Source organism: Achroia grisella, unplaced genomic scaffold (assembly GCF_030625045.1).
Source record: "Achroia grisella isolate CSIRO2021 unplaced genomic scaffold, CSIRO_AGI_Agris_v1 utg821, whole genome shotgun sequence".
NCBI classification, from domain to species: domain Eukaryota; kingdom Metazoa; phylum Arthropoda; class Insecta; order Lepidoptera; family Pyralidae; genus Achroia; species Achroia grisella.
The window spans coordinates 4,356,498-4,475,312 of NW_026713035.1; the positions used below are offsets into that span (position 1 = coordinate 4,356,498).

The window sequence follows — 118,815 nt, forward strand, 5'->3', positions numbered from 1 at the left end:
GTAATAAGTATTCTCTTATTAATGTTTATTGCCAGGAAAGTTCGTCATAATTACATCTGAGTTCATGTTGTATTATCGAAGAAAAGACGGTTTACTTTCACAAACATATTCGCTGTTTTCCTTATTCTTTATCTTCAGTAGGTACGTACACAAAGACTATCTGACAGATGAAACAGATGTGTAAGCGAGTAGTTTTAGCTTAGACGTGTTTATTGGAAAAGAATTTACTTTTCTACACGTAAAAATCTAAAGTAGCTTTTTGTCTTTATTTTCGTGTTATTTTTTATTTATATGATTATTTTAAGCTTATAAGGTTATTAGGGAAGAAGAAAAGAGAATGAGATGAATGGACTGTGGATAGATGATATGGTATGAAAGGCAGTTACACATTACGTCGACCCAAAATAAATGGGATAAGGAAGAAGCAGTTGATAATGATTTATATACATTTTATTTGCCACTGGTTAATAAGAACAATTTTTTAATTAGCTAAAAAAATGAGTCTCTAAACAACTAAATATATGGAACGGCATAAAAATTTATGCTAACTAAAATATAAATGAATATAATTATAATATCTCTGGACAATTCAGCGTCATCAATACACAAACTAAGCAGAGATTAGGTACATTTTTTTTGTAAATACATATATACATAGAACATACCCAGACCGATATAAACAATCATGTATTAAACTCATGAATACAAATGTTTGTACTATGCGATGAATCGAACTTACTACAATTGGAATTAACTAAGGCGGTGTGCTAAACAGCTAGACTCATAGGCCGTCTAGAAATTGTATTCTATGTCTATAGTAATAAGGCTCTTCTGAATATAGACTAATATGTAGTTAACATCTGGGCCACATATTTCACAGTTACGTCCCCATAAATACAAAATGACCATTAACCGGCTAACATTTGACTGTCCCACCCACTCCACATCACGCTAACTGATTTATATAGGCTGCTTTCATATTAAAATTTCGCTGAATGCTTCGCAAAATTTTAAATATTCCATTTTTTTATATTATGTTGGTGGCAAACAAGCATACGGCTGATCTGATGGTAAATAGTGACGGCTACGATCTACTATATAACACCTGAAATACAAGGGGTGTCACATGCACGTTGCCGACGCTTAAGGAATAAGGTTCCTTAATATACCCTACCTCCCTTAGCATCAGCTTTGTGCTGAGTTCTGATCCACATTTACTGTTTTGTAATGTGTGTAAATTGTTCTTTGTAATTTTTGATAAAAAAAAAATGTTATGACTATTCAAAAGTGCTTCAATGTATGTTTATTTGAATAAATGATTTTCTATTTGTTATGTCATTATTTTTGCGTCAATATGAGTCAATGAATTCTATTTTATTCTATTCTCTTCTTGAAATATCCCATGATGTAGTCTCTAGAGAAAACCTTGGCAGATAGTTCGTTCCACAATCTAAGTGTACGCGGGAGGCAGCTCCTCTGAAACCGCACTGTCCGAGGTCACTTAGGTTCCAGCGGGGATACAAGCAATACTCATGTATGTGCTCACATAGATTTCTTGGTCACAAAATTGGACATAGTGCATCTTTTTCTCATAAATTTATTTCGATAAAAGTAGACGAGATCGTAGGTAAAAGCTAGTCACCTCCCTATAAATTGTAAACAGAAAAATACCTAGATCAATATATACAGAAAATAGAAATATTTTTATAGTCCAGGAAATAAGATTTAGTAACGGAGAGAAAGGTAATATGGTAAACCGTTTACCGAGATCGTCAAATTGAATTTTTAATTTGAATCTTTTCTCTGTGTTGTTTTTTCTTTCTATATTTAAATTGGCTGTAAAACTGAGAACATCATAACATGTCTATACTAGTATTATTTATTAATTCATTTACTTCAGGCAACTAGGCCCATATTATAAATACCTTATAGACTAACATACATATAATATAATATTTAAAAACTAATACATTGATATTGTCTGTGTGATTACGGCATTGAAGACGGCAATCTGCCACGGTAGCGCCGATATACCACACCTTTCAGCCAGTAGTCCTCTTTCATGAAGGTGGACAGCAAGTTGGTGGGGACCAGGGCCACAAACGCTCACGTTGTGACTCGACTTCAGCTGCGTCAGCCTCAATGTCAGGTTACTTTTGCTACGGATATGATCGACAATGTCCTGCTCCTTTGTGGCGTAATAATAATAATAATAATAATAATAATAACTTTATTGTGCAAAACAACAAATACAAAAGGGACTTAACTAAGGTTATATATCTATATTAATTCATATATATACAATAGTTCTCAACTATTTAATATCAAGTCCAGTGCAGTTACTCTTGCTCGGATATAATCTAAAGATAACATGTATACGATTCTTTTGAACAAAAAAATAAGACAAATGTAGGGTATACTTAAAAATAAAATAAATCGTATCGTTGAGACAATGAACAGGTACATCGTATGGTCCAACTACAATCGGTGCATAGATACTTGCAAGTGCGACCACTAAATGTAGAAACTTATCTTATATTTTAATAAAACATGTTTTTTACAAAAAAAAAAACGGGATGTAATGTAGACGGGACAGGTACATTGTCGTAATCGGTGTAGCAGTACGCAGCAGAAAGTTGGGCCCAGTAAATGCAGTGCCACAATGGCCTGGTTTGTGCGACTCTTCTTTTGTACCACGACGAAGCCATCATCATCGCGGTTACCAGTGGCAGTACACGTAGATTCAATGTTCAGTGCCGTTTCTGACACACGCTGTTGTACTGAAGCAGTCGGTTTGCTAGCGACAACGGCGGCAAAATCTCGACACTGTGGTTGCACCGAGGATTTTGTAGGCGCTGCTTACACATGCAGCGGTATCGGCGCTCGTGAGCTGCAATTATAGCTGCTGTTATAAAGAAAGATTGCGGATATTGTTATGAGAAAAATGACCTCCGGAACTACTGCACTGATTTGAATCAAATCAAAATATTTTATCGTCTCAAAGACAGATAGAACATAGAATTCTGCTGTAAGCTATATTTGATATACACTGTGGTATATACTAGCTATTACGGAAGGGCTGTATTAAGGCTGGTTAAAAATGAGATACGTTCCTAGGTGAGGTAAAGTAAGTGTAATCAGCTCGCTAGCAAAAATATAAAGACAAAGAATATGGCATAAGAAAACAAACGGTATATAAAAATAGAATGTCAAAATATACAATTCAAACATATACAAAATGCTTGTAAAAACTATCAAAAAGGTTGCCTTCGGCAACACTAACTGTGCCCGCAGTGTTGCTCGCCTGAAATTTATAACCTATATGCTGTTAAATTTGACGCGGTCATTATTTATACATATAATTAGTTTTCAGCGAGTTTCAATAGTAGCAACAAACGAAGACGTGTGAAGGTAGACGAATATGTCTGAGTACAGAAAGAGTATGTAAAGAGCTATACTATTTGCCTCGCATATTCATATAAAAAATCGGGATGAATTATTTCACTAAAATTTATTAGGATTAAGTGTTTATAACAAGGCTCTATGGCTAACCATTTCTCAAATTGTTTGGGTACTTAAAACTAACTACATCCTTGTTTTCCCCTTCAGTAGTATCTGTCTTTCGAGCTCTGTTTTGGTTCAGTTCAGATTGAGGTTGAATAAATAATTTAACTACTGAAATAGGTCAATCCTAGAAGAGATTTTCATTAATATACATATATACATATATTAGTTGTCTATTACCCATAACACAAAGCTTTAGCTAGCTTAACTTGGGTCTAGATGGTGTTGTGTAATTTATCCTGAGATTATTATTACCACAAATAATATAATATTACATATTATTACTATCCAAAAAATAAAAAACTTATTGTGTTATAAAAAGATATAAAGAATTGTATGTCTAATTCTAAATCTGTTAAAAACTATTAAACTACTAATAATACCAAGTTAACAAGTTACCTATGAAAAACGGTACAACAGACTTTATAAATGTTCGTCGAAGCTAAGTGTCCATAAAATATGTCTGTAAAGGGGACGCCTGAATAGAGGTCCACTAAGGAAATCCACGGTAAATAACGCGCGTTTCAGAAATATATCAATAGCGAGTAAGATGGATGGGAGAGTATATATAAAAATATACGAGAGAGTGAGTACGAACTCATTTATTGTCGTGGACTTATCGTGGATTATTTTGGAAACTTATTTTTAACTTGGTCCTCTACGTGGTTCAGTTTGCGTGGGTTTTGATAGCCTTCATACCATAGTTTTCCAACCATTTCAGTATGCTACCGCACCATAACCTTTCTAAAATTCTTATCACTTCCCCCCACCTCAGGTAACATTAATTTATAACGTTAAAAAATGAAATGTTCATTCAAAATAACAGATAGGTTTCAGGAAGACATCACTAGGTTATTAAAACAGTAAGTAAATTTCAAAAAACATAAAAAATGAACTGCAGCTTCCATTAAAATTAATAAGGAGTCCCCCTTAAGAATCGAATTGTCGCCCTATGGGGCCCCACGTTGGGAAACACTGCCTTAGACAGTCGAGAATATGTGGTAATATTTACTACATATTTACAGCCTGTCAACAAATATTTGACTTTAGTTATTTCCTGTTTACTTGTTACCTTTTTTGTGTGTTTTTTTCATATTACTGCACTTCCTGTGGGTGTTCTTTACCACAAATATAAGTTCTGTCTATCTATCTATACAGCTGAATTTAAATATTTCCTTTAAAAATTTCTACAGATACTAGCTACTATGTACTAACTATACTATACGAAGTCGTAAGTCGTACGCGTGGAAAATAACTTTTTTTTAATTATAGTTAATAAAATTATATACATTGAAAGTTGCCTAAGTTACTTCTTATAACATTAGCTATTTACGAGTGAAAGTCCGGTCAAAGTCAGTCTAGCCATTTCAGAGATTAGCAAGAAAGATAAAGAGTCAGCAATTTTTTTTTTAATAATTTTATGCTGTTCAAAAAGTTTCTAAAATATGCTCTAAATTGTTTATCTGTACTTAATATTGAATTGGATTCTAAATTTAAAAAGTCTTATTATTTATCTGTAGGCGTCATAAAATGCGTAATATTGAATTCGAAGTGTTTACAATTGTGCCATGACAAGGCCAGGAATATAGGTTCGTGTCTTCTCGGAAGGTAAAATTGTTTAACCTAATATTCGTCATTGTTTCATCTTGTTCATACAATATATATAACGCGTATGTACATTGTTTACAAAGAATGTTTGCGCAGAATTTCCAGAAACTTCTCGTTTTACTTCAACAATATTATTATATTACCATGCATAATATGTATATAGCCCTATCGGCTATCGACTGTAAGGCTGACCGTATATTGTTAGAAATTTCGTTAATACATATGTATATATTGGATAAATACTAACTAAATTTCTTATTAATACACCGTAAAATAGAATTATACTTTCAAACATTAAAACATTTTCTTACATAAAAGTTACTTATGTAAACTAAAAATACGTACTAAAAGTAATGAAAAATGTATGTACTAAAAGTACTTTTATATAAAAAAAGTCTTAATGTTTAAAAATTTGTAATCTTAACCACGATTGTTTATATTGGTTAAGAAGTTTTTTAAGCATATTTTGTATGAATTTACAAAAAGAAAACAATTCTATATTTCTATCAGTTATCTAGTACCTACCCATAATACGAGTTATGCTTAGCTAGAGACTAGATGGCGCTGTGTGAATTATCCAGAGTCATTATTATTATTTCGTTTAATTTTCTCAGCTTTTGATAGTTTACAGTTTAAAACCAAGTAAGTGTAGTCTCTGCATTTGTGTGATAATGTCTAATTTACGTTATAGGTGTTTAAGTATTTCTTCTCAGTTATCTAGTACCCATAATACAAACTCTGCTTAGCTTGGAACTAGATGGTGCTGTGGGGATTAACCGAGGTTATATCACTATCACTACATAGTATAAAACAAAGTCTATCCGTCTTTATGTATGCTTAAATCTTTAGGACTATATGCAACGGATTTTGAAGGGGTTATTTTTAATAAATAGAGTGATTTAAGAGAAAGGTTTATATATATAATGCATGCATACAATACAATATTTAATATATACAAATACTTTACAAATTTGTAGAGAAACACTAATAAATTTAGAGTTTTCTAATGTGATGTCTAATAAACACATTTTTTTGAGCTTACATTGCAAAGGCTAGCTGAACCCCACGAGATAAATCAAACTAACTGACTTATAAGATTTCTAACGGCTGAAGTTTAAGCAATTATAAATAATACTAGCACAGTATCCAGAGAAATATACATTACTAAAACACTTAATTCAATCAAATATATCAAAAGTAATACCCAGAGGTGAGGGAAATAATGAATTTGGGTGGGTAAAATATCTAGTGTTTCGTAACTATTTGGAATCATTGCAAATGCTAATTTCACATACTCACTGTGTGTTACAGTTGGAGTTAGTTACACAAATATCCCCAGGGAGGTCCTTTCATCTCCTATTTTAATTACAAAGAGATAAGAAACATAATTTTATAATTAGATTTAGGTATATTCATATATCTATTAATATGCTACCAAAAATATACTAATCAAAATGTTAATGATATCACTAGGGACTTTACATTTCTCTCAGAGACTATTAGTCTTGTATGCATTCATAAAAATATAGCAATTCATTTATACTAATATTATAAAGAAAAAATATTATATATTAGTCTTTTTTGTAAATTATTTTTTATAAAGACATAAAATGAGAGTGTATGAATATAGCTGTTAGATTTTCATATGTATATGAAATATATATGAAATGTTAATTATTGGATAGTCTCAGTGGTCCAGTGGTTTTTAGCACACCGCCTTACATCCGGTGGTTGCGAGTTCCGAGTTTGATTCCCTCTCACTTCCGTCGTCACTCTATCTGTTCAAATATTTGTAAGTTATCTGAATAAAATTATATTCTCAAACATGCGGAAAAAGCATTCTCAAAGAAATCATTACACATTGTTTTTAGCAATCTCAAAGAAAATATTTTTGTTACAATTATGTATAATCTGATTGCATAATAACAAAGTTAATACAAAATAAAAATAAATATTGAACACAAAGTTTGTACCAAAATAAAATCGATTACCGACTCATGGCATTTGTATGGCGTTCAAACGATAGAAAAATAATCATCAATTTTTTTTTATATTCACAAAAAATAATAAATGTGTTCTTTTATAAGAACAGTAAGATTTATAGAGCACTAGCTATGTTCATTGCCATTTCTTCCTGTAATTAATGAATGAATCTGAATATGGCAGTAGAATAAAAAATACTAGAAACAGTGCAAAAGCGTTTAAGAATAAATTTATATAAATATGAAATTAACTTAAAATACGAAATAACTATTAGTGCCCGCGGTTTCTGCCGCGTTTAATTTCAATATGATATATAATGTATGTGTTATTCTGATGTATAAGCTATATTACTGTAAGTTTAATCAAAATCCGTTCAGTAATTTTTGCGTGAAAGAGTAACAAACATCCATACTTATAAACTTTCGCGTTTATAATATACTAGTTACTCGGCCCGGCTTCGCACGAGTGTACTGTAATATATATATAAACCTTTATCTTGAATCACTTTATTTATTAAGAAAAACCGCATAGTTTTAAAGATTTAAGCATACATAGGGACGGACAGACAGCGACAGCGATATTATTTTATACTATGTAATGATGATTAAGATTAAGATTAGAAATGATTATTTTTTAATATGTTTAAAAAAAAATTAGAACTATGATCATACCGACGAGATCAGGTATGGAACCTGAATATTCGGTACCTGTATTCATAGTACGGCCGCACATCAAAATGCGCGATCATGCACGTGAGTATCATGTTGATGGCCTGTTTTAAATATACGTTTATTTATTGCGTTTACATTTCATGCTTAATTCTGTCATTATTACACACAATAAAGTCTATACACATGTTAAAAATAAAATTCAACTAATTTTCTACGTATAAAGTAAAGGGTTGCAGGATTTATTTGAATTTAAATAGAGTTTTGAAAACAATAAATGAAAGGAATTATGGGGAAAACGGACAATGCTACTACGTGCAAACGAAAAAGGGGCGATAAATATAATGGGAATTCGTGATACGTTCCCAACGATTACAACAGGCATTCGAAGTTCGGACACACAATTGTCATTTAAATCCTCCCAAATGAATCGTTTGTGGGACTCCCTCATGTGAAAGCCACAGATTAAATAATTTCGAACGCCGAATCTGTTTGTTTAGCAGTACGCACGCGGTTCCTTTGCAACTTAATAGAATGATCCTGCTGCGCTAAAATCTGACGCCCGAGTCAGGTGCTTTTCTCGGCTTCAGTACTGTACGGGAATTTGTATAGGGTGGACGTTACTGAACCTATCCGTTTTGGCGGCGTTTTCCAATTTCGAATTAAACTTGGAAAATAGAATTCTATAATTGTTTTTTATTATGTAACTGTTTTTATTAAAATGCTCTTGTTAAAACTTTCCGGCCAGTTCGAAAGCAGCGTTATTTAATTAAAACTTATTTGTTATTCGTTTTTGAAGTTGTCACGTGCTTAGTGCTTTTTTAGTGTACTTTTTTTATGTGTAATATCGACAATGTCAGGACGAGGAATGATAACGGTTTCATCGTTATTCATGATGCTTATCGGAGGTGAGTTTTTTAATTTTCGCATAACGCTTTCATTTGTATTTGAGATAAGCGCAGACACTGTATGGAAATGATTTTAAATATTTATCATCCTTTTAAGCGCCAGGAGGAAATTGAATTTCGCTGGTGTTACCATTTTTAATAAATTCCGGTCAGGACCTTATAATATCATACGTACATTTTAAAATGTATATTGGATTATGAGGTTCACATAGCAGTATTCTCATAATGATTTTGGCATTTAGCTATTACTCGTGACTTTGCTTGCAATTTAGAATTTATTAAGATGGGTATAGGATAATTATATATTGTATAACGTTATACGATTACATATTACAGAATGGGATAACAGTACCATATAATTGGATAAAGTCGTTAAATTTATATTAGTGTTTAAAATTTAAAATAATACTTTTAAAATTAAAAATTTAAAGTGGAATAATATAATTTTATTTCATATTTTGGTATGTCACTACTATGTTAAAATATAAATACGTGGACTGTGTACTCAGATCTATTATTGTTTTTAAATATTCTTTAATTTTCATCTAAGGATTATATTTAAGTTTATTGTTTTGTTCATTGTTTTAAAGTTGATAGGTACCTACGTATAGTTTTGTGATTATGTATTTTTTTTTATGTATGATAATGGAATGGTACCCGCCTGCGCTATCGGTATACACTGGCGGGACACCAGTGGAGGATGATAAGATGAGTCAGGTTAGTTAGCCCATCGTGACAAATTCACCAGGAATTTATCACGATGGTTTCCAGGGGGAACCACGTGGAGGTCAACCTGACATGGTACATTGCTAGTAATGGGGTCTTGAGTCCACATTACTAACAATTCCTTTCCCCCATGATAACGTATTTGTTAAAATAATGTTAGAAGCAAATGTTTGAAAATAATATTTTATATGAAAATTAAATATGAGACGGATCTTCAAAAATGTCTGTTATATATACAGCTATTTACAAACACACATGCAAAAACATATATACATACCTACTTATATTTTTTTATTGTACGAATGGCGCTTCCGCCTGGTATAAGCTGGAGAATCACCAGTGGAGGAGGTCAAGTCAGTTAGCCCGCCGTGGGCTATTTACCAGGAATTAATCACGATGGTTTAATAGGGTAATCACGTGTAGTAGACCTAATAGGGTTTTTTATAGCATAGGAGACAAACAAACTTACGGCTCACCTGATCGTAAGTGATTACTGACCATGGTGTGCTCATGGTCGGCAACATCAGGAGAATTGCAAGTATCTACATTGCCGACTTTTTAAGAAGAAATAAGCTCTTGTAGTTTTCTATATCGTATCTATTCGGAAATACCATTGCTGATGGTTCTACAATCTGGTTATGCATGGCACAAAGTTTACATTTTAAACATGTAGACATTTTAACAAGCATAGTCCGATATGAGTTCCTGTTACTGATTTAATTATATCCTTTAGATAAAAATTCAGTATACGCTACTGTATTTTTATTTAAAGAAAATAATCTGGTCGTCTCTACATTCTCCCTAACTGAATTCATAAAAAAAATCTGTTTTTGTAATCATCTACAAACCTACTTGAAAATAATATGAGCTGACTCTGTCAGTGTTTCTTAGCTCAAAAGTACTCCGAACTGTCGGTACATTTGACATATAAAATAAAAATAAAAAATCTGTAATAAACCTATATGTGTACTCAAATGCGTGGTAAGACTACTGATGAAAATATTTCATTTTGTTAAAAATGCAGTAGCATATGCTGGTGGTCGCTACATTGTCCCTAATCGAATTTATAAATGAATCTGTATATTGATAATCATGTATTCTTTAATAACATGTAAAATTAAAAACATATATTTAACACAGAAACTTATATAAAATTCCAGAAACAAATCCAACACTACAGTAATAGCATTTCAATCAAAACCCACAGATTAGCTCATCATAAAAAAAATGCACACATAAATATATATATGTAGCTATTTATTCATATATATTTGTATCTGTATCATTCAATATATTAACATTTGCACCACCAAGAATTATTCTCTGCACCACCCATGGTTGACTGGTACATAACGCCTCATGGTGTTAAGTCCGCCATATGTATTTTAAAATTATATGTATTAAAGTTTAAACATATGAATAAATAAATATGATAAAGCTAAGAATTTAGCGAAGCTACACAAATTTCAATAAACTACATCTAACAATCTTAATAACCTAAACAACCTGATGGACACCTTGGAGAATATAATAAAAATAATACTAGAATAATCATAGATATATATATATATTCTTAACATGAGACACCTTATCAGTAACCTCCACCTATGTCGAGAGAGAGAGGGAAAGCCCACCCTAACATGCGGCTAAATTAATGAATCAATTGAAGTGAAAATGGCAACAGAAATCCGTCAACGTTAATTAAATGTAAAGAATATGCTGCCGGTTTATTTACTCTAATATGATGACTAATTAAAACGTGTGTTTGTCTGTCATTACTGTATAGGGAATATATAAATTTATTTGTTTATTTATTTAACTTTAATGCACACAATATAATATATAGTAAAGTACATTTGGCGGACTTAACACCATGCGGCATTTTCTACCAGTCAACCATAGGTGGTGCAGAGAATAATTGTTGGCGGTGCAAAATTATAAACATAAACAAAATGCAACAAAATATAAATATATATACAATATATATATATATATACTTAAGAGATACAATAATATATAACATAAATATATACAAATATACACACAAATGTGTACTTATAAATGCAATAAACTTATATATATACCAAATAGTCTGACAGTCAGAGAACTAAAGAGATTTAAATGGCTAAAAAAAAAGTGAATTCAGAGAAGAGAGAAAGTTATAAATTCAAATAATATTCCCGTAGTTTACGTTTAACAGAAAATTTATTTAATATATATTTATAAATGAAGAGTAATCAATTATATATCATTTCTATTATATTGCACTCCTTTAAAACCTATTTAAATATCTTTATTTGCCATAAAATTATTCAAATTCAAATTCAAAGATCATTTATTCATGTAGGACATTTTAGCCGCTTATGAAAGTCATTTTTTACCCTACCGTCCAGTTCAGTATACAGTCTAATTGAGAACTGGCAAGAAACTAAATTGAATTTTTTTTGGAAGCCAGTCTATTTAAAATGTATAGTTATATACTTAGGTGTCTATATCTAACATTAAATGAAAATCCCATGCATTAACAACTATAGCCATGCACACTAGTCATTCAACTAATTCGTGTTAAGACCCAGTTAAATATAAATGATTATTACTACTTCCTATCAGATGAACCCTCAGTTTGTTAGTCGTTGGACCCTAATCGTTAATATTAGGGTCGCTATCGTTAATAACCCCATTGCAATGTACCACGTCTGGTTGACCTCCACACGGTTCCCCTAGAAACCATTGTGGCAAATTGTCAATTGCCAAAAAGGGCTAATTGACTTGACTTCATACTCATTTTATTACCCTCCACTGGTGCCTCGCCAGCGTAAACCGTTAGCGCAGACGTGTGAAAGGTGCACATTAAAAAAAATGCTGTTTCGGTATTGCTAATACAATAAAAAAAACGGAAAATGTGTCGACAACAAAACTGTAACTTCTTTATTGAAGTTAATTCTCATTAAACTTTCCACTTTCTGAAGTTTGTTTGAGAACGTGCAGAAGGAGTTGGGAAAAAATCAACTGCTCTTACACAGACTTCACGAAGACACTGTTTTTTTTTTTAATTTATTTCAGGCTACTAACATACATATGAAATCCTTACATTCTTATTAATATTACGAATGCGAAAGTAACTCTGTTTGCTTAGCTCGGAACTAGATGGCGTTATTGTCCAGGGATATTAATATTTTTACTTTGCAGACAGTATCGCACAATTAAATACTACTAGTAAATTCTCTGAAAAGCATGCAGGGCAATTTACATAAATGTAATTCTTACTTAATTATTATAAATGCGAAAGTAACTCTGTCTGTCTGTCTCGCTTTCACGCCAAAACTACTGAACCGATTTAAATGAAATTGGGTACACAGATAGTCTAGACCCTGAGAAACCCATTTTTTTATAAACTAAAGTAGTTGTTTACGTTTAACGTTATTGTTATACTTTTGTATCGGTTTTAATAAAGTCTTTAATTCTTTAATCACTTAGCATCAGGTGTCTATCCCCAATACTATAAAAAAACCAGGACCTACATTGCCAGGAATGAGGCCTCTATCTCCCCCTTACTGAGGATGCTCTCCCCCTATAAAGAGAAGGTTAGGTCCCGTTTTCTTAACTGGTATTATTTTTATTCGATTACAAAATAATAAAACGAAAATTGTAAACGGGTTTGTAATTGGTTTATTTTATTTTAATTAAAAGGATTGTTTATTTTCAATTTTCTCTTAATATATATATGATTTATTAAATTTAAAATAGATATTACATTTCTTATAAATAAATTATTCCAGGAAATTGAACTGTAGTAAACAGATAACCCGAAGAATTTTATAAATGTAAAAGAGTCTGTGTGTCCGCAAATTTCATACGTTATCGACTAATCGGCTGAACAGAATTTGATGATTGCTCGCATGAAGATGATGTAAAACGTCATCTTTGTCATTGGAGATATATGCAATGAAGTTAATGAACAATTTACTACAGAATACGAGAATATAACAGAATTATTAAGATTTTTTTGACGTCTCCTTTATACGAACATACATTACAATCTTGTCGTCATATTTTAATGATCTAGTGGAGAAAAGTCATTGTTAATTAATACAGCCTCGTTGGTCCAGTTTCATCGCGGCGATTTACTTATAATGGCAACTGGTTCGCTTCCTCGCATGGTACAAACATTTGTATTCATGAGTATGATTGTTGTATCGATCTAGGTATTTTCTACGTATATTATGTATGTATTTACAAATATATATACATATATCTCTATATTTATGTCAGTTGTCTAGTACTCATAATAGAAGCACTGTTTAGCTTGTAACAAGATGGCGCAGTGTGTTTTTATTATTATTGTTACTGGATCGGATACACAATTACTATTTTAATAAAAATCAAATACTAGTAAAAAAATGTGTATTTTTCCCAAAAAGGCTCACAGCGAACAATGAAAGTAACGATAAGTCAAAAGTGACATATAAAAAATAGATATCAAAAATATAAATTTTATAAAAAGAATGGTAGACAAGTTGCCAGCAACAATTATTTTATGTATCATCTACACCAATAGTTTTATGAGAAAAAGAGTATTTTATTTATTTATATAACTTCAATGAACAAAAATTAAGTGTACATTGGGCGGACTTAAGACCTTGCGTACTACCAGTCAACCTTGAGTTGTACAGAGAAAGATTATTGGCGGTGCACTAATAATTGTAATATAATTAGACAAACAATCTGTTAGGCACCCATTTTCGAATTATTTAATAGAATAGAATAGAGATATATATTTAACTAGCTACTCACTCCGGCTTCGCGCGGGTGTACATGTATTATATATATAAACCTTGCTCTTGAATCACTCTATCTATTGAAAAAAAACCGTTTCAAAATCCGTTGCGTAGTTTTAAAGATTTAAGCATACATAGGGACGGACAGACAGCGACCGCGACTTTGTTTTATACTATGTAATGATATATTTGAATAAAATAATTTTCTGTTACATTTTATTGTATTAAACATCGTAATATTAGTATGGATTAAGTAATTACACATTTATTGATGTTTTTGTTTTACCAATGTTTACTGCTTCCATCAAATATGCTAACAACGCTGTTTATAAAAATAAATAAATAAAAAAAACAAGGAAAATATTGAAAAGTACGAATAAATAAACGATGTCTGTTTCATCGCATAAGTAAATTCAATAATAAACGCTCAAATGAACGATATTTTTCATTTTTATATGGATTTTTTATTAAGCAGATTACAAAATTTCGTGGTAGCTTTTAGCAGCGTACCTATCTGTGAGAGTAAATATTATTGCAAAGATTTTTTGTTGTAATCTGTTAACGAATATTATTAATTAATCCACAAGTAATATCTGTTTGCTTGTTTATTGCGTTTTAAAGCTTAAAGAAAATAGACATAAACCAATTTTCATATATTTTTAGTATTTTTTTTTTCGCACTTCTCTAATGCTGTTGGCCGCTACTGGCTTTTACAGCTCCATTGGATGATAGCGGGAACTAATATTAAAATAATGAACCAACATATACATGAATCCTAAACATACAAAGAGACAAATATACATTCTTAAAATAATAATATTCTTAGGACAAATCAAACAGCGCCATCTACACCCAAGTTAAACTAAAGCCTATGGTATGGGGCTTAGATACAAATAGATAGATTTGTTTTCGTAAATACGTACATACATACATATTATGCATAGAGAACATCTAGACCGATACAAACAATTATCCTCATGAATACAAATGTTTGTGCCATGGAAGGAATCGAACCCACAACCATTGAAAGTAATTCGATGTGTTAAACACCTAGACCAAGGAGAGCGTCAAAATTATCACTATTTTATAAAAGACAAAGAATTATATGCAACAAAAAATGTGTAAATAACAAAACCAGTCATTTCATCGTAAAGGTGGTGTAAAGTAAAATATAAGATCCCTGAAATACAAGTATAGAGTATATTATATATAGACAATAGACCCCCATTTGTCAAGTACGTATTTTGCATTGTGAACAGAAAATCCATGGGGATTGGAAACGAATATCACCTTTTACCCTGGCGCCTGCCGATAAGGTATCCACCAATAATCGCGAGTTGCTTAAGCACTCTTTGGAAATTTCGAAGTGAGTAAAGACTTCCAACTCGATTCTTTAGTTTTTAATTAACGCTTTAAAATGTTCCCGAGCCCTGTTCAGGAAGGAAGTTTTTTGCAACGAGTTGACAGCTCTGAAATATTTATTAATTTATTTACTTCTAAGGGTGACCAATATAAAGCGGTCTTCAAATCAACTTTTCTTATATTTACAGGTAACTACAACATGTTTTGTGTTACAACAATATTCATATTTCATACTAGCTGTACACGCGACTTCGTCCGCGTGGAATTTAACTTTATTTTTCTAAAATAAAAGTAGCCTAATTCATCCTTTTTTTACTCCTTATTTCATCAGTTATCTGCCAAAAAAAGTCCCGTCAAAATCGATCCAGCCATTTCAGAGACTAGCCGGAACAAACAGACAGAGAGACAAAAATTGTAAAAAATGTTATTTTCATGTATGTACCATATTTATATTCATATGCATGTAGTAAAAAACGGTTATTTCAATATTACAAACAGACACAAATTTTTTATTTATATGTTCAGATATGTGTTTATTTATAAAATATTTCATAAACTACAACACATTTCATTGTAGTAAGAGTTAAAAATCCACTTTATCTATGTTTGCATTTAAAATAAATTTGTTTTTATGATTATGCACTATCTGGTTGTAATAACATAAAATAACTCATAACTAATGAGTATGACTGTTTGTATAACTGTAAGTGTTTTCCACGTGTATTTAGTAAAAAATTAATTATTTTTATAAAGAACCCACTGTACAAGCTAGTATTTTTTAAATGATGGAATGGTACACTCGGTGTAGCCAACGGATTATGCTGGCTGGGCACCAGTGGAGGATGATAAGATAGATAGATAATTGATTTATTGCCAACATAACACAAATAATACAATTTACAATAAGACACAAAACAAGAAATAAATAATAAGATGAGATGAGCATTAGTCAGGTAAGTTAGGCCATCGTGACAAATTCACTAGTAATTTATCACAATGATTTCCAGCGGCGACCTCGTGGATGTCAAACTTATTTGGTACATTGCTAGCAAGCTTGTTGGAATTAGATGGCGCTGTGATATGTTCTGATTGAAATATGACAGGTAAAATAAACAGATACATTTAGCTAGTCTGCTTTAGTGAATCTTTGTATTCTTTCTATTGAACAAGTCATCACCTTATTTGCTATTCCAAGCCGCGTAAAAATGTGCATAATTATGTTATCAAAGAGAAATACCGCTCGCTGAATAATGGCGAAATCTCCACTATTGTAAAGCCTACAATGTAGAAATTTTACTGAGAGATTCCTCTCGTAACGGAGGTACATATCCCTCTTACTACAATAATGGAAATCCTGAATAATTCACACAGCGCCATCTAGGACCAAGCTAAGCAGTTCTTGTCTCATGTATAATAGACAATTGATATAAAAAGTTCGTCGTATTTTTTGTAAATATGTACGTAATATACAAAGTAAACAGCCAGATAAATATAAAGAATCATATTCATGAATACAATCGTTTGTACTGTGGGAAGAATAGAACATGCGACCATTGAAATAAGTCAGTCACCTCTAGACCCATATAATAATAATAGTCTCAGGACAATATATACAGCGCCATCTAGACCCAAGTTAAGCTCGTTAAAGCTTATGTTATTGGTACTAGATAACTGACACAAATATATATAGATAAACTATTTTTTTCGTAAATACTATATATAAATATAAATATTATACATAGAAAATACCCAGACCGAAACAAACAATCATACTCGGTAATACAAATGTTTGGGCCGTGCGAGAAAACGATCCCGGGACCAACGGAAGCAAGGCAGTGTGCTATAACACTAGACCATCGAGGCTATCAATATAGGGGTCCTTGTGAAAAATGAGTAAAACGAATCCTGTACAGGCTATATCGAACTAGTTTATATAAAACCATATTTCTCCCATGCAGACCCGGCAACTGACCTGTGATTTTCTGTTTTGTGCACTTTGAACAAAGTCGTTTTTGTCTGCCGTCTGTCTCATTTCTTTCAGCCGTTAAGCCGCAGTTTTCTTTGAAAGACACAGCTGGCAACAGTATGTCATTTATGGGTAAAATAAAAAACCAAATAATTCATCACGTAGGATATATTTAGCACAAACTTAAAGAATAAACCAGTGTAAATCTATACATATAAATAAAATTGGAATATCTATTAAATATTGAAATAACCGTTTTTTACTACATGCATATCCGTACATACACCAAAATACCATTTTCTACAATTTGTGTCTGTCTGTCTGTCTGTTCCGGCTAAGCTCTGAAATGGCTGGACCAATCTTAACGGGACTTTTATTGGCAGGTAGCTGATGTAATAAAGAGTAACTTAGGGTTACTTTTTATTTTAGAAAAATAAAGTTAAATTACACGCGGACGAAGTCGCGGGTACAGCTAGTATTATATAATAAAGTATGTCGCCAACAAATGTGTTTCAGTTAAAAGTTGAGATAAGGCAGTGAACTTATTTAGTGGTCAATTATGCCAATATTTGACAGTTGCTGTTACTGGCAGCTTGTCTACCATTCTTTTTATAAATTTTATATTTTTTATACGTCACTTTTGACTAATTATATTGTTTTGTTACTTCTCGCTGTGAGCCCTTTTGGGAAGAATACACATTTTTACTAGTATTTGGTTTTTATTAAAATAGTAGTTGTGTTCCTGCTCCAGTAACAGTTGCCGATACTCTTTTATTCTAGAGGTCCGTTAGTTTATCTATCATGGAAAAGGTTAGGTAAATACAGTATATCATAAAACTTTTACTGAAATTTCTAAATTATAGTAATCCTATAGATATATAAAATAAACAGAATAAAATATGAATAACAGTAGAGCAAGGATGCTGAGATAGGGTAGACGCTTTGATTAACTAATTTAATTTACGACTGTTTGATTATAATTTGCAAATCTTGTCTATATCACAGTAATTCTATGACCCAAATTGTATTGAAAAAAATACTCCTATAACATTTTTATTACGACTTCCTTGTAAAGCGATATAATATTCTATAATATTGTAAAAAGGACGCTCTAAGTTAATATTTATTACGTTTAGAAGGAAAACAATTCGAGATAATCCATTATTTCCGTATCTTGTTTTTTTTTGTAATTATGTAAGTTAATATTATGAAATGGCAGTAATGCAATATTGTTTTAGAAAAATAATGCTATATACTTAATACCAAAAACAGAGTTTTGATATAAAAATTGGCAAGTGTATTTGAATGAATGATTAATAAACTCTTTTTTGGTGCTCTGACAGAAAAAAAAACAATTACATACAAATATAAAAACATATAATTACAATAAGAAGTCACAATGGTCAGCCTTAAATAGCGATTTCTTCTAGACAACCTTCGGATGGAGAGGAGTAAACTTTTACTTTAGTCGAGGAATACTCGTAACAATAATTAGTTATCTTTACATCTATACATATAAATAAAATTGAAGTGTCTGTTTGTAATATTGAAATAACTATTTTTTACTACATGAACATGAATATAAATACGGTACATACACCAGAATAACATTATTTAAAATTTTTGTCTGTCTGTCTGTCTGTCGGTCTGTTTGTTCCGGCTAATCTCTGAAATGGCTGGACCGAATTTGACGGGACTTTTGTTGGCCGGTATCTGATGTAACTTAGGCTACTTTTATTTTAGAAAGTTAAAGTGAAATTCCAGGCGGACGGAGTCTCGTGTACAGCTACAATAATAAAAGTTGATAGCCATAAGTATTATTCAGTATATATAAATTATATGTATTATTCAGTACACATAAATATTTTATTATATAAATCAGGGTTGTTATGGATATGAAATTTCGGATACGGATAGGTTTCGGATATAGGTATGATTATTATACCGGATACGGATTCAATGAAATTATTTCGGATTATCCGTTAGTTTCGGATAATTTCGGTTACGGATATTAATTTTTTAAGGAATTTCAAAAGTAACATGGTTACATAACGTGACTCAATTAGGCTCCGTCCCTATCCGATATTATTCGACACATTTATTTCTGATTCAGTTACGGTTATGGATATTTTTCCATATCGAATATCCGATAGTTTCGGTTACGGTTACGGAGCTCCCTAACATCACTAATATATTGGCCGGAGAGGGAGAGAACCACGAGCGGCGAAGATGAGTGTTGTCGTACGTAGGCAAAGGCCCCTAAACCTGCACCCGACTCACAAGTCCCGAGAACTGCTCAGAGTTTCCCTCTCTGCCACACGATGGACCCTGCACCCGCGCGGTGAATCCATGGAATGTCAAGAACTTTGTGTCTCTCTAAATATTAAACCATAGAATAGGTGTCGGTGATTTAGCGGTTTAGCACATCGCTTTTGTTGTGATGGTCCATTTTAGAGGCACATTTCTTAGATTCTCTAGCCTATATGTTAACAAACATATTCTGTGAAAATTTTGGGTCGCACGTGACATTCCTAGTTTTAGGCGTCCAGAGCTAGCCAGGCTATGGTAAATGTTTACAATCAGATGGGCCGTTTGCTTGTTTCCAACGTCGTAGTATAAAAAAAAGTTCTAATTCCTTCAGCCGGATTTAGAGAATGATTTTATTATATTTAAATATGTATATATGAAATATTTATAATGTCTTTTTACACTTTTTTATGTGAAGTAATATACTTAATTAAGGTTCTCTGAAAAAAGATTAAATTTATTACCAATAATTGTTGTTAACAACTATAACAGCACATTACTAATAATAATATCAATTTTAAACCACTCACCTGAAAAGAGAAACAACATTTTACGCTATTAGGTACTTCACAATATTACAAACTCAAATTATAAACAATTAAAATTGTATTCACTATAACTATTATATACATCTACATACTGTAGATTAATGTAACTACTAACTAGGCAGTATGGGCAATGCTCTTCGCCTGTTCAAATTGGACGAATTTTAAAACAACAATAGAAACTTCCTCAGCGACATGACGTCATTCTGACGTTTAAATTTAAATCAACTACATATGCGCGCCAAATTCAAATAATGAATGCCATTCAGCTTTCATTTACATATGAATGAAAAAATAACTTCATATAGTAATATTCTACGTGTATTATAATAATTAATTATGAGAGCATGTATTATGCATAATTATAGAATGAGCTACGTTCACACGAGTTCGTTATTAGTGTTCTCATCGTATAATAAATAATTCTTCTTCGTATGTAAATTGGTTTCCCATTTCGACATTTGCTTTGACGATGTTATGTGGGTAGGGTTGTGTGAATCGAGAACTCGAGTTAATAATCGGACCCTTTCGGGACATTTCGTCTTAATAGAAAATTGCGATCATTGATCACATATAAATTACATACTATTCTTTGGAATTTAGAAATGTTTAGAGCCACTTGTTATGGTGTAATTATTTATATATAAAAAAAAAACAACTATTCAAAAGAGCAACACACAAGTTTATTGCTCATTCTTCTTGTGATGAATCTGCGTTCTGAATGAGTGGTAGAATCAAAAATATAACTATTCAGAAGTGCTCATATCGAAGTTATTTGAAAGATTATTTATTTTTCTAATTCCAAATTGAAGTGTTATATTTTTTATAATATACTATACTTTATTATATACTTGTTACATGTAGGTATGGTATATTATGTATTTTTTTTATTACGTGCGTCACCGTTCTTAGCTTTACTATCTTTATTGACCTAATGGTAGTCTGGAAAAAATTGGTTAGCGATAAGACCATTGATACAAATATCAGTTAATGTATAATTTCTATTCACACACTTAAACTTAAATTGTAAGTAAGAATAAAATTATTTAAAAGAGCAACACACAAGTTTCTTGCTCGTTCTTCTTGTGATGAGACAGCTTTCCGAATGAGCTGTAGATTAAAAAAAAATATGTGATGACTATTCAAAAGCGCTTCAATGTAAGTTTATTAGAATAAATGATTTTCTATTCTATTCTATTTTAATTATTTTACATATTTGGTGCAATAAATATATAAGAGCATAAATAAAAATAAATAATAGTAGGCTACTTCGTCTGCCTCACATTTCTCCCATTTTTACAACATTTTTCATTGCAGCATAAGCTGTTATACTAATTAAGACTATATAGGGTTATAAAACCATATATAGTCTTAATTAGTTTAGCCTATCCTCTTTAAATGGACTATGTAATACAAAAAATATCTAAATGGGTTTTGTAAATTCAGCGATTATCTCCTAAAACCTCACACTCAATTTTACGAATGTTTCATTACAAATATTGGTAAAAATTGAATGTAAGGTTTAGATTAGTAATGAAATCAAAACCAGCGATTAGAAAGAATTACAATTAGAAAATTGTATCATCGAATACGTTGAGTGTAAAAAATACCTGAACACAAAAATAACAGTTTGTCATAGTTCCTTTTTTACGCAATTGGTAAATTTCACACGGGCGTACTCTCCATTTATGCAGCACGTTCGTTCATCGATGTATTGTTTTCTTTTAAAAGCATCAAATTGCGCCTCTCCTTTCAGTGGAATAGATACGGTTTACAAACATGGTGTTGAGTGAACGCCGTGTTTTCGCATTTATTTATTAACAGTAGATCAATTTTTTAGATAATTGGAAACAAATGCTAATGGAAAGACACCTTTATGAACTCGCCATCGGGTGCATTACGTGCATTAAACTGTATGCATTACGTGCATTAAACTGTATGCATTACGTGCATTAAACTATATGCATTACGGGCATTAAACTGCATCACTCAAAGCAAAGCAAAATCAAGCAAAGTTTGTTTGTGATGATGGGTAATTCACACTTGAGGACAGATATGGCATCTGAAATGGTTGTACAGAATTTAAAAAATAATCATAAAACCTTGATTGGCATAATAATGTACAACGTAACATTATTCTGCCAATCAAGGATTTATGATTATTTTTTTAAATTCTGTACAACTTTTTTCTTGGATACCTAGGCATATGACAGGTGAATTTTAATTTCTGAGTTGTAAGTTGGGAATTAAATTTAATTTTGAAATTAAATTAGTGTGGAAGTTAGGACTTACAAATTTTAACCAATTAACTCTTCAAATAGTGAAGTTATGTACAAACTTTCATCAATTCGAAATTGTGCTGAACAGTAACCGTTCAGTCTATGGTATTTGTAATAATCAAAACAAACCCTTAATAATCATTATTAGGAATTAAAAGACTCGTTTTAATTAATAATTTGCTAGTATTTCGTTATTTTATACTTTACTTATTTTTAATTTAAGTTTGAATTGTATTCTAAAATACTACTTTACATAATGCAATTTATATATTTTTTTATCTACTTTTCACTAACAACTTTATGTAACATTTAGTTAGTTAGTTATTTGTTTCCTAGCAGTCTGTTCACAAACAGAAAAATTAATATAGATAAATATGCGAGATATTTTAGAAAAGAAGCAATACTAAATCGGAGATATAGGGTAGGAGGAGATACAAGGTAGGAATTAGTAAAGGGGATTATTGGCATCATTCCAAATCAGTCGGTCAATCAGTCAGTTATGTCGCGAAAGTGTGACATTCATAGACTGTTTATGGTTATTGCCAAGCGATACTATGATTGCCGGGCCAGCTAGTATATCTATAATTTCATTTAAATAGATTCTGCTGTTTTGAAGACGTTAGGCAACAAAAATTTGGACAAATAAATGTTATAAGATATTTTTAGGTGCAGATACATGTGGACGAAGTATTAAAATAGAACTTCATATAATATTAAAGCTAACTATAAATTTATCTATATAGGCTTCTGGGGTTGCCCGGTAACAAGATACGCAAGGGACTAGAATTTCAGAATAATAATAGGCTGGAAGATATCTAGTTTAAATTTCAGTAGAATACGAAAAGTCATTAAAAACATACATGAAATAATATTAATATATCCAAAGGTAATTAATTGTAAAGTAAATAATATAATAATGTATATATTATTTACTTTACAATATTATATAGTAATGTATCTTTCCATAGTGAAAGATGCTTCTTTTATATTTTGTTATTTTATTACTTTTACATTTCATGGATCAATAATAATAATCATAACTTTAGACAATTATCAGAGTACCTTGTCAGCTTGTAAGCTAAACAGAAAGTTATGAATACGAGACAACTGATAGAAATATTTGATTTAACATTTTCTTAGAAAACACCCAGACGGATACAAAAAATCATACTCATAACAAATATTGGTATCGTGCGAGGAATCGAACCCGCGACCGTTAGAAGTATAGCGATGTGCTTAACCGCCAAGGCGCCGTGGTTGTCAATACTTGTGAGAACTAATATGTATTCATTATATTAGTTTTAAAAAAAAGATGAGCGATATATTATATACGCGTAACAAAAAGTTTCGATATCGCGTTTTAGGACTTAGCCACGACCCATTTTCTGTAATATCCCCATAAGTAGTTATTCAGTTACTACCATCTCATGTGTTTATAGATATATGTTGGATATTTCCGACATGTGTTCTGATTGAGTTACGAATAATACGGTTCGCCAAAATCCCCGTGGACAAGAATCAATTTGCGGAATATCTTCTACTCATGAAAGAAATGTGTAGATATAATCTTGAACATGTTTCCACTGAAATAAAAATGAACGTTAATCTAAAGTCGTATTGATTAGCTACTTTGTTTCAGTTCTTTGTTCAAATTGATATTAATCTAATTGTTCTCTTCTCGTACATTTATTATGAATAGTGTAATAGGTTTGAGTCCAATTAGCGACATTGTTCAGGTCATTCGTAATTTACATTTGCCTTTCGATTTCATTCGAAAAATTTAGTTAATTGTATAATATAAATGTTAGTTGTAGACTAGTACCTACTAATTGTATGTAAATTAGTTATAAGTTGTATTCTTGGTATTAAATATAATGGCATTTAATTAAATGATTAATACTTAATTTAATTACATTTTATGAACTAATACATAAATTAATTGATTAGTTTATAATTAATAAATAACCATGGACAACTCACACAGCGCCATCTCATTCTGCCTACCGTGTGACCTCGACGGTAGGCAGAGCATGTGTTATGAGGACTAGACAAGTGATATACATAGTTTTTTCAAACAATCATACTCATGAATACAAATGTATCGAACCCGCGATCATCAGACGTAAAGCAAAACCGCTAAACTACCGACGCTGTCATTTATTAATTATTATAATTTTAGTTAAATAGTTACTCAATTAAATTCAGTGCGGACTAAAATTTACTACTTGCGTTCGTAATGAATGTAGTCTGATATGCAATATGTTTTAATCATTTGACAAATAATAAATGTACCGAAATCGACATTTATAATCGTATATTCCTTTTGTAATTACAAATATTGCCGGTAGAATATACGTATAGCTGACATTATATATCTAGTCTGCCCGTGCAAAACGATGGACATGCTTTAATTTATTACTCTACTACTCGTCCCGGCTTCACCCATGTGTACATGTATTATACATGAACCTTCTTGAATCTCTATCTATTAAAAAAACCGCTTCAAAATCCCTTACGTTGTTTTAAAGATTTAAGCATACATAGGGACGGACAGACAGCAACAGCGACTTTATTTTATACTATGATGATGTTGTAATTGAAAAAAATATAACAAACTTATAGTACCTGCTATACCATACTCTATGAAGTGTGTATTAAGGTACAAAATGGCAGTCGTACAGTTTAAGGCATCTCTAGCAGACAATCTTTGGAAAGAGGACAAAAGACAGAGGGTGGTAGATGGTGCATGAATGCAACGAAAAGAACGTAAATAGCAAATAAATATTTCTGTAATGTTAAATTTTATTAGACATGTAATTAATTATATATTTTATTTATGTATATGTAAGTGTGTTTTATTTATATGTATATATATAGTATTTGTATATATATGTATTTAGTATACATGTAATATCTAACTTTTTATTATATATAACTTGGGCTATCTACTTTTCCCTTACCCAATGCTGTTTATATATATATATATATATTATACTATACATATAAATAAAATTGGAGTGTCTGTTTGTAATATTGAAATAACCGTTTTATATTACATGAATATGAATATAAATACGGTACATACACCAAAATAACATTTTTTACAGTTTTTGTCTGACTGTCTGTTTGTTCCGGCTAATCTCTGAAATGGTTGCACCGATTTTGATGGGACTGGCAGGTAGCTGATGTAATAAGGAGTAACTTAGGCTATTTTTATTTTTTAAAATCTTTTATTTTAGAAAAGTAAAGTTAAATTCCACGCAGACGAAGTCGCCAGAACAGCTAGTATATTATATATCTATCTAAAAATCACGAAACAATGACAATATAAATGATGAATGATGAGAATGGAGATTTTTAAGCGGAAGACAAAAATTTGCGGACTATTCTACAAGTGTTCCGTATTACAGCTGGGGAAGTATGAAAGTAAGTGGGTGAAGTTGAAATATCTTGAGTCTAGTATGTAGAGATGGAATTTTTAATATTATTATTAATAGCACTTTGCTTATCATCTAATTGTGGCGTGTTCGATTATTGCACGATACAACTATTAAAATTAGTAATTCATAACCCCTGCCTATTTGTATTTCTTCTTTAAAATAGGATCCATTTTCGCTGGCTTGATTCATCATCATATGCTTCTTCCTTATCCCATTTATTTGGGGTCGGCGTAATATGTTTTACTCTTCCATTCATCTCTGTTCGCAGTCATTCCGTTATTTACTCCCATTCTCACCATATCATCTTTCACACAGTCCATCCATCTCTTTCTCGGTCTTCCTCTACCCTTATAACCATCCATTTCATATGTAACACCGTCCTTAGGATATGATCTTCATTCCTACGCATTACATGCCCATACCACGATAGACGATTACTCTTTAACCTCTCTAACATCGGTGCCACTTTCATACTTCCTCTGATGTATTCATTCTTTATCTTGTCTATCCTCGTCACACCACACATCCATCTCAACATTCGCATTTCAGTTGCATGCAGTCGTCTCTCATCCGTCGCCTTTATGGGCCAGCACTCTGATCCATACAACATAGCAGGCCGGATCATGGCCTTGAATATTTTGCCCTTAAGTTTAAGGAGAACTCGTGAGTCGCACGTCGTCGCCGTAACCTGCCGCCACTTCATCCAACCTGAGTTAATCCTGTGCTTTATGGTTCGGTCTAATTCGCCATTGCTTTGGAGGAGTGAACCTAAATACCGGAAATCGGAGCAGATCGGCAATGGAGCTACATTTAGTGATATGGCTGCAGAGCCAGAAAGACCGCCAAAGTCGCTAAACATGTATTCCGTTTTGGAATTACTAATCTTCGCTGGCTTGATTCTGTACTATATATTTTGCAATGAAATAAAATACATGTGCTTACTTCTATTTCTTTATTGGAACTAACTTTAAACGGATTGAACATTTTATAACATGAAATAATAACCTCAGGACATTTCACACAGCGCCATCTAGACCCAAATTATGCTAGCTAAAGCATGTGTTATGGGTACTAGATAACTGATACAAATACATAGATAATTTGTGTTTTCGTAAATACATACATATTATACATAGAACATACCCAGACCGATACAAACAATCATACTCTTGAATGCAAATGTTTGTGCCGTGCGAAGAATCGAGCCCGCGACCATCGGACGTAAAGCAGTGTGCTAGAGGTCGTCAAATATATACAACGATGTGTCGAGACAGTATGAACTTAGTTTCTAAATAACAATAAAGAAACAGTATTTATTTAAAAAAAAAAGTCTATAGTATCATATCTGTACTTCTGTACTATACTATCTGTACTTCTGTAACCTTGTTCGAAAATTTTCTTCTATACTCTGCTTAGTTTTGGACTAGTGTCTGTTTGAATTATCGTGGGTTTATTACAATTAAACTGATTGGGCACCAGTGGGAGATAAGATGAACATGAGGAATTTAACAGGATAGTTTCCAGGGGAATCCGCGTGGAGTTTTACCATTGCTAGCAATGACATCATTAGTCCACATCACTAATTAAGTTAATATTACAATTATTCAAACTTTTAACCATTTTATTCTATTATTTTAATTTATTATTTTTATTGTATTATTTTAATTTATCCGCTCTAATGGTTTTCTATGCATCTAATTCAGCTCTACCTTCTACTAAGTACTTTTCTCATATTACCTTGAAACTGTTAGTTTAGGATAATGGATAGTGTACTGAGGACCAATGACAATAGTGTCGTTTGGTAGAACTTTAAAGTTGATTTATGGTAATGACGTATTTATGATTATGTGATACTAGCTGTTCCCGCGATTTCGTCCGCGTGGCATTTTATTATATTTTTCTAAAATAAAGTAGCTTAAGTTACTCCTTATTACATCAGCTACCTGCCAAAAAAAGTCGGTCCAGTCATTTCAGAGATTAGCTGGTACAAACAAACGGAGAGACAGACAAAAATTGTAAAAAATGTCATTTTTGTGTATGTACCGTATTCATATGCATGTAGTAAAAAACGGTTATTTCAGTATTACAAACAGACACTCCAATTATATTTTTATGTATAGATGTATAATATTTTTTTATTGACACCAATTTACAGTTTTGGTTACAGATATTCTTATAAACTATTATTTTTTGTTAATATTGTCCCGAACGGGACTAACGTTTGTATTCCTGAGTATGATTGTTTGTATCGGTCTGGGTACTTTCTACATATAATATGTATGTATTTAAGAAAAAAATATATCTATGTATTTGTATCAGTTATCTAGTAGGTACACAACACAAGTTTTAGCTAGCGTAACTTGGGTCTAGATGGCGTTGTGTAAATTGTCCTGAGATTGTTATTATTATATAATTACTAATTAGAAGAAAATAGGCGATACACAGGTTTTAAGGACAACGCAGACGACTATAAAGTCTATCTCGGTTAAAATTTACTTATCTTTACAACTAGTGGTCGAATTTTGACCATTAAATGTTATGCTTGTTTGCCACCAAAGTAGTAAAAAATTATTAAAAATACAAAAAGATATTTGAACCAGCAATAACAATTTAAGAAAAGAGTATATGTGTGTGTGAAATATATGGTAGTGTTTGTAGTGTTTTGTTATTGGTTTAATGTATTGTTATGCGTAATTAAAAAAAGCATTCACTACTCATCTCTACAAATAAATAAAATTGGAGTGTCTATTTGTAATATTGAAATAACCGTTTTTTACTACACGCATATAAATATAAATACGGTACATATACCAAAATAACATTTTTTAATATTTTTGTTGTCTTGTAGAAATTAGCCGGAACAAACATGTTCCGGCTAATTTCTGAAATGGCTGGACCGATTTTGACGCGACTTTTTTTGGCAGGTAGCTGATGTAATAAGGAGTAATTAGGCTATTTTTATTTTAGAAAATTCTCTAATAAACTATTTTTTTAATTCCACGCGGACGTAATCGCGGGAACAGCTAGTTTTCTATATAAACTATAAGTGTGAGATATTATATACTGCACCGTCCGCAATTTTCTTAAAAAGGGACACAAAGTTTTTGCTTCACGTATTAATATAATGGTATTATGAAGACGTAAAGTTTGTGATGCGTATTTGATAATGATTTTAGTGTTCCATAACCCATTTATCAAGATAATCACATTATAACATAAGGGAATTAAGATTTAACAACCAGACCGGTAATCATATATTTATGTTGCACTACCTTCATCTTTTACCCATCGAGTCATCAAAGTGGTGTGACAGGTCTCATATAAGTTTTATTCAAAGTTTCATATTCCGCTAGCATTAGCCTCTTGTATACAAATCCTCACAATATTTCACAATACTTCTTTCGAGTTATCCAGTTTTTTTTGTTATTACATAAAATTAAGTTAGTTAAGTTATGACGTTTTGTATGTAAAAATATGTATAGTCATCAATGAAGAGCTTGTAAAATTCCTTTATTATAATATACGCAGAGCTGTAATAAAAAACAGCGACAATGTGATGCAGATAAAGTTTTTAACATATAAAACTTGTTCTTTCGCTTTTAATTGGCGAATATTCGAATGTATGTTTGTGTATATAATATTACCTGTTCCCGCGACTTCGCCTCCATGTTATAGTGCCCCTGATCGAATAAACAAAAAATATTCAATAAACCCAATGAAAAATTTTTTATCGTTCTAGATTCATAAATAACTATTTTTCATACAAACTTTCATACCCCTACTTTATTTTAACCCCTTAAGGGTAACATTTTTACAAACTTTGAAAGTCATATTCATTTAAATTTAATGCTTAAAAAATAACGATATTTCTATAAAAAAACTTTCATCTCCCCTTTCAACCCCTTATAACCTTTTTTTTCGCATTAAAAAAAGGACATATGCTACTTTTTTTTAATGCGAAAAGAAGGATCCTTTCTTAGGATTTTAGTCTATCTGTCAACCAACTTTTATTTAAATTTTTTCAGTAGTTTTAGCGTGAAAGTGAGACAGACAGACAGACAGAGTTACATCCGCATTTATAATATTAGTAAAGATATTCAACAATTTACTCGACCAGCCCATTTATGATAACGTGAGATCTTTGTGGTGATCATAACAAACTTGTTCATAATTACTTCCAGGCACATAATTGAATACAACGAGGGTGGGAGTAAGCCTAACTTTCTACCTACTGGCATCCAGTCTAAATAATATGTACTCGTAGATATAAGCTGCTAGCTGTTGCCCGTGGCTTCGTCCGCATAGGATTTTTATTAAGTTCTTTTTTTGTCAAATAAATATAAAAGTAGGTTAATTACTACCTGTAACAATAGCTATCTGCGAGTAAAAGTCCCGTCAAAATAGGTTCAGCCGTTTCCTAGATTAGCAGGGATAGACGGACAAATATTTATTACATAATTTTTTTGACGTATGTATCATATATATTTTCATATGATAAGCTGTTAATTGGAAATTACAAACAGACACTTCAATTATATATATAAATTCTAAATTTAGAATAATATGATGTCTTTAATTTTATTTAATTATAATAATATTTTTCTATATAATTTCAGCAGTTTACAATTACATATAAATGTGGATGGTTATAAGGGCAAAAGAAGATCGAAAAAGAGATGGATGGACTGTGTGAAAGATGATATGGTAAGAAAGGAAGTAAATAACGCGATGACTGCAAACAGAGTTGAATGGAAGAGAAAAATATATTACGATGATCACAAATGAATGGCATAAGGAAGAAGCAGATGATGATGATCAACAGTTTACAATACTTCTGAATTCGTCATAATTTTATATATTTTCGTAAAACTTCTTCATTTTTAATCAATTTCGTATCGTACCGGTTGACATTGAGGTAGTTTCAATTTCTATGGTCTCCTCTTTCTCTCTCTCTATTGGTCTCCTCTCAATTACTGAATAATAGTGGCTGTCAGTAGAGAGTAGTTTAGGGGCATGCAACTCTATCTAGTGATTAGTTCCAGCATCCAGCTGATGATCGGAAATCAAAGACTTATTTTGTTTGACACATGCATGCATGCATGTTATTAGCACGAAGTAAAAAAGAACTTATAATACAATTTTATTAATAAAATATTCACACTTCTCTGGAGGAGTATTTCGATCACGCGCTCTATGACTATGACACTTGTCTTGGAGGGGGGAAGGGGGGAACGATGGGGGCGGAGGGTTTGGGGGCTCCTTACCCTCGACTTCGAATCCTGTATATAATTTAGGTTTTCTTACTTCTGTAGAACAATGAGTTTAAGTCTCAATTTTGAACAAAAGATGTTACCGATCTCTCGCTTAATTCACAAGTGAAACGATTACAGCGACAAAGTAATGTATCTCCGAGCCCATTAGGGTAAAAGGGTACCCTACAGTACCCCAATAAAGTACACTCCTGTTTTGGTAGATGTGTAAAAATTAGGAGCTCGTCGAGTTAACACTTTTAGCAGATTGTAGTTTTATGACCTATTTGCAGGAACCTTTTTGTATGACGTTGACTTTATCTTAGCCGATACATCTGGTATTTTTACATACAATTTTAGACTTACTTGTTCATTAAGTTTAAAGTGAGTAATAAACTCAATGATTGTAATAGTTATAGATATTAGTCTAATACGGGAGTATCTGCAACCTATTGGTCGCAAAATATTTCACTTTCTGAACAAAAATGAATGGAGATTTATTGTATTTTTGTTCAAAATATTATAGAATATTACTTTTTTAATTCATATAAAATGTATCTACCGTTACACAATTTATATATTGAAAATAATATGATATAATAATAATTCATTTAAAATTTACATTTTTTATAATTATGTCAGAATCAGTAAGTACAACAAAGATAATAAATAAAGATGAAAATTTCACATGAGTGATGTGCCAACGTAAAAGATTTCACTATTTCTTTATATATTTTTCAAACTATCATTTTTGTTCAATATTTAGAGATACATCTCAATCATTTAGGAGTGACATGAGTGATGTGCCAACGTAAAAGATTTCACTATTTCATTATATATTTTTTAAACTATCATTTTTGTTCAATATTTAGAGATACATCTCAATCATTTAGGAGTGACATGAGTGATGTGCCAACGTAAAAGATTTCACTATTTCATTATATATTTTTTAAACTAACATTTTTGTTCAATATTTAGAGATACATCTCAATCATTTAGGAGTGACATGAGTGATGTGCCAACGTAAAAGATTTCACTATTTTATTATATATTTTTTAAACTATCATTTTTGTTCAATATTTAGAGATACATATCAATCATTTAGGAGTGACATGAGTGATGTGCCAACGAAAGAGATTTTCTATTTCGTTATATATTTTTTAAACTATCATCTTTGTTCCATCTTTAAAGATACATCTCAATCCTTTAGGAGTGACATATGAGTGACGTGCCATTGTAAAAGATTTCCTATTTCGTTATATATTTTTAAGCTATCATCTTTGTTCAATCTTTAAAGATACATCTCAATCATTTAGGAGAGACATGAGTGATGTGCCAACGAAAGAGATTTTCTATTTCGTTATATATTTTTATGCTATCATTCTTGTTAATTAATTAAAGATACATATCAATCCTTTAGGAGTGACATCATTCTTGTTCATTCATATTAAGATACATTTCAGTTATGTAATAGCTTTTACTTGTTATTCGATTATAAGTTGTTGTTCGGATTAATAATATTTTCTTATACAATAATTTTGAAATATAATATTACAACTTCTTAAATTAATTGTTCTATTTGTATAAGCAAAGAAAACATAAATTGAAGTACAAAAAAGATAAATTATTAGTAATTACAGGAAAAACGATGAAATATATTTTGAAATCTTCTAAATAAATATATTACGTTGATTCTCTGAAAGACTGAATCAACCTATCATCAAAAGAATATAATTTCGTTGCGAGATTTGTTTATTCCACCGTGCATATAAGAACAAATTAAATCGTATTATACCTATATATGTATATGTAAAAATGGTTGACAATAAATGTTTTTTTCTTTCTTTTTTTCTTTTTCTTCTATATTTTTAAGAATATTTCTAGTCAGCGACTATATAGGCTGTCTCTTAATTTGTCGAAACCGTATCATCTTTCGCGGTAATATTGGATATGTTTGTGTTATTTATTTCTTTATTGGAATAATTACTTATCAAGTTAGTTAGGGATCTTCTGAGAATTATTAGATGTTCAGTAAAAAGACCTTATTAATTATTTACAAAATGTTTAACCAAACAGCCTTACATTCATGATTATTAGTAGTCTAGCGGTGAAGTTCACTGTTTTACTTCCGATTGTCGCCTGTTCGATACCTCGCATGGTGCACATGCATGCATGAGTATGAGTCTGGGTGTTTTCTTTGTATATTATGTATGTATTTACAAAAAAATCTAAGTATTTATATCAGTTGCATAGTACCCATAACACATGCTTTGCTTACCGTGGGACTAGATGTGCTATGTTAATTGTCCAAGGTTATATATTATTTAATGAAATAAGTATAAATAAGACATTTATTATCGTTAGGTTTGACTACTACTTTTGTTTAGCTTTTTTTTTTACCAACTCATTTCCAATCGAGAAAAACTGGCAAGAAAGTCTGTTATTATTATTATTTTTACTTCCGGAGGATTATGAGTAATAAATAGTGGCATCTATTTTACATTTATGTCACTCTATAAGCTTCTAAAACAATTCAATAACAGTTGCACGTTGTCAGCAACAGTGACTGTTGACGGCATTATTAATTATGAGCACAATGATGGCGCGGTTCCGTACTCGACTCGAAATTCATTGTTTGAACTGAACTACGGATGAATGAGTTATAACTGTGGAGTGAATGAGTGAACGATATAACGGACAGTCCGCGTTAATCAGATCGTTGCACATCCCTATTTGTTCGCGGATTAATTTTGAAATCGGAACAATTTTATTCTGAAACAGAATTGTTTTCATTTGGCTATTTTGTATTATTAAATTCTTTTCTTTTTGCATCGTGGCTTGGTGATTTAGTATCCCGACTTGAACTAAAAGGTCGTGGATACAAATCTGCCTAACACTAAAAAAACGTGAAATTTTATTTCTGACTGAGTCTTCAGCAGTGGTCGCACCAATAATAATAATATCTCAGGACAGTTCAAACAACGCCATCTAGTCATAAGTTAAGTAGAGTTTGTGTTATATAGGTACTAGACATTTGTAATACATAGTTTTTTTTATATACATACGTATGCACTAGAACACACCCAGACCGATACAAACTATCATAACCATGAATACAAATGTTTGTGCTGTGCGCGGATTAGATCCCGCGCCTATCAAGTAAAGCGATGTGCTGTACCGCTACACCACCGTCAAATTATTGTAATTATACACTTTAATGTACTGATCCGACCTCGTGTTCATCTCTTCATACTCCACTGGTGCCCCGCTAGCGTATATCGTTAACGTAAGGGATGAACTATTCCATTATCATCCTTAAAAACAAAGACCACATCTGGCATAACAGTTGTGGTTGTACGTTAAATTGTTTTCTATTTTAGGCACGATTGTACCCTTTATAAATTCATCGTACACATCCGTCAAAGATAACAAAGTTTAACAAACCCACGCGCATCGTCGTCAAAATAAACTGTTAAGTAGGCATCTGCTCACTTAATATATTGTTACATACTATCGTTGCGGGTTCAGTTTGCCGCACGGGAGATGTCGCTGGGTTTTCCCTGACTTCATCATCATCATCACCCGCTTCTTCCTTATCCCATTTATTTGGGATCGCCATTATATCTCTAACCTGGGTTATTGTTATAATCTTCTTTTTCTCATTCGATTCGTTCTTGACAGAACGGTCGTGGTCATTATGTAGTGGGATGTGGGGCTGACGTCATCCGCCACACGACAGCTCGCCATTTGGCTCTACTGTCTGCCATTCTGGTACACTCGTGGAGTGCACTTCCTATTGCTGCTTTGATTTGGTCGGTAAATCGCATGGGTGATCGCCCCGGGGTCTAGTACCATCAACTCTACCCTGTATGACAAGCCGCAATGGATCCGTCGTTTTTCGTGACACGTGACCGAAAAAGGTAAGAATGCGTGATTGTGTTATTGCTGATAGACGCTGTGTAATGCCGAGTTCTTCGAATATAGAAACATTTGTATATAAAATTCTCATGTCACAATATTAGTTAGGGCTATGATAGTCCTCCGAAACGGCTTGGTCGATTTTTATGAAATATTATATGCATATTCGTTAGGTTGATAATCAACTACTATCTATTTTTCATACTCCTAAGACGTACACATAAGGGTTGTCAAACCCTAATGTTTTTTTTATTATTTTGTGGACAAAATTCTATTTTTTTATAATGTGGTCTTAAAATATATACAACCATAAATTTTCAGAATTGTGTCTCCCTTTCAAACAAAAACTACTGAACGGATTTTGATGAAACTTTACATTGATATAGCTTATGCATCAGAATAACACGTAGGCACAGAAACCACGGGCACAGTTAGTATAGTATAATTTTATCTTCGCATAAAAAGAGCGTGCTAAATTTTCTACCTAAATAGATTAAGCTCGCACATTTGCAAACGTCTTTGAAAGAGCTGCCGATATAATATTCAACATGTAACATTGTTGAAACCTATAAATATTTTACAACATACTTAAAACGAGTTTTCATGATGCATTCAAGATAAAATGATTTAGAGCTATGCATTTTCGACGTTAGTGTCAATTACCTAAATCATTAAATTTAATATACAATCAAGATGTTTATGTGAACGAGCAGGTCGTAGGAAGTATTATTTATTAGTACTAGGGCGTATTCTAAACATTAGTCAACGACCTCGATGATCTAGCGGTTTGGCACACCGCCTTCTTATCGTCGCGGGTTCAATTCATCGCACGGTACAAACATGGACATGATTGTTTGTATCGATCTGGGTGTTTTTTATATATATTATGTATTTAAAAAAAATGTCTCTAGTTACTTATATCAGTTGTCTTGTTACTATAACACAAACTTTACGTAGTTTTGGTCTATGTGAATTGTCCTAAGATATTATTAATATTTTAGTATACTCTCTTTGATAGGGTGATAAATTTGTCGCTGTGGGTAAAAATTACCAAACAATAACAACAATAAAAGAAATGATGTTTATGAAGGTTTTTTAAACAAAAGACAAAAATTTACGCTACATGTGCTTAGTATTTCAGCTTTTTGGAGAAGTATGAAAACATCTTAGGGCTGAGTATATGGAAGTTGGAATGACACCTGTAGATGATATAATAATTGTGAGAGTTTTCGCTGTTTGTACCTGCCCTTGTATTTTTAGTTCTATTGCCAGATCATTATATTTAGCAATTTTTTCAGTATGTGTTGATAGAAGATTATTATTACTTTTTAGTTTATCTATTATAAAGAGGATCACTTTGACTTTTTTCAATTAAAAAAAAAAATTGTAAAATGTTCTAATAATCGCCATTGATATACTAAAATTTCTATTAGTTTTGACCCAAATATAGGCCCTATATTTATTATACTATATTATTAGGGCCTATATCTATATTTATATTAAAAATAACAGATTAAACTGGCTATACCGTTTCTTCAGAACAAGATAATCCCCGAGGTGTCACCGCGAAACCTAAGTTTAAATATTCAACCGAAACCTAGTAAAAGAACATTATCTAATTGCTTATAGAAAATATACTTCTAAGAATTTCAGAATTACTCAGAGTGTTGCTATTTTTAAAATATTCTTCGATAAAAAATAAGCAAATAAACGGAGGCAACAACGCCTCGGGCTATTGAATTAAATTGTGTCAACATAATATAATTATCAACACCGAAAAGTCTTAATGAGATAATGAAATAAAGAAAATAATTATAATGATTTGAATTAATTATAATTTCTTAATAATTTGAGCCAGTTTCAAAACATTTCTTTAGTAATGTATTATGAAGATAATGAAATACTGAGTTTTACAGATTTTAGACAATTGTAAAATGATAATGTATTAAGAGTGGTATGGGTGAAAATCTAGTTTGTATTTTTTCTTGGCGTAGGTTAGTGGCTTCATTTTTAATACAAGCATTTTAATTGTCTGCCATCCTGTTTTGTTAGTGATCTGGAAACCATATCATCATCTGCTTCTTCCTTATCCCATTTATTTGGGGTCGGCGTAATATGTTTTTCTCTTCCATTCATCTCTGTTCGCAGTCATTCCATTATTTACTCCCTTTCTGACCATATCATCTTTCACACAGTCCATCCATCTCTTTTTCGGTCTTCCTCTACCCCTATAACCATCCATATTCATATGTAACACCGTCCTTAGGATATGATCTGGAAACCATATATACCAATATATATATCATCTGCTTCTTCGTTATCCCATTCATTTGGAGTTGGCGTAAATGTTTTTTCTCTTACATTCATCCCTGTTTACAGTCATCTCGATATTCACTCTCCTATATATCATCTTTCATATATTTTATCCATCAATTTTTGTGCCTATATGTACTATATTCGATGTAACTAACTATGTACATTTCAAATTTTTTGCTTTCCGTATCTGTTTATGACCCTCCTGGTTCCAGTAGAAACACATATAAATATATAGATAGGTCTGACTTCTGCGCTTCTGGGAGGAGTTGGCTAATTCAGTGGTCTCGGCCCTACACGCACAACGACTCAAATGAGAGGCTAAGTACAGTAATAGGGTAAAATTTTTGTGCTTATTTTAAACCATAAAATGCATTTTTATATTTATTTAAATTAAGACGTGTACTAAGATTTATATGTCAATATTATATTATTATATGTGAACCAGCTCCTCACAGCAAATCGATTCAAATAATAAATTTAAGCATTTTGCTATAAAGAATACTGCAGGAATGTTTGTGAGGAGAAATAAATAAATCATATTATTATTATTATTATTAATAATAATACATCTAAATGTTTTCTGTTGTAATAATGTAAATATATTGTTAAATTCAGGCGAAGTCAGAACGGGCTGCTAGTGTATATAACTCACTTGACGTCATGCTCATCTTATTAGGTACAACATATGTACACAATATATTCATCGAATTCATCCATAAAATATATAGGTCCGTAGGTCGGTAGGTATGTTACAACAGATGCTTTGCCTTCGAATTATTAAAATAAATGCTACGTCATGTTTCATATTAATATCATAAAAACATGATGTTATAATATCCGATCAACAAAGCGTAATATTGAAAATCATAGATTTTATAGGTACTCTGGTTACTGACTGAATTATTGTACATTATTATCTTGCCCTAGCTTGGCTCGAGTACTCAGAAAGTGATAAAAAATATAATGACGGCCTCTGTGGTCTAGCGGTTTAGCGCACCGATTTACTTCCGATGGTCGCGAGTTCGATTCCTCGCACGGTGCAAAGATTTGTATTTATTAGGATGATTGTTTGTATTGGTCTGGGTGTTTTCTATTTATATTATGTATGTATTTAGAAAAAAAAGTTTTTTTTCTAAATACTATACTGTACTGATAAAAATACATGCATAACTATGTACCCATAACACAAGCGCGACCAGGGCGACCTCAGTTGACATACTCTGTGCGGTAAAGGGATGAGGATATGGGGAATAGTACCAGTGGACCTCAGTTGACATACTCTGTGCTTTACTTACTAGGGGACTAGATGGCAGTGTGTTACTTGATCAAGGTTATTTATTAATTTATTATTTATAATATATTTTTTAAATCAAGAACACAAACTATACAGCCTAATGATCATTTTAGTATGAATAGATTCAAATTTATTATCAGATTTTTTATTTGTTTCTTGATGAATTTGGTTGTTTGTTATTGTTGCCTTGCTTTTTTATACCCTTTACAATTAACCCTGAATAATGCCTACTGATATTTAAATCAGGCCTATTAAGTGTGTATCTACGATAGCATTGAGAGTAGTGAACAGGCAACTAGAACAAATGCGAAAGTGAACTCTATTGTCTATTGGTAGAAAGTTCAAAAGTTAACAGAGCGTTATGCGCATTGTTCCTTAACTACTGGTATTAAATTACCCAGTCCTTGCACCTTTATACCTGCAGTCCTATATAGTTATTTGTACTAAACAGGTGTGGTCGTGAAACAATCGCCAGTATTAAGTTTCCTATTCTTAACACAATGACCAGTAAGGGATTGTTTGAACTGTGGACCGATGACCCCAATGCTTAACCTCCACGAGGTCCCCTCTGGAAACCGTCATTAAAAATTCCTGGTGAAATTGTCACGACGGGTTATTTTTTTTATTGGGTTGTTTTGGCTGTTGTCAGTTGCCTGTAGCAACTGGCACTACGTCCTACATACATACAATAAGTTATAACATACAAAAGTATACATATAAAACATTTGAGATTAATATTATAAACGCGAAAGTTTGTGAGTAGGAATGGATGTTTGGTACTCTTTCACACCAATACTACTGACGGATTTTGATGAGACTTTACAGTAATATATGTTAGCTTATATATTACAATAACATATAGGCTATAATTTAAAAATATATTATGTAAATTAGGCGAAATATAATGGTAAATGTCAAGTAAAGCGCATGAAATTGCGCAGGTCAGCTAGTGCTATTATAAAAGTGGAAAAGAATATGACTATATGAGTCAATGCACAAGTACAGTGAAAACTATAACAAGTATACAGATAAAACATTAAGATCAATATAATATAATATCTCTGGACAATTAACACTGCGCCATCTAGTCCCAACCTGAGCAGAGCTTATGTTAAACCTACGATATATATGTATAATATTGTAAATACGATTGAAAGCAATATATTGAATAATATACATATATATTGTTTTTAATCATATTTGTACGCGAAATTGCAGAAGAAAATGAAAATTACTATCTATTTCTTAAGACGCTTGTAAGCTGTACTTCGCAAATAAGGAATTTGAATTTGAAAATATCGTCAATTATAAAGACAACAGGATTTTTATGTAACGAAAATAGACGACGAAAATAATCAAAATATAAGTAATGAGGAAAATGCTAAAAATAATAAACACAAAAAATAGAAAGAAATTAAATTTTTAATTAGTAGTACCTAGTACAGGTATTCTTTTGTTTTATTAGATATGTACTATTTTTTAATATGTCTCGTAAAAAGTATTAATTTTAGATCAAAATTCAAAAATTTTTTTTCGGACTACTCTAATACTGTTGGCCGCAGCTGGCCTTTACAGCTTCACGGGTCGATAGGGGGCGAGTGCAGATGGCATTCCAAATCCGCGGAAGGACTTATGGAGTGGCTGAAGGTCAACTCCCGCCGGAGTCATATGACTTTAGTCTGAGGGCACCGCTAGGGGTTCGAACCTCGGGTCAGGCCGTCGTAATTTTGACACCCGTTTGAATTGGATCGATCGGAGGGGATAACATAATACATTAAGTTCTGAATTTTTCATTTCTACTACTCTAAATGTATGTTTAAATTTCTTCTTTATTTCTTGGTATTAGGGTTATGAGTGCTCTGTCTAGATATCACATTTACATACTCTTCTATAACTGATCCTTCATAAGGTATTAACTTCTTACTGTTGTCATGTTAACATATAAAATTATATATTATATGATATATAATTTTATATGTTGATGTTATAGTAGTATTTTTTTACTATTTTTATTCTTTAATTTCATATCAAATTCGTATGTTTATAATAAAAATAGGATACCAAATCCTTCCATATTGTCATTTTGTACGAATTGGAACGAGAAAAATAAGACAAAGCCGTTACTGCTTATGTTACTGTTATAGCGCCCACTAAAATAAAACTACTTTTAAAAGGGGATTAAAATCTGGTATTACTTAACCTATTTCCCCAGATATAATGGTTAATAGCATCGTATTGAGACAATAAAAGATTTTACTTGGCAATTCTCTTGGCCACATTTTTAGTATTATAGATAATATCAAATGTTTTAAGTCACGTATCTGGAAGAATCGATAATCGATAGGAAATGAAGGTTGTCGAATAACGACCCCGTAGAGATATGAGCAAGTACCCGATACCAATAAATGAAATGAAAATCTGCACAAATAAGTAAAAGTAAGGTGTTTGCTTGGAATTACAATTCTAAATTTATTAAAAATAATTGTCTGTCTGTCTGTGTATTCTCGTTTATCTCTAAAACGGCGGGACTGATTTTGACACTCGTAAATAGCTAATATTATAAGATTTAACTAAATAACTTAAGGTATAATATTTTAATTTCAGAAATATAATTTACTAGCTATGTGTGAAATTGGGTTCACCCGCGTTAAATTTAAATATAATATATAAATTTTAATAAAAAAATATAGCCTACAAGTTATTCTGATGCTATAAGCTATATAACTGTAAGGTTTCATTAAACCATTCAGTAGTTTTTGCGTGAAAGAGTAACAAACATCAATACTCACAAACTTTCACATTTGTAATATTATTAAGATTAAAATTATAATAAAAAAAGTTAAATTCTACGCAGATGAAGTCACGGATAACAGCTAGTTATAGCCTATTTCAAGGAGTGGACGAATGTATTTACATTATTCGTTGATTTTACATCGTTTCCTGTATATATTGTTAATTATGTGTGTATTGTTTAATGTATTACTTGGTATTACGCGTAGTTTAATTCAGGCATTTGATTTGTGGTGAGAGTAAATGGTGCAAATTTCATGGACTGGAATGAAATTCTGCAGTAATACATCTATTCAAGTGGAACATAACATCAAAAATAAATTCTGCACCATACTTACTTAGTTCTTTTGTTACATTACAATCGTAATCTGGAATTAATTAGATTAAATAACTTAATGTTTTAAATACGAACGAACAAACCTATATTATGAGATTATGCAACGAACATCGTTTCTCAAGCGGGGGGTCACAGGCCTTGGGAGGATCGCGTTTGTTTTTAAATCTTTAACCCCTCTAAGGGGCAACCTATTGAAAAATAATAAATACAAAATACATTTACCTATATGTAGTTTGTATTTATAATTTTTCAACCTTTCTTTCTATAATAAACAAATCTGTACCTTCAAAAGATACCTTTATTAAAGGAAGGAATTTTAGTGTAGTACTAGCTTTTGACCGTGGCTTCGCTCGCGTTAATTTATCCCCTTAAGGAAAAATAAAGTTAAATTAAGAAAGAAGTTAGATTAAAAAAAATTATCAAAATCCTTTCTTAGGAGATGCCTACGTCATAGTAGCTTTATGCATGCAAAGTCTCAGCCCAATCGGTTTAAAATGGACAAAGTTTCATTTAAACTTTCATCCCCTATTTTATCTCTTTGGGGGTAGAATTAATAAATATCCTTTCTTAGCGGGTGCCTACGTCATAACATCTACCTGCATGCCAAAAATCAGCCCGATCCGTCTAGTGGTTTGGGCTGTGTGTTGATAGATCACTATGTCAGTCACCTTTGAGTTATATATAATCTTATATATAAAATTCTCGTGTCACAGTTTTCGTTCCCATACTCCTCCGAAACGGCTTGACCGATTCCCATGAAATTTTGTGAGCGTATTGAGTAGGTCTGAGAATCGGCCAACATCTATTTTTCATCCCCCTAAATGTTAGGTAGTCCACCCCTAATTTTTATTTTTTATTTTAAGGCATAACAACGTTTGCCGGGACAGCTAGTATAATATAAATATGTATCGTGGGTCGCGACATAAAAATGGTTGAGAAACCATGATGTATAAGCATCTTCTACAGTCAACCTTAGAATAACTTTTACAAAGTAGACAAGTTTAGAGTTTGTGGATCTCTAAAAATATAGTTTTCTAGGCATAGTGACGTAATGCATGTCAAGATCATTTGACGAGGGTTCCGCATACAAGCTTTATACAATTATAGTTCTATAACTTATAACTGTAGAATAGATTTTAAAATATAAATAACGGAACTTCTTAAATATTTATTTTTAGAATAAGGGACAAACGAGCGGTTCACCTGATGGTAAGTGATTACCGCCGCCCGTAAGCACCCGTAACGTAGAAATGGCAAGTGCGTTACCGGCATTTTAAGGACTAACGTTTTCTTGACGATTTCAATATCGTATTGGTTCGGAAATTCGTCCGAAATTCTTCCAATGAGGAAGGTGTTTACACAATGTGGTTGTGGGGGGCCAAAAATTCCGGATATTTACTTTAATTTTCCGGAATGGCAATTCATAATGGATATTAGTAACGTCACATGATAACGTAATAACTGTGGTGCTCTTCAAGTATATAAACGACGGTTTTCACTTACCATCATGTACCACCGTCGAGTTATTTACCATTATAGAAATAATTCTCATACGTCATACTCGTGAATGACTGCTGCTTGTAGGGACTGGCCTAATCACTATGACGGATTTAATCTTATTGTGTGTTTAATTTTAATATTTGACTTTAATAAATTAGTACTGGTTGGTAGTCCAGTTTATTTAGGCTGTTGGTATTCACACATTTAAAAATATAAAGTTACAATGATTATTTAAAAGAGCAACACACAATTTTTTTGCTCATTCTTCTTGTGTTGATACAGCTTTCCGATTGAGCGGTAGATTAGGAGAAGGATAACTGGGACTATTCTAAAGTGCTTAAATTGTTATTTGAATAAAGGATTTTCTATTCTATTCTATTTCTGTGGCAGTACCCTACTGCCACAGAAAGAATGAAAGAAAAATGTAATTTTATTCTGGATTCTTTGAAAGGGCGCCATTACGAGTTGTATCCTTCCTAATATTATAGCAACTGCTTCAAGTTATTACACGTGCGTTGTAAAAACACAGGCTTTGTTATTACAAGTCAGGAACTAAAATTGCAATGATTCATACTATATCGTTAATAATAAAATGTTAAAACTGTATTCAGCCAACACTATATTATAATAGGCTTTCCACGGATGTTTAATAAATCTTTGAATTTCTCGTCTTATCTTCTATACTATAACATGCCCCTCTCGGCAATAAAGTGGTGTGCTAAACCGCTACAGCACTGAGGCTCTAGAAATAGCAAAGTACCTACATACATTATTTTATTATAAGTACTACTGTGACTGTCGTTATGTACGAGGCAATAATTTTCATAACAAGTCGTTTGCCTCAGGGCTTGGAAGCTATAAAGAATTTTCTTCGCATGTCACTTGCAGATACTGGCTTTGACCTACCCTATACGATATGTTAAAATGGCCCAATTGTCCGTCCCTTTCATTATTTGGGAGTACTACCCTCGTCCCTCTCACACCATCTTCTGTTAATTGATAAATAACGCGTTGGAATTTACTATTTGCAACCTTATAGTTTTAAATATAATGTTGAAAATTAACTAAAAGAACTGACTGTTTAATAATATTATGTGTCCGAACTAAAATATCATAATTATATAGTATTTCAAAGCTAAACCACAGACTACTAATTACTATGTAACTCGAACTTAATTTCTGTTCCTATTTTGGGCTACTGTATGGTCTGGTTTTCAATGTTAGGCACGGAAGGTTTGGGAATTGTTAGTAATGGCGTCTAGTCTCCCCGTAGCTAGGAATGTACTAGGTTAGGTCGACCTCCACGCGGTTCCTCCTGTAAATCATCGTGATAAATTCTTGGTCAGCGCAGGCAGTGCACATGTCCATATCTAACATCCATAAGAAAAAAATTGAAGGGAATTATTGCTAATAGTTGCTTTTACACGTCCCTTCTTTCATATGCGATTTGGCTTTCATGCAGGAAAGAATTGTGCATGTAAATTTAGACTAATTTGATACAAACACAGATTTTTTTCATATATACATACATATTATACATAGAAAACACCCAGATCGATACATTGTTTGACAATCATACTCATGAATACAAATGTTTGTGCCGTGCGAGGAATCTAACCCGCGACCATCGGAAGTAAGGCGGTGTACTAAACCACTAGACCACCGAGGCCGTCAATCATGATTGCTTTGGGGCCTTTTTGTAATAATTAATTTATCATAGCAAAATGGCAAGTTGTCTATGGAGCAAAGACATACTGATAGAGTTACTTGAAATATAGTATATACATTTCAAAAGTGTCTTAGGAAAATAAAATCTGCAGAATAAATACCAAAATTTTCAAATGATATGAAACTTAAGCGCTATCACGAGCGGAAGAGTGAACACAAATCAATCACTTGATAATGCGCATGCTGAGTTTGCCGCGTGAAATCACGCGAACTCCTAAACGAAAATATATTTAAGTATTTTTATCAGTTGTTTCGTACCCATAACATAAGGTCTATTTAGCTTGGGACTAGATGGCGTTGTGTGAATTGTCTTGAGATATTATTATTATTATTTCTGACGTACTCCGTGGTGAAAAGTATTTGTATCAGTTGTTTCGTACCCATAACATAAGCTCTACTTAGCTGGGGACTAGATGGTGTTGTGTGAATTGTCTTGAGATATTATTATTTCTGATGGACTCCTTGGTGAAAAGTATTTGTATCAGTTTTTTATTCAGTAATTATTTTTTATACTGTTGATTAAGTTGTATGGAATTTTGTATGGAAATTCGTCATTTTTGAAGCTAGAATGATGAAATTTTTATTTTTATTTGGCTTTTATTGGGTTATATTATCTATATATATTAATAAAATTGCAGTGTCTGTTTGTAATATTGAAATTGCCATGTTTTACTACCTGCATATGAATATAAATACGGTACAGACACCAAAATATTATTTTTTACCATTTTTATCTATCTATCTCTCTGTTTGTAATGGCTAATCTCTAAAATGGCTGGATCAATTTTGACAGGACTTTTATTGGCAGGTAGCTGATGTAATAAGGAGTAACTTAGGCTACTTTTATTTTAGAAAACGAAAGTAAAATTACACGCAGACGAAATCGCGAGGAACAGCTTGTTAAATATATTTTCATTATTTGGTCAAGGGCATTATTTAACGCGGCCTAAGTCGCCGGCAGAGCTAGTACACTATAATTTTAAAATACGAGCACAAGACTAACTATTATTAAAATAACTCACCTTGTTAATTAGACTATAGCTAATAACATAATGTTGATAGATTAACCATAAATAATTCCATTATTTTGGTATGGTCTAATGATGTTCTTTGGCGCAGCACCAGCGAATTATGGAAGGATAAGGATAAAATTAGGTCACTTATCAGCCGGCAATATAACAGGAAATTAAAGATGACTGTACCGAGAAGGTCATCGTAATACATAATATTGGTAGCTATAATGATACTCCAAATAACAGACTCCTACAGAATATACAATAGACTGTGATCTGAAGAAGTGTTTGATATGCCCATGGCTATATTTTACCATCGCACCGCTCGCCATCGACAGGGAATTTATCCTCACACGCTGGAACCTAAGTGGTCCCGTATAGAGTTTCACAGATTTCTGATTATCATTACTGAGATGAACTTTAACTGATTTTAAAATTCCGACCGCAGACGTAATTTATTATTAACGATGGATTTATTTAGTTTATAATTAAGGCGGGTAATCACAGGGGTGTCGTTAGCGTAGTCTAAATAAAATACAACGATTAAAAGATTTAAACTTCTTTAGGTTCGCACGTGATCATAGAATTACGTAGATTTAAATTCATGTAGCAAAAGACCAAATGAGCTAAAAATATTCTACATTGTATCCTAAATTTAGATTACGATTATACGACCTCATATTAATTATTATTTATTTATTATTAATGATTATAATAATATATAACATTATTATTTTATAATAATAATAATATCCTTGGACAATAAAACCAGACATTTATAGCGTCCAAGTTAAGTAGAGCTTGTATTATGAGTACTAGACTACTGATACAAATACATTTTTTTGTAAATACATACATAATTTACATAGGAAACACCCAAACCGATACAAATAATCATACTCATAAATACAAATGTTTGTACTGTACGAGGAATCGAACCCTCGACGATTAGAAGTAAGGCGGTGTGGTGGCTAAACCGCTAGACCTTATAATTTCGTTGTGAAAAGATCGAATTAAAATCAAATGTGCCAGTTTAGTTTATAAAGTGTACTTTCCAAATGAAGTAATTAGTTGTAATGGATGGTAGAGTTAAAAATATTATAGAATCCACATATGAATAAATAATTTTTACTTTCTCTTTGATAAAAAATGATGAATATCTGTCTGGGTATTTTCTAAGTATAGTAGGTATGTATCTATAAAGAAAATAGTATTTATATCAGTTCCGGATAGAAATATTTTATATTCTTGAGTAGGATTTATAGATCTTAGTGTTTTCTATATATATGATGTATGTATATATTTACAAAAATAAATAAATTATGTAGCCATTTATATACGAGTACATACATATTTTTTAAACATAGTAATAAATAACTGTAATTTCAAACCAAATAAAAAGATGTGGAGTATTATTTTTATTGGTATTTTGTAACTGGAAGAAAATGCGGAAAATAATTGAAAAGTAGTGTTATTACATATATTATGTTATCTATGGTTTAACGAATAACAGAATAATATATTTATTAAATAAATATATGTGATTATTTCAAAATAAGTTCTGAAAACGTAATCATTTTATTAATTATCTGTATATTGTACCTACATTGACTAAGTTTATTAAGAGTGATTCCATGAATATAAAATCTACTCTAAATATATAAAAAAGCAGATCAATCAATATCTCCATATCCATGTGTATAGGTATATATAACCTCTGTTGGCCGGTCGGTCCTAGTTTGCGAACTTGCCTGGTCATCGTCTTCAAGTTTTTTCATTACATAACTTACTCCAAACTTACTTTTGTCCCTTAAGTTTTTTTTACAGCCTACAAGTCAAATATATTGCCAATATGCCTATTGAATATGATAACTGGCTGCAGCATTTTTTTTTTTGTAAACTTTACCTTTTTTTGGAGGCTTTTTTTATTTAAAGGTAAACAAGTTTGCAGTCGATCTAATATATGTTTGACCACTGTTTTCTATATACTATATCGTTACATAGTATAAAACAAAGTCGCTATCGCTGTCTGTCCGTCCCTATGTATGCTTAAATCTTAAAAACGACGCAACAGATTTAGAATCGGTTTTTTTTAATAGATAGAGCGATTCAAAGAAAGTTTTATATATATTATACAACTTTGTATTTTTAAAGTAGAGTAGATAGTAGAATCAGAAATATGGTAATTCGAAAATATTTTAATTACTAATAACATCAATATCTCAGGACAATTCACACAGCGCTGTCTAATCCCAAGCTAAGCAGAGCTTGTGTTATAGCTAGACAACTGATATAAATACATAGATAGATACATTTTTTTGTAAATACATAATATAAATAGAAAACACCCAGACCAATACAAACAGTCATACTCATGAATACAAATGTTTGTACCGTTCGAGGAATTGAACTTGCGACCATCGGGAGTTCTTTTTAATATCTATTTTTTTCTTCTATACTAGCGGTCCGTCCCGACTTGGTACTGGTGGATATTTCCGCTACGTAAATTTCATTTCATTTTAAATTTCGAACGCGCTTCGCATTCATTTGTTTTAAAAATTAAAATTAATATTAAAATTCCATCATGGCGTTTCATTGATCTCCACAAATATTGAACTATGATTTATACAATAATTATGTGCATTTTTATAAAATTAAATCTATGTATACATTTATTTTGTTGTTTTACGCCCGCTGGATGCGACAACCGTAATTTGTGTGTAACCAACGCACTCTTGGCGGGAGTCGTATTACTTTGCGAGACACCTCTGTAGCCCATAGGGACAGCTTCACCCACGTTACCTGTAACCGGCATGTGTGAACGATTATTTATAGAGATACCTGTTCTCATGGCAGGAATTAATGTCAAAATGTTACTTTAGGTTTTCAAAGAGACACTTGGCTTGGGAACGTTTTATATTACACACGCTGTTACCCGGTACTTGTTTTGAAATGAAATATAGCTTACGCCTAACCTCTTAATATAATCTATATTCAACACCAAACTTCATTAAGACATATTCAGCCATGTAATAGTGAAAAAGTAGAAAATAGACAGACAGAATTTTGAATTCATACATATTATTAATACATTAATAATAATCCACGACAATTTATACAGCGCCATCTAGTCCCAAGTTAAGCGGAGTTTATGTTATGTGCACTACTGATATAAACTCAACTCAGTCGAAATTTGATCACCATTACAGAAGTCGTAATGATAGTCGAGTTTCCGCACTATATCTTTGTGATCTCATACATGCTAATTGTAGCGGAATTAAACAAAATAATGTAAATCCATTAAGTAGTGAAATGGACTTGAAATAACAACAAATATGTTCACATTTCTATAGACATATTTGAATAGAACATGATAAGCTGATCACTATTTTTTTTTAAATATATATTTATTTATTTGGCAAAACAACGTTTGCCGGGTCAGCTGGTATGATATTAATAATATGAAACGTGGGTAGATTCCTTCGGCATCTAATTGCTAATGTTTCGATGTTATAACATTATTGCATCACAATAAGTAGTTTATGTAATAATAAAATTATTTATCATTGTTGTCTATATAAACAGATAACTTAATTATAATAGTAAATTCTCCATGATTCCCGTCTTGTTAATTTTCATTACATTGTAGGCTTATTGTATCTAACGGACCGTGTTCGGCATAAAACGAATTACACGGTTTGACCTTAAAATTATGGCCGATTCCAAGGAGTATTTGCATTGAATATAGATGTAGGTCTGTATTCGGTTTATATTTCATATTTGAAATGGTATATTGGACACAGTTTTATGGTTTGGGAATAATAGTAATATGGTGTAGCGGTTTACCAGACCGCTTTATCTCCAATGGTCGCAGGTTCGATTCCTCGCACGGTGCAAACTTTGTATTTATGAGTATGATTATTTGTATTAATAGAGGTGTTTAATATGTATAATTTGCATGTATTTACAAAAATAATGTATTTAAGTATTTATATCAGTTGTCTAGTACCTATAACAGAAGCTCTGCTTAGTTTGGGACTATATGTCGCTGTATGAATTATCCTGAGATGTTATTATCAAATATTATTGACTCGCTGGGACGATGGTATCGAACGAGTAGCTGGCTGGATGCTAGTAGCACAAAATAGAGATAAATGAGCGTCTTTGGAGGAGACCTTTATCCAACACGGGGTTCTTGCTGAGAGTAAAGAAACATATCTAGTGTATCTGTGCGTGTATATATAAATAAGTGCGCATATGCATGTTTATATATAGATATAATAATTTACAAACACAGTAACAAAAAATATAAAACAAAATATAATAATGAAGTAACAAGTAGAGATAAACAATTGTAATTTACCAACACTTTGTAAAAATGCAAGAAATAAAAATAAGTGCACATATGCATATGCATATACATGTTTATATGTAGATATAATTATAAACAAATACAGTAATAAAAAATATAAAAAAAACAATAATAATGAAGTAACAAGTAGAGATAAAACGATTGTAATCTACTAACACTTTGTAAAGAAGCAAGAAATAAAAAAGCTTTTTTATTTTATATTTTATTATTTATTTATTTATTACTATCAAAAAGTCATTGGCACGGATGCTCGTCTCAATGGATTCTGTCATCAAGCAACTTGCTTTGTGAGTTGTTTCAATTGAAGACTGGAACATGGATTCCTCACACAGTACAAACACTTGAGTTCATGAGTATGATTGTTTGTATTTGTTTGGGTCCTATGTATAATATGTAAGTACATATTATATACCAGTAAACCACTGAAGGTGTATTTTGATATTATTTCTGAGGACTAAGACAAAATGCCTCTGTGCCACGTAATTTCAAATTGAAATCTTCCTCTGTTATATAGTTCAGTTTCAATAGACAATAACTGGCAAGAATCTCAACTGAATTTCTTTTTTTTAAGCTAGTTTATTGACATTGTATACTTATATATGTGTTTATGTAATATTAATTAATTAAATTTATTTATTTCGACTATAGCTTACAAAGCGGGCTACTAGGTAGCTGAAAGTGATATATGCAGATTATCTACAAAATTTATTCACGCTTTAATAAAAAACTATGACTTTTGAATAATATCGGAAATGATTAAATTACATATATTACTTTAGTAAATACAACAAATTCAAAAGTATGTTAAATTAAGTTTATTTGAATACATTATTTTCTATTCTATTCTAAATTATACATAGAAATCACCGATCAATACAAACAATCATACTCATGAATACAAAGTTTGTACCGTGCGAGGATCGAACCCGCGACAATTGGAAGTAAAGCTGTGTCCTAAACCACAAGAAACCAAGGCTGCCATTATACATTCCGTTTACTAATATGCTATATAATATACTATCGTTTGATCTATTGCAATGGTCCTCGAATTTACGACGATGTGAGCCGAACACAGAACAGTACTATTCTATGGAGTCGAGATTTCAATTACTACTGATGATTTCAAACAAAAATCGTAATCATCGGATAAGAGTTCGCCTTCAACCTTAGCCTTAGAGAGCTCAGTACTACCGCGTTTTGGAGTAGCCTTTGCAGTTACTCCCTCCAGTTATTTTGATCTGGTGAAATTGTAAAGGCTATTTGCGGTCACTAAATCGAAATAGATTGAAAAAAGCTGATACCCTCCACGTTTTCTTGTTCTTGGTGTAACGTGAAAAATAATAAGAAACTGTCTACTGTTCACATAAAAACCTTATTTATGTTTCCAAAACAATATAACTTTAGCGTAGAATATTTCGTGAATAACATTTCAAGTTCGTATTCCTTTAAAACTTCGTATTACCGGAAGTTATTATTATTGTTTTGTTTGTTTTACATTTATATAAAGTTTTCATTATATTACGTCATATTTTATAGATATTATTGGCATACGGATTCAATATTATAGGTATATATTTTCAATAATTATTTTTATATGTTCGGACTAGTTCTAAAACTGAGATTAATTGACGGGTAATTATTAACAATTATTAAACTCTGACAAAAGTCTCTACTAAATGATCAGATTAACCGAATTTGATATATTTGTTATTTTAGCAAATACAATATCAGAATAATATCCGTTTGACTTACGGTGCCGAAACGTGGACACTGATGTTACGACTGGTCTTGAGTCGGCTCAAAGTCGCTCAACGAGCTATGATCGAAATGAAGTAATTCGACAGAGAACTAAGGTCACTGACATACTTTTATGAATTTGCAAGTTGAAGTGCAGTGGCTGGTCATATCTTGCAGAACCGATTGTCGCTGGTTTAGGCATGTTCTAGAGAGGAGAACGTGATTTGGTAAACGTAGCGTAGGACGCCCCACAGCTAGGTGTAGCGACGACATACGTAGGGTTGTGGGTAAAGATTAAATAAGAAGAGCTGATGGTAGTGCCAAGTGGCGTGCCTTGAGAAAGGCTTAAGTCCAGCAGTGGACTGATGATGATGAAAATCAGAATACAGGTGACGTGATCAAATATAAACACTTTATTTATACGTGACACCCCTGGTGTATTATTGTCCATAGGCTACGGTAAATGTATACAATCAAATGGGCCGTAGGCTTGTTTGACACCATAGAAGTATAAAAAATTAAATTAAAGAAATACTATAAAAATTGACTTTAATGTAATTTATAAGGGAGAGAAGATTGAACAGGTAGATGGCAAAGTTGATGAGAATCTAAACTAGAAAACACGTAGATGCTGTTTATAAAAAAAACTAATAAATTTGTAGTCTGTAGACTGAGACAGGTTGCATATCATCATATCACGGCTATATATAACTCCATTGAAATTGAAACTATTATCAAAGCTCCAAAAAAGTATACGAGCTCTATGTAATTTAGGGAATAGAGATTCATGTAGACCAATATATCAGACACTAAATATTCTTTCTTTTTCCGTGTTTGTATCTATTTGAAATATGTTTGTGAAACAAAATTTAGCTTTGTCTAAATCGCACTGTCAAATAAAAGATAATATAAGATCATATAGAAAAACAAACAGTAGTAATGTTCTGCCTAAAAATAATTAAACATTGTATTAAAAATATATTTTACTTGACACGCTTGATTTTTAATAGAATAATTGATAGAAAAAGACGTAATAAAAACAAGCCTAAAATAATATTTGAATTATAAATATAATGAAGAGAAATAAAATGACTGAACAATATAAGTCATCATAATTGTATTAATAATAATAAAAATAATTGTAAAAATATTATAACGATAATTTTAATTTGTCTTATGTCGTTATACTGGAATTAATATTATTTTTAATATAATTATTAGCCTATCTTTAACGGTACTATCACTCGTAGATCTAATGTAGAGCTAATGTTATAAAGAGTAACTTAAGCTACTTTAAATTAGATAGAAATAGATTCTAGCTATGCTCGCGATTTCCTCCGTCTGAAATTTATAGTCTATGTATTATTCAGGTATATAAGCTATGTAATTGTAAAGTTTCATTAAAATCCATTCAGTAGTTTTTGCGTCCATCATCCATCGATCCATCCATACTCACAAACTTCCACGTTTATAATATTATTAAGATACAATTATTATACCCACCAAAGTAAGTAACTACCATCTTGAATTTATATCTTATTTATGTGCATTTAAATAAAAATAAAATAGTGTACACATTTTTAAAATTACTATTTGAAATCCAACGCGAAAGTAGTCAAATAAACGAATACACAGCCCGTGGTTTCTTTTATCTCAGTCCAACGTAGCCATATTTCGTGCTATTGTTTCTCGTTTTTAATTAAGAAACTCTGATGAAGCAGGCTATTGGAATTGAAAAGGGGAAAAGTAAAGTATTTTTTTTAAACGGGAAAGCTCACTTTGTTTGTTGTGAAGATTGCGTAAAATTCTTTATTCACGGGATAAGCCTCGTTACTTTAAGAGCAGATTAAAAGTATCTACGGGCACGTGTTGGATAAATTAGTAAAGGATAGCTTTATTTTTGCCTTTTTTTCTGTGTCGTGTTAAGTAACTGTAATAATGATAAAAAAAATATTTTGCATCCAATATTTACAATTTAAATTGATCTCTGATACCTATAGAAACTTCTATTTTAGGTACTTGTAACTGCAGACTTGTATAGAATAACTGGTATTAGACTTATACTACAGCAGTACAGACATATACCTATTCTGTTCATAAGCGGCTAAAATGTCCTACATGAATAAATTATCTGTAACTGATTAATTGATCTAGATTAATCAATTCGCAACAAATGGGTATCAAAGCCGTAACCACTGACAGACAACGCATAAAAGGAAGTCTACTAAATCGTTAAACCATAGAGGTCTTCATTTGAAATGATTTCGCTTTCTTTATAATATACTAGCTTTTGCCCGCGGCTTCGCTCGCGTTAATTTATCCCCTTAGGAGTAGAATTTATCAAAATCCTTTCTTAGCGGATGCCTACGTCATAATATCTACCTGCATGCCAAATTTCAGCCCGATCCGTCCAGTGGTTTGGGCTGTGGGTTGATAGATCACTATGTCAGTCACCTTTGAGTTATATATATTTAGATTAGTACACCCGCGTGAAATTTTATAGCTTATAGTTATTCTGATATATAAGCTATATTATTGTAAAGTTTCATTAAAATCCATGTAGTAGTTTTTGCGTGAAAGAGTAACATACGTCAAACATCATCCATTCATACTCATATTTTCAACTTTCGCGTTTGTAATATTAGTAAAAAATAAGAATGTAGGTACGTATAGATAATTTGCAAATAAAATAATTGTTTATTATGATGTCTATTAAGTTTGGAAAGAGTCTGTTAAAATTCGATATTGCTTATTGGTAAGTTTGTGTGTAAATTTATATTTGAAAGATTCGAAACTTTGGAAGTGCCTAAAATTGCTTAATGTTTCTCGTGAACAATTCGGTTATGATTTATTACTTAATGACATTGAATGTCTTTTAAATTAGGTACATTTAGATCTTATGGTGATACGGTAAGAATGCAGCCTCTTATTTTCACTGGTTCTATTCTTGTACAGTACAAATACAATATTATGTTAAACATTGGACATGAGTATTATTATTTTTTATAGGTCTGGACATTTTCTATGTATGTATTGTAAAAAAATGTATTTAAATATCTCATTCTTCATAACTTGGAACTAGATGTCGCTGTGTTGATTATCCAGGATTATTATATTATGCTACTATTATTAATTTATTATTAAATAATAATTTTATTAAATATTTGTGGTCTCACATATGCTAATTATTTGTTTCTCTAATCCGTTAATAAATGTAATGAAATGATCTTACGAAAAATAACACCAAATTCAATAAAATTACTTTATTTTACATCTTGTTAGACAAATACGTACCTGATACATTATTAAAGTGGAACATTGACTTACACGTTTGATCGAGGAAGTATGTAGATAACAGTACAATACAATATTATTCTAATTTATTTATAAAAAAATATAATAAAAAATTTAAAAATATATTATTTTTAATTATTAAATTATAGGGTACGAAGGCATGGCAATTTTATTATCCGGAATAGCAACGTATGAAGAGTAGCTCATGTACCAGTGTACTTACCACTTGACGTCAGATGAGCCGTTGGACTATTCACCAATTAATTACATAAAAAAAATATAAATACTAATTGAATTTCTAAAAAGAAAGAAAAAATATTAGCATAATTTCGCTGTGGAATACAAAAAAGTGTGGACACCCCAGCTAGTAAGAGACTTACAGTTGAAATTCACTTAGCAAGCGTAATAAGTGACTTCTACCTTAGTCGGCAGTTTTACTTCACAAACTTATTTCTACTTATTCAGGATTTGAGTTTCAGGCTTAGGACTTTAGTAGCGAAAGAACATCCCATTGGGAGTTTATTTACTTCATTGGAATAGTCTTTTAATGAAGCAATTCGTAGATATCCGTAATCTTATCACTCGAAGTCAAGAAATAGAGGTCGAGTTGTAATTATTTTATAAGGTCTTAAGATGTTTTCTTTTGTCTAATTATACATACTAGTTGTTATACAGTGGTTGTAATTCGATCATAGTTAATTTAACATTCAATAACACTATATGCAAATAAAATATAGAAAAACAGTATTAATATATTTTGAATTTGACTACAGACTTTAACGATAAACAAAAGAATATATATATATATATGCGTATTTCAAATATGTGGTATTAGAAAAAAAAATATTACAAATATTTATTCTTCTCTATATAAACGACGTGTGCGAAATTTCATACCCTTTCTTTAAACCAAAAACTCTTTCTAAAACTTTGTACCCCTTTTTAAGAAAATTGCGCGAGTATGAAATTTTTCACACTTATAGTTTATATAGAGAAGGAGTGAAGAATAATAATATTTTATTAAAATTATGCATAAAAATTACATTAAATCAATTTAAAAAACATTACACATATTTATATGACACACATACGCACATATACTATTTTGTTTATTGTTAAAGTCTGTGGTCAAATTGAGCATAGATTATTTGTTTTTCTTTAATATTAAATTCAAATTCAAAATATCTTTATTCATGTAGGTCTATTACAGACTCTTATGGTATGTCAAGAACTACCATCAGTTCGGAGTGCATTTGAGAGAACAAATGACTAGAAACTTAGCTCTTATTCTTTTCAAATGTGATTGTACATGTTTAAAATTTTTTTAAAGTTTACTGAATGTTAACTTAATTATGGTTAAATTTCGACGACTGAGCGATCAATGGATACTTTATTCATCCTTGAGGTATGAGTTTCATACCTCAAGGTTTCAGTTCTAGTGCTGAACCCCAAATTCAGCATCAACTACGATTGCCTTAGAAACATAGAAATATAAAGGAATGGCAACAAAAGTTTTTTTTTGCGTGTTATTTGGATACAATGGGTGCGTTTTGTTTTTCCCGCTAAAGAGAACAATGAAAGTGCGTTCGGAATGAAAGTTCGTGTTCCAGGTACTGTTATGGTAGATTTATAAAACTGAATTGTTTTTATAATAAAGCGAATTCTTTCGCGAACAAAAATATTTTTTATTCCGACACACTTCTGACCAAAATGTAGGAGAAAATCCTATCGATTGGTAGATAACTAATGATTAATCCCGGATTCGTCCGAGTGCTTTTAACTATTTAAGTTTTCAGTATTTTATCATTATTACATATAATCTCAGAACAATTAACACAGTGCCATTTAGTCCCAAGCTAAGCTAGTGTTAAGGGCATTATGCAACAGATCTAAAGACATTGGCATATTTGTTTTGTAAAATATTTAAAACACCCAAACACTTATACTTATGAATGCAAATGTTTATATCGTGCAGGGAATCGAACCTGCGATCATCGGAAATATGGCATTGTGTTTAACCGTTAGATTATAGTGGGCGTCATCTTTACACAGTATAAAAGTCACCTCTACTGTCTGTTTGATTAGAACTTTTAAATTGAGCAACGGATTTTAATACAGTTTTGAGTAATAGATAGAGTGATCCGAGAGGAAGGTTTATATGTATAACATATATGTATACACCCGAGAGAAGCCTGGGCTCGTAGCTAGTCCTATATAAAATCGCTTGCCCAGACTGATTGGTCAACACACAACCCAAAGCAAAGGAGATACAATTTTTTTAATAGATACATCGATGTAAGAATATATGACAGTGAAATAACAGCAAGTAACTGGCAAGGCTGGTGCTCTATATTTTTGATTGTCAATGGTTATTACAGTTATATGGTGTTACAAATGATGTTAAAAAACTGATCCTCACCTGATGGAATCATCCATCCATTATCATTGTTTCCAGAGTTTACCATTCCCTGTTACATGAATAAAATTAAGAAATAATAACTGTGTTTTGCGCACCGTTAGTTTTATTATAACAAAATTCCATTAAAATTTCATCCTTTCGCGAAGTGCCTGACGTTTTTTAAATTTTTAATTATACGTGACCGACATTCATTTGTTTCTTTGGAAAGTCTCCGCCGTGGCGCGGAGGAAAATGAAATAAACATGACCGCATTGTGTGCATAAACTACAATTAAAAACTGCGGCGTGCTACAGACGTGTGGCTGAATTAGTTTTGGTGGAAATTATTATGTCCTAGTCGCTCCACGACTTCCGTCTTGTTTGGATTAATATCTGTTTAGCGCTAACAGGATCTTCAATAAATGGACTGTAATTTTATGAAATGTATAATATATTATTTATAACACAGATTATATATTGATATTATAATCTAGAGACAATGTAACCTTATCACTAGAAGAGATCTCTTCAGTCAACCTAAAATATTGGCGTAGGTTGTACTGACTGGGTAAAGAAAATATGCTATGCTGACATATGCAAAAAAAATATGTCAAAAATTACTAAACAAAATATATTATATTGTTGATATAGTAATCACTACATAGTATTAAAAAAAGTCGCTGTACTACCTGCCAGATACTAAAATACCATCCTGATATCTGGATGAATGGCGGTCCTCTACCTTGCATTTTTCTATAAACCTTTTGCCAAGAACAACCACAATGTGGAGTCATTATCCAGCAATAAAAGTTACAGCTAATTGACTACTGATATAATTCTTATATATTTTTTTTTGTAAATATATTATGTATATATTTACAAAAAAAATATATAAGATATATATAAAAACATCCACACTGATATAAACAATCATACTCATGAAAGTAAATACTCGCATCGTGTCAGGAATTGAACGCGCTACCATTAGATATACTGAGATCTTCTAAACCTCTAGACTATATATATCTTCGTAATAATTATAAGAAGCCACGTAATGAATGTAATATAATTATCATGATGGATGCATGACGCCTTTTATCTTTACTTAATTACGAGTATTATCATAAATGACACTTTTGCGCTATTTTTGTCCGTATATTAACTATTACTCCTATACTGTGTAAGAGGATTAAGATCTCGTGCCTTTTATCCTGTAATTTTACTACCATTTTTATTATATACTAGCTGTACCCACGGCTTCGTCCGCGTGGAATTTATCTTTATTTTTCTAAAATAAAAGTAGCCTAAGTTACTCCTTATTACATCAGCTAACTGCCAAAAATTTTCCGCCAAAATCGGTCCAGCTATTTCAGAGATTAGCCTGAACAAAAAGACAGACAGACAAAAATTGTAAAAAATGTTCTTTTGGTGTATGTACCGTATTTATATTTATATGCATGTAGTAAAATACGGTTATTTCAATATTACAAACAGACACTCCAATTTTATTTATATGTATAGATATATTGAGCTACGTATCTCTATCCTTACAAGTATATCTATGATATGGCTAGAACTAACCAAAATTGCTAGAATTAATGTTAAAACCATCACTCGCTGTACTGTTTGCCGCAAGTGATGAAATTTAAGCGGTAACAAATAATTTATATTAATATTATACTTGTGAATATATGACATTCTTTCCGTTATTCTACTTATGTTTTAACTAGTTTTTAACTTTGATTTTTAACTTTTAATTTGGTGTTTACTGTTTTAAATTTAAAATTAACCTATATACTTGTTTACAATCTACATATGTATATGTTAAATTTTATTATGATTCAGTTGTAAAAGGTTAGCAAACATACAGACAGAGTCACTTTAGAATATATAAATTATATTACTACAGATATACCCTATGATTTGAATTATTGGATCTAGAAGTATTTGGATACTCAACCCGTCGATCAGCAGCAGATCAATTATGAGTTAGCTAAACATATTTGTTGCATATGAATACCTCTATACAAATTTTCATCCCCTGTTTCAACCCGTTCTCCGTGATACAATGTAACTTTATGTCAAATTTCATTCAAAACCGTTCAAGCGTTCAACCGTGAAAATACACTAAACGACTGTTTATTGCTTTTTCATGATTAAATGGCTATGTGTACTCTTTCTTTATATGCATACCCATTGTATATATAATAATAAACTCCTAACTCGAGTTATACGAGCGTGAGATACAACTTTCGAATGCAAAAATGCAAACAGTTCGTTTATACACTAAACTAACCCATAGTAATAATAGCTCCCAAAACAGTCAGTAAGATGTCTTACTATAGGCTAGATGGATAAAAGATTGAAAATATAATTCACTTAAAAGAAAAAAATCGTGTCTTTGGTAGAGAATGGAATTCCTGGAATGTATATCCCATATCAATGACTTTTAGAAGAGGTACACTGTAAAAAATCGTCTCCATGGGTAACAGAGTCTTACCTATTTCAGCCAACGAGCTTGCTTTGTAAGCTCGATTTCTGTCAGTCAATCAGTCTTGGCTGAACCAAGACTGATTGACTGACAGAAATCGATGACATCTTAGCCTTCTGGAAAGTGAACATTTGAGTGCAACCGCTCATGGCAAATAGAAAACTTGATGTCCTTAGTGCTGTTCATGTATAAAAGCGACAGACTTTACGTCAGTTTGTTTAATATTAAAATGATTAGTGTTAAGACCATTTTAAATTTAAAAAGCCTGTAAACTCGGTTAACAAAATAAACATAGTATCCGAGTCCATGTTAACAAAAACAAATTATTGCTTTATAAACGCTGTATCTTGTGCCTTGTACGGTGCTACAGAAAACCTCTAGGGTTGTGCTACTAACATTTAACTAACGTTTAACTGGCACCAACTTCTCGATAGTTTTGAAAACTTAAATTGCCGAGTTATGTACGTAATAAGACGTTGCAAGTACGGCTTCAGAAATTAACATCTCTTAATAACTTTATTGGATGTTATTTTAGTCAAGATTGGAAGGTGAGATTGCGTCATGATTTATTGGTAGAAGCCGATTAGTTTGTTTTAGTGGTACACGAGTAATGAAATAAGGGAGTTATACTTTACTAAACTTTAAGGGAGGAATCTTACTCAAAGATTTCTTTGGTCTATATGGTGACTCTTGTTTAATAATATGTATATTCTGTAAAAGTATTCTGTTGTCCAAAGTCAACCAGCCGTTTTTATTAAGGGAGGTTGTACCTTAGGGGGGAGGGGAGGGTTGTCTTACTCAAAGATTTCTTTGCCCTATATGTTGGCCCATGTTTAACAACATACTCTGTAATAGTTTCATGCAAATTCAACCAGCCGATTATACTATTCTATGTATAGAAATAAAGAAAATAAAGTTAAATAATATATATTATAATACAAAGATAAAAATAATTAAAATGTTAAACGATCTGATGTCTCATCTGATGGAAAATAATAACCGTCACCTATATGCTGATTAGGATCCCGGAATCATCAGAATTAAGGTCTCACGCCTTATTTATTACAAACGGATAACAAAAAAAAGTTTTTTTTTCAGTTTCAGTTTCAGTTAATTACAATATTGAAGAGTATTAGTACGTATATATACGTACTAATATGTATATACTATTAGTATCTATACATATTAGGGACAATTTATTATGTACTAGCTGACCCCGTGAACTCCTCAGAATTAAAGGAGTTTAGAATAGAAGTTTATCACGCAATATATTTCTGAACGCACCCAGTATATCAGTTTGTATGGGAAAATAAAATTATTGCTTTTACTATTCTCCATGCAATTTCTTCATTTTATCACCGTTTAAACCTTTCCTGCACTGCCACGAACATTTCAAGACTAAGATTAGCTAAATCGGTCCAACCGTTCTCGAGTTTTAGCGAGAATAACGGACAGAAAATCATTCTTATATATGTATATAGACTAGTGACATACAAACCGCCCAAAATAGTAACCCGTCTCATACAAATCTTTGATTTTCTCGGCTTGTTTTATAGAAATAGAAATAATCTTCATTCAAATAAACTTAATATAAGCACTTTTGAATAGTCAAGTTTTTTGATTCTACTGCTTATTCGGAATGCAGATTCATCACAAGAAGAATAAGCAAGAAACTTGTGTGTTGCGCTTTTAAATAAATATTAATTAATAACAAGGATTAGGCATGCGACAATCAACATAGAAACCGCTACGCACTTACTATAATATAACATGCATGTTATATATACCCGTATATAAACCTTCATACCGAATTACTCCGTTGAGTATTTTATATGTAAAGACGTAAACTTCCTACGATATATTCAATACTCCTGAAATTTTCCCATCCGGAATTGAAAGTTGTGAAAGAATATGTGTATTAAATATAAACCAATCAATATAAAGTGTACAATTTGGTTAGGACGACGTACATGTTGAAAGTACAAAAATTTGCTCAACTCACAAACTGGAGTGTCATTGAAAAACCAATTTAAATTAATTAGATTTCTTAAGTCTCTCAAGTACCCAACTCTAAAGCCCCCATTTTCGGGTTGGTTTGAGACGGTTATATTCACAGAACAAAGTGTACAGTTACCTTTATACTTATAGATGTATATTTTACTAGCTGTGCCTGCGACTTTGTCTGCGTGTAATAATGACCTGAACCAAATAAAAAAAAAAATTAACCCCAAAAGTCAAAGAAAAAAGTTTCATCGTTCTAGGTACAAAAATGACGAATTTCCATACAAATTTCATTCCCTATTTTATCTTAAAGATACATTTTTATATATATTTAATCAACACCTTAAAAAATAAGTTTCAAGAGTCGATCTTTAAAAATGACGATACTTCCATACAACCTTTCATCCCTTTTTCATCCCTTTCAACCTCTTGGGATCCTTTTTCGCGTTAAAAAGTAAAAAGTCCTTTCTCAGGATCTAGACCATCTCTGTACCAAATTTCATTTAAATGTGTTTAGTAGCTTATCCGTTAAAGCAAGACATCTGTCTCGCTTTCACGGATAAACTAAGATGGAGTTACTTTTACATTTAAAATATTAGTAAGAATTATATTTTTACATTATTTCTAACATACAGTAATGAAAAGAACCAATATATTAAAGAACATATGTATAGTTGACGACCTCGGTGGTCTAGCAGTCAAGCACACCGCTTTACGACTGATGATCGCGTGTTCGATTCCTCGCACGGCACAAACATTTGTATTCATGAGTATATGATTGTTTGTATCGGTCTGGGTGTTTTCTATGTATAATATGTATCTATTTACAAAAAAAAAATTCTATGAATATGTATCAGTTATCTAGTACCCATAACACAAGCTCTAGCTAACTTAACTTGGGTCTAGATGGCTCTGTGTGAATTGTCCTGAGATTATTATTATTATTATAGTTACAATAAGGCAACCTTATTGCTGAAAGCAATCATTTCAAAGTAATCTAAGGGAAATGGATTTAAATATCAGACAAGTAGGTAATACACAAACAGGAGAAGAGAAAAAAAGAAACATATAAGGAGGAAGGTAAACAATAATATCATTATTACAATTACAATAATTACATAGTATAAAACAAAGTCGCTGTCGCAGTCTGTCCGTCCTAATGTATGCTTAAATGTTTAAAATTACGCAACGGATTTTGAAGCGGTTTTTTTAATAGATAGAGAGATTCAAGAGGAAGGTTTATATATAGTATATAACATATGTACCTACACCCGTGCGAAGCCGGGGCGAGTAGCTAGTCTATAATAAGAATTAAAGTGTATGTAAATAATAATAAATACATATATATTAAACTACATAAATTTTATTTATTTATTTATATAACTTTAATGCAAAAGCCAAAGTACGTTTGGCGGACTTAACAACTCACGGCGCTTTCTACCAGCGTAAGCTTAATATGTAAATATAATACAGAAGTAATAATAATACAGCATGAAAATAAGTACACAATTCAGTACATATGTATATTAATATAGATCCACTTTCAAAATATACGGCTTCGCTGGTTTAGTGGTTTAGCGCACCGCTTTACTTTTGATGGTCGCGGGTTCAATTCCTCGCACGGTACAAAAATTTATTTATGAATCTGATTGTTTGTATTGATTTGCGTGTTTTTTGTATCAATATACTTATACATAAAAAATATTGGGGTAAATATGTAAATGTCAATCTATATAAATAAATAAATTAATAAATATGGATATAATTCTATGTACAAAATCTATCAACATCTCAAATTTCGTCGTTTGTCGTGAAAATATAACATATAGATATATATCGCTATATTTCGCTCTTATAGTGTTAGTGTATAATGACGTCACAATTTATGAAAATTGCCCACAGGTACTGCAAAAATAAATTGCCCGTATATTTCCGAACATCTAAACCTTGTGTACGTGATAGGCAATTTATTGTGTACCTACTATAATCGCAATACTCACATGAACAGCACCCTGCCTCTGACAGAATCATATGAAATAATAAAAAACAGTTCTAGAAACAATAGAACGCGATTTATTCTCTATTTCAAATATTTTTCCAATTAACCTTAACTTTGTGGACTGAGCTACCTTTTTGTCTCTTGCGAGGAATCAAATCCACGACCATTGGAAGGTCGCTACCTTCCAAAATAAGATGATGTAGGATGCGGAATATCCGGAGTAAAACCCATAATCTGCAACTATATAGGCTTAGGAAAATACGCCTCCATCATTCATGTTGAAACTCGTAGGAAATCCGATGTAAACTTATTAGAAACTGTATCTTGCTACTAAGTGAAGTAGTAAGTCGAAATAATATTATATGAGATGGGCGCTCAAACATTAAAGGCAATGAAAATGCCGACCAACTGGCAAAGTTAGGGACAAAAACCGCCCAAAAGGGCCCTGAACCCTTCTGTGGCGTGCCGTTCGATGACTAAAACTGGGACATCTTAAACTAATAACCAAATAGGAATCACTGAATCACTGGCAGAATATGCTATTATTGGTACATTCAAATCCCTAATAACGGGCTACTCAAATCATTACTCCAAAAGATTTTTGCTATTGAATAAAAACAATATATGCATCATGACTAAGGTTGTCACTGGATCACTGCAAATTGAATAAACACATGGCAAACTTAGGTCTGATCTCAACAAGAATCTGTAAATTTTGCCAAGCTGAGGAGGAAATGCCTCTACACATCCTGATGTAGCCCCGTCATGCATAAACGAAATATTTCCTTTGGAAAGTATCACTCTATCCTGACAAATCCTTGCTCCTAAGAATATCCTTCAATTTTTGTCTCTGACGGATCTAGGCAGCGTACTTTGAAAAAGGGCGATAATAAATCTATGGAGATCGCAGTACTACAGGTCCTAGCAACTGATAATAGGCCAAAATCTTTAATAACCAAAAATGGTGGTACGCAAACCCGTTAGACCAACGATTTATGGCTATTCCTTAGTACTGCGCTGTTACTGCTAAGTAGCTGAAATAAGAGATATAGAGTACATACAGATTATGACAAAATTTCCACGCTTTAATAAAAAATACGACTTACGAGATCCGAATAATATTGTAAATGACCGAGTTGTCGAGGAGTTTATTTTTGGCCACAAAGAACTGTCCGGGAAGATTGTAAAAACAAATTTTGGACGCGAAGACTTGGAGTTTATGATAATAACTAACTTTGGAGTATTATTACATACTAGTGGTTCCTGTGACTTCGTAAGTGTTTAAGAATATTTTTTTCATAGATGATAATGGAATGGCGCTCTTGCCTGTCTGTTGCCTTCGCTAACGGTTTACGCTGGCAGGGCACCAGTGGAAGATGATAAGATGAACATGAGGTCAGGTCAGTTAGTCCATCGTGACAAATCCACCAGAAACTTAAGATGATTTACAGGGGGAACCATTATCTCTATTCATATTCTATACTCTGTTTCATTTTTATGTGAAATATTAACTAAACAGACAAACAGTTTTCGTATCGCCATGATTTTACTGTATGTAAAGATTCCGTGCTTTAGATAAACATCTTTGGCATTGCAAATGGCGGGCTGTAACATTAAACTACAGAAGATTACTCGCACGTATACCGAGGAGAAACTTTTCAGCCACAACTGAAATGTTGTAATTGTTGCAGAAACTCAATAACCATGAACAATACAGAATACTCGGAGTGTTAATATTTAGTATATTCTATGTTTTTCTTAAACTACGAAAGTGGCTAATTGGATTATGTCTTTTTTTGTAAATATATAATATATATAGAAACATATAGGTTTTAAAAAAAGAAATTCAGTTAAGTTTGTTGCCAGTTCTTCTCCATTTAATGTGTATACTAAACAGGACGGTAGGGTAAAATGTTATTAAGAAAAATTTTACATTCATAGGCTAAAATTAGGTAAATTATTTTTAATTTGGTTTATATGACGACGATTGCAAACTGGCATATGGTACACCTGAAGCACCAAGGAAAGGTTTTTTGTAGCGGGTTTTTTTTTAATCGTACAATAGGCCATATTATATCTTTGTAATAAAATTAATGTGACTTTGCTCAAGTGTAGTACAAAATATGACTGAGCCGCGAGAACTGCTGTCGCCGCCTTCTTGGCCTAGAAAAAAAAGACCTGTCAGTACTATGGGTACGCGTAGATCAGGGTGAGTACACCGGTATCTACGCATGCCTATACAGGTCTCATAGCGGTGACGAGGACACGACTCGTCTGTTTGAGCACCTTCAAATCACGTCTGATAAAGTTCTCGAGCAATATCCCTCCGCGAATTTAGTGATACTTGGAGACTTTAATGCCCGTCACACCGAGTGGCTCCGTTCTCGAATCACTGACCATGCGGGGAGAACTGCTCACGACTTTGCCCTAGCCTATGTATTCTCAACAACAACAACAACTGGTTCATTCTCCAACGAGAATACCAGATATCGAGACCCATACGAGCTCCTTACTGGACCTTCTGCTGACTACAGGTCCGGACGAATATTCAGTCACCGTGGAAGCGCCTCTTGGTTCTTCGGATCACTGTCTTATTCGATCCCAAGTACAGTGCATACAACCTGCCACACACCGAACACCTGGTCGACGTCGCATGTGGCATTATAAGTCAGCAGATTGGGACAGATTGCGAGAATTTTACGCGTCGTACCCATGGAAGCAGCACTGCTTTGCATCAGAAGACGTCGATACCTGTACAGCCGCCGTTACTGAAGTCATACTTGCGGGTATGGAATGTTTCATTCCAAATCTGCTTGTTGCTTCAGGGGCGAAAAAGCGACCGTGGTTTAATAGGTCATGCAGAGAAGCCAGACAGGCTAAAGAAACTGCTTATCAGGCTTGGACCACGGCTCGTTCCAACAGGGATGTTGGCGTATCTGATGCGAGGCGGAATTTAAATGCTGCGTCCAGGTTTAGTAAAAGAGTAATTGCTAGAGCCAAATTCGACTTCGTCAGCAAAATTGGGGAGCGATTAGCCCGTCATCCTTCTGGAAGTCGAGCCTTTTGGTCCCTTGCTAAGGCTGCCGAAGGTAATTTTAGTCAGTCGTCCTTACCACCACTACGGAAGCCGGATGATAACTTGGCACATAGTGCAAAAGAGAAGGCCGATTTGTTGTGCGCTCTTTTTGCCTCAAATTCGACTTTAGACGCTGGGAACACCATACCTACTACCATCCCATGGTGTGGTAACTCTATGCCGGAAATATCCGTAACACAACGGAGTGTCCGGCGAGAGTTGCTGTCTCTCGACGTCAACAAGTCGAACGGGCCAGACGGCATACCGGCTTTGGTGCTAAAGAAGTGTGCTCCTGAGTTGTGTCCCGTACTCACGCGCCTCTTCGCGCTTTCATACTCCTCTGGGCAATTTCCGTCGTCATGGAAGACCACCCTTGTGCACCCTATGCCAAAAAAGGGCGACAGGTCAAACCCATCGAACTACAGGCCTATCGCTATCGCATCTTTGCTCTCCAAGGTGATGGAGCGTGTAATTAATACACAGCTCCTCAGATACCTAGAAGATTACGATTTATTGAGCGATCGTCAATATGGCTTTCGCCATAATCGCTCAACTGGTGATCTTTTAGTGTATCTCACACACCGCTGGGCTCTTGCCATCGAGAGCAAGGGTGAGGCGTTGGCAGTCAGCCTTGATATGGCGAAGGCATTCGATCGGGTTTGGCATCAAGGTCTCCTATCGAAATTGCCCTCATACGGAATACCAGAGGGATTATGCAAATGGGTCGCTAGTTTTTTGTCTGGCAGATGCATCAAAACCGTGGTCGACGGTAGTTACTCCAATAGCATGGACATTAACGCTGGCGTCCCGCAAGGCTCTGTTCTCTCCCCGACACTGTTTTTGCTGCATATTAATGATTTGTTAACTACGGTTGACATTCATTGCTATGCGGATGACAGTACTGGGGACGCATCTTACACGGGCCGTGCGAACATCCCTCTTTCCGTTGTGGAGTCAAAGCGCGAACAGCTTGTGTCTGAAATCGAGAGTACCCTCACCAGAGTCTCCGATTGGGGGCGATTGAACTTAGTTCAATTCAACCCTACCAAGACACAAGCCTGCGCGTTCACCGCTAAGAAAATCCCTTTTGCTGTGGCTCCGCAATTCCAGAACACGTCCATTACCATCTCTAAGAGCATTGGGATTCTCGGTGTCGACATCTCTAGCACAGTTGAGTTCCGTAGTCATCTCGAAGAAAAGGTCAAGCTGGCGTCCAAGAAGCTCGGTGTGCTGAATAGAGCGAGGCGGTACTTCACTGCGAACCAGAGACTTCTATTGTATAAGTCGCAAGTTCGGCCGCACATGGAGTACTGCTCTCATCTTTGGGCAGGAGCACCTGGATACCAGCTCGGTCCTTTTGACTCGGTTCAGAGACGTGCTATGAGAATTGTCGATGATCCCAATCTCTCTAACGGTATCGAACCACTTAGCTTGAGGCGAGACTTCGCATCGCTTTGTGTGTTCTACCGAATATACAATGGACTGTGTTCTGATGAATTGTTTGACATGATGCCTACGGCTACCTTTTACCATCGCACCGCTCGCCATCGACAGGGAATTCATCCCCACACGCTGGAACCTAAGTGGTCTCGTACAGTGCGGTTTCAGAGGAGCTTCCTCCCGCGTACACTTAGATTGTGGAATGAACTACCTGCCGAGGTTTTCTCGAGAGACTACAGCATGGGGGTTTTCAAGAAGGGTATATTAAGGTTTCTTAAGGGTCGGCAACGCGCATGTGACACACCTGGTGTTTCAGGCGTCCTTAGGCTACGGTAGCCGTTTACCATCAGATGGGCCGTATGCTTGTTTGCCACCTAAGTGGTATAAAAAAAAAAAAAAAACTGCACACAGATCGAAGTATTTGTTACAACGCGTAATACTGACTTTCGACATCATATTGTTTCTCGTATAAAATACTTTCTTTGTGAATATAAATATAATATGTTATAAAATTGAAGATAAAACTTTACTCGTATCACTGACAATATTATCCCATTGCACTAAGAATGAGTGCGTAGCGATTTCTATGTTAATTATCGCATGCCTCTTACTTGTTGTTGTGTTAATTATATAAAAAAAAACATCTATTGAAAAGAGCAAGTTTCTTGCTTATTTCTACTTGTGTTGAATTTGCGTTCCGAATGAGTGGCAGAATGAAAATATGACTCTTCAAAAGTGCTTGCATTATATTTGAAAAATGATTATTTCTATTTCTACCTACTTCTTTTATTCTGTGATTTAACTAATATCAGCATCGTGATTGATCTGATGAAACATGAAAGTCTATTGCTCATTCTTCTTGTGATGAGTCTACGTTCAGAATCAGTGGTAGAATGAAAAAATTGACTATTCAAAAGTGCTTGAATTAAGTTAATTGAATAAAACTTATTTCTATTTATATCTAGTGCTCAAGCTTGTAGTTACAATTAAGTTATATATTACTATGTAAATGGAACGCCAATCAAACTGATCGCTCAGCTCCCGGTCTACTCTTGAAACGAATTTGATATAATAACATTGTTTTACGTCGTTTCACTCATATTGTAATTTAATATTATTGGCTAAAAATTAATTTCATATTTTATGGTCAACGAAAGAAGAGAACAGAACAGAGCAATCAAGAATGACTTATAAATACATATATGTATATCCACTACTTACTGGATATAAATTATTTTGTTCTGCATTAGCATGCCACAAATATTCAGTGCTAAAACTAAATATTTTTATATATTAAAATCATAATATCTTTATTCATATAGTAAGATCTATAGACTTTTATGATATGTCAAAAACTACCTTCAGCTTGGAGAGCATTCGAGCTAAGAAGAACTGACAAGAACTGAAAAGAAGATTCTTTTCAAATATGCTTGTACATGTTTACAAAAAATCAAATTTAAGGAGAATGGATTGACCACTAGCATATACTATTGTGATTTTGCCATAAGGAAATAGTCTAATCGGTGTCCATAACCAGAACAGCCCAGTCCCCATAAGCAGCGGATGTGAACGGGTTTACGAGTATGACGGAGGAGCTAGCCATCATTGGATTCAACCATATTAGAGGAAGCACATTGACCCGGGCCACCACGCCGCCACAAGTTTGAACTTTATAGCGACTGACTGTGTGACTGTTTCAAGTTATTCCACTACGTCATTTATAGTACTTACAGCATAGGCTGTAAGTCTAGTTAGACTATTTAAGTCTGCAGTTACTTAACATGACAATGAAAAAAAGAGGGAGCACTTGGACCTGATTCAAATTTGACTGAAGATACAAATAAAATTCGTATCTATCTATCTATATAGTCTAGGAACCCTACAGTAAACAGGGCTCAATATGGTCTCGAATATTTTTCATACAAAAACTCTAATGCGTTTATCACGTGTTGCGCACACTGACGTATACCTTCGTCAAACTTGATGTTAACATGATGTAAACAAATGGTAAATCATTATTTTTAGGGTTGTCACAAGCACTGAATTGAATTTAATAAAAAAATACCCATTTTTCTCCTTTGAATTTGAATGATGTTTCAGATTTACTAATCTCACTAATATTATAGAGCTCAAGAGTATGTTTGTGTGAACGCAAATCTACTCCGGAATAGTTGATTTTTTTGCATTCGATGGCTCAGCATTTTAGCAAGATAGGTTACTAGCTGACCAGCGCAACTTTGTCTGCATCATACTTGACTTTTATTATACTTTTAATTTTATATTTCGCCCAATTTACATAATATATTTTTAAATTATAGCCTATATGTTATTCGTTTATTCTTTTCCACACACAATTGTATGCATGGCGGACTTAATGCCTGATGGTATTCTCTACCAGTCTGTTGTAAAAGCCATATTCTGTGAAGTTTCTTCAAAATCAGTTTAGTAGTTTTTGCGTAAATAAAAAATGTCAAAAGGTACATACGACAACGAAATAATAGCGTAGGCGGGATATGTGATGCTATACAGTGGGTGGGCGGCTGAAACCACTGTATACGGCTAGTGAGATTACATTTTCAAGCATCAAAATTGTTATTGTTTAATCTAAAAATTCATTGTTAGACCTAACTCTGAAATTCTCTGGTTTCAAGCTTTTATTTAAAATAATTTATACATCATTTTGTACATTTCTTTTTTCTTCTTTATAATCCAATCTTTTAAGTATTTGCTGCCATAAAATGTTCTAGTAAAATACTAAAATAAATAATATATTAAAAAGATTCAATGTCTTCAGAAGGTGTTTCGGAATTTCGTGATTTTGTTATTAATATTTATAAACACTTATATTAAAGAAAACAGACCAATATCTTATGAAAAAGAAACCGTGGCAAGTTGGTAGTACCTAATAATTACTAGAGAAACATTCAAGGACATAATATTGACGACCTCGGTGGTCTAGCGGTCTAGCACACCGCTTTACGTCCGATAGTCGCGATTATTTAAAAAATATATAAATAAGATCTACCTTTACTGACAATATATATGTAATTTGAAAGATACCTACCAATAGCTGGTGGTGTATCAGCGCTACCGTGGCAGATTGCCATCGTCAGTGCCGTGCCATATAGACAATTTGAGTTTATATTTTACTATCTGTACCCGCGACTTTGTCCGCGTGGAATTTAACTTTATTTCTAAAACGAAAGTAGCCTAAGTTACTCCTTGTTATATCAGCTACCTGCCAATAAAAGTCCCATCAAAACCGGTCCAGCCATTTCAGAGATTAGGCGGAACAAACAGACGAACAGACAGGCAGAAAAAATTGTAAAAAATGTTTTTTTGGTGTATGTACCGTATTTATATTCATATGCATGTATCAAAAAACGCTTATTTCAATATTACAAATAGACACTCCAATTTTATTTATGTGTATAGATTGTTATATCTTATGTGTGTTAGTCCATAAAGTATTTATAATATGGGACATATAGCCTAAATGAAATAAAAATAAAAAAAAAGTATATTTTTTATGAAGTAATAAAAATAAGGCCAAACGTTAATCTCAGTAAACATTAAGGACTTTTATATCTTGATTGCTATTTGGTATACCTACCAGATAGCAATCAAGAGACTTTCGATCTACATCAAACACAGGTGCCCTAACATACCTGTCTGTTTTCTTATGTTCATCTTTATACATGGTAACAACCTAAATGCCATCAGCGTTGGGGTACGGCAAAAGAACGCAAACGTATATAAATAAGTTCTATACAAAAAAAGTAATCCATCTCGGCTACCGTGTACGTGGAAATTCTATTTTCTGGTACATTAAACAGGTCGATTTTTACCCCAGAACGTTCCGTTAGAATGCCATAACCATTGTTCAATGACGCTCAGTGAAAAATTGAGTCTGGGGTAGACCTTTCGCGGAATAATCTTTTGACGTCTACAATTTGAGGACAAATGTTGGGTTCGTTGATTTTACATTCCTTGCGGAGCACGAATTGGTTAGCGCGCTGCTCTACCTTTTCAGTCTGCTTCGACGATTGTCAAAAGAAGAACCGATTTTATTTCATTATATGTCTGACTGTTTGTAATATCTTCATAAAATGTTGTGTAAAGATAGATAGATAGATCTTTATTCACAACTACAGATATATAACATACAAGATATACAGAAAAATGTGAATTAATAAAAGAAATGCAGGTGACTTTAAAATTTTTTGATGCCTAGTTCTATTATAATAATAATAGATGACTATATAACTGTATTTACCACACTACAAATTACTTCATTATATTTTTTATAGAATCGATAGAATTTATTGGTAGTAGTAGCTGTTCCAGCGATTTCGTCCGCGTGGATTTTAAATTTATTTTTCTAAAATAAAAGTAGCCTAAGTTGCTCTTTATTACATCAGCTACCTGCCAAAAAAAGTCCCGTCAAAATCGGTTCAGGCATTCCAGTCCAGAGATTAGAGAACAAACAGATAGACAGACAGACAAAAAATGTAAAAAATGTTAATTTGGTGTATGTGCCGTATTTATAATGATATGCATGTAGTAAAAAACGATTATTTCAATATTACAAACATACTCTCTAATTTTATTTGTATGTATAGATGTATAGATTATAAAACGGTATCGATTTGCAGGTATGATCTGTAGAGTCTTCATCAAAAGAAAACTTCGACATCATAAGTTTTTGCAGTTAAATGACAATAGTATTAGTATGTAATATAGCATTAGGAAACTAATAACAGATAGTAATTTAAGTGGAAAATTTTAAACAAATAACCATTTTTTTTTATTTATTTCTTAATTCCAGTATCTAAATTATTGTTATGGAATCAAAATTTTCTTCAAGAATAAGAATAAAATAAATAATAAACTTATTTATTTTATTCAAGAAAAGAATTTTGATTTTTGAACTTTGAACTTTGAACAAATAATATGTAAGCAATTTAAAGTACTTTATTAAAAGACAAGATAATAAACAAGAAAATTATCATCTAAAATTATTTCAGTAATATATTATTTACTTCAGTTAATACAAAACTCTTGCAAAAATCCCTATTAAATTGATAATTTGATAGCCTTCATAATATAATCTTTCAATACCTGAAATATTTGGACCGACGCTTCAGATCTGTAGAATTTTAAAACACATTTAATATTAATTAACCTTTTAAGACTGCTTGGTTGAAGCACTCTCTGCAACGAATGATGAATACGGTCAAGGATTACAGCCAAGCCCAAGGATTCCCTAGTAATTGAATATTTTATTGAAGTTATTGCAAAGACGCTCTGCCAGGAAACATTCGGGATTAAAAAAGTTCACAGAATTTAAACATTCCGAGGTTTTTATGTTTCAATATATACAGTTTATATATTATTTTTTTAAACTTTTGTTCGTTTTTGCACTGTTATCTTTATATTAATACATGAAGCAAAAACTTTCTGTCCCTTTTTACGAAAATTGAGCGGACGAGGAATATGAAATTTCGCTTAGGAACAAATAAATAAAATTGGAGTGCCTGTTTGTAATTTCAAATTAACAGCTTTTCAATATAAGTATATACGGTACTTACATAAGAAACAAAATTAAATAATTATTGTCTGTCTGTTTATTTTAACTAATCTCTGAAACGGCGTGCCGATTTTGAGGAGACTTTAACACGAATATAGCTAATGTTTTAAGGAACAAGTTAGGCTTACTTTTAAGCTAGAAAAAATATTTTAATAAAAAAATTAACGTTTACTTCCACGCGGAATAAGTCACAGGTAAAATTATGTAATAAAATTATAGAAAATGTTATTGTATATTAACATAATGTTTGTTAGGGATGTCAATGACCTAGCTACTTTCAGCGGTCAATGTTCGTTCGATGTATGTAGGAATCGTTGAGTGTAATATATTTTAAATTAGACAATTTTCAACAAAGCGCCGAAGCTTCGCATTCACGAATCGAATACTTCGTTCGAGTGGTTCGAAATATATAAAATATCAACGATTTCTATTGAAATGAAAACCTTACATTCATTTTGAACTAGACAGAGATAATTTTTTGCTATGTATAATATATTAAGAATATTTTACAAATAAAATATATCTAAGTATTTATATCAGTTGTCTAGTACCCATTACACAAGCTCCGCTTACCGTAGGACTACATGGCGTTGAGATTATTGTCCTGGTTTATTTCTTTTTTAAATACAAATTAACTTTTCGCCACGCACCATAACATTGTAGAATCACCTTCCAGCAATGGTATTTCTGAAACGATACGATATTGATACCTTAAAAGAAAGATCCTATTCCTTCCCAAAAGGCCGGCAACGCACTTACAAATCTCCTGGGGTTGCAGGTGCTCATGGGCGGCGGTAATCACTTACCATCAGGTGAGCCGCAAGCTCTCTTTATTCATAGTTTTTATTTATCTATCTAACATTAATATTAAAACTCTACTAACAAGGTTGATAAAATAACAAATAATGTACTTAACAAAAAGAAAACGTTGACAAAAGTACCCAATTACTTATTAAAATATTTGCTATTCCAAAGAAGTGGGAACTGTTATAACTAGGTAATGAATTCAGAGTACAGAAATTTAATGAGAAATACTTTGAATTCTAAATTTACTTTACGTAAAGCGAGACTGTCTTCTGTTAACAAACTTACCACTGGTAATGCTAAATTTAAACTTTTTTATAATTTGAATATTGTGTTAACCACAATTATATACTGTTTTCCAGAAAAAAAATTCAAATGTGTCATAAAATATTTTCTTTGTAAAAAAGCTTATTATAAAATTGAAGAATTTGTTAATGATAATAATGTTTTTGTAGAAAATATCTAACTTAAAATTCATAGCGCTGACAATGTTATCTGATTGAACAGAGATTAAGTGCGTAGCGGTTTCTATGCTGATTGTCGCATGCCTAATCCTTGTTGGTTATTAAATATAAGTAAATCAATATTTATTTAAAAGAGCAACACACAAGTTTCTTGCTTATTCTTCTTGTGATGAATCTGCATTCCGAATTAGCGGTAGAATAAAAAAACTTGACTATTCAAAAGTACTCATATTAAGTTTATTTCTATTTCAATTTGACGCTATTATTATTTATATGTATATTTGTAAAAATCACGAGATCTTACCACTTTTTTCACTTTTTTCCACATTGAGTTCCCGATATTTTGGTAGTGTTTCAACTGCCATGATTACGGTTAAACTAAAAAGTAAATGGTAAATAAAATATTTTTTTGTGAGCAGACTTGCGTTTTCCTTTACTTGTTCCGTGATCCCGTGTTTTTAACACAAAAATATTGTGTAATTATGTAAAATTACACAAAAATATCCACATTAAAAACAATGTTCAATAGCACAATAGATAAAATAGATAAATTGAATAATATATAATTATTTCAACTGTAATATGTTGTCTTTGTAAATTGTATACGCAAATTAATATATTTTTCTTTGTTTCTTTGTGCCCTTTACTATCGAAATAAAATCTTAATTTGATATCATGTGCAAGAATAAGAATATTATATATTACTTAAATTGAGTTTAAAGGTTACTGTTTTTACGAAGAAATATAATCAATTGGCTCGCAATTACAGTAGACTAAAAATAAAAAGAAAAGAATAAAAAACATCATTTAGAATTAATAATAATAATATCAAACCTAGAGAATACACACATACGTGTACGAAAAAGGAGATATTAAAATATTGTTTTAATAATATTAATTATAAGAATCAATACATATATATATATATACCTAAATATATGAATATATAATACTTAAATGGTACATAAATAAATTACAAGACATTTTATAAACAATAATAATAGCCCTAGATAATTCACACAACGTCATCTAGTCCCAAGCTAAGCAGAGCTTATATTATAGTGATTCAATGTTTATATATATATTTTCATATACATACATAATAAAAAAACACCCTGATCGAACTGAAGTAATGCGGTGTGTTAAATCACTATATCACCTAGCTAGGCCGTCCCGGTACTTTATAAGCCCCGATCGGTCATCTTATTGAGATATATGGTCCAGCATTTGGATATAATTGGATTATTTGGAGATTATTCGTATACTAACAATATGATGCAATTTCAAAGTAATACCGAAGTAATTAAGTTGAATTTGTTAAATTGTTAGAACTCACTCAACTAATTACTAATCTATAAGACCCATTTTGCAGATTCTCAGAAGAAGCTGTCAATTAATATTAATAAAAATCATCGTACTAAGATTAAAATGTGTCAATTTATATTTTTAGATGTCCGTTAATCTTTAATGTTTATTAGGTGCTTAAATTTATTCTTCTTTTGCCTGGCCTTAGTCCCTTTTGGGTCGGCCCGTCTGGTCAATCTTAGCCAGTACTGTCTATCCTGGGTAGTGTTAATTCGGCGTTCCTTCTGTCCCTATTAATAAAAGATAACCTTGTATCCATGAGAGGCTGGGTCTATCGCGTCTTCTGGGCTGGGTACATATATCAAGTACTGTTCTTGTCATATGGTCTGATGGTTGCCGTATGACGTAAGAGTACCATGTGAGTGAGTGAGGCGACTCTCCAAAATATTCTCCAGTATGGTGTTACATTAAAACTGCCTCGAATGTGAAAGTTTTAATTGTGGTCCAGCATTAAATGCCTCAATTTTTTTTTCGGACTACTCTAATGCTGGTGGCCGGTATTAGAGTAGTCCGAAGTGGTGAAGGTGAAGGAAGGTGGCCTTCATAGCTTTACTGGATGACAGTGCAGACAGGCGAGTGCAGATGGCACCCCAAACCCGCGGAAGAACTTATGGAGCGGCTGAAGGCCAACTCTCGCTTGACGGATACGACTTTAGTCTGAGGACATCGTTAGGCGTTCGAATCTCAGATCAGGCCGTCGTAATTTCAATCCCCGATTGGACTGGGGATCGATCGGTGGGGCTATTTATCTATGTATGATTTATTATTCTTAAAGAACTGACAACAATCTAGTGAAGATTATGAATAAGACTAACAAAAGTGAAACCAGTGTAAAATTAGCAAATGTTAATTGAATTGAGAACTCTTTATTTATAGAAGTCAGCTAGGTAAATACGGCGAAATACAAAAAAAAAACGAATTTCTGAGCTCGACTTTATTAAAGATAATAGAGAATCCTTTTCTGTTATTTACTTATTGCATTACATCTCTGATGTAATTACAAGAATGCTTCATGAGTAGATGTTTATGTATAGTTACCGGGCATCTAATGAACCGGATATAATTACATAAAGTACATAAATATACTTTCGTAATCTCACTGACGTCAGAACCCGGATTAACCGGTCAATGTAGTATTAACTGCTCTCTTAATACCATTAAAGGTTGCACGGATGTAAGATGGCTGGGAATTAAGCAATTTATTTCCTCATCTTTTGTTATGGCCGCGCGAATACATTAATTCAACAAGGGACTCTGTGCAAGGAATACGAAACTATTGAATACAAATGAAATAATTAAAAGTCCGTAATGGAATGTACAATTTAGGTTGTTATATATTAGTAGGGAGAAGAAATGTGATTTTTTTATGCCCTTGGAATATTTATATGATGCCGTTTCTAAGAACTAAGATATTATAATTGTTTTTTTTTCTACGTCCATTAAAGCTTTAAGTAAAGAAAATGTAGGTGGCGTACTATAGAAATAAAAATAGATCCTGAACTAATGCAAAACTCATACCCCTGTAAAAACTAAAGATAAACAAAATAAAATACACGTACACAAGTAAAATATACTAGCTGTACCCCCGTTTCGACCCGCATGATATTTATAGCCTATAAGTTATTCTGATGTATAAGGTCTATTACGGTAAAGATACATCAAAATTCGTTCAGTAGTTTTTACGTGAAGAGTAACAAACATCCATACTCACAAACTTTTGCATTTATAATATTAATAAGTTAATAAATAAGAATAAGATACTTCTTAATGGAATACAATTTATAAAGCAGGTAGATGTAAAAATGGTTAAGCCAGTACACACAATGTCTTCATTGTTATTTGAAAGAAACCTTTAGGACACAGTCTATCGGTTAAATTATTGAAAACCTAAGAACTTAGAATAAAGGACAACACAAAAGTATTGTGTAACAATTTATATTTTTTGTTATTGCATACACAAAATAAAATTGAATGGGTAACATCGAAAAAATAAATAGTAACATTCCAATATCCACGGTTATACCTTGGGGACAGTGTGTTGTGAAAAAATATTGCGTTGTGTGGCCATCGTATGAAATAAGGCATTCAAATTGAATCCAGATTCTCCAATCGAAATATCTAAGTGGGTAATTTATATTCAGACGAGAAGAATGTATATTCTCAAAGAATGCAGTATATGTCACGGACTATGTTGGATTTTAGTTTCTCTGGGGAATTAGCTGTTCAGTTGTTACTACTTACAGTTGCTACTACTAAAAAAATGTTTAATATATTGGATATGATTATCATGGTAGTGTAACGGTTTAGCATCGCTTTGCTTCCGATGGTAGCGGGTTCGATTCTTCGCATGTTGCAAACATTTGTATTCATGGGATTGTTTGTATCAGTCAGAATGTTTTCTATGTATATCTAAATATATATAAATCAAAGGTGACTGACATAGTGATCTATCAACGCACAGCCTAAACTACTGGACGGATCGGGCTGAAATTTGGCATACAGGTAGATGTTATGACGTAGGCATCCCATATGAAAGGATTTTGTTTAATTCTACCCCCAAGGCGATAAAATAGGAGGTGAAAATTTGTATGAAACTTTGTCAATTTTAAACCGATCGGGCTGAGACTTTTCATACATAAAGCTACTATGATATAGGCATCGCCAAGGAATGAGAATTTTGATAAATTCCACCCCTAAGGGGATAAATTAACGCGAGCGAAGCCGCGGGCAAAAGCTAGTTAGGTATATATTTACATAAAAACATTTTAAAGTATTTCTATGTTGTCTACTACCCTTAATATAAGCTGTGCTTGGAATTGGATAGCGCTGTATGAAGTGTGCAGGCTTAGTATTATACTATACGGTTATTATTGTTTTATTATTACAGATGTTCACACTACATTTTTAGACGATTGGTTTTGTGGTTTATCATCGTAAGATTTAAAACAGAAATTGCTATAAAACGTTTTAGGTAATTATCTACGTCAGTTATTTATTTTTATTTCAAGTATACTCGTCAGTTCAGTTGTCAGTTTCAATTTAGAACTGGTAAGAAACTCATGTCTATACTGTAATATGTTAAAATAATATATTTTATTAATATGGGTCTAATAATAAATTAGAAATATAATAAAATCTTTCTACATAAAGTTGGTACTTCAGTATCCATAACATTGAAATATTAATAGTAGATATACTCATATATAAATATTTTAAATTCTTAATTCAGATTTTCTGATAATTAGCGTTTCTAAGAGCTATTTCTATAAACTTTGTATCTAGTACACTTTCTAGTTAACAACTTAATGATGTTTTTCTAGGAGCTTCAATTTGCGAAGACCAGCTTATAGTAATGCCTTAGAACAAGTCTGTGAAGCTTTTGTGTAAAAGCTACGTTTGTGATACTCATTAGGCTTTTAGTCTACGAGCGCCCTTTTGTTTCAATTTCAATTTCATTTTATTATTTAATCTCTTTCAAGAGTATAATTATAAAGCTATCTCCGAGAAAAATAATGTACTAAAGAAGTAATTATAGTTAGATGAGGGTTAAAAGTAGACAAGAAGACGTTTTGTTACGATACAACAAAAAGTGACGATTAATTTTAACAATTTTTCTTATGATGTATTAAAACTAGAACCACTGTAGGGAATTTAGAAATTCTTTCACAGTTCAAAAGGTACATTATACCAGATTAAAGAGTCATTGGTTTGGATACTTCAGTCTCCCCTATTTCAGGCTCCAAGCAGCTAGATTCATGAGCTATGTTTCGGTTATAGAATGAGAAAAGATAGTGAAATTACATATAATAGGATGAGAAGCATAACATCTCAGTCATCCGGAATGACATCACAGTATAAAGTGATTTGCGTAGTTTTATCCATGTATGTATATATTTAATTTTATTTATTTATTTGACTCTGAAAACTTAATATAATAATAATACTAGCCAATGTTATATTTACCTTATGGACTAACATATATATAAAAAAAATATTGCCATTGTGGTTGCTAAACTTACTATGGCAAATTTACAATTAAATAAAAAATAAAGGCAATAGTTGCTGTATATATCAAATGATCGGTTAACTTGTTTGCTATTTAAACCATATAAAAAAACACAAAGTAAAAATCACTTGTAGTTAATGCAATTCTAAAGCCAGATATAAATTATTTATTTGGGTTCTTTATCTATATTTAAGTTAGTTTCGAATGAGAATCAAGGTTTTCGAATGAGAATACTCATTTTAAATGTTAAAATGTCCCACGTACGCTTTATGTGGGATAAATAATGGCTACCATTTAGATTGAGAAACAAAAGCGACCCCGTTTATAGGGTTCGTCAGCCATAAAATTATATACCAAAATCTACATCTTCAGAATATCTAAATGGATCCTCGGTCATTATAAGAGGGTCTGTAATAATAATTACTAGTGGTCGCCAGTGGTCGAAATTCGGCCATAATTAATTTAACTTCAAGTAAGGCTATTGACAATATTAATGAAATATATATTAGTTTGTACACATTTTGACCATAGACTTTAACAATAAAGAAAAGAGTATATATGTGTGTGTCAAATACATGTTAGTGTGTGTAATTTTTTTTTTATTCATGTATTTTTTTTATTTATATGCATAATTAAAAAAATATTAGTATTCCGTACTCCATGTCTATATAAAGTATGAGAGTCTAAAATTTCATACTCCTTTGTCCGTGCCATTTCGGAAAAAGTCTACAAAGATTAATACGTGAAGCACGTATTAATTTACAATTCTGGATAATTTACACAGCGCCAATTATTGCAAACTAAGTCAAGCTTGTGTCATAAGTAATATACAACTGATTTTAATACTTAAATATTTTGTTTATGAGTACGATTATTTGTAGAAGTCTAGGTATTTTTTATGTATATTATGTATGTGTTTACAAAAAAATGTATCTATGTATTTATATCAATTGCCTAATATCCATAACACAAGCTTCGATTAGCTCGACTGGATGACTTTGTGTGAATTATCCTGAGATATTATTATTATTATTATCAAGCATTTTTTTATTACATTATATAATAATTATCTTTTTGTCTGTGTGTTTGTTACAATTGAACGGATCTTAACAAAACATGACATATTACGAGGATAAATATAGGTTATGTACCGTACGCCCGGGTCACAAGTTCCGGGAACTGCTCGAAGTTTCCCTGTCTGCCACACGATGGACCCGGCTCATGGTGAATTCATGGAATGCTAAGAAGGTCGTCTCTTCCTATATCAAATAAAAGTTGACGAAGTCGCAGTTAATAGCTAGTTTATATTAATTATATATATTTTTGTATTTTCATTCATAATTTAAGAGCTGTGCTCTTGTCGGTGGAGCTCCCGCCATCTTCCACGATCTTCTATCAGTCCCTTTAGCTGTTGATACGACACGACTCCAACTTTTTCTTTAACTTGCTTGATATAGCTGTGTCTTTGTCTTCCCCTTCCTCTCTTTCCATCTATTTTTCCTTCTATAATGTTGTTAATTAGTTCGTCGTGTCGTATCAAGTGCCCCAACATTTTTCCCCGCCTATTCTCAATAATATCTATGATCTGTCTCTTTTCTTTAATCCTCTCAAGCACTTCTTCATTCCTTATTTTATCTTTCCAGCTAATTCTTTCCATTCTTCTCCAACACCACATTTCAAAGGCTTCCAGTTTGTCTCTTTCCTTTTATGTCAATGTCCACGTCTCACAGGCATACAAGGCTATACTCCAGATGTAGGTCTTGATAAGTTGTTTCCGAGAGGACTTTGATATATTAGCTCTCAAAAGATGTTTTTTATCATTAAATGCTCTTTTCGCTATAGCTATTCTGATATTAATGTCCTTAGTACATCTGGAGTCACTGGTAATCAAACTACCTAAATATTTAAATGTATCTACATTTTCAAATTCAAATTTAAATATTTTTTGTATGTCATTGTCAAATTTATCTTGGTCAGATATCGACAATTTTAATTTTTATCAAAATTTAGTAGCTTAAAACGTTACATTTATCAATTGTTCGGTCTTAGTTCAAAACATTGGCACCATTAAAATCTCCTTTTGCTATAAAGCTACATATAAACGTTTCCTAAATTCTCTTAGTGTTAAGTCACTCGTGCATACCTTCTTAGCAACTTTGTCATCCGTATTAATGAGATTAAAGCTTTAACTCAATGACTCTTTTCATAACAGCCATTCTGCGTGAAGAATCAATAAAATGAATTAATCTGACAATGCCTAATTTCGATCTGATAAAACGAAAAATAAAAAAATAACTTTCGGAATTTGGTTTCAAAATTAATAAGTTGGTAGTTAATAATAAACTCGTTTTAACAAAGCCACAATGCTACTTCTGCCATCGAAATTTTACTAATATTATAAACGCAAAAGTTTCTGAGTATGGATGGATGTTTGTTACTCTTTCACGCAAAAACTACTGAAAGGATTTTAATTAAACTTTACTGTAATATAGTGTAAGACATAGGCTATAATTTAAAAAGATGTTAGGCAAATTGGGTAAGTGTGATGCAGACAAAGATGCGCGGGTCAGTTAGTACATAATTATAACACGATTCACACAGCGCCATCTATTTTTAGCCTAAACAGGGCTTGTGTTATAGATACTTATATAAATATGTAGATAGATTTGTTTTTATAAATAGGTACATAATGTATATTGAATACGCCAAGCCCAATACAAACAAACATAACTCATGAATTTGACTGCCTCGGTGATCTAGCGGTTTAGCACACAGCCTTACTTCCGATGGTCGTGGGTTCGATTCCTAGCACGATACAAACATTTGTATTCATGAGTATGTTTGTTTGTATCGGTCAGGGTGTTTTCTATGTATAATATGTAGGTATGTACAAAAAAATATCTATATATTTGTATGTTATCTAGTACCCATAACACAAACTTTAGCTAGCGTAACTTGAGTCTAGATAGCGCTATGTGAATTGTCCTGAGATTATTATTATTGTTATGAATACAAATGTGCAAACATGTGAGGACTCGATTATTGGAAGTAAAGTACAGCCGCTCCATAAGTCCTTCCGCGGATTTGGAGTGCCATCTACACTCGCCCCCTATCGTTCGGTGAAGCTGTAAAGGCCAGCTGCGGCCAACAGCATTAGAGTAGTCCGAAAAAAAAGGACAACGAAATAAAAGACATTTGTTTCTTTCCAGGTGTTACCAGTCTTCGTGACGTAAGATTAGTGGTGCAGCCTACCACCGTGATCAGAGGCGGCACAGCTGCATTGATCTGCTACCGGGACATGCAAGGAGCACCATTGTATACCGTAAAGTGGTACAGAGGGAACCACGAGTTCTATAGGTTCACACCTTTGGAGGAACCAAACAATAGGGTATTTGGTTTGCCAGGCATTTACGTTGATGTAAGTATATTTCTATATATTTTTATTTTATAGTTTTATATATTAACGCGACCCAATGACGCATTTTATTGGGTAAAAACGTCATTTGCCTCACATCGTTTGTTTTGGAGAGTGGTACTATTTTGGAATATTTTTCTATATATTTCCATACTAGAATATCTAGAAATACGAGTCCAGAAACTCTGCTTTCGTCTTATATATTTATTGAATTGAATTGTTTATTTGAATACATATTATTTCTATTCCCAAGTTAGTCATTTATTTCGTAACTTAGTATGGTAATAACCATAAATTACTACTGCCAGTGAAAAATCACCCTTATTGTGTTTCTTAATGAATTTCCTCGTTTCTATCTAGTTCAGTATATTTATTTCTCGCCATTTAGAAATGAATTGAATAAAATGTACGTTTAAATGGTTGATAATGATTATATTTGAAAGCTATTGTTTAGATACAGTCTGTTGCTGCCTAGTTTAAAGTTTATCGATTGTAGAATGACTTATATATTTATATGGGTGATTCCGATTTGACAAATTAATGTAATAATAAATAATAATAATAACCCGGGACAATTCATACAACATCATCAAGTCTCACGGTAAGCAGAGCTTGTGTTGTGGGTAGTAGACAGCTGATATAAATACTCAGTTTATTTTTGTATATACATACATAATATACATAGAAAACACCCAGACTGACATAAACTATCGTAGTCGGGTGTACAAATTTTTCTAGGAATCAAACCGACGATTGTAAACCGAACCGTCGGTTTGATTCCTAGAAAAAATTGTACATCATATTCATGAATGCAAATGTTTGTCTTTGTTAGATATTGAACCCGCTACCATCGAAAGTGCAGCGGTGTGCAAAATATCTAGTCCACCGAGGCCGTCAAAAATTAAAAAAAAAGACAGGAGCGTATATCAGATAAGATGATGAGAGTAGACCTTTTGTAATTAGAAAATGGTCGCCATTTTAATGAGTTTACAATGAACGCGTTAATCATATCGCATATTATAAACAAAAAATACATTTTTAGAAAATTAAAAAGAACATACAAAAACCAATTTAAAAGGACAGCAATTATAGTCTAAATTCACTTCAAACATAAAATTTTAAATAAAATCATATTTTAAATTTACTGTTTTATTTAAACGGCCTTGGTGGTTTAGCGGTTTAGCACACCGCCTTACATCCGATGGTCGCGGGTTCGATTCGTCGCACGGCACAAACATTTATATTCATGAGTATGAATGTTTGTGTCGGTCTGGTTGTTTTCTATGTATATTATGTACATATGTAAGGTAGAGAAATTCCAGAACCTTATCTCAAGCACTTGCCAAGAAGGTGACTTTTACAAAGTGTGACTCGGTAAAATACAACATTAGGGAATACATTCTGTTATCAAATTTTCCTATTTGCATCGTCCAGAGATCCTATTTAGATATCATATTTTGTGTGAGATAGAAACGACTTTTTATTTATGCTCTACGAAAGAATTATTGCATTTTTTGTTAAGAACAAACTGAATAAATTTAATATCGTGTTTAGAAATGATTTTATTTTCGCATCTAGTGAACATTAGAAAAAAAAATCACTGTTATACCAGACGAGTAGTCAGAGGTATTGACGCAGTGATGAAATCATGGACGAGTACAACAAGTATAAAAAGTAACAAAAATCCATACTTACAAACTTTCGCGTTTATAATATAAGATATTATTAAGAATAATTTTTATTTTTTGTTGTCGGCCGCAATGGTACTTACTACCTCTGGTGCGTAATTCAGTGTCATTCACATCTAAGGCCGGACGCTCTAATTTTTAAAATAACACAAATATAAAGGCATAATGTATAAAAGTTAAAATGGATTCACCTCTGAGATTATGTTGTACATATATGCAGCCTCAAATATATAACAACTTAGGTCGCTACAGGTAATTCCCTGATGAGTTGAACTCAAATAAACTTGACCACGTGAACAAGTCGTGTGTTATTTCCCACAGTAACAAAAGTTGCAAAACAATTCTTTGATTTAAATAAACATTTTGGTAGAACTTTGAAGCAAAACTGGTAGCCTATACAAACATACTTTTATATATCGCACACCTATTACGCCCCCTACGACCGATCCCCCGACCAATAGAAATAGAAATAATCTTTATTCAAATAAACTCATTACAAGCACTTTTGAATAGTCATATTTTGATTCTACCACTCATTCGGAATGCAGATTCATCACAAGAAGAAGAGCAAGAAACTTGTGTGTTGCTCTTTTTAATAGATGTTTTTTTTTTATATAAATAATTACAGTATAACAAGTAAGAGGCATGCGATAATCAACTTAGAATGTCGCTACGCATTCATATTTAATGTAATCAGATAATATTGTCAGTGCTATAGATTTAAAGTTTTTCTATAAAAACATTATTATCGTTAACGAACTCTTCAATTTTATAGTAAGCTTTTTTGCAAAGGAACTGTTTTATTTGACATTTAACTCTGGTATTTTATTGTAAAACCTTACGCAATTGCCATAAAACGAATTACTAACTTTAGCCAAACGACATTTAGGTAAAATCAGTTTGTTATTGTTACCTAAGCTTTTATTAGTGCAATCACTAACTCTTTTGAAACTGTCTATATTCCTTCTGGCATAGATGATATTCAATCAAAATATTCAATCAACAATCCAAACGGGTATCGAAATTACGAAGGCCTGAACCAATTTTCGAACCTCTAACGATACCTTAAGACTAAAGTCGTATCAGGCAGGAGTTGGCCTACAGCCGCTCCATAAGACCTTCCGCGACTTTGGTGTGCCATCTGCCCTCTCCCCTATCGTTTGGTGAAGCTGTGAAGGCTAGCTACAGTAAACGGCATTAGAATAGTTCGATAAGTATAAAAAGTACAATAGTTTCTTTATTTTTTTATAATACTGGAATAACGAAAAAATATAATCTTTGGAAAATTTGCTCTAAGGTTTTAATATTGATATCTGATTTTTTTACTTAATCCAGTAAACTAGCTGTGCTGCCTAATATGTATCGTCTTGGTTTTTGTTTCTTTTCAAGTATGTAACTGGAAAAGCTGAGGGCTCTCTTGATAAGAACTCACGTTACTCATTTTCTTTAAAGTTTTTTTAATATATAATATCTCTATGTTCATAATAATATTATAAATACGACAGTGTGTTTCTATCTGTCTGTTTGTAGATTTTTCACGACTAAACTGCTAAACGGATTGGATTATATGAAATTTGGTATGTAACTGATGGTAGATAGTATTACGAGGGCAGACGTAGGCTATATTATATACCTTTATGTCAAAATATAATGTGGAAATGATGAGATAGGGGTTGAAGTTTATTATTAGATTTATAATTCACGTGGAAAATATTCATATTGTATCATGTTTTGTCTTCTTGACGAAGATACAGGGAAAATGTTATTGTAAAATTCAATGTAAAATATATAATAACCGACATAAATAATGGAAAGTAACTTACAAGTATATATTTAAATACGATCTAAAAAGCTATAATGTCTTCCGGGAGGCTACTTCGGCGCAGTGTGGTCCTTTCAAATTGCCTTTTATATAGCCTTTTTAAATTTTACTACTGTAATTAAGATTTTATATTGCTGTAAAAACAATGATATTAAATTACAATGTCCCTCAATTTAATGTATATAAATACTATAGATCCCACCCGGCTTTGCACGGTTGTACCTACGGTGTATTTTTTCGTACTCTTCTAATGCTGTCTGTAAAAACACGGTTTTACAGTTCACATGACTAAAATCGGAGCGAGTGTAAAGGTCACTCCAAACCTGTGGAAGAACTTATGTATCGGCTTATGGCATTGTCACATATGTTTTGTAAATACATACAAAATACCTATTCATAGCAAACAGTTGCCAGATATGGTTTGTAAAAAATCATCTACGTGAATACTTCAGTCTCCCCTATTTTAGTCGCGAAGCAGCTTGTTTTGTAAGCTGTTTGGTGACTAAACTTATTTTTAGATAGATAAAAATTTTATATACATTAAAGGCATACACAAGGCACAGTAATATTAACAACAAGAATAAAAAATTAGATACCCAATTACATTGGTCAGTCAACAAAATACAATACCATACAGATAAAATACAATATAGGTACAAAAATACTGTGTGAGTAACGTAGTGAGTGTGCATAGCCCATACGCAAAAAAGCGATACCTCTTTTTTCAGTTCATTCATTCATTCATAATTTAAGAGCTACGCTCTTGTCGGTGGAGCTCTTGCCGTTATAGGGTGAAAATTAGGTAGCAAAATTACAGGATGTAAGACATGTTACTTGGTCCTCTGGAATGACAAAATTCTTTATTCAAATAAATTTAGATTTAGGTTCTTTTGAATAGTCTAAATATTTTTTTAAACTGCCACTTAGTCGGAGAGCTATCTCATCACAAGAAGAATGAGCAAGAAACTTGCGTGTTGCTCTTCTAAATTGTTGTAACTTTACATTTTTAATTTAAAACATGTGAATACTAATTATCAAATAGCACTAATTCATTAGAGTCACAATGTTATCTATATAATCGACTGGTTACTCAAGTAACTAAATAAGAGTAAATTAGAGTATTAGAAGTAGACCACTCAGACATTAGAAGAATTCACTGCTCCTGAATAACGTTAAGATTAATTAAGTGGTGATAACATTCCTCCTACATGTACTTGTATATAAATAGATAAGAGACCACTAAATAGATAATATATATAGGTATAGCAAGCTCAGTTTCAATCCCTAAGTGTTATCTAAGATTACTTAAGAGATTAGATCCAACTTAGACAATATACACGAAACACTAATATTGTAATAGGTCAGACAAGACGATTAAATTAATTCTCTAACACGGTGTAGGTTGTTTAGGAATGTTCTCATCCAAAATAATTCAAAGTTATGAGAAACTATTTTTGCTATAAGTTTTGAAAAATATTTTAGTAACAATATATAGTTTCAATAAGATGGTATTGGTGGTCTAGCGGTTTAGCTCGCTGCTTTATTGTTGGTCGCAAGTTCGATTCCTCACATGGTGCAAACATTACATTTGTGGACAACCGTAACAAAGTTTAGAACAATATTGGATTTTCTAAAATATGCTTAAGTGCAGCTGGCTTACCTGTTATACTTATTAACGGGTGCTGTTTTTAGGGACTGCTCTGCTCTGATAACTATGCAGTCATAGTTATCAGAGCAGACCAGTCCCTACTATTGAGAGCTAATATATTTATTTACTTTTTCATGCTTGCTATACAGTAATTGCTTTTAAAATTGAGTATATATTTTTAATATAGATATACGAACAATTTTATAGTTAGCTCGTGACCAAGACTAGTGCAACTTAGTCGAAACGTCTAGAGAGGTAAATATTTTTATTTACTATTTGGTAGTTTGTATCCAAACAAAAACCCAAATATGTAATGCTGAACAACATTTATTTAAAACACACACACATTTCTTGCTCGTTATACTTGTAATGAGACTCCGAATGAGTGGTAGAATAAAAAAAAGCTATGTGACTATTCAAAAATGCTTATATAAAGTTTACTTAAATAAAAATTATTTCTATAAATATATGAATATGTATACAGATCTCATCGATAAGTTGAAAACGATGTTAACAATATTTTATTAACTGTCTTATATAGAAGAGTGAATAAAAAAGTAGGACCCTTTTCCAAGTCCGGATGCGTATCAAGTTGTGATATTGCAAGAGTCTGTCCTGTCGTATTTATTGATGTAATAAATAGAAAAGGGTCCTGAATAAAATAACAGCCGACCGTGATAATACTGAAAACTTTTATTTAGATATCAAGCATTTCTTATGGGCGTAATTAAATTAACACAGCATTTATTCACACCTATTTGAAACATTCATAATTTTTTTTTTTTACTACCATTGTTCTATTTATTTCTTTGTACAAACATTTGTATTCATGAGCTTGATTGTTTGTATCGGTGGGTATTTTCTATGTATGTTATATATGTATTTGGATAGATTTATATTGGATCTATATACCGAACTGGACGGTAGGGAAAAAAATTCTAATGTAAAAACTTGACGTTCATAAGCGGCTAAAATGTCCTACATGAATAAATGATTTTTGAATTTGAATTTGAATTGAATTTATAAAATAGTCAGTTGTCTAGTACCCAAAAATAGTCTCTGCTTAGCTTGGGACTAGATGGCTCTGAATATTCCAGGGATATTATTATTTAGGTAATAATACTCATACCTTAAACGACCAAGAACTGGCATCTAATATAGAGGCACGGTCTAGCTCAGATGCTACTTGCACTAATATTGTTAAATTAATTCTTAAAAATAATAATTTATCTAACATCAAACCTACGCTATAGTTTTGTGAACATAATATGCTATCTTGTTTCTTCGCTTTATATACGATTACTAGCTACTCGCCCCGTCTTCGCACGTTTGTACATGTATTATTGTTAGGGAAACTAATCTGCTACCAAAATGTTAGGGAATTTACTCTCTGTATATATATAGTGAAAAATGAGTGGAAGCGTCAGTCACGTACCTGTATGGTTCTGCGGATTTCTTGGGCTTCAGGGTCTCGAAGATATCTTCGCTAGCTTTCCAGTTTCACAGTAGGTTTCACAGTTCTAATTTATTTTAATTCACAACACAATGCGCGCGCGTCATGGCCGCCGTACAGTCGGTTCAGTACTGGGTAAGGGAGGGGAGGCAAAGGCGCGGGAACAGAAAACTAACGGACTCTAATATAATAATCTGTGCTTACGATGTTACAGGGTAGATTTTGAACAATTATATATAAAAGCCTTCCTTTTGAATCACTCTATCTATTATAAAAAAGGCTTCAAAATCCGTTGCGTAGTTTTAAAGGTTTAAGCATACATAGGGACGGACAGACAGAGCCAGCGACTTTGTTTTATACTATGTAATAATGGTTAATATACTTATCCCCTATAAAACGAATTTAGAGCTTCGAGCAATTCCCGGGACTTAAGATTCCGTCAACACCATTTCACCGCTTGTATTTCTCACACTGTCCAGCAAAATCGACTAGGACCTCTCTAGTGTAGCTTTAGATACGCTTTCTAGTATAGAACTTACAACATTAGTAAAAGTCACGGTATCTTACCACGTTTTATATTTATTTGCTGAGTTCCCGATATTTCGGTAGTGTTTCAATGGTTATGGTGGTTGAAACACTACCGAAATATCGTGAACTCAGCAAATAAATATAAAACGTGGTAAGATCCCGTAATTTTTACTAATAATACGTATAAATAATGACCGCGTCAAGTTTAAAACAGTAAAGAACTTACAACAGTTCTAGATAAGCCAAGATCTTGTGCCTACACTTGTAATATATCTGTCCACACTCGACACCCTAATAGGTCAGTCCACGTCTCGACTTTGTGCCGAATGTACGCGTTACTAATAAGCCATGTAGCATATTTTCAAATAGACTTACTCATCATCATCATCTGCTTCATCCTTATCCCATTTATTTGGGGTCGGCGTAATATGTTTTTCGTTTCCATTCATCCCTGTTCGCAGTAATCGCGTTATTTACTTCCTTTCTTACCATATCATCTTTCACACAGTCCATCCATCTCTTTTTTGGCCTTCCTCTGCCCTTATAACCATCCACATTCATATGTAACATCTTATCAAATAGACTTACTAATGTACAATAAATACACTAAATACAATAAATACAACATACTTGCAATTCCCCTGGTGTTGCGGGTGCTCATGGGCGGCGGTAATCACTTACCATCAGGTGAGCCGCAAGCTCGTTTTTCCCCTGTGTTATAAAAAAAAAAGTACAATTATTACACCTGTATACTCACTACGTAGGTAATATAAACAATATATTATGTAGCGACACCTCATCACATCATATATAACGTACAGTATACAGTGGTGAGGTGATAGAACCGCGCTACAATGTATTAGAACTGAGAGAATTCGTTAGTATTATTATGCCTCTAATTCCCACTTCGACCGTATATAAATTAACCACATATTTACTTTTCGTTAATTCGTTTCTTTACATAGTATAAAACAAAGGCGCTGCCGCTGTCTGTACGCTTATATCTTTTAAATTACGCAACAGATTTTAATGCAGTTTTCAGCAATAGATAGAGTGATTCAAGCGGAAGGTATATATGTATAATACATGCGGGTTATAGTATAGAATAAGCTGAGGATTTTAAAGATTTGTAATAAAGCCGGAACGGTCGGTATAATCAATCCGCAAGAGTGCTACTTGTAGAAATATATATGTACTATACCGTGTTAATATATCTAGTGCTTTTATTATGTTTCCAGATGAACAAATCCAATGGAACTCAGGTATACCTCCGGCGTCTGGACCTCAGCCTGGCCGGGAATTTCAGCTGTGAGGTGACTGCCGACTCTTCATTTGCCACTCAGATAGCTACCAAGTTCGTTGATATCATAGGTAAATCTATATTAATATATAAACATAATTCATATATTAACTACCCAGTGGTATAGCGGTTTAGCACACTGATTTACTTCTGGTGATCGCGGGTTCGATTTCTCGCACGGTTCAAACATTTGTAATAATGATTATGATTGCCTGTATCGGTCTGGGTGTATTTACAAAAAAAATGTATCTACATATCTATATCAATTGTATAGTACGTATAACATAAACTCTGCTTAGGTTGGGACTAGATGACGCCGTGTGAGTAATATAACTCACACGGCGAGAGAATTTATTAAAAAACATAATATCTTGTATTGATTCTGAAATACTCTTCATTCTGTAAATAAACAAACCGAACCGAGGTGGACCGACGATCTGGTCAAGATCGTTGGAAGGTCAGCGCAGGACCGAACGTTGTGGAGATCTTTAGGGAAACCTTTGTTCAGGAGTAGAAGTCTTCCTAACTGAAATGATGATGATGAATATTGAAATAAACAAAGGAGTGCTTATACTAACGAGCTTGAAAAATAGTGAACACAAAATTAAAAAAAGCTCTTTTCACATTTTTCAAATTCCATGCGGTCGAACTTGAGGGCAACAGCTGTCAGTGAAAAAATGTGTTTAAGAGCCTCTCGAACATTTATTAATAGGGCAAGGTTATTTTAAGGTTGTTAAGATATCTTTATACCTAAACTGTGTTTATTGCGTTAGAATTTAACAATGAAGACTAATAACTGAATCGAATATTACTTGTCTCAAGTATAAATACTTAGAAATACTACTTAAAGATTTAGTAAATAAGTAAAGAATTTTTCAATCATATTAAGAATTTTAAATTATATCTGCTAATTAATCCGTTGCCAAGAGTATTTTTGGAAAACATTCCCTTTTTTTTTCCACCAAGACCGTCATATTGTAGACTTAAAGATAATCATTTGCTGTACCAACAGTACTGATAAAGACTGGAATTGCGAGTATATTTCTAAACACAGTGAACATTGAATCGAATATTACTTATTTCAAGTATAAATACTTAGAAATACTACTTAAATATTTAGAATCTAAGTAATACATTTTTCGTTCAAGTAAGTGGAAATTATTTTAAGAATTTTAAATTATATCTGCTAATTAATCTGTTGCTAAGAGTTTTTTTTTAGAAAACTTTCCCTCTTTTTCCACCAGGACCGTTGTTGCTGGCAGCTTGTCTGCCATTCTTTTTATAAACTTTGTATTTTTGATAGCTGTTTTTTATATGTCACTTTTAACTAGTTGTTACTTCTTTCGCTGTGAGCCCTTTTAAGGAAATATAAAATTATTAATGATTATTAATAAAAGAGTAGTTGTTTCCTGTTGTGCTCCAGTCACTGCTGTCGTATATTGTTGACTGAAAGAGAATCATTAGCTATACCAATAATATTGATAAAAACTCTGGAAAAGCAAGTATATTTCGAAACACAGTCTTGTTGTCAACAAATAGAGTCGTGCGTTTGTAGGAATATTCGTTTATGGTTGTTTGCTCTTAAAATTATAGATTTTTATTCCACTTCGTTGGTTGTTTTTATTTGATATGAAAGAATTTTTCTTTTACATTTCATGAGAGATTTTTGCTATTTTAAGAAATGTTGTTTGTTTGTTTGAAAAGCGTATTTAGTAAGCGTTATTGTATAGCAAAGAAACAAATGTAAATACAATACACAAAGATATTGAACAGTGTTTATTCATAGCAGTAATTTGTTCCAAAGGATCGAATAAATTGTTGCCTAAATATAATATTAGGTTTAATATTTTAAATAAAACAACTCCGCTTTTGTATCGAGAGGTGGTAGTTACAGTTTTTTGTGTAATTGTTATAAAAACAACATGACGGCTTGACAAATAAACGGTATACGCTGACGGGGTACCAGTGGAGGATGATAACATGAGCATGTGGTCAAGTCAGTTAGCCCATCGTGACAAATTCACCAAGACTTATGATTTTAATAATTTATCACGATAGTTTCCAGTGGGAACTGCGTGGAGGTCAACCTGACATGGTCATTGCTAGCAATAAGATCATCAATTCACATTACCAACAATCCCCTTTGCCTCCAATTTATGTCAGTTGTCTAGTACTCATAATACAAGCTCTGCTTACGATGGGACTAGATGACGTATGAATTGTTAAAAAAAAGTCTAGTATAAGACTGAATTTATGATTCAACTTCAACAACTTATTCTGTAAAAATGTCATCATAATTCCTCTAGCAGATTTTACGTCCTTTGTGTATCACAAACACAAAGGGACAAAGAAAGGCGAAAACTATAAATTAGTCAATAGATAGATTACGTTTCGTCATGATTTTATTATATGTAAATATATGTATATGTTTATGTTTAATATATTATTCGGGGAGGTTAGCGTTTTCATATAAACAAATACTTTAGTTTTATATGTGTCCTATAATATCGTTTCCTGCTAATCCATTAAATTTTTCCATCTGTGTCTAACTAAACGAAATAATTGGTCTTGTTTTGGGCGACCCAATGTTTGAAGAGGGTTGATTTATGGAACAAAATGAGGGCGTAAGTGTTCCTTTTTCAAATTCTGTTACAGAATCCAGTTGTATCCAGTTATTCATTCATCCTAGAGTGTACTGTTGATGGAAGTTTTAATTAACTGAGCTTGCTTAGTGGCTCTCGTGTGGGGCTGAATTTGTAGTTTATATACATTATCAGGTTAACTAGCTCTGTTCAACCTGTTTTAGTTTCTTCATATTTTCATTTTTAAATCCATAGTTATATAATAAATTGGAAAGTGAGTTCGTTTTTCTGTCTGTCTATAAGCTTTCTTGCTGAATGAATCTTAATGAAGTTTCATATGAATTTTGATTGCATCTCGAAGATATAATCTGTGGTTTTATAATAAAATCGAGGCTAGTTAATTTTTAGTATTAGTTGACTATATGTTAGTTTTATTAGGTTTTAAATATTGATACTCGTTAAGAATTATAAATAATTCACTTAACATGTAAAACAGAAATATTAACTAATTAAACATTAGTGAAAACATAACGTATGTGATACAGACGGCGAAGTAGGAAGCTATGTACTTAAAATAACATAAATAAAAAAGGACATTTTTTTTCATTCGTCTTTTTAGTTAGTTTTATAGGATTGGTGATTCGGGAGCTGAAAGGGTACAAAAATCAAAATATTGTAGGGTTTTAAAGATAACAGAATGAAATTTCAATTAATTAATTAATTATAATGATAGAATTAAAGCATTAATTAATTTCATCAACTTTTTATGTTTATATAAAAATTTTGGATATTTCAACACTAATGTTATCCACTCACTACTAGCTGTGCCATGCTGATAGGTTGATTGGTAGAGATCTCTTTTAGAGATAAGTCTATATTTGCTCACATTGTATATAAATAAGAATAATAATGAATGAAAGTAAGAGAGATGTTTGTAAAGTCGTTTATTGTAGCAGAGCGCAGTGATAGAAGTGTATAAAACCAAATGTATATCAAGAACATCATATTTTGAATATGGATAAAAGAAAATACAAAAACTGCCAGTGATTCTTTGTAGGTCTAACAATAAGTTTACTACTGTATTAAACATGCTTGCCAACAAACTGTACTGCAGTTTGGCGAGTCATTATATAAAAATAAATGTATCTATCTTTATTAAAGAAATATAAAAAAGTGCAATAAAGAATATATTAAACCGAAGATCAATTTGTTTACTTGAAAATTGCGGTAATATGGTGAATGAACTAATGAACTAAACGATTTCCCTGTGACCTGAAACCCACTACACTAAATTGAAGGACAACCAAACGTGACGTTGTTTTGCGAAATCTCTCGATTTGTATTCAGCGTCGTGCTTCCAACATTGAAATCAATTCGGGTTCCATACAAACATGCTATTTTCGAGTGGCAGCGTTAATCTCATTAGCGCCAGCTATTGTAACTATGAGATTGCTGAATTGTAACAGCTAAAACGTTTGATGCGAATAAATTTATGGAGTTACAACACTCTTATTGGATTTATGTAACAGACGCGAACGTTGTATCTTAGTTATTATTTTAACTCCACTGGTTTATGTTCCATCAATTGGAATCGGTAGGGAAAAAAAAATAAAATTAGAATGTAAAAATTTGACGTTCATAACTAAAAAATATAAAAGTTTTGAATTTGAATTTGAATCTGTATGAAACAAAAAATATAAAAAATTTTGACAGACTTTCCAGAAACGCTTAAAATATAGGCGTTTCACTGAAGTCAGAAATCAGATCAGAAATGTATATAATCAGTCAAAATATATAGATTCTTATGATATGACAACTATACTGTCAGTTCAGATTTCGAGCTGAAAAGAGCTGTCAAGAAACTCACCTCATATTCTTTTCAAATTGAGTGTTCATTAGAACATGCTATTGTAATTTTCTCGAAAAGAAATAGTCTAATCAGTGTCCGTAACCCGAACAGTCCTGTTCACGAGTATGACGGATAATCTTATAAGGTTGTTAGAGAATTCATAATAAAAATTCAATTAATTGACCCAATGATCAATTGTTTTTACAACACTCTTTTTGGATTTATGTAACAGACGCGAACGTCGTATCTATTATTTTAGGACCTCTGTGGTATAGCGATTTAGCACACTGCTTTTCTTCCGATGGTCGCGGGTTCAATTCCTCGCACGGAAACATTTGAATTAATAACATACCTAAACAATATTATGAATTCAAATGTTCTGGATGAATTCACCCTGAAAACATCCTGATATTATCAATATTCGATAACATCTGGGTGTTTTCTGTGCATGATATGTATTATTTACAAAAATAAACTAAAGATTTATATCAGTGGTCTAGTACCATAACTCTTCTTAGTCTAGATGGCTTTCTGTGACTTGTTTAGGGATATTATTAGACGCCTTTTTAAATAGATTCAAGATTTTTTCCATTTGAATGATTCGGGGATTGGCGAGTATAGGAGAGATGTTAAGATACATCAGCTACTTTCATCATGTACTCGCCACCACAAATAAATCATCCATCACAATCATGTGAATGAACATTTATTTCCAATAGATTGAATTTCTAATCAGATTATTGCAAGGAACGTTTTTAAAATGGCGGAAAGCTTATCGCTGAAATCTTCTAAATACGAATGGCTAAAGTTAAGAATGAAAGGCTTAACAGAGTCCAATTCTCCGAAAGGTATTAGATTGGCCTGACTTCATTACGACACAATAAGATAAGATAACGGCCAATGATTATTGAAGCGATAGAAGTAATAAACAGACATTATAATGGATAGAACACAATTGAAATTTACATTTTTATCTATTCTTTATTGCATTTTCAAATACATAATCTGAAGATGTTAATTAGATACAATATTAACAAAGTTATTTTTCTAATAGCAAAATTTTGCTACTTTGTTGTGTAATGTAACAAAATTTCATTTCTATTATAAAAACATTGTTACTTTAATGTGCAATATTATCTTTTTTTAATTAATATAATTAAAGTAGAGTTTTTTTCGAACTATTTTAAGGCTCTTAACGATAGTTGGCCTTTACAGTTTCATCAAACGCGAGTACGTTTGCACTCAAAAACCGAGGAAGAACTTATGCGCTTGAAGGCCAACTCCCGCCTGACGGATACGACTTTAGTTTGAGGGCTAAGGGTTCGATCCCCATTTAAATTAGACGGGGCATGGATCAGAGGGGCAAATGAAAGTATTGTGGCTTAGTGGTTTAGCACGATTTATAGAAAGATCCTGAGATCGAATATGGACGCTACCAAAAATTTTTATGTCCAATAAACTCACTGCTTATGGAAAACTAAATTAATCCAGAATGCTGTGGACTTGCTCCTAGCCATGTTTTTTTAATATTTAGTGTCAAAAGATGGATGGGTGGTATAAATAGTTATCACATATAGTTTAATTATTCTCAGGAATAACGATGCTCAAAGATTACATTCCTGAGAACAATGATTTGAATAATAATATGATGACAATTTTTGAGCCCCGACTCGGAACTCCGTGGGGGTCACAAATTAATTTTATAATAAATTTGTGATATTAATAGTCAGTCTATTTTGTAACTTTTTGCAGAATAAATAATAACTTATTTGGCAAAAAAGTTACAAAATAGACTTACTTAAGTTTTTAAAGTATTCTTGGTGCTGTTCTTCTCTATAGGCGACAGTTTTCAGATTGTATCAGGTAGTCAGTCAGGTTTTATGCCACTCCAATAACATACACTTCGTTGGCAATTGACTCTAAATATCCCACTTGCGATTATAAGCGTGGTATGTTGTAATTAAATTGTAAACAAAAAAATTCCAGCTCCACCAACATTGGGTCCAGTTTTAAAAGCTGATAAGGATCGTTACCAGCCAGGAGAGGTCCTGAGAGCCAACTGCACGTCATCTCCGGGAAAACCAGCTACAAATCTTACCATTTACATTAATGAAGAACCTGTGAGTATTTAATGATTTAACTAGATAATATATATATATATATATTGACGGCCTCGGTAGTCTACTGGTTTAGCACACCGATTTACTTCAAATGTATATGTATTCATAAGTATGACTGTTTATATCAGGATCTGGGTATTTTCTACATATATTATGTATGTATTTACAATAAATATATATGTATGTATTTATATTACTTGTCTATATACCCATAACTCAAGCTCTGCTTAGCTTAGGGCTAGATGTGTGAATTATTATTATTATTACTTGAACTTTAAGTATAATTGTTTGTATTAGCCTACAAGGTTTTATGTATATATGGTATATAAGTAATGTTCTTAAATATTCTAATAGTTAATTACCCTATTAATCTATAGTTACATAAAAAACCCGTAGATGAAACTCTGCTTAGTTTGAGAAAATTGTCTCGGGTTATTAATATCATGTGGGAAAATATAATAATAATAAGAGTTATAATCATAATATATTACGGTTAAACATGCAATTATGTGAACATTTCAGCTCCGTTCGTCAGAGACTAGTCTGCATCCAACTGAGAGTGGGTTAGTGTGGACAAGCGTCCAAGTCAACCTGAAGGTGACTCCAGAACTGTTCCACGCGGGAAGACTAAGGGTCGGCTGTGTTGCCACCGTCTACGATGTATATAAGAAGTCAGCAAACTTAGACTTCTTCACGCCTGAGACTGATCCTGTACCTGAAAGAAGTGAGATAATTTTTATATCAATAACTATTATTACTAGTGGTCACGTAGTGGTCACAATTAGATTGTAATTAATTTAAATTATAAGTTTTAAGATTATTAAGGTTTTATTGCAAAGAATTGCTTCATGTAGACGTTTACTTTGATGTAAAGAAACAAATCTCGATTCGCTGATTTGACACCCATTCGCCGATCGACCCCCATTTTAGACCCCCGTTTCAAATTCAAACGAAGATCAAAATTAAGACAGCCTGAGCCGAGGTTCGAACCTCTAGTGGTGGCCTTAGACTAAAGTCGTATCCGTCAGGCGGGTGCTGGCTCTCAGCCGCTCCATAAGTCCTTCCGCGGGTTTGGAGTGCCATCTGCACTCGCCTCCTATCAACCGGTGAAGCAGTAAAGGGCAGTTGCAATGCGATAAAAAAAAATCTTTCAACATATATTATTATAGTTCCTGTTTAGAGTTATTCATCATATAAATAGTATATGTATATGTAGCTCTCAGATAAGCATAATCTTCAGAATTTGGAAACTACAGTGAATTCAGTTTAGCTAAAACATACGTACAAATTTTTTGTTATATTACGATGGTAGCAAACAAACTTACGGCCCATCTGATGGTTACCGTAGCCTATAGGTGCCTGACACACCAGGGGTGTCACGTGCGCATTGCCGACCCTTAAGGTACCTTAATATATCCTTCATGAAAAACCCCATGTTGTAGTCTCTCGAGAAAACCTCTGCGGGTAGTTGATTCCACAGTTTAAGTGTACGTGGGAGCTCCTCTGAAACCGCACTTTTCTCAAATCAAAGGTACCTAAAAAAACAAAGGCTTTACTCATTTAATTAGCGAGCGAATATATCAATGTGTGTTAGAAAAAACCGAAATGTTACGAGACTATAATTAGGGGCATGTTTCATTATGTTTTTCCTCTATCTAACATTTTTCTAATTAGTAGGTAGCTACTAATAGTAATAGATGACTATTCACGAGTGAATTAGATCATGGATCTTATTACAAGTCTTGAATGTGTCAAAGAAATATAATGAAACTAATATAGATTAGATATATATTATACTAGCTCTACCCGCAGGTTCGTCTGCGTGTTATACCTTGACCAAATATAGAGAAAATATTCAATAATCTAATACAGAAAATCCCTTAAAAATTTTACTTTTGTAACTTGTATGTGTATTGCTCTTTATCAATCACAAATATTATACATATATATAGGCTTAAATTGATTTCCCAAATTTTATTTTACAGTCACTCTCAACGGCAGCCCATCAAGTAGCAGAACTTTCAACAGCTGGATATTCATATTTCTCTTATTCTTCTTGCCCACGCTAATCTCCGGGCAAGTTTACGAAACCTTCGACAATATGCTCGGAGATTATTATGAATATGACGAAAGACGTGAGAATATCGCCTTGTCACTGGTTGGAGGCTGAAGACCTTACTCTTAGTTTATGATATCAGATACGAATTTAGTGATTTCAATGTTTCGAATGCAACTTTTATAAATCATCTGCACATTGATTTGTTATTAAAATATAAATAAAGTCGATTGTACACTTGGTTCAATTTAAATTTGACTTACGATAAATTTGTATGTAAAAAAGACGATAAACTTAAAAATTTTGTAAATTTATCGTAAATTACAATTAAGTATCTAATGTAACTTACCTACACTTACGTTTACAATAAATATTTATGTATAAAATATGATAACTTAGTTAATTGCAATGTTTGTATTTGTAAAGGAAGTCAGTTTGAAATTACAGAATCTGATATAAATTATACTTACGCTTACGATAAATTTGTATATAAATTATATATGTTAATACTATAACTTAATCATAAGTTAGTTGAATATTTATATATTTGTAAATTTATCGTAAGTTGAGTAAGATGTATTAGTTTAATGGCGGCATTATTCTTTCATTCATTCATTCATAATTTAAGAGCTGTGCTCTTGTCGGTGGAGCTCCCGCCACCTTCCACGATCTTCTATCATTCCCTTTAGCTGTTGATACGACACGACTCCAACTTTTTCTCTTTCCATCTATTTTTCCTTTTATAATATTGTTAAATAATAATTCTTATAAAACTTTTTTTTTTTTAAAAACTTATTTAATACACACCAAAGTATGATTATATTTTATAAAGATTATAAAGATAGAGTTAAACTAACATTATTTTGAATTACGATAAATATAATTTATATAATTTGAATCTTAAATAACAAGTCATGTAATCTAATAAATACCAGAACCGTGACCTAAGAAATATTTGTATTTATAATACTCCTTTTGCTTTCTTTATTTTGGCAAATCACAGTCGTTATATAAATATACAAATAAACATATTTTTACAATAGACATTGCGTGTTGAATATTTGAGCCTACTGGACTAAAATAAAATTTTAGTTTAAGAAACTTGTAAAATTTGCAAAATGAATGTATTAATGAAGAAATTTATAATAAAAAAATAATAATAAAGACTAATACAATACACATATAAAAAAAAAGGTTAACTTCTGTTATCAAAATCACATGAATTAGAAACTGTTCTAAACTAAGTTTGTTTTATATTTATTGAATTTAATAATGTATGTAATAGACGTACATTTAAGTGTATATGACAGTTATTCGAGTTCCTTAAAGATATATAATTTGTATATATATAATTATAATTACGGAACATCAAAACCCATATTTAAATATGTGTACTAGAAAGCTGATTATCTCTCATACTTAAATATACATTATTTGTATGTATGTATATATACTATATAATTTTGTTATATACAATTCAATAGAAAAACATATACTCATAAATATATTTACGACTAGCTGCACTCGAGAATTAGTCCGCGTGGAATTTAACTTTATTTTTCTAAGATAAAAGATTTTTTCTGAAATAAAAGTAGCCCAAGTTACTCCTTATTACATCTGCTACCTGCCAAAAAAAGTATCGTCAAAATCGGTCTAACCATTTCAGCGATTAACCGGAACAAAGAGACAGACAGCTACCTACCACATAAAGTCTCATCAAAATCGGTCAAGCCATTTCAGAGATTACCCGGAATAAACAGCCAGACAGACAAAAATTGTAAAAAATGTTATTTTGGTGTATGTACCGTATTTCTATTCATGTGTATGTAGTAAAAAACGGTTATTTCAATATTACAAACAGACACTCCAATTTTATTTATATGTATAGATAGTACTAGTATATCTGTGCGGAGAGAAAAGTAGGCAGCTATGTAATTCAAACGTGTCTTGTATGGTCTGTCATTGACCTTAGGTTCAATACTGTTTATGTATTCATTTGCTTTATTAATGTTATGTATTGAGGTCCTGAATACAAAACAAATGTAAGTATAAATTAGTAGACAACTATAAATACTGTAATATTATCAGATTTTTTACAAACATTCAAAACTATGATACTTTAGTTGGCTGTATATAAAGTATATATATTTCAGTACTTACACAACACCCTTTAGTGCCAAGATAAACAGAGCTAGTGGTATGGTTACTAGACAACTGATATAAATACATACACACATTGTAATTAGTAAATACATACATACAATTCACCCACACCGATATAAAGAATCATACTCATGAATACAAATGTTTGTTCCGTGCGAGGAATCGAAACCGCGACCATCGGAACTGAAGCGGTATGCTAAACCACTAAAAGAGATAAAAGAGATAAAAAATGATAAAATATTTATAAGAAATCTCAAGACATTGTTGATTAAAAAATGTTATTATACAATTTTAGAATATAAAAATGACATATTGAATTAAATATTATACAATTTTAGTAATTAAAGATATACAATTTCAAATTATTAATTATTATTACTATTTTTTTTATTATTATTATATATCATATAAAAAATAACTCGTCCTCCTCTCTTCTCTTCCGCTTGCTGTGCCCAACAGGGTCCATAATTAACCTACTTTGAAATGTACCTGTCTATCTATTTACTTTAAAATTATGGAATGCAAAGCTTAAATAAATAAATAAATAAATAAAACAATGAGGCTGTCAAATTTATACCACTATGGTGGTAATCAAGCGTGTATTGCAAACTATAGCTTAAGAATATCCTTGAATTTTATTCCATACCTGTAAATCTAGCTGCGACATTAGAGTAGTCCGAAGAAAAAATATTTCCTGACAGGCCTAAGTAGAATAGAATAGAATAACATTTATTACGTCACACATCACAACTCAATAAAAACGATGATAGCTGCATATAAATTATTATATATGATAAACGTAAATAAAAAACAATGCATTATATTAGAGATGAAATCATTATGTACAGAATTGACTGCATTTATTATAGGTAAAATTCCATAATCATATGTAATATATAAGTTTGTGTAAATAATGACTTGTTTACATTATTTGTACGAAATCCTGAGCTTGCATATATACATTATTTTTTCTGGAATAAAATATAACAATTTATATAAACAAAGAATTGATACTAATTTTTCAAACGCGTATCAGTATAAAATATTAAGAATCTGACTTTTAATTTACTTTCGACCGAGGCAGTCTTTGTAAAAAGTCTTTTACCTCAGACTCACTATTTCAGCTGTCAAGCAGCTTACTTTGTGAGCTGCATCTGTTATGGGGATTAGGCAGTCAAATTATCTTACTCTAGAATGGCTAAGCATGATTTGTACCATGGATATCCCATGACGACGCGATACCTTAGCGCTCTTTTAATTGGTGATATCTATTAGTTCGTAAAATGTGTTTGTATACATACATGCGACTGTTATCATCTACCGTCAGATTGTCATTTATGTTAGATACCTATATAAAAATCTTGATATGAACGAAGCCTGTGAAAACACTATCCGAACGTATTTTAGTTTTACATATCCGAGTTCTATAATTATATATTTAGAAATTCAGCTTTCATTTATAATTATTGTAAATATTGTATAAGAAAAAGTTGCAATCGAAATGTATATAGTAAATAAGATTAAATCAAGACTTCACAGTGCACATACATTTGTTAAATTATCATATACGTTTTCTGCAATTCTTGAATAGTATACACACCTTAAGATTGTGTACAATATACAACATACAATATACAATGTACAACGGTGTAAAATCGGTGGACATATTACTGTGGAATTTGTCCTAGCTTCACATAACATGAAATCTCCTAATAATATGATGATAATTGCCCCTATCTACATAAGAAGCAATTTTTTTTTACTATTCTAATGCTGTTAGCCTCAGCTGACCTTTACAGCTTCAGCTTGAACGATAGGGTGCGAGTGCAGATGACACTCCAAACCCGTGGAAAGACTTATGGAGCGGCTGAAGGCCAATTCCCGCCTGACGGATACGACTAACAAGCGATCCAGGGCTCACCCCATCTACACTGTGGATGTTGTTTCTCATTTTAGTATCGTATATAAACAGTTTAGTGTATTAAAAACATTGTAAAAAGGTTTTTATAATTTACAAATTTTGTAACATCTTATCCTAGGATATTTTTAATTTTATAAATCTGTTTGCCATTACAAGTTTGGTAGATTTATTAATAAAATAATATATGAATACAACATAAATTACGGCTATTTTATATCTCATTATTTTTTTAGACAGTGCAAGAATAATAAATCGAATGTATAAATGAATTGGTACTCCCCAGACTGAGGGGTAAACATTGTATAACGGAGGTAAAAATACCAAACATCTTATAAACATATTTTAACCATTGACTTCTTTGTCCTGTTTTTAAGAACTATATTATCTTTGTTTAAAAAAGCATTAAAGCATGATTATAGTTGAAATGGATGCTACTGGTTTTCACGAATAACTGTTAAGCATTCACGATTATTTGAAATTTCACTTCAAATACTTGGTTACATTTTCTATTGTTTCTGCAATATTGATGTGAATACTTTGACATTCTTGTATTATGTAAATTAATTGTTGTAAAATATTTCACAAATTTACATTATAAGTACCACAATGTTCGTAATTTATAAAATTATGGATAAATTGTTATTATTAAAGACATTATTGTGTAAGATTAAAATAAATATTATAAATACCAATATTTGTAGTTTGAAATTTGAAACTTTGTTTGTAATTAAAAATTATCAAATTTAATGACTATATTATAGTGTAATTCCGTCACAGTGATCATTAGAAGTGCAAACACATGATAATTCATCCCACAGTAGATTTTTTTCATACAAATAAATGGATGGAGCAGACGATATAAATGGGACATCAGTGGAGATGACCTGATTTCATGCTTATCTCTGGAGCATTTCGCTGGCATCATTTCATCCTTCATCAGTGGAGATGACCTGATGACCTGATTTCATGCTCATCGCATCGCAATCAGGTCGATAAGCCAATCGTCGTGAATTCATCAGAATTTAACGGGCTAGTAATGCATCATGCAATCCATTCCTAGTAACCAATGGGACCACTGGTTCCCTTAACCAGTATGGTATTACTGAACCGATATGATATTTGGTTATGCTAAACCAAGAAAAAAGCTCATTCCTTCTTACTTACAAGGCCGGCATCGAACTTGCTATCCTAGTGTTGCGTTTACTCTTTCGACGGCTGTATTCACTTACCATCAGGTGAGACGCAAGCTCGTTTGTCCCTATATATAATTTAAATGACCGATCATACTCCATAATCTAAAAGGCATTTAAAATATTACTGTGAATATCCTTGTCTTGTCTATTTTAGATATTTTTTTTACCGAATATTGACTATAAAAAGTCGTCTGTGTGTATACCTCTGTCTACTATTTAAAGCGCCAAGCAGTTGTGTTGCCTGTGTTTCCGTTGAATGGTAAGATAAGACTGAAATCACAGACTAAGAGGCGTGACATGGTAATTATCGGATTGCCATACATAAGTAGTACATCTAAGTGGTATGGCAGACATCGAAAGATATCGTGATGCCCGTAGTGCATCATATTCATGTACTTCCATTTGACCGCATTCAGACCCGAGTAGCCAGAATCATTGGTAATCAACGTCTTTGTGACAGACTCGACTCATTAGCTCTGCGGCGAACTATTGAAGTGACATTTTAGTTTTTGATATATTATGATCCGTAAGGCTTCAGTAAGGAAGTATAATTTCTCATCAGGGAGAGGGATCGATGAATCTATGATGAAGTCACATGTTCCATCATTTGAGGAGAGAGCTCGCAATGAAGGTTTTTCCCTGTGGAAATTTCTACAACCAACTTAGGGTTGTGTCACACCCTGATATGGCATCTCTGTGCATTTTCTACCGCATATATCACGGTGTTCTGAGGAATCGGTCGGATTAATAATAATAATAGCTGCTGAGTTTCACTACCGTACCACTCGCCAGAAACTAAAATACCATCTTGATTATCTAGATGAATGGTGGTCCTCCACAGTGCGGTTTTCTAGAAACTTTTTGCCACGCACAACCACATTGTGGAATCACCTTCCAGCAATGGTATTTCCGAAACAATACGATATTGAAGCCTTCAAGAAAAAAACTTATTCCTTTTTAAAAGGCGACAACGCTCTTGCAATTCCCCTGGTGTTGCAGGTGCTCATAGGCGGCGGTAACCACTTACCATCAGGTGAGTCGCCTACTCGTATGTCACCTGTACTATAAAAAAATGTATAGATATTGGCAACAGTTACCACTTACTATTAGGTGCGTCTTCAGCTTATTTGTCATTCCAATCATATATAACAGAAATAAATATAATATATAAACAGAAATAATAATAGTATAATATCCTGTATATTATAGCAGGTAACAATTGAAATCGAAGGACTATTGGTCCAAGGTGTGTGCTTTGGGAGAGACATTTGTGCAGCAATGTGATGATGATGAGTTAACTGTATGGTTTTAGAAAAAGTTTCTGCCTGGAGTCTGAAACTTTCAACCAAGATTTGCAGACTATAAAAATAGGATAATACATAAATATGATTTCTAGGAAAGAATTACTACTGTTCCTAAGTTATAAAAAAATTACTTGTGACATACGAGTATAATAATAATTTGTAAAGGGATGACGAGTCAAGTCTAAGATGAAGGGTACTTCTAGTTTTTATAATTATTATCTCAAAACTACATGTAGGACTACCTCCTTAGATATATCATTGTATTAATTTACTCAAATAACGCTTATTACAGATATCTAAGTAATTTAGAAAGTCTGGAAGAAAAGGAACAGAAATATACAAAAACTCGCCTTTTTTAAGAAATTAACTCAAGAATTCGTACTATAAAATTACTTAATCTAGAGACAGAACAAAGAACATTATTAATTCGCATAAAATACCAACCAAATTGTACTATTTTAATTATGAGAGATATAAATGAAATGGGCATACATTTGACTTTTATTGACTTTAAAAAGCTGTGAAAACATTGTGATTGTGGGGTTTGAAAAATAAACGCTGGGAACTAATTGTTCTGAGCGTCCCCAGTTGCATAAATGAGTAGAAAATTATAAGCGGGCCGCAATTAGAACGCGCTAGAAAAATCAAATTAAAACCTCTAATGAACAAACATAGTCCGCGAGGCGTTCCCGGTCGCGATTGCAGAGTAAACAACTGCATAGAGAAATTTTTCTATCCTCCAGACGATATATTTTTTATTAAACTTCATTGTATAAACTAAAATAAGGCAATGAAAAAACTGTAATCCGGAGAAATTTAATATGAAAAAAATATTTGCATAATTGGTCAAAAAATTATTCACACAGAACGATTCACACAGTGCCAACTATTCACAAGCTAAGCAAAGCTTCTGTTATGGGTACCAGAAAACTGATAGATTACTTATATATATTTTTTTTTGTAAATACAAATATAATATATATAAAAAATACCCAGACCGGTAATCAAGTACTAGACCAATATAACCTAGACCATCATACTCAAGCGCAAAAATCTTTGCATCGAGCGAATAATCAAACCCGCGGCTATTGCAAATAAGGCGGTGACAGATTTCAAAGTCAATATAATTATAAAAGGTAAAGGTAAAGGTAAAGTTAGCACCATAAATATTTTATTTCATCTTCTAGTCGTTATCATTAATAATTATTTGATCTAAAATTCAATATCATTATAATAAGATATATAAATTAACCGCATCGTGATTAAAAAATCGTACTAGATGGAGGCAAATTGCGAGAAGCTCTGTCGCCAAGGAGGACAACGAATAGGTATAATGAAGCCTGGACCACTCTGTCAATTGTGTCCAACTCAAGAAGTTTTTTTTAAATATTTGCAAATACACATGAACTCTCTATGTAATTTCATTACTCTACAGTTCTATTGAGAACGTCTTCCCATCACAGTTTGCCCCGTACCCGCCGAGTTCCGCTGCTGACGCTCGGGGCGGCTGCACAAAGGCTTAGAGAAGAATTATATTCTTCATAACTATACCTCATCTGGAGGTAAAAGAAGTTTGACTTAGTAATCATCCATGAAACGCCTTTTTATATTTTGTTTCAAATAATATCATTTTATTATAGCCTTAAGATTATTATCGTTACGGTTGTTGACTTGTTAGCTTTGGATTCAGTATACCACATAATTATAATAATAATTTACAAAGGGCATAAGTCTAGGGAACTAGAGACTCTATAGTTCTATTGCTAACAATTTACCATATCAGGTCGACCTCCATGCTGCTCTTCAACCTGAAAACCATCAGTGATGTCTTACTCACTTAGGTTTCAAATATTTCCAGAGAAATGTGGATCTATCAAGTGTTGTGTTCACTACCATGTCCAAATTAACAATTAAAATAGAAACTGAATATAAACTTTTAAATAGTCATATATTTTTTTAAATTTTGCTACTAATTCGGAACCTAGAATGACATTCTCATCAGAAGGACGAGCAAGAAACTCGTGTGTTGCATTTTTAAATAAATGTTGTTCTAAGTGAAGATATATTAACTAATATTAGGCATGCGACAATCAATATAGAAATCGCTATGCAGTCAATTATTATGCAATCAGTTAATATTGTTAGCGCTATGAATTTTGACTTTGATTCTTTCTATGAAAACATTATTATCGTTTACAAACTCTCAATGCTTCTGAGTATCGCATCTTAGATAAAAGTAAATACCTAGACATAAATGGAAATTATTATTTCTGTGTTACACTAGAATAAAGAATAGAAAATTATTTATTCAAATAAACTTAAATTTAATCACTTTTGAATAGTCATACTTATTCTTTTAATCTATCGCTCATTCTGAGAACTTTCTCATCACTTGCGTTATGCGATTTTAAGTATTTGTTGTAACTTTAAGTCGAAATGCGTGGACAAAAACATGTAAATATATTCTGGTCTGCTATAATCATAGCAACTGATATATGCTTATATCAGTCGTAGTATTTAGAGCAGCACTCGTTCAGGAGTATGACGGTTTGCAACAAAAGTAACAACTAAAAAGTAACCACTATGTCAAGAAGCGGTGTACTCAGGGGCAGACAAAGACAACCTAGGCATGTGCATAGGGCGCGTAGTTTAGACTACCAAACGGAAAGTATATGTTATGACTGAATAATAGGCCCGGAATTACAATACTGCCTAAAACCCGCTTTAGCCTTAGCCCGCCACTGGATGTGCTTCAAAATAGTATTGCAGTATCAATAAATGTACCAACAAGTAATAGATATCCTTACAAATCTTACGATACAACAAAGTTTACCGTGAGCTTGTACCTGCATTTACTAGAGCGTAACTATCGTTTTATACGTACAAAAATCCCGTTTTGCCGGGACCCTGATTGAGCCGGGATTTCCTCGGGAATAAACTCGAGAGGCGAACGCTTTTCATTCTGCATACTGTTCCTGTGCTAACTTTCCAGGTATTTGAAGTGCCAGCCGGCTTTAGCAATAGTACAGTTTAAATTGTTATTGTTTAGATTTATTGCTTATATAGTACGTACTTCTACTGCTTGCCAGAAATTTATTTATTTTATTTTTAATTATTTATTTATTTATACAATATAAGGTTATATTTTATGTTTAAAATATAAGGTGAAAATCAAGGGCGGATTCAGCTTTAGCGCCAGGAGAGGGTATCATAGTCGTGGTCAAGTCAAGAACTTTTAATTTAATTTTGATAACAACAATTTTATTAATGTACGTAAGTACTGTACTTAAAAATATTTATTCTATATGGTACACTTGAAAAACTTAACATATATCCACCTAAGTCCTGGGCTCAGGGGTAGTTCATGATCCCCATGACCCTCCCCCTGGATCCGCTGTTGGTGAAATCAGGCTCCTTAGATAGGAAAAAAATCTGCTCAATCCATAAAAAATACACTGACTCAGAATATAGAAGAAAGAAAGAAAGAAAAACATTTATTGTCAACCATTTTTACATATACATATATACATACACACTTAGAACAATTACAATAATTTATCTTATATTATTTCTAAATATGGTTGGCAACATGGCTGACACTCAGCATATGCCGTGACAGCTAACTGTCACGGCGCTGGTATTCTGTGCCTGCCATTAGTGACAACACGTACAGCTCGAGGTCAGTTTTTTGACCTTTGACATCTGTCAGATGTCATTATTGTTACTGACTATATATAGTGTTAATAATTAATTTTACACTATTATAGATTTCTCTATTCTTATTTAATATACTACCGACCCGTCCCGGCTTCGCTCGGATACATTACAAATCTTTGAATTCCTCATATAAGGCATTAAGATCAGCTACGTAATTTAAAAAATGTAGGCGAACAGAGAGCGGCGGCGACTTTGTATTATACTATATAAATATATAGTTTATTATTATTTTTATTTATTTACTATTTAGTATTCTCTCGTTGATAGCGCTAATAGAAACTTTACAGGTAAAAATCACCAAGCAAAGATACAAGAAATAAAAATAATCTTTATTCAAATAAACTCATTACAAGCACTTTGGAATAGTCATATTTTGATTCTATCACTCATTCGGAATGCAGATTCATCACAAGAAGAATGAGCAAGAAACTTGTGTGTTCCTCTTTTTAATTGATGTTTTTTATATAATAATTACAGTATAATAAGTTAGAGGCATGCAATAATCAACATCGAAATCGCTACGCACTATACACAAGAAACTGTGTACATATAATATAAAAAGATTTGTCGTTAGAAAACAAATAATATTAAAAAAAAATAACAATATATACGTTTCGTTTCGTTTTTTTATCTTATTTCCTGATTTATGAAATTTAATTGTAACTAATATAAAACACATGTATAGGAATGTAAATGTAAATTTCTTGTCAGTTCTTCTCATCTGGAAATTATTCCGAACTGACAGTAGATTTGACATATCATAAGAGTCTGTAATAGACCTACATGAATAAAGATATTTTGAATTTGAAAAAATATTGACGTTTCAACAGCTCTATATAAATATTTTTCAATGTTAACTAAATTCGGGACTTGGAACTAGCACACGTGTATTCGAAGTTTCGCTGAAGCCACAATTAACAATGCAAATGTATCTAGCAGTGTGAAAGCTGTTCTGAATTTCATACGAAATACATATGCTAATTGGGTTTTAGCACGGGAAAAACCCCATTGAAGGAGATTTAGACGGTCGTTAATATAATTCACACTAGATATAATGTAAATATAAACTTAAGATGTTTGTTATTCATATTTGGTTAAGAGGGGAGTAGAAATTAGGATTTTTTAGTCTTATATCTAGTGTTCTCCGTAGGAATTTAAAATATAATCTTTATTTAAAATCTTAAACCATCTGATTATAAACTATGTACAAAAATGGTAATATTTGTCGTCGTTAAAACAGTCGCCTATATACACAAACTGTATCAGGGACATTATATATATTCTTTATTGCACTTAAATACATTTTATAAGTATATTAATTAGAAATAATGTTAACAAAGGAGGACTTATCTCTAAAAGAGATCTCTTCCAGTCAGCCCGTGGCGTAGGAAGCGTAGAGCGTGGCATAGGAAGTGTTGAGTGGGTCAAATTGTGCAAATAATAATTTTATAAAAAAAGTCATAAATAATTAAGATAAACATAAAAATATAATGTCCAAAATATAGATACTAATACAATATACATAAAGATACAAAATATTAATATATATATACATACATACATACAATATTACATCATGTAATTTTATCATTATATCAAGCAATATCTGTGTTAAACCTAGTACGTTGCAATTCTAACGTTTCCTCGTACCCTGTAATGTTAATATAAATATTTATAGTGAAATTATAAGTATAGATACTATATAGACAGTGAAATATTTATATCTTACCCATTTTTATTGGTTTTTGTAATAATTAGCTACCCACCCCCAGCATCGCACGGGTGTACATGTATTATACATATAAACCTTCCGCTTGAATCACTCTATCTACTAAAAAAACCGCTTCAAAATCTGTTGCGTAGTTTTTAAGATTTAAGCATATCTACATAGAGACGGACAGGGACATATAGCGACAATGACTTTGTTTTATACTATGTAATGATGATAATAATAAGCCTGGACAATTTAGTTAGCGCTATCTTGCCCCAAGCTAAGCAGATTGTATTTAGGATTCTAAACAAGTGATAGATATGCTTAAAATATTCATCTTTTAAATACATACATAAGAGACATAGAAAACACTCAGACATTTGATATGACAGAGATATTTGTATCGTACGAGATATCGAACCCGTGACCACGTAAAGCGGCGTGCTCAACCGCTAGACTACCGAGGCCGTCAGATTATGATAGATATCAAAAGTAGTTACTTATCTATGCCTATCTCATAAGAGATATGTATTCAGTTAGATAGACAACTAGATAAGAAATCGCAAAAGGAATTCTTGATAGGGTTCATAAATTTGGAGCATGGTAGTATTTAGGTTGAGCGGAAGAATTTAGATGAATTGGAAGTCCTCTTATAAATACTAAATGAGAGTACTCCTACATTTAATACTAGGCTTACACTAGGGTGGTAGGGTGGTAGGGCATCCATTTCGCGCTTTGATTATAATATTTACTTTATAAACTGAAGTTGCTTTCGCTGTTTGTTCACTTAGATGTTTTAGTAATTTAAATTTAATAATTTTTAGTACCAACTAAAATTACTAAAAACTAGTATGGACTAGTTTTTAGTAATTTTAGTATCCATGGGGATTTTAATGTAGTTTTTAGCAACAGTGATTCAAGAGAAAGGTTTATATGTCAATACATGTACACCCGTGCGAAGCCGAGCGAGTATCTAGTTGTATATAAAAAGGAAAATATATAATATACAACGTCGTACTTGGTAATAACTCTCATCTCGGCACGGAAGACGTCCACGGCTGAACAAAGGCCTCCCTCAAGGATCTCCACGACTATCGGTCCTGCGCTGCTTACATCCAATGCCTTCCAGCGATCTCGACCAGATCGTCGGTCCACCGATGTTATAATATCGATAACTATATTATCGGTAAATAACGATACGAGTATTATAATTGGAAATCTGCTTGATTTTATTAATGGATGATAATGGAATGTTGCATCCGCCTGCGCTAACGGTTTAAGATAACGGGGATCAGTGGAGGATGATAAGATGAGTATGAGATTAGCTCAGTTAGACCATCATGACAAATTCACCAGGAACTTATAACCATGGTTGTCTTTTTTATCTTTAAACAGCTGAACGGGTCTTCATGAAATTTGACGTGAATACAGATTACATTAAATATATATTCTACTAAAACAATGCAGTCTAAGTTGCTGGAATAATCTATAATATTGCATTATTTCATGAAATTCAAGAACAAACTAACGTTGATAAGCGTTTACTTTTATTATAAATATTTTATTACCTATAGTAGTAAACAATAGAAAATATTTTTTTTTATTTACACAAAAATAATAAAGATGATTGATTTGAATGAATGAATGAATGAATTAAACTCTATTGTTCTTCTCACAAAAAAAACAATTACATATACATTTGTATGTCTGTAAGGAATAAACTCAAAAACTGGAACCTATAAAAAGCAAACAAATTCGCTGATAGTAACTAGTAACAATGAATATAGAAAATATAAAATTGTGTACTATATAAAATTGTGTACTGTATAAAATTTCATACTAATAAAACTTCAATAATGTAAATCATTCTATAAAAACATTGAATGATGAAACCATGAAATTAGGTCAGTCAGTCCATCTTGACGTATTTACTACAATGATTTCCAGCGGGACCGCGTGGAAATTGTACGTACTAACTATAAGTTTCCTAGACCCCAAGTCCCCTTTACTAAACTTCTCTTCCCATAATATATTATTAACGACAATCATGTTTTGTAGATAAACTTAAAATTCATAGCGCTGACAATATAGACAATATTATCTGAGTGCACTAATGAGTGCGTAGCGATTTCTATGTTGATTATCGCATGCCTCTTTCTTGTTATTGTGTAATTATTTATATAAAAAAATCTATTCAAAAGAACAACACACAAGATTCCTGCTCATTCTTCTTGTGATGAAACTGCATTCCGAATGAGTGGTAGATATAAAATGTGACTATACAAAAGTGCTTGAGTTTATTTGAATAAAGATTATTTCTATTTCTATTAAAAAAATAAGGTAAAAAACAAGGAAAGCAGTACGTACATTATTTTAAGATTACACTTACTTGGGACCAAAAGTGGCTTAGTTAAGTTTGTTATATCTTAGCAGTGAAGATTTTGAGCTCGCGCTGAGCTGCTCAGTTAGTTCAGGCGTCAGACTCATTTATCTAAAGTTTCATCTGTTCATTACGATTTTGTCTTGAAAATCTCAATTTGGGAATTCACTGTCGAGATGAGAAGTTGCTTGTTTCACGTATATTCAGTACCCTTAATTTATGGAGATAGACTTTGTATAAATTCGACGGCCTCGGTGGTTTAGCGGTTTAGCACACCTTATTTCCGATGGTCGTTCGTTTCCCGGCGCGGCACAAACATTTGTATTCATGAGTATGATTGTTTATATCTGGTCTTAGTGTTTTCTATGTATTTCCGAAAAAAAAAATTTACGTATTTATATCAGTTATCTTGTACCCATAATACAAGCTCTAGCTAGCTTAGCTTGGGTCTAGATGGCGCTGTGCGAATTGTCCTGAGATTATAAATCTTCTGAATGGATATTTCTGAAGCCAAGCAGCTTGCAGCATATTGTAACATGTGTTTCGGTTGTAGAGTGAGATAAGACAATGAAATTACAAGGTACGGAAGTATGACTAGGTACCATGGTACGCAGGAATTATCACTCCTCTGTAATTTTCTATTTCTATTTCATGTTATTAGATGAAATAGATAATAATTATTAGGTATTGTCAATTTAAAATATATATCTTTTTATTTATATCAGTTACTAGTACCCATAACACAAGCTCTACTTAGCTGGGGACTAGATAGCGCTGTGTGAATTGTTGTGTAAAAAAGCGCTTGCACCATATATTATATGATATAACGTATGATGTTGGATGTGGTGTTGCCGTAAGAATAGCACTACCCCATCTCTTCCCGTGGTTGTCGTAAATGGCGACTAAGGAATTCATGGACCAGAGAAGGGGCAGCAGCGTTCTACTGAGTAATTACCACCACACTGCGGGGGAAGGGAATTGTTAGTAATGTGTACTCGTGACCATTACCAGCAATGTACCATGTCAGGTTGACCTCCTCGCGGTTCCCCCTGGAAACCATTGTGATAAATTCATTTTATATACCAAGCGTGGCGTAAACCGTTAGCGCATGTGCAATATCATTCCCCAAATGGATTTATATCCCTCCAAATGGATTTACACTCAAGGCCCCGAACCTAGTTCCAGGCGGTCCCGCTAGTCTTAACCGTGGTAGCGGTCATGGATGATATATAACTAGCGATATATCTGACCTCTAAATATCTCTGTATTCAATAAATAAGATAATAATAACAATAGTAATCTCAGGACAATTCGCACAGCGCCATCTAGACCCAAGTTAAGCTAGCTGAAGCTTGTGTTATGAGTACTAGATAACTGATACATATACGTACATATAATACATAGAAAACACCCAGTCCGATACAAACAACCATACTCATGAATACAAATGTTTGTGCCGTGCGAACGAGCGGTAGATTAAAAAAATGTAATGACTATTCAAAAGTGCTTCAATGTATGTAAGTTTATTTGAATAAATGATTTTCTATTCTATTCTATTCTATTCTAGGAATCGAACCCGCGACCATCGGTCGTAAAGCGGTGTGCTAGACCGCTAGATCACCGAGGTCGTCAAATAAAAATAAAGAAGAACGTTCTAGAAGGTACTTGTTTCTAGACGGAATAAGACGATAACGTATCAGGATCCTATAAATCGAGCGTCGATGTGTCGTGCATAGATGCTTTAATGAAATTTCAATACATTAGCGCAACAGATTACGTCGGTTAATTGGAATTCCGTCTATGTTAAGTGATTATAGGATTATATGAAACAGATTGGATTTAGTTATAACAGACAGAAGGAACCAGGATTATTGTTAATATGTAAACTAATTACCTTCCTAATTAGATGGTTAGTGCTACGATATACGATTTAGCTACATACAAATACACCTAGCTTTACCCGGTTGCAAAGAGGATTTTTGGCAATTTATTTGCGAGTTCTTCGTTTTTATTGAAAGAAATTTTTTTGATCTAAATTAAACCTAATAATTTGATTAAAATTAAATTGTTTCTAGCATGGATGCCTCCAGTAAAAGAATATAGAAATCATCGCTAAGAATTTGAAGTGTCAGTGGGTACTTGACTAAATATAAGCGGCTTTAAAACCAAACCGACCGACGTATGTTTAATTATGACTCCCCTTACTAAGAGATTGCTATTTGGCGACAGAGTAGACCTCAATCTTTTGTCATCTTTTTGTCTTTACAATTATTATTTTATATGATAGAAAATAAACAACATCACAAAAATTGGAAGTGTGAATGGGTCCTGGAACTTTTGTACTGACTGAATATAAACGGTATTAAAACCAAGTCGACGTAAGTCTAATCACCCCTCTCCTTGCTAAGAGACCGCAATTTAGCGACAAAGTAGACTATAAATAGTTGTCACCTTTTTGTCTCTACTATTATTAATTTAAGTAACAGAAAATAGAAAACATCACAAAAATTTAGAAGTGTCAGTATTGAACTAGTAACTAGGGGACTAATATTGAAATACTGATCAATCTGATTTGTTCAAGATCATTACAGTATCATTATAGACTTAAGACTATCCCCAAGAATTAGGGACAGAATACACAGAGATAGAC

General features: G+C 32.3%; 1 protein-coding gene across 1 annotated transcript; it reads left to right on the top strand.

Annotated features, from left to right (window-relative positions):
• The first annotated feature begins 8,442 nt into the window (after positions 1-8,442).
• Positions 8,443-101,995, top strand: LOC131852036 (uncharacterized). Its single transcript, XM_059202615.1, has 6 exons — positions 8,443-8,731; positions 84,525-84,733; positions 93,108-93,240; positions 99,587-99,720; positions 100,243-100,444; positions 101,706-101,995. The coding sequence occupies exons 1-6, from the start codon at positions 8,677-8,679 to the stop codon at positions 101,888-101,890; spliced, it is 918 nt and encodes a 305-aa protein (XP_059058598.1). The 5' UTR covers positions 8,443-8,676; the 3' UTR covers positions 101,891-101,995.
• The last annotated feature ends 16,820 nt before the right edge of the window (positions 101,996-118,815 follow it).

Excerpts from the sequence above, each read along its gene's own strand:
- LOC131852036 (XM_059202615.1), top strand. The coding sequence starts at position 8,677 with ATGTCAGGACGAGGAATGATAACGGTTTCATCGTTATTCATGATGCTT. Across the intron at positions 8,732-84,524 it reads ATTCATGATGCTTATCGGAG|GTGTTACCAGTCTTCGTGAC; the intron begins GTGAGTTTTTTA and ends GTTTCTTTCCAG. Across the intron at positions 84,734-93,107 it reads TGCCAGGCATTTACGTTGAT|ATGAACAAATCCAATGGAAC; the intron begins GTAAGTATATTT and ends TTATGTTTCCAG.